The sequence below is a fragment of the Panthera pardus genome, unplaced genomic scaffold (assembly GCF_024362965.1).
Source record: "Panthera pardus isolate Hobbes unplaced genomic scaffold, ASM2436296v1 HiC_scaffold_15, whole genome shotgun sequence".
NCBI lineage: Eukaryota > Metazoa > Chordata > Mammalia > Carnivora > Felidae > Panthera > Panthera pardus.
Genome location: NW_026526710.1, coordinates 82,678,056 through 82,822,234, shown reverse-complemented (window position 1 = coordinate 82,822,234; position 144,179 = coordinate 82,678,056). Strand labels below are relative to the sequence as shown.

At 42.9% G+C, this 144,179-nt stretch overlaps 1 protein-coding gene and 1 long non-coding RNA gene across 7 annotated transcripts; one reads left to right on the top strand and one right to left on the bottom strand.

Moving 5' to 3' along the window:
* Positions 1–25,215: 25,215 nt before the first annotated feature.
* CBLN2 (cerebellin 2 precursor) lies at positions 25,216–117,767 on the top strand. 6 transcript variants are annotated; one of them, XM_019423681.2, is made up of 5 exons: positions 109,218–109,388; positions 109,953–109,997; positions 111,202–111,726; positions 114,645–114,764; positions 115,028–117,767. In XM_019423681.2, exons 2-5 carry the CDS (start codon positions 109,989–109,991, stop codon positions 115,223–115,225), a joined length of 852 nt encoding a protein of 283 aa, XP_019279226.1. In that variant the 5' UTR covers positions 109,218–109,388; positions 109,953–109,988; the 3' UTR covers positions 115,226–117,767. The 6 variants fall into 6 exon arrangements, with proteins under 6 accessions (XP_053758804.1, XP_019279226.1, XP_019279229.1 ...); XM_019423680.2 differs by lacking the exon at positions 109,218–109,388 and adding an exon at positions 109,415–109,627; XM_019423682.2 differs by lacking the exon at positions 109,218–109,388 and adding an exon at positions 109,661–109,805.
* LOC109251790 (uncharacterized) lies at positions 117,443–118,074 on the bottom strand. The gene is made up of 2 exons (XR_002073710.2): positions 117,865–118,074; positions 117,443–117,624 (listed from the first exon to the last, which is right to left on the bottom strand). It is a non-coding gene; the product is annotated as an uncharacterized LOC109251790 (long non-coding RNA).
* Between the last annotated feature and the right edge of the window lie 26,105 nt (positions 118,075–144,179).

Here is a 144,179-nt window from a genome sequence, read left to right as displayed (position 1 = left end):
GGGAGGGAGAGAGAGAAAGAAAGAAAGAAAGAAAGAAAGAAAGAAAGAAAGAAAGAAAGAGAAAAAGAAAGAAAGAAAGAAAGAAAGAAAGAAAGACAAAGAAAGAAAGAAAATACAAGAAAAGAGACAGAATTCAAAGCAGACAAGTTGGGGCCAGGGTCAGGCAAACTGCCTAAAGCAGTTTCCATAAATATAAACAAAAGCACACAGAACAGAACAAAAACAAGCCAATACAGAGAAATTCAACTTGAAAAGCAGTTGCAATATGCCAACGGTATCCGGAAAGCGATTTATTTTTTCTCCTTGTTCTGGTGGAAGAGTTCAGAATTTAGATGGATTGTGAAATGATCTTTATTTCTATTGTTTAAGAAGATGTCTCCATTTATATAAATAAATGTATACTGAAGGGGCCAGTGGCCCCATTGAGTGAGTGTCCCCGTGTCTGTTAATCTTTCTCAAGGAAATCGAGCTGCTTCCCCCGGCAGCCAGAAAGACTCCCCATCGTGACCTCCGACAGCCTCCGCCGGGGAGGTACAGTAGCTCAAGTTATTGTGCCCTGTAACCCCCAGCTCTCCCGAGAACATAACCGTACACACTTTCACATGGATAATTGTGCACTAATGAGTCAAAAAATAGTTCCTTTAGTATGTTTTACAAGTAATTTTAGGCATAACCTCAGATACAATTTTGAGGCCAATAGTTAAGCTACGGTGACATTTGCCCATGATGAGATATCTCTCTGTCCCTGCCAACTCCCTCCCTCCTCCCCTACGAAAAGCAAGCAGCTATTTCGAAGACTGAGAACTTTCAAGGTGGAAACGGCCTTATTGGAACCGAAGGGGAGTTTTTAATATATTTGCAGAACTGGGACATCGCTGTCCCCTTCAGTGAATGTCAGAGAAGGTAACAGGCTGAAATGTTTGACATCCCTCGTCTGATGGAAAGGGACATGGCCGGGTGATGGCTGAAGGTTCGCTGTCCCCTCCAGCTTCAGGATTCGGTAAAATCCTTAATCAAAAAGTGGGTTGTCTATGTCAACTTGGAGTGATAGAAGCATGTGTGTGTGTGTGTGTGTGTGTGTGTGTGTGTGTGTGTTGCTTTTGCACTTTTGAAAAATGCATTATGTGAGGCTTCCGTAATATCTAGGAAGAAGGATTTGCACATTTATCAGATAAGCACCAACCATCGTTTCTAGTTACGACAAAGTGATCAGGGCCTATTAGCAGCGTGTTCCCCCCTGGGGACGGCTTCCGCAGAGTCCTGCCTGGGATGCACGGGAGGGGGCAGGAGATACAGGGACCTGCCATCCCCTCCTCCCCCACGTCCCCAGCTCCCTGCCCTTTCTGCCGCCTTCTGTTCTGCTTTCCGAGGTCTTCTCGTACCTGTTGGCTGTCTCGTGCATGGGGATTCTTGGTGGTAAGAGGGGGAAACTGGGCCGAATGTGGTTACTTCACCTTTTCTTAGAACTGATCAATGTGCTTTTGAAACACAGTTATGCTCAAATTTTCTGTCCAACTATTGAGAATTAAGCGCACATTTTAATGAGCAAAATCCAGTGTCAAAAAGGGAGTAGGCAATTTGATACGATGATATATGGAATAACAGGAGTTATTTTAAATAGCTCATGGAAGCATCATGAAATATATTCACTTTGAAAGCAGCGATGAGATCGCTTCAAACGCTGACAAGCCCACATCTGTGCTTTCTGGTTTCTGTTCGCTTACTGGAAATCCTGTCTTTGAGCCAAATCTTTATATCTCCCTTTGAGGCTGAGTGGCTGTCAAACTGAAAAGATGCAAGGATGTCTGTAGGGGAAAAGGAAAACAAAAACAAAAACCCCAAACAACAAAGATTAAAACCTTTTGATGAGACATCTGGGTCACAGTGCACGGTCTCCCCCTGGGGAGAATTCCTAGGGACTTTTGAGGACATAAGTGTAATAGAAAAGTTAGCTCTATTTGGGAGCCTCTAAAGTTTGTTGGGGCAAATGCAGCTACTGGAAGAGAACCCAGTGTGTGGAGCAGCTGGGACTGTCAGGGACACCCGGGCACTGCCTCGGTTTACCGCGTGGATGATGGTGTTACCCTTGTGGCTGCTGCATTAATGTAAGAAATAGGAGAGCCGAGGGCCCCTGGGTGGCTCTGTCAGGTTATGTGTCCGACTTTTGATTTTGGCTTAGGTCATGATCCTGATGGGGTTTTGGAGTGATGGGGGTCCGGCGTCGACGGCCAAGAAATTCTTGAGTCATGTTTGGTTCTTTAATAAAACCACAAGGACAGGACTTGTGTGTAGAAAGAGCTGCCTCGTAAGTTTGAGGGGTGACTGTTTCTAATAAACTATCGAGTCGGGGGTGATGAAGTCCAGAGGAAGTTTCTGAAAGGGATTTTCATATGCTAAAGAAGACTCACAGATTACTGGAGGCCTAGTTGTTGTCAAACTAAGGTTGTTTTTCCCTCTGGCAAAGCATTATCATGAAGCCAGTAGAGGCTTTCTGGACATCAGGCTATTGGTAAGATTGCTTGTTCTTGTAAATTGCTAAGATATTTGTAAACTGATGGAGACTCCAGTCCTGTGATTCTGTCAGTTCAACCACTTATTTTCTGTCCTTGGGCAGCCAGGAGCGCCTGAGGGACGTCACACATGTCCCACCCTGGGGGTGGGGTGTTGTTCGCTTGTGCTTTGCCCTCCACTGGCCTTAGGTTCCCTCATCAATCTCACGGTTCATGAGTCTGAGCCTCAACCTGGTCTCTGTACTGACAGTGTGAAGGCTGCTTGAGATTCTCTCTCTCTCTCTGTGTTTCTCTCTGACCCTTCCCCCCATTCTCTCTCTCTCTCTCTCTTTCAAAATAAATAAATAAACTTAAAACAAAAAAGAAATCGACAGCCTAATGCTCAGATAACACTTAGGTTGAAAAGTCAGCTGAACTTAAGATAAGGAAATCATCCCCCAGGAGGGGCCCAGCGTGATCAGGTGAGCCCTGAAAATTGGAGGAGAGTGGGGGACAGGCCTCAGGAAAGTCGGTGGGGAGAGGGGCTGGCCGAGAGGAGAGGTGGCAGAGACCTGCTTCCTGTAGGATCCCTGTGGCCCCGAACTCCGGCGGGCAACTCTACGAGCTGAGAATGACCCCAGCCAGAGCTGACAAAGAAGCCACCTGGATGGTCCTAAAACCACAGGGAACGGAGTTCTGCGAACGACCTGAACGAGATTAAAAGGAGATTGCCCCCCAGGGGCTCCAGAAAGCCAATACTTTGATCTTTGCCATTCGAGACTCGGAGCAGACAGCAAGCTGAGCCGTCTGTACCCAGACTTGCGTTTTTTTGCAGAATGGGAAGCGGTTGGTTGCAGAAGGCGACCTGAGGGAGCAGTGCAGCGGCCGGACCGCACCGTGTCACTGCTCAGTTGCCAGCAGACGCAAGACCCCTTCCTGCTCCTGCTTCCCCTGGAGCTGGTGCCACGTGAGGCGAGGGGCGGCTCCATTCGAGACAGACACTTGACTTGACCTCTGCCTGTGTGGCCAGTGACGGGCACCTCACTCACTTTTCTCTGTTTACAGCATCAGTCCGCACAGCAGGTGTATCCTGATCGGCAGTAAGACAAGTCTCTCCCAGCCCAGTTTTAGCCCTTTTGGGGGTAAAACACCAGCCACATGAGATGTTCTGTCGAGGTCCCAGAAAGGGTGCTCGTTGGCCTGTCACCGTCCTTAGGAGCACCCGTGATCCCTCTGGTGGAAGGAAAAGAGCTGAAAATCCCGGCTCCCCTGTGCTGGTCTCTGGCCGCACAAGCCTCCCGACGGTCTGATCTGGCCATAGAGGCCCTGCCGACCTGTGAAGGGGGGACAGGTCCTCTCCCGGATGCGAGGATCCTGCAGGCAAACCTGGAGCTGCGGCGGGGACAGGCCTGCCCCCAACGACCCGCTCGCATCGGGGCAGTCGTGGGGGTGTGGGGCCCGGCGAGTAGCACCCATGGGGGATCCGTCTCTGCACGTCTTTGCGCGCGACCTCCTCGCCGCGCCCCTCCGAGGGAGACTTCCCAAATGACACCGCAGTCTGGGGGTGGGGGGCTCTCCCTGCCCGGACCTCCCTCCCTCCCCGCCTCACTGTCAGACCTGCCTCTGGCCCGAGGTCTTCGCTGCCTCCTCGGCTCCCTGTGCCCTTGGTCTTTCACAGGCATCCCCCCCCCCCCCCATCAACTTCCTCCCACTTCTAATTCTCCTTGGTGTGCGCTTCCTGGAGGCCCCCGCTGGCACCAGCGTTTCTGGGGCGATGCTGGTTCTGCCGTTCAATGCTCGTGGGGTTTGCAAGGTCTTCCTGCCTCTGCACGGGACACAGCTGTGTCCCCCACATGTGCCTCTGGGACCCTACGGCATGTAGCGACACCTAGTGCTTTCTTGTGATGGTGTGAGTGCTCTCCGATCCTTTTAATGACTTCCCTTTCTTTTTCTGTCCAAGGCAGCCTCCTTCTATGTCTGTTGCTGGCAACCAAGGATCCGCACGGGGAAACCATCCCCAACGCACTGTCCAAACTCCGACAGAAATCTGTTCAGAGGGCGTTCAATGATGTCATAAAAGGCAGAAGCCTATTTGTAGGTACCTTCTATGAGAAATCCAATGAGTTGACGGCTACCTTGTCGAGGAAGACCCGAAGAGATTCACATGTGAAGATAAGACTCCAGGGCGTAAAGACAGGTGAACTTGGGTCTGCGAACAGGAGGGTGCATGATCAGTAAGGGCAGCTCCTGGCTTAGGGAGGCCGCCAACTCTGCTTCGGGACCGCCGTGTTTTCAGACCTTGCCTGGTTCAGACGTTTTGTTCCAAAGGTACCTTACCTCCACAGATGAGCTTGGCTTTGTCTTAGAGATAGTCTTTCTTAAAAATACTTGTCAGATATGAAACTGTTTTCATCACCATTTGAAAGTTTGGTAATACATCAGGGCCACCATATTCCTTGGGTCTCGGGAACCATTATGTATTTGTAATCTTTTTTAAAGTTTGTTTATTTTGAGAGGGAGAGAGAGAGAGAGAGAGAGAGAGAGAGAACGAGTTGAGAAGGGCCAGAGAGAGAGGGAGAGAGAAAGAAAGAATACCAAGCAGGCTCTGCACTGTTAGCACAGAGCCCGAAGCAGGGGTCGAATTCACCATCCACAAGATCATGATCTGAGCTGAAACCAAGAATCAGACGCTTAACCGACTGAGCCCCCCAGGTGCCCCGCACTGTGATCTTGAACTCCTTTCGTGAGACTTGCCCCCAGTACCAGCATATTGATTGTAAGGCTGCAAGGTCCTCGCTTCTCAGTTCGCCAGACTTTGTCACAAACCCTGTCTCACTCACTCATCACAGTAAGTGTCAGATAAGCCAGTCCCCATGGCAGCAATGAGGACGCTAAAGGTGCTCTGAGGTTAATTGACTTGACCAAGATCACAAAGCTCATAAATGGAGCAACTGAGATCCAAAATTAGGTGTCTTTATTGTAAATATTGTTTGTCTTCTGGGAGAACATGCTGATTTTCTCACTGCGTGTTATTCTGGGTGGAACGCATTTCTGGATTTGGAATGAGTCAAGTCTAAGTACATGGTGAGTTTTTTGAGAGTACGCTTCGATGAAGAAACTACATTCTACTTTTCTTATTATTTCTTATTCCAAAAGTAATTTTTTTTTTTTTTGGCTGGCAAGATATGATGATACAGAAGTGATTCATGAAGAAGTGATGGGAGGTCACTCCTTCCCTTCTTTTCTGTATGCAAAATTGAAGGGGGGACTTGACTATATCTATATATATATAAAGCTTATCTCTATATATAAAGTCTCTGTCTATATTCTATATCTATAGAAATAGATACAAACATATATATTCCTGTTTTATAGATATAGATACAAATATATCTATTCCTGTATATATATATATATATATATGTATATATAACTTATATATATGTATATATATATAACATATATATAGCTTATATATGTGTATATATACATATATAACACCTATACACACACACACACACATATATAAAGTTGACATGATTTCTTCAAATGATGTTAAAAATTATATAAATTGCTTTATTAAAAAACCCTCCCGATGATCCCAGAGCTGTATTTTGATGGTATTGTTCTCAAGTGGCCCTATTATCATGCACAGAAACTTCCATCAAGAGTTTTGAAATTCGGAGACCTCAGAGTGCAGTCTCACGGCCTCCCCGTGGGCCGTGGACGCCCTGTGCCCGGTGCACCTGAACGACGCGGTGTGACCCCCGCGGGCCACCTCCCTCACCGGCTCTCCCTCGCGTGTGTGTTGCGTGCGTGCTCCCCTAAGGTAAGGCCCGTGACATTCTCCATATGGTCAATCGCCGTGCACCAGTGGCCCCCTGGGAGGGTGAGGCTGCGCGGGGCCTCGGGCCTGGGTGGAACTCGCCCCGGTGCCCTTCCTCCGGTGCCATGCGAGGTGCGGGCCGGACAGGCCCCGAGCTCTGCCAGCGTTTAGGGTACTTTCGTCATCCTCCGGCAGGATCCAGCGCGGCGGGCTTCGTGTCTCACCGTGTCAGCCTCTTGGGCCCCAAGTTTCCAGACGGTCGCTGACGTGCTTCTGCTTTTTTTTCCGCTTCCAGGTTTGCTCGAGGTGAACACCACTTGAAAAATCCCCGATGCGAACTATCACATGGCTCGAATTTATTAGAGATGCGGACCTGTGGGGGCGACTGTGGGGGGGGGGGGCGCGGCTCAGTTGGTTGAGCATCGGACTTTGTTTGGCTCAGGTCATGATCTCGATTTTGTGGGGACCCCGCGTCGGGCTCTGTGCTGACAGCTCAGAGCCTGGAACCTGCTGCGGATTCCATGTCTCCCTCTCTCTCTGGCCCTCCCCCCATTCACGCTCTTTCTCTCTCAAAACTAAACATTAAAAAAAAAGAAATGCAGACTTGTGAAGGAAGGATTACTGGTTTATTAAAATGATAGTAATGTAAATTCTTTAGGAGAGTTTCAAATGGGCTGCAATTGTGGAAACAAGAGCTTATTTTCAATTATTTCTTTCAAAAGTCTTCCCAGGGAGGGAGAGGCCAGAGGCTCTGCAAGGTGAGTGGTGGTAGTACCTCAAGGCCACCACTAGAGGAGGCTAGAGACCCACACCGACTCCCATAGAAAAGACTCTGGACACTTAATGCACAGAGGTCCTAAACTCTCGCTTTGATTGCTGGGTCTCATCCGGTGAACCAGCATTCTAGAACCGTTTGCTGATTTTTTTTTTTTTTTTAATGTGATGAAGAGCCACAAATACCATTATTGTATGTCAACGCCTGCCCCTTCCCTCTCTGCCTCCAGTGACGGAGGGGTAGAACCCGGATGACAAGTAAAGGCAAAAGTGCCCCCCACGCTTGCAGGCGCAAGCAAATGCCTCCCCTCCCCCGCTCCGTTCCCAGCCCCTCCGGAGATCGATCGCAAGTAAAATAAAATGCAACATTAATTGCGAAATACATGTCGGCATCCTGTTTCCAAATCACATTAAAAATTCATGGCGAGCTTCTGGTTTGTCGATGCATTAACTTTTCGTAATTACGAAAAAAAAATTATAATCGCCTTTTTTTTTTTTTTTTTTTTTTTTCGCGTGTAGGGATCGAGCGGCGAGGGTGCTGCAAGCAGATTGCACACCTTTCGGGTGCGGTGTCTGTGCGTGCGGGTGGGTGCACGACCGGACCCGGCAGGTGAGGGGCAGCTAGGAAGCAGTGTCCGCGCAGGCCTGGGAGGGTGCACCTGCTGCCCCACCCCTGCGGCCTCCAGGCCGATGCGCTTCTGCCCATTAAGCACTGCGGTGGGGTCTTGGAAACGTCAGCTTATTTTACGCTTCTCGGAAGAGTTTAAGGCAATAATTATTTCAGAAGTTAATTGGAGTCAATGGAGATGTACTCTTAATGGATTATCGTTTAACCCAGACTGCCTCTTTTCCTTATTCCTGTTATTTTCTTTATTGCTCTATTTGTCGGAAGGACTGACATGAGCCCATGAAGGTGCCGAGTGCTGCTTCTGGCGTAGCTGAGTGCTCTCTATTCTCTAGATTGTGGGATTTCCGCGTCCTGCAGGTCCTTATTTGCTTATGGAGAGATGGTTTTGTCTCTTCACAATGTCTGTGCGTCGTGGCTGAGTTTATTGCTTTCATTGTGGGTTGAAATCCACTGTCATCTAAAGGGACCAACTGTGGGGACACATGGAGAGATTTTGTTTTTCTGTAAAAATTATATTGAGTGGTTTTGAAAAGATTGATAGGAATGGATGGGGGGGGGAAGCTCTGTTTATGCGGGAGTAAGAGATTTAAAAGATTGAAGAAAACATAAAATTTCATTCTGATTCTGCAATCGGATTGTTTCACAATTCTGCAGATTCCTGCAGAAACTGAAAGTCATCCAACATGCCGCAGGGCTCTTATTTAGTCAAGATAGACCGACCAGACTCTACTAGGGGTCAAGCAAGCAAGGTCAAGTGCAAGCAAGCATAGGGGTCTGTTTTAAAATGGGCGCAGTATATTTAATTTTTTTTCCTGTCTTTGTTCTTCAAAAGATGAAATTAGCTTCTTTGTGAGTCACTCTCTGCTGGATTGTGGAAAACTTTTAAATTTACTTTTTTTTTTTTTTTTTTTTTTGAGATTTAGTCTGTTCCAATTTACACAGTCATTTCATGATTGAAACTTGATTAAATAAGTTTCAGCTTCCTGCCACGGTTTCTCTGCTCTCCCGGCTTCCTTTCTTTCCTTCAATTTTCCTGAGGGAGGTGGTGTCCTCCCAGGGGTCCTGACAAGAGGAGGACAGGATCCCCCCCCACTGCCTTAGGGCTCTGTGTACATGTACCTTCTTCCTTGTGTTACCCACACCACAGTCCATGGGGCCACACTCCTCACAAGGACACGATCCTCTCCATGGTCATGATCCCCTTGATCTCATATTCCTCTGGTTCCTCTCCTCAATTTCGAGGCTGTTGTGTCCTTCCTGTGATGGAAGCAGCTACGCATATATAGACTGAATCACCCTTTGCCGTGGCTCATGTTACCACTTGGAAAGTCAGAGGTCAGCATGGATTCTTTACAGAGGGGATATCCACCTTCTTTTTGAAACAAGGAATATGTCATCCCTGATAGCCAGAGGATCATAGCAACAATATTTAATGGAATATTGTTTAATGGAAAACAATTCAAAAAGAGATTTTCCGCTGTCTTGAACAGTCAAGGATTAGAGAGGGACTATATTAAGACTGAAACCAAATTACCGGAAACAAACAAGGACAAATCCCTTGTGTTTCCCATGTACTAGTCTTTTGAGTTTGAAGAGGGAAGCCAAAGCGATAACAGGTGGGAAGAAATGTAAGTAAGTAATGTTGTCCTGATTTTACAAACCTTTTTTTGCTCATTTGTTTGTTTCAGGGCTCTCCCTGTAGTGTTCTCAGGAATGAATAACTGAAGATTGTTTCTTTAAAAGCAGGAGGCTAAGAGAAATTATAAAATAAGCCCAGCAGTATGGGTGCTTCCGTGGAGATTGGAGTTCATCTATTTATCTGTCACTGTTGTGATTTCAGAGCTACTTAAATACAGTTCTTTAGAACAGAGCGCTATACGAGGTGTGGAAGGAAGGAAGTAACCTTCACCTGGCATAGAGGCCACTCAGGAAGAAATCTTTGGGCTGTTATCCCTTTAATTCTGCTCTTGATATGACAGGAAGGTTTAGTTCCTAAATGTGCTATTAATTAGTGTAGAAGGCCCTGATCGTCTTCCCAGCAGAAAGTTGCACGCTTTTGCTCCTTGGTATTGGCTCCCGTAGTGATTCTAGACTTGTCTGTTTCGACTGTGGGGGGCAAGAGCATTGTCAACGTTGGCTTCTTTGAGTTCTTCATCTTATTCTAATGAAAAGATCTGAAATCTTCTTCCTAAACTAATGTAGTCTCTTCTAGGGTCTTACCGAAAAAAAGAGAGAGGGAAAAAGAAATACAAAAGAGCAGAAAAAATTAGTCTCTCTTCGATACATTGTGACTGTTTGCACCGAACAGCTCGCCTGCTTTGACTAGGTATTCTCAGAACAGTAGTTTAGTGCCTCTTTTTTTTTTTTTTTCCAAAACATGTTGGGTAGTCATCATATCACCTGATTCTTGGTGCTATTGATTAAGTACAGTGACCGACGTAGAGAGGAACTCAGTGCATCCCATTAGTAGAATTTCGTGTTGAAAATATTAAAAGTAAAACTGTCCTTTATGTCCTATACTTTTATGTATATTATGTATTACTACATAATATAAATAACTGACGAACGAAAATGCATTCGAGTAGGGATCAACCCCCACCTCAGAAGACGGGACGAGGTAATTTGATGATAAGAAGTCCAATATCATGACCTCATACGATGAAGAAATAATTCTACGGACAGAGACTTCCTATCTACTTGTGTATCTGTAGTACCAATCTCATATTATGTAAAGATGGCTTGGAATTTAGATGATAAATACACTAATCCTTGTATCCCTATAAATGTTTTCTGGCTGCAGAGATACATTGTCCAAAAATTCTAGGAAGAAACAACAACGAACCATTTTCCTGGGCAGATATATCCAAAATGATTAAGTGGAGTACTGATAAACTATAATTTCTTATTCCTGTTGACCCCGTGCTCAACAATATCTGTGTCCAGCTGCCCCTGACGTATCCCACAGAATGGGCAATCACCCTTACTTTGGAATTTTCTTTGCATGCCTTCAGCGTATCAGTATTTCTCGATTTGCCAGGGTCTATCCCACGTGGCCTTCGGAAACACAGGACTCCGTATGCAGAAATGTGTGTGTAGCTACCAAAGCCAATGGGGCTTTGACATTCACATGATATCTCTTAATTTACCGCCCCCCCCACCCCGCCCCAGCACTGCAGGAGCCCAGCAGAGCATAAGGAGAGGTGCGGCACGGGTGAGATATTTGTGTGTCCATCTCAGCGTCTTCTCTTAAGGGCATCCTGAAGAATTCTGATGCCCAATTATTCCAGGAACTGAGGCCCAGAAGTGGAAAACTTTAATTGTTTCTCCAAACTGAGAAGCCACTTGAACAGCAGAATCAATTCCAAAGTAATTACTCTTCCTCCGGGTATCTCTTGAAAGTTTATCTAGTGTTTAAAAAAAAAAAATACAGTCTTTGAACTTGAGGTGGCACCTGTGAATTGAAGTTGAGAATCAAAAGAATGTCTTTTTCTCTAGGTAACCGCGGGTTATCTCCCTGGGAAAGCTGAACCACAACGAGAAGCAGAATTGCTTTCAAACAGATTCCACAGTTAATGTCATCAGTGTGTTAGTGTGCAACTTGCATACTGAGCTCAACTGCTCAGGACGCGGAAGGAAGTGACAGAGGCTTGATGAAAAGTTTATCTTTACATTTTTCAGGGAAACAAGCTTTCATTTACTTGACCGGGGTTTCCTAGGAATTTTTAAATAAATCAATATCATGCACAGTTGTAGGATTCACTGGCTATGTGTGCTCCCCAAAACCTAATCTCATCTCCCCAAAGCTCATACGTAGCCAGTATTAATCATGGCCAGAACGTCGTGGCAGATGCGAGAGGCAACACAATGGCGAGAAGCGCCCACATTGCAGTCAGAATAAAGCTCTCCCATAATGGCATGTGGTCCATGAGTGCTGTGAGCTTCAGAAGGAAATAAAGCTGTTTATGTTGGAGAATTATTGAGAAAGAGAGTTGGTTCTCTACCCACCGTTGACCAAGTTCCTCAGAGGAATGATCGGACTTGTAAGTAGGTTTGGGGAACCTGGGAGCAAAGAGGTGCTTTTGTTTTTCCAGCAGAATATCTGAGAAGAAGGTGGAACCCCAGTGTAGAAAGTGCCCATGATTTATCCAGGCAGCTGGATCATAAATTGCCCCACAGAGGTCCCCTTGTGTCACAAGTGAGCCATTGGATGCATCCCGTGTGACGTGGATGAGTGTGTAGAGAGGAGAGGCCTCGCATGCAGATTCTACTGATGGCCCAGCAGCACCTGAGAAGGCCATTGAATGAAGACCAGATGCCACTGAAGACCAGGAGGTCCCCAGGGAGGCCACGGAACAGAGATTGACCATGAGGAATAGAAGGTTGCCTCCCAGAAATTAACACCCACTGTGCTTGGGCAAAACGAAGCCCCTTAGAGCCCACAGAATGGATTCCCGGCATCTCCAAACAGTCGATGTCACTGGGGTGCCTGGGTGGCTCAGTCGGTTAAGCTTCTGACTTCAGCTCAGGTCATGATCTCACAGCTTTTGGGTTCGAGCCCCACGTCTGGCTCTGTGCTGACAGCTCAGAGCCTGGAGCCTGCTTCGGATTCTTTCTCCCTCTCTCACTGCCCTTCCCTTTCTGTCTCTCTCTCTCTCTCTCTCTCTCAAAATAAATAAATAAACATTAAAAAAAAAGAACCCACAGAATGGAGAACATTCCCAAAGCTTCAAGATTTAGTTTATGACAACTAGAGAACAAAGGTTCATTTAAGAAAAATAAACTTTTGATATATACATCAACAGCTATATCTTTGGACACATGAGTTGATGATTTGAGATCTGTATTCAGGATACGCATTGTTAGGAGAAAATAGAAAATGCTGTGTGAACATAATAAAAAGTCTGTTTTTGATGACATGACCATTGACTATCTCTCTGATTAGTCAGTCTCAAGAAAAACAAAAAGGTAGAGACAAGTTATTCAGATAAAGGGTAGAAGAGAAAAGTCTTCTCTGAAGAGGGAGGTGTGGCTTACGGGAAGATGTGGAGTAGGGGTGAAGGGTGAGGGGGCTCAGGATGGATGAGTGCAGGGTGGTAAACCCAGCAGAGGGCGCATGGCTGCTGGAGGCCAGGTCGGGCCACTTGTCCCCCAAAATGGAGCAGGCATCAGTTTTCTCCTAAGTGAAATGGTGGAAAGGATCCCAGCAGGGAAGTGACATGCTCAGATTTATGTGTTAAGAATCCTCAACGGCTCTGTGACGAAGAGATTGGAATTCGTACAAGAATGCAATCAGGAGAATCTGTTAGGAGGCTGATAAAACAGTGGCTTTGAAATGGCAGTGGTTTTGACCAGGGCTCTCTGCTCAAGACAAACTTGGACTTGGTCATACGCTGAATGGGATTCTGAGACGCTTTTCAGCTTGAGCACCTGGGTGGGTGCAGACGGGGTCTCCTAAGATGGCGGGCTGGTGGGGCCACGGGTGGGAAGGCAAGGATTCCTTCTGGATGGATTCAGTGTGAGATGCCCATGGACCAGGAGTCACTGAATTTAAGAGGCAAGGTTTAAATCTCTACCCACAACGTAACACCAGCAATGCCAACACCACCAACGGAACATTCAAAATTTGCGTTTACGTGTATTCCTCTCCCTGGGGCTGTGTTTGACTCGGAAATGTTCAGAATTTATCTATGCAACTATGAAATCACCACTTTCCTGATATATTTTCCTTTATATTAAAAATCAACGTGGCCCTAGAAATGTGAGCCAATGTACTTATTTCATTATTTTTAAAGGTGACTACATAATTCCATTTTGACCCATTATGGATAACTTGATAGCTAGCGCCATGAAAACAAATATATCTTGGATTTTTGTTTTGTTTGTTTGTTTGTTTCCTCAGATTCTCCAGTAGTACAACTGTTGCTCTCATGGACTTCACTGGTAAACGTTGGATCCATATTTGCAAAGAAGAAGGTAAAGTTTAAAAAGTGCCACAGACATCTTGGGGCACCTGGTGGCTCAGTCGGTTAAACGTCTGATTCTTCTTATCAGTTCAGGTCATGATTTTGCGATTGTGAGATCGAGCACAGTGTGGGGCTCCACGCTGAGTGTGGAGCCTGCTTGGGGTTCTCTCCCTCTCTCTCTCTCTCTCTCTCTCGCCGGCTTGGGATTCTCCTCTCTCTGTCCTGATAGCACTCTCTCTCTTTCTCTCTTAAAATAAATAAATGAACATAAAGTGGTGCAGACATTCAATGCCCAGACCTTGGTTTCTAACTGTCATTTTCTAACATTCACCACTTGTTTTTAAGGCTCCCTGGAGAAAGGATAGATTCTAAGGCTGGAGCAGAAAATGCAGAAGACGAGCCATATATATGGATGCGGAACATGACAGAAGCGTATAGGAGCCAACGTGAAAAGTGTTCCCAAGTGGCCAAAGCTGGACCAATTTGAGCAAAAACATAAACGGACAGAAACGATCTGAAATGTATTGGATCATAACACAAAGAATTAAAAAAAAAATAGATCCATACTTACATACGTCAATGATTGAGTGAATGAATGCAAAAAAATATGAAGGAATGAACAGATAAATACGTAAGTGAAGAAGCGACTAATCTCCCTTACGGAACAGTCCAAGTTCATGAATACAGGATACAAGTTAGAAAGAGAAAGTGCTGTCATAACTGCTCTAGGCAGTGTCAGTGATGAATGCTGACCTTTGTGGACAGAACTTGAAAGGGAAACTAGACACCTACACGCACTCCAGCTACCTTCCCCAAATATTTATCAATCACTGTGGCGGTTTTAACACGCCTGACCATAAATTCTCCAAAACGGAGAGATTTCCTCCGCTCCCCTTGAATGTGGGCTGTATTTAGAGACTCTCTGCTCAGGAACAGATGACGCAAAGAGAAAAGTAGTAACTGTAGAGGAGACAACATTAAGCAGGTGCGCAACATGACCATCACGGTTATCTGTCCTGTCGATATCATTCTCACCTCCTGATACGATTCGAGGAGAGGAGCACGTCACCCCCGCGTCATTCTTATCCCAAATCGTAACCTCCGCCCAACGTCTAGGAGAAAGCATGAAGCAGACCCACATTGGGGGATATTCTCCAAAACACCTGGTAAACACTCTTCAAAAGACTCCGGGTCACAAAAACCCCGGAAAGACAGAGAAATGTCCTGGGTTAGGGCATTCTAAAGAGGCCACACGAGTAATGCAAAACGGGGTTCTGGTTGGGATCCTGGAAAAGAAGAAAGATGTTAGTGGGAAAAACTGGGAAATCTGGACAAAAGCCCACACCTCTGTGAGGTTGTTGTATCCGTTAGTTTCCAATTTCTGATAAATGCACTCTGGTCATGTAAGATGTTAATGTCAGAAGACACTGGGTCAAGGGGAGCCAGGAACTGGACTATTTTTTTTTTGCAACCGTTTGGGAAATCTAAGCTTATTTCAAAATAAAACTACTGAGATGAAAATCAGTGTTTGGAACCGGGATTTTTCTAGATTCCCACAGCCCAGGAGCTGACGAGAAAGAAAGATGTTGGAGGCTGTTCTTATGAAAAAAAAAAAAAAAAGTATAGATTCCTTTTTTTATTCTTTTGTTAGCGTGGCTATGGTCCCTCACAATGGCTTTTGGGGGCTGTTTGACGTAGTGTGGCCTTGTGTGTGAACAGGCTGCAGACATTCGAAGTAGTCGGAACAGAAGAATTGTGTGCACGGAGCTCGGCTTCTACTGCTTCTGCGATGTGTGACTCCACCGGCTCGTGAGCAGATGGTGTGGAATAGAAGCTATTCGCAAACAGGGACCTGCCAGCCTCGGCGAGCTCGTCTTCCGAGTCACTAACAGCTTTTGTCCGAATCCACCGAACGGGGGTGAGAAATGCCTCTGAAATCATCATGAGAACGGAAATCCTAGGTCTCTCATCCGCAGCAAATTATCTCCCTTTCACTTGTCTCTGCTTCTCGGTAGCACTTAGCAGCCTCGCTGATGTCTCCTTCCTGGAACAGGCTTCTCGTTACTTCTTTCTGAGACCCTGTTGGGTACACTTGCCGGCTCGCCCAGCTCCCTGGCTGCATTTGCTCCGCTCCTCCCCCCGCCCCCACCTCCCCCTCCCGGCGCCTCCCTGCCGCAGCCCAGGGGACTCTGCTCCCCTCCATGGGCACCCACCCCGCAGGGGGTTCCCTTGTCCCTGGAGTTAAAGACCCCTCCACATGAGGTCCGGAAGCCGAGGGGTTCCAGGCCAGCAGACTTGCGCATCTGACCCAAACTTAGTTGGTCCCACAGGATACCTTCCTTGGTTTTGTGACCAAATGTGGCAGATCCCGGGTCCCCGTAATGTGTAGGCAAGTGCTCAAATTCCTCTTCAGAGAATCCTCCTCTCTACTCCCCTCCTGATCACTGTCTCCTTATTCTTTACATTTATTCCGAGAACATCTCACCACCTGCCATACCGTATGTGTATTCATCCTTCTTTTGCTGTTTTCCCCGTCGAAATAGAAGTCTCCCGAGGGCAGGCATTTTGTCTTGCTCACCTCTTAAATCCCAGCATCTAGGACAACGTCTGCAACGTAAGAGACGTCCAAGATCTATTTGTCCAGTGAATAAATGTAAATGAACACGTGAAGGCATGCGGGCAATAAAAGTATGAGTGGATCGATGAATCAAAGTCCTCAACTTTGTTTGTTTGAATCTATAATGAGCATGACCTTTCTAACTCCTATGTATCTTGGGTATCTTGCACTTGCTATGCAAATGTATCTTGCACTTGGGTATACAGTGTTATGTTAGGGAGCTCAGAGAATCCCATCATGATTTGGGATATTTCTATGCTTAATGATCACGATCTTTAGAATGCCCCAACCAGTGACATTTCTCTGGAGTCAGTCGCCTCAGTGAGACAACTTCGTTCTTCATTGTATCCTATAACATGATATCCTTCGCGAAGCTTTTTGATTCTGTCATGTGTCGTCATCACTCTTTTAAAACCCGGCACAACGTGATTGTTGTGTTTATCGCTGAATTATAATTATTATAATCGTTTGTCAATATTTCTGTCTCCACAAGCGGACTTGAACTATTTTAAGATCAGAAACCATGTCATTGATTTTTTATTGAGGATCCTAGCAGAATGTCTACTGTGTGTTGAATTGATCCAACCCTCAAGGTAACTTTGCCTGTGGTCTCTTAGGTGGGAAGGCTCACGGCAACCGTCGTGTGAGATAATTCACTGGTGTTGGGGCAGGAAGCATTAGAGCTTCTCTTAATATTTGTTTTCAGTGCCATTATTTAAAATTTTCTATTTTGCAAGCAATTTGTAATATCAAGTATATCTATCATAGGACACATGTTTCATGAGTCATTTCTAACGCGTAGGTTTCTAGTGGTTGCTCTATTGCTTTTTCTGACAGAGGCACGAACATAATCGAAGGGTTTGGAACCGCTCGAATAGACTGCTTCAATGGCCTTGTCCAGACCCCGCCAGCGTGTGATATGGGGTGGGGTCCCATGACAAGTCACACCCACATTCCAAGAGCTGGACCCTGGCTGGCTCTGGTGGTGGGTCTCATTCCCTTTTTCGTCTTTCAGAACGTCTCTTGATTTCTCGGCGCGCTGGCAGACAAACCCATGAGATGTTTTGTCTGCGTTGTTCACCACGTGCCCACACACTTTCAGTCATGATCTATCCTGCCGTCGTTCCCGGGCCAACGCCCACTGTCCCAGAGCTGGGGACTGGGCCTTACTCTTGCCATCACTCACGCTCGTAGGCTCCAGACACCGTGTCAATGTTGCTATCAATGGACAGAGATTCAAAAACCACAGTCTCTGGGGAGTCAGACGGGTCCTGGGTTCTGTCTGTCCGGACATGAGGAGATGGGCACAGCCGAGACTGCCCCCTACACATGCTCCACTGGCTCGTTCACAACACCACCCAGTTTTAAAAAGGGGCAAGTGTGAAGTCAGCTAAGGGACTATCTTCTCCATTCCCTTCCAAGTAGGTATGTATCTATGTGAGAAACTTTTAGGTAATTCAATGTAGGTGAAAGCATTGTTTACGACATCAAGAAAGACGAGTTTAAAAGGGGCTGAACCGTATGGAGTGTGCCTCCTTTTGTCCTTTATCTTTCTCATCCTAAAGCTGGGATAATAGCTGTAATGGCTAGAAACCCAGTAGCCATCTTGTGTCATGAGTTGATCTGAAGGATAGAAACAAGTTCTGGGATGGTTGTGCGGAACAACCACAGCGTGGTCCCGAATGAGTTGTGGGAATCTCCATGCTAATCATAGATTGCCGATATCTGGATCTCTCTTACACGTGGGGTAGAAATTTATCTTATGTTTGGCCACTTTATTGCATTTTATATTTCTGATAAGTGCAACGTAAGCCTGTTACTGGGTTGGAAAGGCACGCCATATATGTACTCTCAAATACCTCTTCATAAATCCAGCCCGTTCAGCTTTTTAGTGTGTCCCTTGTTTCCTGCAGCCCACTCGAGTTGCTTTCCTGTGTTCATCTCACTTACCAGAAGGATGCCCCGCTCCCCCAAAACAAGCAATAATTAAAACATAGTGAGGTCTCAATTCATACGATGCCCAGGGACAGAGAAAGAGAGGAAAAGGAAGGAAGGAAGGAAGGAAGGAAGGAAGGAAGGAAGGAAGGAAGGAGAATCTAAAATGTAGTTTATTAATTGAACTGAACACTTAGAGTTTGTGTGTCTGTGTGTGCATATGCATTAAAAATCCCATGTCTAGACGAAGAAAATGTGAGCAGTTAAGAAATTCAAAAAGCATAGCTAGCAAACAAAATGCATAGCGATGAGGGTTTTGTCAGTTTTGGTTTTTCTTTTGGTTGTTTGGTGCCTGTTTACGTTGTAGGAACAGCTGCTTCTTCGTGAAGTTTCTCCCTCCTTAGGGCAGAGTATGAGCCAGGTCACTCCGCTAGAAATCAACCCTAGGTCTGGAGAAAATGAAGACAATGCTTGTTTTCCCCAGCAGGCAGGAACGGAATTGAAGAGAATCCGATTTTTTTAGCTGCCGTACAGGGCTCTTGTGTTAAATCTGGGGAAGTATTTATTTTTATTCCATCACACTGTGACGACTATTGGTGAAATGGATCCAGCCAGTGAATGAGAGAAAGAATAAAAAAAAAAAGGAAGTTATGTTGATCATGTCACTGAATGTACGGGAAGGAAAGGAAGCCCATCTTTATAGTAACCGTGCAGGGTCTGGTGCGATTGCCCTGCCAAGGAGCCGGGCAGACTGCTGTGTTGGATCGCGAAGAAGATGCTGACTTTCACACGCCCCAAAGTGTTAAAGCAAAAGTAGGCTTCAGAAATGTTCGGAAACGCATCTCTTTAGAATACGCAAGATTTAGACAGAAAGCTCAAAGCATCGGCATGACCCTGAATTGATGAGCGGTTGACAAAGTGGTATATCCATACAGTGATGTCATATTTGCAATCAAAAGAATAAAGGTCTTTTTGTTTATTTTTTTAATGTTTGTGTATTCTTGAGAGAGGGAGAGATAGCCAGAGTGTGAGCAGGGGAGGGGCAGAGAGAGAGAGGAAGACACAGGATCTGAAGCAGGATGCAGGCTCCGAGCTGTCGACACAGAGCCCGATGCGGGGCTCGAACCCTGGAGCGTGATCCTGACCTGCGCCGAGGTCGGGCGCTGAACCAGCTGGCCACCCAGGTGCCCCAGAAGGGTGAAGTTCTGATTCATACAACATGAGCGAACCCCAAAAACATTACGCTGAGTGATGGAGGCAAAGACACAAGAGATCGTAACCTGCAGGACACCCTCTATCTGTGGTGCCCACTGGGGCTCGAGACAGGAAGTAGGTTAGGGGTTGTGTGGGGCTGATGGGTAGGAGAAATGGGAGGGACACAAGGGAGGTATGGGGTTTCCTTTCGGGGGGGTGATGAAAACGAAAACAACTTATAAACCTTAAAAAAGTAATTTTTAAAGGGGTCCCTGGGTGGCTCGGTTGGTTAAGCATCCGACTGGCTCAGGTCATGATTTCATGGTTTGTGAGTTTAATCCCCGCCTTGGGCTCTGTGCTGAGGGCTCGGAGCCTGGAGCCTGCTTCGGATTCTGTGTCTCCCTCTCTCTCTCTCTGCCCCTCCTCTGCTCGCTCTCTCTCTCAAAAACAAATAAACATTAAAGAAATGTTTTTTAAAGAAAAAAAAGGAAAACAACTTGGATTTTGTGATGGTCACACTACTCCGTGGGTGCACGAAGAAACACAGGCTTGTATATTTTTAAGGAGGTAAATGTTTGGGCATGTAAATTGTTTCTGAATAATGTTGTTAAAAATAGGGAAAAGGAGACAGGAAATATCTTTAAACAATGTAAGACCAACCTCTTGAAATAAAAGTCATTTTTTCCCCGTATCAGAAATGAACTGTGCCTCATTTGTTGTGGGGGACTTGTGTCATCAGACTATAAAGCAATGATATGGTGGCTGCATATAGCCGTTTAAATTATGCAGTCTGGCTAAGTCCATGGTTACAAAATGACACAGCAAATCTTTTCCTATGGAACAGTAAGTCCATTTTAAAATAACACATTTATGCTTAATTTAATAAGAGTGTCTTTTTAGGGGGTAAGTACCAAAAACCCAAGTTAACCTAAATATGCACAATTCAGCACAAATGGAAATATATTTATGTAAGTTACATATGAATTATTCAGTGTTCAGACACCAATCTTATTTTGCATGAAATTACATTGATAGAGGCTACCCGATCCTGACACAAATTAAACATTTGCAGAGTCTGACCCTCTCTTTCCTCCCCGCCCTGAATGGGGATTAGGGGATGACCTTCATTATACATCGTCAGTTCTTTCCATTTTCCCGAAAATGGCAGGTAATAAACCCTGCCTGAGGCTATTACTTTAAAGGACATCAACTGAATATCATTATGTCTATCTGCAGGGTGCTCTTGTGGGTAATCTGGGGCATAAAGAAACGCCCAAAACATTTGCCCTCAAAGATCTTAACTTCTGGTTGGAGAGAGGTTATTGACCAATAAGACGTAAAGAACCATTGACAGAGGATGACCCCCCCTTCCATGATGCCCAAGTGTGTGTCTTTGGAGTGGCCTGATGTTTATTTTCAGTCCGAAAAGACCCTGAAATCATACAAGAGGAATTAAGCTCGAGGAACCTGTACGATATAAATACAATCACGTTGTCAGCTACAGGTTTTGATATGCATAATTAACCGTTTCCGCTGTTTTCCTAGTCTACCTGGATTTTTAAGATCTCTGTGGCTCTTTCCGAGGCCCCAAGTCAATGGGAAATCATTTTAGAAAGCGATCCACTCTCCTTCCACTCTTCAAGTTTGGATTGACTTTCCGTCACTAAGCTCTTCGCCACGGAGTTGATCTTAGAAAGAATAATTGACAGGGGACAGCGGTGGGGGGAGACAGTCTGCCCATGTTGGATTCTAGCCCAAACTTCTATTAGTGTCCTAATTTCTCACACTGGTTTTTTTTCTCTCTCTCTCTCTCTCTTTATCTTTATTTCTTTCTGGCCACTGGCGCAGATGTTCTAGTTGTTTGTCTTTGGGCCCTCTGTGTTCGGTGACATTGCCTCTGTCCTTCTGTCCTGTGATGGTCTGGCGTTTTGGGGGAGGAGAGCTAGCGTTCTTCAGGTGATTATAATTCTTCCCATCAGACCCGGAAGATGCTTGTGTATCTCCATGTCTCCTCCCTGCCTCGTCCCATCATCTCAATCCATAGTCTGCTATATCCATTTTGGTTTCCGAGATCACAGACAATTACCTCGCATGTGAATATTCTCCCTAACGTTTACCGAAACCTTTAAAATACATGCTGAGTCTGGGCGCTTGGGTGGCTCAGTCAGTTGAGCGTCAGACTCTTGATCTCGGCTCGGGTCATGACCTCACAGTTCAGGAGTTCGAGCCCTGCGTCAGGTGCACCGCTGTCAGCGCGAGCCCACTTTGGATCCTCTGTCCCCCTCTGTCTCTGCCCCTCACCTGCTCTCACTCTCTCTCTCTCAAGAATAAATAAGACATAAAAAAAAAAAAATACATGCGGAGTCAGTCGGGTGAATTCTGAGCGCACCAGTCACCTAGTCAACGTCACGCTAAAACTCTAGTGGGCACCAACGCTGTAAGAAATACATTGCAAAAGACGCTGGGATTTATGAACCACTCCGGCACGGCCAAAAGAGTGGACCAGGGTCTCGGGCGCAGCCTGGACGGTGTGGGCGATCGAGGCCTCCACGGCCTAAGAAAAGGACCTGGAAACCCCTCTGAACGAGATGTTCGATTCTTCACTTCGCTTCGGAGGTTTGTGGATAGGCTCTGAGGAGCCGGGGCTCCCCTCGCACCACATCCACCTGCAGCCGCCGTCTGACCGTTGCCGTCCGGGGTCACCAGCGGCGAGCAGGAGCGGGGAAAACGTCCTGCGTCTGACTTCTCGTCTTCCCAGCTTTTCAAAGCCACGCCGGCCTCTGTGGCCTCCCTCCTCTCCCGGGCCACTATGGATCCATTTTGGTGACAATTAACAGCAATGCCATCTGAAATTCTCTACAAAGGGGGTGAGGGAGGGGAGATTTGGAAGTGGCAAGTACTTACCCGGAGGAAATCAAAGCTGCTCGGGAGTGTGTTTTACAGGCAGCACACACGCAAAGAGTTGGGGTCTCCGTGTCAGGTTTAAAGGAGCCAGGGACGTTTTCCTACTTTGAGACGCAAGGCCGGTGTCAGGACCTCAGAGGGGCTGGTCATTCTTCCCCGGTCCCCGAGAATGTGAAGCCAGCTCCTTTATGAGGAAGTTCAAGCCTCCTTTCATGAGAGTGAAAAATTAACATTCGCGATTTGGAAGCCGGGTAGCTAGGGTTTAGCAGCCTGGTGTTCGTGGCTGGAGGTCCGCGTTGCTAAGCGGCCGCGTGAGCGGGTGGACAGAAGCCAGACCAGCTGCAGCCCCGGTGCAGGGCTGGTTTGCAGAAGCCAGGAAGCAAAACTGTCAGCCGAAGCAACACTGTGCATCTCCCAAGCCCAACAAGTGGGCAGAAACGTACCTCTGACCCCCTGCCCCCTCCCCCGTCGCCATGCATGTCATCGTGTAAATGATCTAACCCGTGAGCCATCTAGTCTCGTGCCACGTCCTCTGTTAGATGAGCGAGAGCTCTGAAGCCCGAAGACTTGTCTGCCGACCTTGCTATAAACACGTCCCGGGTTTGAGGCTTGTGATGTCTGTTCGCTGTTGGAGCACTTTTCGGAATCCTCTGCGTTTGCAGAATCCTTTAAGGACCGACTTAATACATATTTATTGAATCCATTCTATATGCACGACATTCAGAGCATGTTGTACTGGGGATATTTCCATGCCTCTGTCAAAAATCTACTTACATTAACTTATATGCCCCAAGGAGATATGGTATAGCTTTTCATATTCTCCACTTGATTAGTCTCTCTCGTAAGCCCCCTGATGTAAGCGCCTCCGATGGGTGCTGGAGGGATTAAGACAGCCTCGTGGTCGCTTTCCGTGTTCACAGGTCCCTTCGCACAAGTGATTTGACGTTTGACGTCAGGGATGATGTCAGTCAGATAACGTGGCCCCTTAGTTAACGCTCAGTCTTTCCCAGTTCTGTCTCTTCCACCTTCTCTCCAAAATGGGGTCCGGTGAGAAAGTGGTACCGTGGGCTCAGGGCACTCGAGGGGGGACGTCTTGTTGGTTTGGGGGTGGGTGCTGTTGGGATCCACCAAGCAGCTCTTCTGATCTGCTTACCTTTCCTGATCTCTGCTGACGTCCTCTGACCGTGACTTGCTCAGGACACAGCCTTCCTCTCGCACGGGTCCCTGCACATCTTACGTCTTGTAGGTGACAACATGTGATTGCAGCTCTCATTTATCTCTGGCTCGAAGTCAACCCTGAAGACGTTTCCTTCTTGTCTATTCTACCCCCCCTCCCCCGCCCCCCACACACAGCTCCTGGGAGCATCAACTGAGAGGCTTTGGAGAACTTCAGGATCCTTTCCGCCCCACAGGGGACTGATGTGTTTTCTCTGTCCGGTCAGGCTGTGCTGTCACAAGGGAAGCAACGTCCCATCCATATTGGTCCAAGGTCGCCATGGTGTGGTGTCACCTGCGAGATCCATGAATGCACAGTGGTCAGTGGTCTTCCTTGGTTTTCAGGTCTCTGTCTACACCGCATACCTGCTGTTGTGGTTTCAAAGCAGATGTACAGATTCTTTGAGATTCCTTCCGAAAACCACGGTATTTAACCTTCTTCCACTGCAGATGCGTCATCCTTAATAACTCTTGTCTGGTAAGTTGACACCTTACTTTTCAGGCTGGCCAGCCCAAGAGGAAACTGTTTCCACCTCTGCTCTCTTTCTTATCCTTTCTCCATCTCCCTCTCTCTTTCTGTCTCTCTCTCCATCTCCCGCTCTCCCTCCCTCCCTCCTTCACACATGAGCCACTGTGTAAGAGGTCCAGCTACCATGAATTCATCGGGCTGGAGTTAGAGAAATGGGTGATGGGCCTCCGCTGCCCCCTTCCACCTGTTGGGGTCTTCCTGCCCTGTGAAGAGGCCAGTGAACCAGCCTTCCGATGACTTTAGCCCCCCGTAGGGTTGACTCTGCTGACACGTTGAGGGGAGCCCGACCAGGCTGCACATTCGAGCTCTGTTAAGGGGACTGCATTTCTGGGTGGCACATAACAAACCCACCACAACTGGCTCGCACCTTCGCCCGCCCCCGCCCCCATCCCCGGGACTTGCGCTAGAGAGGGAAGAGCAGCATCTCCATACCTCAGCCCTACTTTCTCCTGGGGAGTCTCCAGCCAGTCCTTTCTCAGCCACCCCCACACCTGAAGGTGTACGCTTTCTACCTCCTCCTCAGGTCTGGCTGAAGTTTTTCCTTCCTCGAGTCTACGATGAAGTTGGCAAAGCCTGCCATTTGGTCCATTAAATAGGAGGTAATTAGCAGGACCATGGATGAACGTGTAGCTCCCTTTCAACAAAACTCAGCTTTCAAGATTGTTGTCTAGTGTGGGATTCAAAAACAGTCTTCTTTATGTCTCAGAGCAGATCTGTAGCTCCTTTGGTCAATACCAGTTCTCTTTCCCTGGGATCGTCCAGCTCTTTGCTTAGCCAAGAGGAGAAAAGGGAACACAAGCAAAGGCAGCGTAAAGAGGAAATGAGGACCCACCATGTCATCAGACCTAAAATAGCATCCGGATCAGACACAGAAGCATAAGACATATTCCTTGTCCTTGAAAATCTCTTGAGTTATTTCCAGAAGTAAGAAACAAATACCAAAAAAAGAAAACACACACACACTGAAAGCTCCTTGTATTGTTAGTTTCCAAATGAGTGATGCAGACAGTGCTTGCATATTCAGTGAGTGAGATCACTGGGGATTGTAGCTACTGAAGACGGTTCGGGGGCAGGACTTGAAGTGGTTTCCAAAGACAGGCAGGAAGACAGGGTGGTGGAGTGGGGAGAGTGCCTGGGTAGGGGAGGCGGCATGGCGGGGACTCTGCATCGGGCAAGCAAGACGAACACGTAGCACACGGCTGAAATTGAGAGACGTGCCTGTGTGTATGTTCAAGGTGGCCAGAGGACCTTCGGAGCAGTGAGTAGTAGTTTTGAATCCGCAGCCGAGGAATTCGAGCGTTACTTTGGGGGTATAACTGGGATCCAGCAAAAGATTTTAAGAAGGAAGATGTCATGATCTGCATGGTGATTTAGAAATCTCATTCTACGCCTGGTACCTAAGAGGAGTTGGAGTGCTCAAAGCTAGGTAGGAGAATCCAAGAGAGGGAAGTTATGTTGCAATATATGTAAAGCCCTTAAGGCATAGTATGGCAGGTTGAAATTGTTCGATTAATCTTAGGTATATTGTAGATATTATCAATTTTGTTCTTACCAGAAGAGGGAAAGTGGACCTTAAAGGTGATGGCCACGAATCTGGATTTGAAAGAATTAGTTGAATTTGATGAGTGGACGCTCGAAGTGCGTATTAGGAAAACAGAGTAGCAAGAAAATAATGGAAATGGTAAAGTGCAATGCCTGTTGAGAAACTATCTAGGAATCTGTTTGGTTCAAAGATCGATTGAGGGTGCACAAATTAAAAACTCTGTCTGGGGTCAAATCACCAGATGTCTTCAATATTCTGAGAAATAAGATATAATAATAATAATAATAATAACAATAATAATAATAATAATGTCTTAATATATGCCATATTGTGTACCAAACACTGAGTAAGGGATATTGTTACACTATTAACAATGAAGGAATTCAGGCCAGTCACAAATCTAAAAGGTGATATATGTAGTATTCAAACATGGCTCTGTCTGATTGAGTCTGGATTTTAATTATTCCCTTCCTACTACTTGAGGTTTTAGTAAGTCCAAAAGAAGCCAATAAAGGCTGTAGAGCAGGAATGCAATACAAACAGAACAGTGATTTAGGAAGATTCTGCTGGCTCTAGTGAGTTGGATGATTAATTTGATAGAAATTAGAAGCTGGAGCCCAGCGAACAGGGTTCCTGCACTATTGGGTGCAGGTATTGAGGACTTGAACCATGATGGGCATCACGGGAGAAGTATGTCCGGGGTAGATACAAATGGGAGATCGGAAATCGAAGGCAATGGTGATGTTTCAAAGCACGGTAAGGTGCTGATAACAATATTCAGTAAAGGAGATATAATATAGGAGAAAAATGTAGATTATTAGTTTCTGGGAGGAAGGGATGGAAGGGGAAGGGTCGGCGGTGACCTTGATTTTGAATGTGCCTTCATTTAAGTGGTTATTTTTGGCAACATGATGGAAATGTGTCAACTTAAACAGTCGGGAACGCAAAAGATAGGTAGGAAGCAGAGAGTGATCCACAGAGAGCCTTTGAAAATGGCTAGCGGCATAACAGGTAAAGTGAACATATGTAACATTGGACGAATAAAATCAACGCAAGATGGGTGACACGAGCTACTTTTCATAAATATTTCTCCAAGTAACCCAACTTAGAAGCCATCATTCAGCGTTCTGATAATAGAACTAGGGAGTTTTCTAGATGTCAGTAAGAGGTCAGATGTCTTTTCTTACAAAAGCATCTCAATTCCAAGTGTGACTAAATGAAGACAAAGCTGTGCTTTTGGCAATGGGAACAGATCTAGCGCGAGGAAGTCTTATAATGAGGAACACTTACCGGGTGACTGGTAGGCAACCCTGAGTTAGGAGGTTGGATCCTGAAGATTTGTCAGTATCACACCAGAGACGTCTGGCAGAAAGAAAATTCCCTGATGCTAATGACTAGTCCTGATATCTAGATAAAAATTACTGTAGAATAGAAAAATGTGACTCGTCTACTACCATAGCTTGATGTTTCTCTTAAAAAATCACTGAACGTCTTTTCCCTTGACTCTAATAGCAAACGCTCAGTCATTATTTTGCTCTCCTTGGGGGACGGGATGGTGTTACTGGTCACTCAGCCATCAAAAAAAAAAAAAACTATCATGAATCCACAAACGAGGAAGCTTTCTTCCTTGGGTTGTGATGGTCTCTAGGAAATGGATAAAAACGAGGATAAGAAATATGCATGCAGCAAGCCAGGTGCTAAACTTAGGAGTACGCAGAGAAGCAAATGCCCCTGGAAACAAATCCTTAAAACATATTTGGCCATCTTTTCTTATAGCTTTTTCTTGAGACATAACATACACATGATAGCACAACCGCGATTTAAATCTTTGTAGTACATAAGATTGCCAATTGGGTGAAGGTGGAATGTATGGAGAGAGAGGGAAAGGAGTTAAAATTCATAACCTTGGAAAAGACTGGCACTATCAGGGGATGAAAATGGGTCTGGATCCACTAAAAGATAGAAGGTGCAATTAGAGAGGAGCGTAAGAAAATTCTCACATCGCAGCAGCCAAGGCAAGAAATCATTTGTAGGTCAAGTGCTGCACAGGATAATGTTACAGACGGAAAAATTAGAATCATTGAGTTTTGTCGGGGAAAAAATGGTGAAGAAAACCGTAAAAAGCAGTTGGGTAGAGGGTCAGAGACATAAACCAGATTTTAAAGGCGTCTAAGGCATTGAGGACATAAAGAGTCGCGACGGTGGTCGATTTCTTGCAGAAGGTGGACGTGGAGAATTAGGTAAAGTATGAAACGGTGCCTTGAATCCACGGGAGGGTCGTGCAGGAGTGGGTGGCGCAGAGGGGAAAGCATAGGGACATGCACAACTCGGCAAGGAAGGCACAGGCTGATTCTTTCCCCAGGGCGGATATCCACATAGTTTCCCCAAATAGAAATTGTACTTTACAATTGATGCTGTTGTACGAGATGTCCTTATTCTGGGAGAATGCTTCTTGGAATTGCATTTTTAAAAGTAGAGATCTATAAAATGTTATGACAACTTCTTGAACAAATGTCACATTTTGAATGTTCATAGCCAGAGTTCCTATTTCCACAATCTTCCCCATGTCAGGATATTTTATTTGAGCAAATTCTGCGTTGCAGGGAATGGAGTGATAAATGTCAGTTTCTTAACTGTATTAAATGGGATTCTCCACATCCCCCTGTTGCTTTGCAGATGATAGTTTGAGTCATTAGCTAGGGCTTATCATGAAAAAACTGGATCATTGGAGTGGCAGGTGAGGGTTTTGCAAATAGCAGATCAATTCGAGTGCCTTTTCCTCAATCTTTGTTTTTCTCAGCAGCCCTGTATTATATGACACTCTAAATGACTGACTCTCCTTCTTGAATACACTCTTCCCAAGAATTTCGCTTGCTGAAATTCACTTGCTGACTTCACCTCTTCCCTGGAATCAGAATGTTCTTTTTTGTTCTTCTAAAATGTCTCCTCCCTTTTGCTTCTTCCCTGGTTGGGATTTATTGCACCCCATTTTCTCGTTTTTTCCCAAGATATTTTCCATCGATAGCCCATCCAATCTGGTATCTATCACATTTATACGAGTTGTTCTTATGTTTTATAAACACATTCTTTTCTTTTTTGTAGAGCTTTCCAAATTTTATTGTAAAGTTCATCATTGCTTCAACATGCACATGTATAAAGCTCAAGTATGTTACCAAAAATATAAGGAAAAAGCATAATGTATTTGATCACACGAAAACGTTAAAACAACCATGGTTCTATAATATCATAAGCAAATGACAATTTAGGAAAATATTTATACTAAAATGATCAAAAAAGGATTTATTCTTCAGAGTCTCTTATAAACGTATTTTGACCAACACCCTAGTAAAAAGAATGGACACGAACTTACAATCCATCAAAGAAAAATGGAAATAGCATTAAAGAAATAAAAATGATAGATATTCTTGCCCATTAGTCTTAAAACTGCACCATTTAAACTGAGTGAGAAATATATACTCTCATCAAATAAGCCAAGATGAATTAACATTAATACTCAGCGTAATAAATATTACCAAGGAGCACTAATCTTTAATATAAAATGCAAAATTAGTGGCAGGCTTTCCAAAGAAAAAGATTTCTCAAGAGACTTAAAAATATTTCTAATCGCTTACTTAGTATTTCATATTTCTAGGTTACGAGTCTAAAGAGTAAAATCATCTGTTCACCCCAAGACTTAGACGTCGGGAATTTTCCGTCGCTAACGCTGCTCTCATTATGCCACACCTCCAAAAGCAACATTCGCTGTGATCCCACTACAAATGCTAAGTGGCCACGGCTTGCGTGCCTGCCCTGATGCGGGCCACCTCATTGGCCATGTCATGCTCACATACCCCAACACCACAATAACTTTGCCTGCATCGTATCAGCTACACAAGAGACATAAACCTGCTCTGTCTGCGCAACGCGAGGTAACTCTATCAAGAATCCTTAATGACGCACGTGTGTATGCTGACGTGGGCAGGTCCTCCACCTCTCCCCAGGCCCACGATGGGGCTGCCCCCCGCACAAAGATGTTGCCGGAGCTTACCACACATAAATAAGAGTGTCTACACTCTCTAGAAACAAAGAGAATGGCAGTCAAAGTATATGCAATTGTCCAAGTATCCCAGATTATTCTGTTTTGGTGCCATAGTTTTAAAATACCAGGTCTCACGTACAGTCAGTAAGAGTTCATGCAATCATGTTTGTCCACTGGATTCCTCTCACTCTGGGCGATCAATATGAAGCCTACATAGCACCTGTCACAAGTTTATTGTCTGAAGCGTCTGTCATCCAGAAGGTACCAGGCTCCGCCCTTCTCCTGGTCCTTGGAAGCCGTCCTTTGTTGCACACGCATACACACACACAGACACACACGCACACGCAATATAAGCTAATGATCAGAAAAGTACCAGTTGGGCTCAGGGCCACATTTTTCAAATTAAAATCACTCACCTTCAGAAAAAAATGGCAAGTTGACTCTTATGTGACAAGGTCATGACATGGTACGTTCCTTAAAACTTCCATTTTTTAAAAAAAAACTTCCTTGTTGAATGGCAATGGGGCTGCGTATTGCGTTGTTACGATTTCGGAGTCACCTGTTTTACAGCTTAAGTGAAGTCGTTTTACCCAGGGGTGAATTCGTTCACACTGAGAAGGCTGCATCGCGATGATGTGGTCCACACTGTTGTGCTACCGAGTGCTTTACCCATAAGAATGTGAAGTGTGACAATGAGGTAACTTTGTCACCGGACAAAGGACACCGGAATTTTAAATACCAAGAACTCGTGAGGGTGATCAGTCTGGGCAAGGCTACCGTTGGCTGATATAAAAAGCACTTCGAAGACCTTGGGACTTCGGCTCCTGCCTTGGCAAGGCTATTCCCGCTGACAACAGTGAAAACCATGCAGAGGCCCCATGGAGGAGACCATCTTGCCTGCCAAGCCCGGCACGGTGGGTACCCTAGCATCCTCCTCTCGCCACGTGGGTCTTGGCTTCGCGACGGGCAGCTGGTCGTCTGCTCTTGGTTGGCAAAGTGACCCTTCAGAGAAGAGGTACCCCAGAAAGGCACACCTCAGCTAATTTGGGATTTTCTTTCTTCCGTTTCCCCTCTGCCTGGCACGGCGGCGCGGTTAACCTATCGCTCCTTTGGAGTGCTATTTCTTTGTTGGCTTATTAAGAGACGTTATTCCGTATGCCAGTGGCTTGTGAAATATTCTTGTAAACTCTAATGCCCACGGTGAACCTGTGTTAAATGGCTGGCAAAAATAATCTCAGTCTGTGAGCGTAATTGGCCACGAACAAAACAAATGTCTACAAATAATGAGCTGAGCTCGCAACTGAGCCTTCAAAACGAAACATGGGCTCTGGAAACGCTAGAAGCCTGGCCTCAAAGCCGGGTATGTTTCAAGCGCTCTAACAACGGGCCGCCGAAGCAGAGGACAGAGAGGTCTCGATCTTGCCGTGAAGCATCAATCGGGCATCGCACGCTGGAGAAAGTTCCGTCTCTCTCAACATTCTCAAAATACCGCTGAATGTTAGTTGCTGGCACCCAATATTGCTTGCTTCTGGTTAGTGTAATACCCTGTTGCTAAATACTGCTCTGGTAACTCTATTGATAGCAGTGGATGCTGCTGTGATTAAAAAAAAAAAAAATGTCCAGGATTTCCTGTTGTGGCATGGGAGATTATGTGGCATATGCCATTTGGAAAAAGCACTGCTAGAACAACATATTTCAGCACTGCTTCTCCCTTGGCAAGTCTAAAATAGATATGTGGGAAATAGCAGATGATTCACGGACCGTCTGAAATTTCGTCACCAGCATAAATGTAGTAAGACTGTACAACAGGTCATCGCGTCCGCCGGTGGGGAGAGCGGCCCGTAACTAGGCTGGCTACTCCTAAGCGAAGTTAGACATAAAAATGGAATAAATGGTATTTATTTGGCAACTCTCCTCCAGATCTGCTGGGGTATATTTTCATTTCCTGAGAGTACTGGAAGGAAAGGGAGGTGCGGGCTAGAGGAAACTGAAGCATTTTGTCCTAGAAGAAGTCAGCTCCTGAAGAGTGTGGGCTAAACAAAAAGGAGATGTAATAAATAACTAAGAACTAAACGTAACCCAAATACTTATACCTGTTTTCTTAATAAGATACCTTCCTTTAGGGGCGCCTGGGTGGCCCAGGAGGTTAAGTGTCCGACTTCAGCTCAGGTCATGGTCTCATAGTTTGCGAGTTTGAGCCCTGTGTTGGGCTCTGTGCTGACAGCTCAGGGATTGGAGCCTGCTTTGGACTCTGTGTTTCCCTCTCTCTCTGCCCCTCCCCTGCTCACACTCTGTCTCTCTCTCTCTCTCTCTCTCTCTCAAAACTAAATAAACATTAAAAAAAATAATACTATGCATTCGAACCTACTGGAAGACACAGGTTGTTTGGCAGATCAATGTGTTTCAGGGACATTCCTTTGGCTTATGTATATTATGTGTACATAATCACATATCGTATCATATCTAATGTGTATGTGTACTTGCATATAATGGCATGTATGTCTCGTCTATGCAGTCACATACTATGTTATGTATATTGTGCAGGAACACCTCCGCCAGCCTGTCTCACCAACTCTCCAAGATTTGCTATCATAGCGACCTTGCCCTGCTCTTTTCCCTCCTAGAACGTTCCTTTCTTTGATCTTCCCACCGCAGCTCCACGGATCCTTCTCATCTCATCTCGGCCGCCTTCTCCTGACCGTGGTGTCCAACGCATTCCAGCCTTTCTGTCTCCTCGCCCTTTCGTTTCTGCTTCGTTCATAGCTCATGCCGTGATTCCAGATGATCTTAGTTGTGGATCTGATTTCTCTCTGATGCCCTTCTCCCCCACTTCTCCCCGGGAATGAAAGCTCCCTGAGAGTAAGCGCCTGATCTCAAGGGGTAACCAAGGCGCGCCTGGCAACAGCAGCCCCTTAATACATAAGCGTTGACCTCATTGAATGAAGTCTATTTATCAGCCTCCGACTTCCCCCCAGGGAAAAATAACACATAACGTGGGCTCTCACAGAGCCACAGTTATCGTGTTGACAAGAAAAGTCTTCCTGTCACGGGAGCTGTTCATTCAAATGTGACATGTAGCACACTGCTGTCCCTTTCTATTCCCACCAGGCTGGGTGCCCGAAAGAACCACCAGCTGCCGGCATGTCAGGGCTGTGGCTTGGCTCAGAAAATGTAATCAGAGTCTCAAGAGTTTTTCATTCGCTGTCATCACGTTGACTGCTTAACAATCTGATTCTTTGCAAACTTACTCTTTCAGCGAAGAAGTCCCTGGTGACCAGGTCCTACGCTATACCACGTGAGGACTAATTTTTATTTCTTTCACAGCACAGACGCCAGACTTTGAGATGCGCACAGGTATTTCAATCGATCACAGCACGATGTTTGTCTTCCAGAAGACACAAACATCTGGGGAACATACACCATGGTTTGTCAGAGCTGCTAGAGTTCACAGTCCAGGGAAAGGAGAGAAAAGTCCCCGCCCCCACTCGCTAGCTGGTCACCCCAAGATTGTTCTCTCATTGCAGCTGATCCTGGTCAGGATTTATGCGCCTTCAATGGGATAAACATTTCAGATATTTGTTTTTTCGTATGAATAGAAGCCTATGTGACTGAATCTTCACCAAACTTTAGATGGGAAAATTCAAGGCTGACGTTGGGGTCATAGTGAGAATGATCAGAGTTACAAAACTTCAGGAGAACCTTTGATGCCGGAAGTTTACGAATGTAACGTTGCTCCTTGTCAGGACAGGAAGTAGAAATACCTTCCGTTTTAGATAGGAGGCATGAGGTTCATTTTCCTATTTGCAATGGCATTTCGTCTAAACTTTCATCACGGACAGTTTCTCAAACTCAATGTGAAACCAGGGTGGTGGGGTTTCCATTGCTTTTGGGGGGAATGAGAAGGCAAAGGTACCCAGAGAATATGTGTTTACCTCCAGGGGACAGAGGCTCCTGGGGTGGAGGGAGCTGTCATGTGAATATCTGTATGTTGTGAACGCTGAGAGCAGATTTGTGCCTGGTTAACGAAATGACCCACAGTAGGTGAGGCCACAGGCAAACCCCCCATTTACAGACCACTTTGCCCTCTGGAGCAGAATCGCCTATCAGACGCTTAGTAATTAATTTTGTTTGTCATTTTATTGGCCACATAATATTACGTTACTGTGCTGTGACTCGTTAAATAATCAATTCTGCCGTGCTGTATAACCTGTACTGGGTCAGGGAAAACACATGCCTGTTTATACAAAAATAACAGAATGTGGGATATTTTTTTCAGGACCTACATACCTGGTATTTGAATACCTTGAGAAATATGTCCTTTAGATACTATTCTATCTTGCAACAGAAACAAATAAATAAGTTTGAGTTTGGAAAATATAAATTATACATATTAATAGAAAAATACCCCCTGGATATTTCTGATGTGAACTTTTTATTTAAAAACTTCTAAGATGGGAAAAAATGTGATTTTTCTTTGTAAACAGTGGACTTCAAACTTTAAAAATAAATTACCCATTTGACTCAAAACAAAACTACATATCTTTCTCTTTTTTTCTGCTTTGAAATAATTTGCCAGCATGAGGATATTGTCATCGCTTATAGAGACATTTATTGTTTCTCTTCTGCTTTCTTTCCTTTCCCATGGAAATACACAAAGATAAATGGCAATGATTACTGACTTTGGTTTCTGATTTGACAGGATCGAGGGTAGTTTGAGATGTTGTTTCTTTGAAATGATACCCTAGGAGATTCATTTTGAATAGGGCCTTTCTATCAAACCCAGTTGGATTTTTGAAAGATAAATATCTGAGTCTCTCGAGTATTGTTTTCTTGCCCTCTCTTAGCTTCGTACTCGTTTGCTGGTTTTAAAATAATTAGGGTTGAAAAATAAAATAAAATAATAAAATAAAATAAAATATTAAGGTTGATCATTTTTCTGAATATGTCTGCCATATATATATTTTTATAAAGTGTTGTTATAAAATCAGTTGGCTTAAGGAAATGAAACGAAAAACCAGAATGGAAGGAAAATCATAATGTACTGAAATAAGGATGTGCACCCAGAAAGAATTGGCTTGTCTTGAAAAGAACAACCATGGTCAGTTTTTCTTCCTCTCCTCAGCTGGATATCCGAAATCTTTGAAAGCAAACATTCTAGGCCATCAGAAGTGCTAAGGAAGAAAGATATTCTGGCCTACTTCCTCAGCCACTCCTCACGTCCCAGACAGACCAAAACTACCAAAGTCACCGGTAATCCCAGTAACTACCAAAATGTATGTGAATAAGCTGTAAGATTTTTTTGAGAGTAACTAAAGGCTATCACTTTGTAAAAATACCTCATGACCACAGGAGGCCACTGTAACTGCAATTATGACTCCCTGTTAACAGCCTGCCTTGCAAAATAACATAGACTTCTTGTGAATCCACAGTTCGACCGTTCCTCTTCAAGGTTCCTAAAGCATCTGTTTATGCCTCTTGTACAACATTTCTCATATAACATCGTCAAATACTTCCCTACACAGACATCACACCCCTTTATTGTAAGCCCTCGAGTCTTGTTTCTTTCCATAGGCCCAGGAAAGATATATTGTATATGGTACTCAGTCTACGTGAAAGGGACAAATGAATGACAAAGTGACTCATGATTAGCAGATGGTACGTTTTAAAAATTAGCTTTGGGGCACCTGGGTGGCTCAGTCTATTAAGTGTCCAACGTTGGCTCAGGTCATGATCTCACGGTTCGTGGGTTCAAGCCCCATGTTAGTTTCTGTGCTGACAGCTCAGAGCTTGGAGCCTGCTTCAGATTCTGTGTCTCCCTGTCTCTCTGCCCCTCTCTCCCTCTCTCTCTCTCCCTCTCTCTGCCTCAAACATAAACATTAAAAAATTCTTTAAATAAAATAAAATAAAATAAAATAAAATAAAATAAAATAAAAATTAGCTTCAGTTACATTCTGATTTAATCATTAGTGAGGTCGTATCTAATATGTCTGAGTAAACCCCGGACCACACATACGACAGATTCGCTCACATAGTAGGTAAAGATTCCATGGTATTCAATTGAATGAAATTTGCTCTTCCTGTTTTCCGGTGAATTGTCTTCCTCTTCTCTGAAGACCCAGACCCTTACCCCCTTCGCCCTCGCTCAGGAAGTCATGTGAGCCCCGACTGTCCAGGAGGCTCGTATGTTGGGGTTGTTGTATGCACAAAATTAAATTCGCATTTTTCCCTGTTGTTAGTCTGTCTTATATCAATCGAATTTTTAGGCCAACCAGAGAACCTAGAAGGGAGAAGACAAAAGTTGTTTTTTTCCTCAACAGGATGATAATGAAGAAACATTACTGGCAATAAGCCTAATTTTAATTCAGAAAGAAGTATTTTAGTCCTATCAAAATCATCAATCATGTCATAATATTATTCCCCTACAATACATATGTAATGGTTGTAAGCTTCTGTTTCAAACTGCATCCCTAGCACATTGTGTAATGTCTAAATTTGTGCAAGTTTGAACTGCATATCCTGAATGAATTTCAGATGGAAATTTGTAGCTCTATTGTTGGTGAGCTATTTTGAGGAGATCTGGCATACGGAAAGGGTGCCAGGCTTGATGAGAGATGGATTTTGACAAACGGTGGTCCTGACATTCTAGTTCTATGACTTCTGCTCCAAGATTTGCATAAATAAGCCAATTGTGATTTCCCATGCTCACATTTCTTTAGTAACAGGGATGGAGAAATGAGGAGAGTCATACATTCTGTGGCCTGCACATGTTTTCCAAGTACACAATTTCAGAAAATGCTTTCTAAAGCTGGAGTGGGTTTTGAAACAAATAGCTATACTAGTTCAGATTAAATACACACACACACACACACACACACACACACACACACACACACACGTCTTTCTTATGTAATAACTATGGAATACTTTTATCATCTGTTCTGGTTTAGGGGTTGATGGCCCCCAAATGTGTCAGTTTGCCATATTGGTTATTTTATTTTATTTTTTTAAAAATTTTTTTTAACGTTTATTTATTTTTTGAGACAGAGAGAGACAGAGCATGAATGGGGGAGGGGCAGAGAGAGAGGGAGACACCGAATCGAAGCAGGCTCCAGGCTCTGAGCCATCAGCCCAGAGCCCGACGCGGGGCTCAAACTCATGGACCGTGAGATCGTGACCTGAGCTGAAGTCGGACGCTTAACCGACTGAGCCACCCAGGCGCCCTGCCATATTGGTTATTTGAAATTAAAATTCCTGAAGAAACAGAGCTAAAAGGACACTCTGACCCTGTTTTGTCTCCCTCAAAGTAAGAAATAAATCTCTCATGTGAAAGGCACCCTCATTGTTCCAGGAGGTAAAGAGATATATTTATTACCAAAGACATGGAATTCAGGGCTGAGAAGGCTGCATAAACAGACCTTGTTACTTCTTCACTAATATGCTACCCCAAGTACAAACTTCTTTGTCTTACCAATTCTTCACAAACATATTATTTGTCTAAAAGTTATAACAGCTGCTTGTTCTGGTCACTTCTTTGAGTCTCATGTTTTCGTGAGCTCCTATATGTACAAAATTAAATTTCTATTACTCCTGTGAATCTTGTCTTATGTCAATTGAATTATTAGATGAGCCAAAGAACCTAAAAGGGAAGAGGGAAAAAGTTTTCTTCCCTACCGTTGTTTCAATGTTGTGATTAACAAACTTTAGAAAGTTGAATCGGGACCATATAATTTAAACCAACACTCGGGATCAAAGCAAAACGATACATTCTTTTTAGGTTGTCTTTCTCCTTTTTATCCAAAGCACAAGTGCCATAAATAGCACCAGAGTTGATCTATTCCCATAAGAAGGCAGATATAGATTAGTGTAGAAGTTTCCAGTTGCTAGGAAACAGAAATGCCCATTAAAAAAAAAAAAAAAAAAAGAGCAGTCTCTTCACTAAAGAAGTTTGCAAAGCATCTAATCTCCTTGTTAGTATGTTTGTGTCACAGAGGCCCTCCACAGGAAAGCATATTTTAACGATTTCCTTGCAGAGAGGAACAAGTATCCTATTATTAGATAGGTAACAATTTCTTGGAGTTCCTACAAAATCTTTAGTTTTAAAGCAGAAACAGTTTCATAACAACTCTTACTTTTCTGTGCTGGAGAATTCAATGAGAACTATTTTCACACAGCAATGGCTCGTATTAATTTCAGAATAGGAATGGATCTGTTGTTACGCGTTTGAGTGGAGTAGAGTAATTTTAGTGTAAGGTTGTCTTCTTCAGGTCCATGTGAAAGAAGACAGCGAAAGAATTCGACAGATATCAAAATGATTGTAGAGGACAGAAGAGCTCGTGGTTTTGAAAGAACACTGGTCTCCAAAGGAGAAGACTTTGCATTATAATCAGAACTGCCAACAAGCTGAGTGTCCTTGCATCAGTCCCTTGAACGCTGAACCTCAAGTCTCTCATCTAAATACCTAAAAGTCTGTGTGTGCACGTGTGTGCACATGTGTGTGTGTGTGCACATGCCTGTGTGTCGGCTGGAGCGGAAGGTGTTCATCAATTCTGTCACTTCTTCCTTCTAAAATGGTTCATTGAGAATTTCCTGTAACCGAGCACTATGCTAGGAAAATTCAGGTTTAAAAAAAGTCCTTGACTTCAGAAAGGTCACAGAGTAATGGAAGAGATAAGCAAGAAGCCAGCAGTTGAAATACTGGGGTGCAACTGCAAAGCTAGGAGAAAGAACCAGGCTAGTCACAATGTTTCCCTCAGTGTCTGGTGCACCGAAGTCATTCTCTGAGCCAGGTAAGCTCCCTGTCCTACCTTATATCCCTAGTGCCTCTGTCTAGACGCCATGCGATAATTTATCCTGTGGTATCAAAAGTGATGACCAGGGTGGGGGTGTAGTCCTCTAGGGGATTAACAATCTTGTCAGGGACAAAAGCTTAGCGTGTGAACCTCTTGTAATGGAATTCACACATTTTCAGCTTGTGGGATTAGATCCTTCCAGTGTATCTGAAATTATGTCATGTAAGATTTCATTTCCCTTTTTCAAGCAATAGTCTTTTGGATGCTAACTTTATAACTTCCAGGGTGATATCTTTTGCTTCAGAGACAGGTGACTTGGTTCAAATGGATTTCCAGTATCTCCGGAATCTGATATTAAAAAACGCGGTATCAGAATACTTGGATATATGTGGAGGTGTTTATTCTAATTGCTAACGATGATGAAAGCATCTAGGCAACGATATGTTTTTTAGTATATCTTCCATTCTGCTCTTTAAATACTGTGACCTAGCTGGTATTTTACACGATCCTAGAGAAAAAAGGAGTAAAGTTGCCGGAGAAGTATCGATACCTTCTAGGCTTTGAGAGTCTCGACATAGAATTTGCAAGCAATAATTTTTCTTGCTTCAATTTCAAAGAATTAGAATTGATCCAAATCAGCAGTAATCAACAGGTGCACAATTAAAGTTAAATGTGTTCTTTCCGCCTCATTTAGCATCTCTGGAATGTTTTTATTTATTTTATTTTATATTTTATATTTTATTTTATTTTTTTTAGGTATGTTTTTAGAGAACAATGTAATCTGTCCTCTTTCTTTTGCCTGGTGCAGTCACCAGGACATCTTTTGTTTATTTTCATTATTTTTTAAAATTAATGAACTTCCTTTTTCTCCTCTTCTTTGCTTTCTTTACCCTCTGTTTTCTCTAAAGGAAGACGCCAGCAAGAGCCTAATATGGTGTCTAATTTTTGGTATTTTAGTTTCTGGTACATGACGGTAAATTTTTGGTCCCACACACGTGTGTGCGGGTGTATGTGTTTTAATGCGGTCTCTGATTTTATACAGCAAGCCAGAGCGGAAGAATTAGCTGGCATTTCATATTCTGCTAATTTGTTTGCGTAGTTAACACACTTAAGCATGTATTGATTTGTTTTGTTATTAATTGATAATGAGGCATTGATTTTGTTATGCTCAAATGGAGAGCCGATGGATTGTTGCCTAAATTTGCAGGACTTTATAAGCTACATGTATAAATATAGTAGATGGTTGAATGGTCCTCACTCCTCTGCTGGCAAGTGGAAAGCCTAATTTCATAAAGCAAATGCGGTCATTTTCTTGGTCTAAGAGGTACATTCATGAGGTCAGGTCCTGGATTCAATTCCACTTCAATTAGCCCTGCCCCATTCCATTGCCATGGGCTGAATTTTTAAGTATAGGTTTCCATCCAACAACTAAATCTGTGCACAGGCCAAAGGGGAAATAATGAGCATGTGTGGATGGATCCATAAAAACTCATCACAAGTTAGGAAGAAAAAAGTAGTTTATGAAATAGGGACCAGAAAATGGCTGAACAGTGAGCAAATTGGCTGATTGCCAGAGCCAGCAGGATATTTGAGAGTGCTACCCAGGTGTTTCAGAAGAGCCAGGGCCTGCTCCCAAATGCAGAAGACCACAGAGGACAGGGTGATGTGCTATGGACGTCCTTGTCAATGAAGGACCCTTTGTTCTAGGCGTCGTCAAGGCTGTTGGCATGGATCTTTGGCACTGATGTCTTCCAACGTTGCCTGCGCCGCAGAGAGTTGTCTCTCTCCCTCCACCCCCGAGGATCTCACCCTTCCGTGGGGGCAGCCTGAATTCAGTGAACTGATTATTGAGAGGGAGAGAGAGACAAAGGCATGGCCAACTCCGTTCAAATCCGGACACTTCTGAAGGGGCATTCTAGCTGCAGAGCACCCTGTGGGGGTCAGCTCCAGCTGTGGGTGGTCCTGGACGACAGCCCAATTTCTCTCTCTGCCCAAATTTCTTCCTTCCACTCCCTCCTGCAGACAGTGATCCCAAGGGTACCCTTTAATACACATTCTATGGCCTACACTCCAGTACAGAGACTACCTTCTGGGAAACCTGACTGGGGCAAAGATATTTTTGTTTTCTATCTAATGTCAGGAATGACTTCATAATATTCAGGTCCTAGTATAAAATGAAAATGCAGGACACTTTCCTTAAAAAGTATGAATAATTTCAAGATGGCAAGGCAGGGCATTAAAGCAAGTGTGGGATCTTCTGAGTGCATGACCTGTGGGAGGACACAGGTCCCACCCACACCCATGCAACCAGCCCTATTTAAGTAGAAATGACTCTTTTCATCAAGAATTTAGAGACTATAGGGGCATCAGTCTAGCTCAGTTGTAGAGCGTGCAACTCTTATCTCAAAGTTGTGGGTTGGAACCCCATATTGGGTGTAGTGATTACTTAAAAAATAAAATCTTTTTTTTTAAAAAGAAGGTAGAGAATATAAAACCATACTTCTGAAGATTTACTGGGACAGATGATACAAAGATAACAAAATAATCGTTTTAGAACCATGGAAATAGATTCTTTGTAATAAATAGTAGACATTAAGCATTTTATAAAATAATTTGACAAGAAACATAATTTCATTAATTTATGGGAAAAAAATAGACCAGCAATGGCTGAAGCTATAAATATGTTGGATTGGAATGACTTCCATTTAAAATTTTGACCACTGGGCCCCCTGGGTGGTTCAGTTGGTTAAGCGTCTAACTTTGGCTCAGGTCATGATTTCATGGTTCATGAGTTTGAGCCCCTTGTGGGGCTCTGTGCTGACCATGCTGAGCCTGCTTGGGATTCTCTCTCTTTCTGTCTCTCTCTCTCTCTCTCTGCCACTCCCCCATTTCTGTTCTCTCTCAAAATAAATAGATAAACTTAAAAAATTAAAATAAAATGTTGACTTTTGAGCACCTATAGCACAAAAGAATGAAATCACTTATATTTCTAGAAAGGCTCTGATCTTATGCAAGCTAATATGACAACTGTTGCGAATATGTGCAAGGTTTTGTCCCATGTGTTTTGCCTGCATTTATACATTAGGTGTTATCCCAGCCCCCAACCAGCCCCACATTGAGCGTTGTCTTTCCAATTCTACAGGTGAGGCCACTGAGGCAGAGAAAGGAATGCAAAATCATGCAAGTCAGAAAGGTAAGAATTTGATCAGTGGAAATCTTCCTCCATCATCTTTTTCAAATCCTACACCATACGAGGATGAAAATCATTCACAGCATAGAACTCGGACAATAACAAAAGAAGGTAATCCACACTGGAATTGTCTAGAGTTCATTCTCTCAGGTTTGCCTTGCTGAAGAGTGATCCAACTTCTGATGGAAAGAGTTTGGAGATCAATAAACACCCTGGAGTGTGTAATGTAATAATAGGTTTCCTGTTGATGAATACGCACGTACATTCACTCAACATCCCTTGTACATTGAAGATTGGACAGAAGATTAACAAACTCTGTAAGGTTGCATTCCGCAGGGCAGATTTACTCCTTCTCGATTCACTCTCTTGTTAGCAACGTGGAGTCTGAAGTCTAAACATCCTCCCCTTGGCCTCACAGTCCCGTGGATCATTAGAGATAATTCCTGAGACGTAGTGGACAACAGTGGACACTCGCAATCAGGGTGCCAGTGTCTGAGGGATGAGTGAAAGCAGGAAGCACAGATCCCTTTGGGAATAGAATTTGACCAGGCCTATTCTTATCAGGACCTACCAAGCAAAAACACCTTACAAAAATAGTAAAAAAATTACCTTACCACAAATGATGACATTACGGGTCTCTTGTATAAATATAAAGCATTTTTTGATCATTTTCTTTAAAAAAAACATCTCCTAGAAAATAACTATTCTACTGTTTGTGCTATACTACATTTGCTTTAAAAATTCAAAATAGTATCCAGAATGTATTTATTTATCCATTCCGCTGTTGATTGGCATTGGGGTAGATGTCAGCTGCCGTGGGTGTTCTTATCCGTAGTCTTTTGATGACTAATGATACATGCCTTTGAATATTCCCCATTTCTACACAATGGAATACTCTACAACACTGAGAATTAGTCAACTGCAACCGTGTGCAACAAAGTGGATGAATCTCACAAGAACAATGTCAAGTGGAAAATGCCAGACACAAAAGAATACTCCCTGTATGAGTCAATTCGTATAAAGTTTATACACAGGCGGGATGATTGAGTGGTGTTAGAAGCCAAGATCTGGAGGACGATGAAGAACCCTCATGTTCAGATGAAACCACACAAAGCAGGAGATCTGAGGAGGAGATCGGATAAAAGTCATAAGTCAGTCTCTGGCCTTTCTGAGAACTAAAGGTCATCAAAACAGACTCCCTGTTTGCTAATTTGCCTTCTGTCTGGCTTCCCCTGCATCACAAGCCTGACTTCTTTTTCACCCGTTGAGGATTGGTGATAAGTGTTCACACGTGTTTATAGCTAAGGAAAATTTTTACTTGATATCACTAAAATAGCTCCCGACGTGACTCATCTCTGAAATTCTACCAGTCCTGATATTACAAATTATCTTTTCTTTGGTTTATGACCTTATGCCCTACTAATGAAAAACCCTCCAGGAGTAGTAACAAATTACAACCTCTTGAGGGCACGGATCCTTCTTATTCTTCTTTGTGAGTACAATGTTATGCATGTGCCTTATATCAGTTTTGACCAAAAAAAAAAAAAATAAAAGAGTAAGAAAAGTAAACATTTGCTGAACGTGAGAGAGATCCTCAGTCGTTACATGCTGACACGAATGAAGTCTTCAATATTCTTACCTCAGAGGTATTTTCTATCAGAGGCACAAGAGAGAGGAGTCTTTGTGGTCACTGGACCACGAAGATGGGACATCATGTAAGCTGGAGAGCGGAGATAAGTGATGGAAATGAAGGCTGGAAATGTGAACATAAGTTGTGTTTTCCATTCAACTTTGCCAAGGAACAGCCTTGACCTTAATGCATCCCAAATCACAGTAAAACAAAATATTTAGTGGTTCGTCCAGGAGCCAAGGCAATCTATAATTTTTGTACCACCTCAGACTCATTTATTTATGAATCTATTCATTTATTTAAGAAATAACTGGTCCACCGGCACTGTTACCAAGAATTTTGTTGCCCATAACTGATAGCAGAATGAACAAAAGGCAGGTATGGTTTATGCACCCCCAGAGCTTAACTATCTAGGGTAAGGGAATTGGAGGAATTGTACAGATAAAAATAACACTTCAGCAGTGGCAAATGCTAAGAAGGAAAGGAACCAGAGCTTCTGAGAATATGTAACGGGGGCATTTGATCCAGTCTAGGGAATTTCAGACACTGAGCTACAACAATTTTCAAGATTTTGCCAAATTTGTTTCATCCCTTTATTTTTTAAATCTTATTTGCTGAAACACGTCCAGTGTTATGTACATTATTTACTACATGTCTCTTAAAAATACGCCGCTAAGGGGCGCCTGGGTGGCTTAGCCTGTTAAGCATCTGACTCTTGGTTTCTGCTCAGGTCATGGTCTCGCGGTTCGTGAGTTTGAACCCCACATCGGGCTCTGTGCTGACAGTGCTGAACCTCCTTGGGACTCTGTCTCTCTCCCTCTCTCTGTTCCTCCCCCCAATTGTGCACACATTCTCTCTCCTCTCTCCCCAGCTAAATAAATAAACTTAAACAATTTTAAAAATATGCTCTCGTGTCTAATGTAAATGATACACCTAATGCAATAAGGCCTAATAAAAGTATCATTCATAATATAATAATTTTTATGCATATCTAATACCGAATTCACAATAAATTTGCATTCACAATAAAACTATCTTTTTAGAATGTGTTTATTTGAAGGAGGATTCAAAGTCCTCACCTTGCTGCTGCTGCTGATTTCTTTTTCGGTCATGGCACTGATGTGCTGCGTAAACCGAATTGTTTTCTAAAATAGCTCATATTCTGGATTTATCAGCTTTGTTTCTTGGGGTCGCCTAACTTGTTCTCTTACCCACATTTTGCTCACAAGTTCAAGTTAGCTTTCAAGAACTCATAAGGTTGGCCATTTTGGCAAGGATATTTTCACGGCGATGTGAAAGTGCTTCATTTCCAATCACATCGGGGTCCACGTTTAGTGACGCTCGGGTAGTTTTGTGAGTTCAAGTGGTTGACAGGTTGATTCCTTCCCTGGGAAGCCCAGTAGCAAATGTCCTTTAATTTTGGGGATGGACTTCACATGCCTGAATTTTTATTAAGTGTTGAAAAATGGCCACTTCCTAATTTTGTCACTCCTGTCCCACGTAATAGGCAGAATTCTTCCGTAAAGTACGTTTGCAAATAAACTGTATCTGTTTGGATATCATAAAACTTAGTGTATACAGAAAAGGCTTACTTACACACCACATTTTCTTTATCCATTCATCAGTCGATGGACATTTGGGCTCTTTCCATACTTTGACTATTGTTGATAGTAAGCCTTTTCTGATAGTGTAGCACTGCTATAAACGTTGGAGTGCACGCGGCCGTTCAAATCAGCATATTTGTATCCTTTGAATAAATACCTAGTAGTCCAATTGCTGGGTCATAGGGTAGTTTTAACTTTAACTTTTTGAGGCATCTCTATACTGTTTTCCAGAGTAGCTGCACCCGTCTGCATTCCCACCAGCAGTGCAAAGGGTTCCCCTTTTCCCACATCCTCACCAACATCTGTCATTTCCTGATTTCTGATTTTCTGCCATTCTGACAGGCGTGAGGTGGTAGCTCATTGTGGGTTTGATTCGTATCTCACAAGCTTCAACATTCATCTGTGGGTTGATTTTTTATTCTGAGAGATTGCTTTCCTTTCATTTAACTTCATTTTTAAATATGTGAACCATTTAAACTTTTTGAAGTTACAACAATATAAGATCCATCGAGGAATATTTTTTGCTTCTCTAGCGTCTCCATTTTCTTTCCTACTATGACTTATAGGTAATAGTTTTTATAGTTTTGGATTTGTTCTTGGAGTGTTTCTTTCTTTTCTTAATGTTTATTTATTTTTATTTTGAGCGAGAGAGAGACAGAGAGAGAGAGAACCAGCAGGGGAGGGGTAGAGAGAGAGAGGGAGAGAGAGAACCGGCAGGGGAGGGGTAGAGAGAGAGGGAGAGAGGGAATCCCAAACAAGCTCCTCACTGTCGGTGCAGAACCAGATTCAGGGCTTGTTCTCATAAACCATGAGATCAGCACCTGAGCCAGAACTAGCTGAGCCCCCCAGGTACCCCAGTGTTTCATTTTATAAGTATAACCAATTTCAGATATCTAGTTTTCCACCTCGCTTACAAACGTAACATATTTTATATATACATATAATTTGGCAAACTAAAGTGTGGAAAGGAGTAAGACAGATATAATGTAACTAAAAAAAAACCTGTTTCCTAAGACAATGAAGATAAATAGCAATCATTGAAAAGATATGAGGCATGCTACATCATACTGGGACAAGATTCACAGGGATTACCTTGGAAGTTATTTTATAAAAAAATATTTTAAAAAATCCAATTATAGGATTACATGTTTGTTGCTGCTGCATAATACCGTGACTTTAAGAAGAGGAACACAGCTGGTACTTGGTTCAGGACAACCCAATTTATGTCTACTTGTCTGGGATGAAAACACATGCAGTCACTTATAAACAACCTCAGCTTGCCTTTGACTCATGGGTAGAACTTGCTTGAACTAGTTCCATGAATAGACCAAGCAATTTGGAACAGAGACTACATAGGGAAGAGTTGTGAGATTTTACATAATATATATATATATATATATATATATATATATATATATATATATATAATACGTGTGTGTGTGTGTGTGTGTGTAAAGCTAATTTAAAGCAATATTGTAAATTTACTTATATGTCACATACAACAATTAGGATAACCCAGTAATTACAAATTTTTCTCCATCAGCAGTTGGAAAATGGCACAAACAAAGACATGTTTTAGGAGCAATAATCTAGTGGTTCTACTTAGTGTGGGTGTGAAGAGGTAAATTGAGTATTTTTTTATTTAAAAAAATTTTTTTAACATTTATTTATTTTTGAGACAGAGAGAGACAGAGCATGAACGGGGGAGGGTCAGAGAGAGAGGGGACACAGAATCTGAAACAGGCTCCAGGCTCTGAGCGGTCAGCACAGAGCCCGACGCGGGGCTCGAACTCATGGACCGCGAGATCATGACCTGAGCCGAAGTCGGGCGCTTAACTGACTGAGCCACCCCGGAGCCCCAGTATTTTTTTTATCATAATACAAGGATCAGCTGATGGAGACATAGGTGCATGTCTGCAATAGCTGCAAAGAAACTTTTTGCTTCAGAAACAAGGAAGGTCTCAATTTAGAGAGAAGGAGAGAGGAGTTTGACTGTTGAACCCTACCGAGCTTCTCCCCCAGCCTGAGTTACTCTTAGACTTAATTGGACAGAGGCTGGCGACTAAGTACTCAATACATAAAGTCGATGTGACACAGCTGGCTGTTCCTTTCCAGATTCTAGATCAGCTTGTCATCCTTTTGACATTCAGACTCCTGGCTGCTATTTTCCAGCAAATTTTGAGATAATTTCTTTATATGAGCTAGAAAATATGCTTCCCAAATCATCCCCATATCGTTAACAAAGGGTGGTAAAAACCCGCCTGGTAGTCGACACGATTTTACCAACCAACTTCACGTTCTTGGGATCATTCTTAGGCTGGAAAAGCAATTTTTGCTTTCTTTGCCTGTCTCAAACTTATTTTTCTAAGCCTGCTTCCAATTACCATCTGCCCCAACACTAGTTTAATACCAGCCTCTTGGTAATTGACCACTTTTTATTCAAGTTTCCTTGTCCCCACGTTGCAAGGTGAGCTGCACAGTGCCAGCTCAATGATGAACTATCTCACCAATATTAAGCATTCGTGATAATATTGTGGCATATCAAGCATGATTATGCACGAGATAATTAAGGAGATCATTTCAATCCGGGTATGGCGATAGGGAGTGGAACATCTCAAAAAAAGGGGAGGAGATGGGGTTCTATGAAATAAGGGAATTATGAGGGAGAGTGGAAGTGATTCTTTTGTCAGAATTTCATCTGAGGATGCTGTGGTCTTTCGTGATTAGCCATTTTACTGAATGAGAAAGGATGGGGGATTTTTTCTATGTTTATTTATTTTGAGAGAGAGAGAGAGAGAGAGAGAGAGAGAGAGCAGGGGAGGGGCAGAGAGAGAGTGAGAGAGAGAATTTCAAGCAGTCTCCATGCTGTGAGAGCAGAACCCAACTCGGGACTTGATCCCATGAGTTGATCGCCCTGGGATCGTAACCTGAGCCAAAATAAAGAGTCAGAGGCTTCACTGACTGACCCGCCCAGGTGCCCCCGGATGGGGGATTTCTTAACCATCACTGTCTTCTGGGAGCACAGGGCTCAATAAAGTTCAACATCATCTGTCCCTGCTCTTGTTCAAGATGAAGCCCCGAATAACACACAGCACGTCAGAGGCTTCCTGAGTGGGGCAAAGAGTTTAAGAAATAGTCTTTCTCAGGGGCTCTTGTTGGGGGACAGAGGTGAACAGTCTGTCAAGAAGTGGTGATGACAGGCAGGTGTTTCCCAGTCCTGGAGATCAGGTATTTAGATAAAAGAGAGATTCCTAAAATGAGAAGCAGAAATAGTCATTAAAAGGTTCTATTAAAGGAAAGAACTAGGAGTTGAACCGTGAAAGAAACCAGTCCAGTACATCCCAAGAGGTTGGGGTAGAGAAGTATTTGGTTATCGGCAGCATTTGGGTTTCTCACGGCTCTCAGACTCCCAGTGAAGGTGCCCACCATCTTGCTCACCATGTAAGTAAGTCACAAGTTACCTGCTGGAAAGTCATCACAGCTGGAAACCTGTAAACCAGGTGCCAGTTTTTTAAGAAGGCTCTGTAAGTGTTCGTTCCAAAAGGTGACCCCAGTTCCTTAAAGTTGTGTGGTTGCATCTAATTAAATGATCATCATCCTCAAATATTACATTCCAGGAAACACTTTGGTTGCCTCACCAATATTTCCAATTATGTTCTTATAACAAGGACATGCAAATAACTATAGTAGGTAACATTAAACCTTACAAATAGTAATATTGTTATGAGAATAAAAATACTCAAAAATGTTTCAGAATTCTGAAAGAGTGGGGCAGGGAGAAATATATAAAAATGTTTCATAAATTCTTTACAAAAACCAGAGTGCACTAAATTGTTTTGAGTTATAGACAACTTCAAAAAATAGGGTCGCTTATATAGCCATAAAAATAGAAAATCAAAGCATCAATAATATGACAAACGAACCCCACAATCATCCCTAAGTAACTAATTCAATCCTTAGTCATTCAATCCTAAGTAACTAATTCCTGTTCTGCTCAGGGTCCGTTACCATGAATCTACGCTTCTCCACTAGAGCTTTGGAATTTCTGACTCTGCCTACCGGTAGGGTCTCGAAGTTTTATAAATGAAAAGTCAGGTAAAGTTTAATACTATCAGGCATAATAATGTTAGAAACAGGAGAACTAACAAGTTATTCTAGAAAAATTCTGGAAGGTTTTTCACTGCTGAGGGTCACCAGGAATTCTTTGGATTGAAAAATAATCCATGGGTAGGCGAGCAAGAGTCAGACACATGAAAGGTTTATTCTCTTAGAACATTTAAAAACTAATAAGACTGGACCTTTACATTTTGTTAGTTTAATTTTTTAAATTATATATGTAATGTTTATTTATTTTTGAGAGAGAGGGAGAGACGGAGCGTGAGTGGGACAGGGGCAAAGAGAGAGGGAGACACAGAACCCGAAGCAGTCTCCAGGCTCGGAGCTGCCATGTCAGGACAGAGCCCAAAGTGTGGCTCGAACTCGTGAATTGTGAGATCATGACAAGAGCCAAAGTCAGATGCTTAACCGACTGAGCCACCCAGCATGAACTGGAACTTACATTTTAGAAGACGATTCGCTAGAATACTCAGCCTTTGAGAAGGGGCCTAAATCTCTTCTCTTTCTGGAAGTGTTAATTAGATTGCATCACTTGTTACATTGTAAAAATTTGTGAGACATCATGAAATAAGGACATTTGCTTTACTGGTCACTCTTTGTAGATAATCACCAAAAGCAAAATAAGACCAAACAGAAAGTACTTAACACATGCATCATGCAATATAAATGTGTATTTCAATAGCTAATATAAAAATGACAATTCATTCTATATCTTCTAATCTGCATTTTATAAGATTTTTGTTCATCTCCCTGAGTTGTTAACTGACAGACTGTTTCACATTTATAGTCAAAATAGTCAGACTCAGCCAATATACGTGCATTATACTTACAGTAAGAGATACCCTTATAATTCCTCGCCATGGTAAACTGAAGTCGCTATTAACATAAACTTGCTTCAGATCCAGAGTAGCTATATTTTTCGGAAACAAATTACATTAGCTTGATAAATGCATATTTTAGCTATCAAGAAAAATCCACCAACTCTATAAAAAAGAAAGAATGTAATAGCATATATTTAGCTATGAGGCAGTTAGTCAAAGTCTAAAAAAGGACTTTATATTTAACTTCATATTTAATTAGTGATTTGTTCTTTTTTTTTCTTTCAGTTGACAGTCTAGAATTGCACACAGGCTACATTTATCTTAATTTTTATTTATTTTTATTATTATTTTTTTATCTTAATTTTTAATAGTAAAGTTTATTTTTTTTCTTTAATAACAAATAAAACAGTTTATCTATTTCATCCCCTCTGACAACCACCAAGAGTCTGTTCTCTGTATTTACGAGCCTTTTTGTTGTTGTTTTTCAGAGTCCACATATAAGAGATGGGGGGGGGAGGTGTATGTATTTGTCTTTGTCTGATTTATTACTTAACATAATGCCCTGGAGGTCTATGCCTGCTGTCACCAATGGCAAGATTTCATTCTTTTTGATGGCTGACTAATAGTCCACTGCATGTATAGACCACATATTTTCTATCCATTTATTCCCCAACGGACACTTAGGTTGTTTCCACGTCTTGGCTATTGTGAAAAACACTACAATGACTATGGGAATGCAGGTATATTTACTAGTTAGTGTTTCCATTTATTTGTATCTGTTTCCAGTTCTTTCATCAGTGTCCCATGGTTTGCAGAGTATAGGTCTTTCACCACATTTAAGTTTATTCCTAGTATTTTGTCCTTTGGATGCAATTGTAAATAGAACTGTTTTCTTTTTTTTTTTTTTTTCTTTTCCTGTTTGCTTATTGTTAGTGTAGAGAAATACAACAGACTTTTGTGTATTGATTTGTGTCCTGCAACTTGACTGAATTTGTGAATTCTCAGTTTTTCAGGGAGTTTTTATGGTTCTTTATACATAAAAGTATGTCATCTGAAAATAGTGACATCTTTCTTTCCAGTTTGGATGGCTTTTATTTCTAATATGTCTCCTGGGTATGGCTAGGACTTCCAATAAATATGCTGAGTAAAAGTGTTGGAAATGGGCATCTTCGCCTTGTTTCTAACCTTAGAGGAAAGACTTTCGGCTTTCCACCAGTGGTTATGATGTTAGCAGTTAGCTTGTCATGTATAGACTTCATTATGCTGAAGTGTGGTTTCTCTATACCCACTTTGTTGAGAATTTTTTATCACAAATGGATGTTGAATTTCTCAAATGCTTTCTCTGCATCTATTGAAATGATCATATGGTTTTTATTTTGCATTTTGTTAATGTGGTGTATCCCCTTGACTGATTTGTAGATGTAGAATCTTGGATCTCTGGAATAAATCCCAGTTGATCATGGTGTATGTTCCTTTAATGTTGTTGAATTCAGTTTGCTAACATTTTGTTGAGGATTTTACATATATGTTAATCTGTAATATTGGCCTAAAATCTTCTTTTTCGTGTGACATCCTTGTCTAGCTTTGGCACAAGAGTAATGCTAGTCTCATAAAATAAGCTTGGTAGAATTCCTTTTCTTATCTATTTTTTGGAAGAGTTTGACAAATATTAATATTAATTCTTTGAATATTTGGTAGAATTCACCCATGAAGCAATCTGATCCTGGACTTTCATTGGGAGGGGGTTGGTTACTGACTCAGTAACCTTATTAGTAGTCAGTCTATTCAGATTTTCTATGTCTTCATGATTCATGTTTTTAGGAATTCATCTCTGTCTTCTAGGTCATCCAATTTGTTGGTGTATGATTGTTAACAGTAGTCTCATGGTCCTTTTATTTCTGTAGTATCAGTTGTAACACCTCGTTCATTTCTGATTTTATTCGTGCCCTCTCTATTTTGCTTGATGAGTCTAATTAAAGATTTGTCAGTTTCATTTATCTTTTCAAAAAAAAATATATCTTAGTTTAACTGAACTTCTCTATTGTCTTTTTAGTCTCTATTCCATTTATTTCAGCACTAATCTTTATTTCTTTCCTTCTGCTAACTTTAGGCTTCATTTGTTCTTTTTTTTCCTCTAGTTCCTTGACCTGTAAACTCAGGTGCTTTATTTGATTCTTTTAGTATTTTTGAGTGAGCATTTATCATTATAAACTTCCTCCTTAGAATTGCTTTTTCAGATGGCAATTTAGAATTTTACATAGACTACATCTTAATGCCAATACTTTGATTATTGTGGATATGGTATATAAATAGTGTACACTTTCAAAATAAATCTTTGGCTCTTTAAGATCAGACATGTAATTCTCAAACCACCAAACCAATGGACTAAGTCTTTCTACTTTCCACATAATTTGTTCTCTAATGAAATCTTAATGCACACCAAAAAAAGAAAGTTTATTTGGCTATCCTAATGCATTCAATGAAAGGAGAAATAAAACCTCAAACCTCAAAATTAATAGCATTATCTGGGAAGTTCCAACAATTGTTCTCCTGTTTAGATTCTGTGTTAAATTAATTCTTAGATGATATTTAAGAGATATATGTGAATAGAGATCATGAAAATTATTTAAATGTATTGTTTGTTTTCACTTTAAGATTTATTTTATTTTAATTGACTTGTTATTTATGCTAAAATTAATTAATACCTTTTAAAATGTTTATTTATTTATTTTGAGAGAGAGAGAAAGGGCATGCATGAGCATGAGAGGTGAAGGGGGAGAGGGAGAGAGAGAATCCCACGCAGACTCTATGTTGTCAGCATGGATTCTGACATGAAGCTCGATCCTACAAACCGTGAGATCGTGACCTGAGTCAAGGTCAAGAGCCGGATACTTAGCTGACTGAGCCACCCAGGAGCCCCAAATTCATAAGTAACTTTTAAACTAAATGCACCTTGTCATTTGTTTATAAAGTTGCCACTCATGTCTGAAGGTAATGGGCATCGTTTTCCAGTAAAACTCAATCATCGTTGACTCAGGTTAACGTTCCTGAGTGACAGCCCCGTGTGCGGCCAACTGTGAGTTGTAACCAGGGCTGTAAAAAATTATGTGATAGGAAAAACATGATCCTGGAGGCCCGTTGGAAATCTCTTTGACAGAAAGTAACAGAAGAAATAGTATCTCACAAAGAGATTTCAAAGTACTTCGTTGGGTGAGAGGGTTATGTTGTCTGAACAGACATTTGGAATATAAATTGCATATACCACGAGACATTGAAAAGGAAGACAATAATATAAATTTGAAAGGCAACATTGTATAACAAATCTGACACTTCCCTTCTGGAGTCAACAAGCTTGGGATCTAGAAGGCTTTCAAAGGATTGGATGGATGGGCAGTGGCTTGAGGAAAACACGTAAATGATTGTGTCCCTGGGGCCCACTGCGGTGATACTGTTCAAATCGGTGATTTTCTGCATTCTGAGCAAGCTGAATATCTGCCAAGAGACATATTTTCTCCCCTTTGCCATCTCATCTCCTTTCGTGCTCACCCAATTAAAACCACCCTCCTCCTGACCGCACCGAGATTGGGTGTTAGGTTATTGTGAGTGCGCACAGCTTCTACGAAGGCTTGCATCAGTAGGGCATGCCGCAGAAAACTGGAAATGAGATAGCAGGATAAACGTTCAACCAGAATATATAAGAACAAAGTCACTGTGGCCAATAAAAACTGAAAATATGTTGCTGAAGAGCAACTATGGGCCAGCTGTTGGGAAAGGCACTTGCGGTCCAGTGTAAATGGCATCTTTCAATTCAGCGACATAATTACGGAGTCGCTATAGTTTGAGAAACCAGGTGGGGCGCTGTGGTGTACAAAGAAAGGAAAGGAAGAGCCTTTGCAAAGGAGGTCGTTGAATTACAGGTTGAACTGGGTCCCCCACCCACATTCATATGTCGTGGTCCTCATCTTCAGCACCTCAGAAGGTGACCGTATTTGGAACTAGGTAGGGCCTTGGTAGATGTAATTAGTCGGAATAGGTCATGCTGAAGTAGGCTGGGTCCTAATCCAATGGGAGTGTCCTTAGGAAAGAGAGAAAGCTGAACACAGGAACATCCACAAGGGGAGCACCATTTGAAAATGGAGGCAGAGACTGGGACGAGGGAGCAGGAACTATGCAAGGCTAAAGGTTGCCAGCGAAGCACCAAGAGCCGGCAGGGAGGACTGCAGACTCACCTTCTGAAGCAACGCAAGCCGACACCTTGATTTGCAACTTGAGTTCCACGACTGCAGAGAAATCTATTTCTCTTATTTAAGCCACCCTGTCTAGGGTACTTTGTTGAGTCAGCTCTAGCAAACTCGTACAGAGTTTGACATTTATTCTGGGGAAGAACAAGATGCAAAAACCCATACATGAAATACAAAGCAAGAACACAAGTCCTGAGGAAAGAGGAAGCAGAGTCAAATAAGGTTTTAAAGTTCTGGGTGGGGGGGTAGGTGGGCGTTGCAGGCCAGAAAAATCTCCACTGAAAAGGGTAACATTTAAAGGAAACCTGGAGGCAATTGACAGAACTGGGGCAGGTGCGGCAGGGATGTGTGTAGCACGGAGAGGAGGTTTTTGATTACAGGAAGACATCAAGCACAGAAAAATTAAAAAAAAAAAAATGTACATCTCAGTCTAGGAAGACAAGGCCCCAAAGGGATACTGGGGCCCTTCTGCAAAGGTCTTTGAATGTCAGGCTGAGGAGTTTACCTTTAATCTGGCGACAGTGGACCTTTGATGTTCTTCGAATGCACACGTAGGCACAAAGCCATAAACGAGTGTATGCGAGCACACGTTCACACGCACAGACACACACGTGGATGAATAGCCATCTGATTCTTTAAATCCGACTTACTGCCAGTGGACGTGTTTCAGGAGGCAGGACTGCACCTTGCAATGGAGAGAAATACACAAAAATAGATTCACGGATATTTGATACAGTTTCAGGACGATACGGGGGAAGGCTGTTCATGGTGCAGAGAGCTAAGGTGGCAAGTGGGCCTTGGATGAAACTCAGGGGAGGGAGGTCATCACACAGCAGAGACTTTTAGTGAACTTACATGTCCCCGAGGAATGATGGTAAGAATGTCAGTACCGTGGGAATCGGAGGTGGAAAGCCAGCCACAAGGGAGACCCTCCCTTCCCGGAAAACAGTTGTGAACGAGGTAAAACCACTCCAAAGACCGACTGACATACTGAAGGGAGTAGCATTTTTGTATACCAGCTAGTGACAAGGACTGCCAGATGTCAGAAAGATATTCCAGAAGTCAGTGTACCCCAAGTTCGCTTGGGAAAGGGATTAAGTCTCCATCCAGCTTATAGGGAATGATAAGGACTGGTGGGGTAAGAACCCGGTGTGGCAAATTGGAGCCTCTTCTAGTAAATTGATCCATTAAATGTTAAAGAAACCCTGCTTTTTAAAGCTTCTCTTAGTTTTATTTATTTTTTATTTTTTAAATGTGTATTTATTTATTTGGGGAGAGAGAGAGCAGGGGAGGGGGAGAGAGAGGGGGAGAGAGAGAGAATCCCAAGCAGGCTCTGTGCTATGAGTGCAGAGCCCCAGGCAGGGCTCGATCTCGTGAACCATGAGATCATGACCTGAAACCGAGATCAAGAGTCGGATGCTTAGCCAACTGAGCCACCCAGACGCCCCAGCTTCTCTTAGTTTGAAGTAGAGACTAAGGAAGATGGTTTTCTAGAACCGCTTGCTCTGGCAAATCATCTGCCTGGGTGTCCTAAAGAACAGAAACGTACTGCCGCTCAGTTCCAGAGGCTGGAGATCTGAGACTGAGGCGTCCGTGGGGCTGGTTCCTCCTGAGGCCTCTCTCCTTGGCTCACAGACGGCTGTCGTCTCCCTGCGTCCTCACGTGGCCTTGCCTCTGCGCCTGTGACCTGATTAACAATTCTTGCAAGGACACCAGTCGTATGAGGGTAGAGCCCACGCATGTGACCTCGCTTCACCTGCATCGCCTCTTTAAAGACCCCCTCTCTCCAAACAGACGTGCAGTTTGTGCTCTAGGTCCCTGGGAGTTAGGACATCAGCACGTGAACTCGTGGGGGACACAATCCAGCCCGGAACATTTCCCGTGAAAATGTATCGATGTTCTAATAGTGAAAACAAGTCGGTCACCTTTTCTTTTAGGCTTGTGCTTGGGCGCAGAACCTTCTCTCCCTCCTTTCTGCTGCTTCCGGTCAGCCCCACACCTGTGCCCCAGGCACACGTGAGCAAAACCTCTTTGCAGTGCTTGTCATGGTGCACGGGGCCCCTCGTACAGGCCTCGTACAGGGGGTGAGAGGCGTGTCCTTTCTTCAGGCGTGCAGGCTTGCCTGACGCCCTTTCTGCTGGCTGACAGAGCGTTAGCCAGGGATTTAGAGACGCGTGAGACCCACAGGAAGGAGGCCTGCACGGGTGGGTCCGTAAGACTCCACCTGCACCCTCGCACCTGGTGCATCAACTCCCCAGGGAAAAGACGGGTGGCTAGGTGAGGGCTCAGAAGGGCGCGGTGATGCGTGGGGTCCCCAAAGTGAGGGCAGACAGAAGTATAATAAGAGGACAGGACCTGCTGCTTCTTTCTTCTCCCTGCATTCAATTCTTCAGAAATCGGAAGTTAAAATGGAGATTTATATCACGTTTCAAAAGCTATAAGGGAGAAGAAAGGATTCTTATGAAGGATTTCTCTTTCCAAGATTTGCTCACAAGGAACAAAGCAGCTGCCTGATGAAAAGTATTGCGGGGACTGTTATTATAAATTCACCTCGAATAATTCTAAGAGATTTTTACAGTCGTATAAGCCTCAGAGAGAGAGAGAGAGAGAGAAAATTACAGATATATAGATGGCTCATTTTGGCAAAAATAGTCAGATACGAGGTTGCAAGCCTGTTGAAAGATTTAAGGGAATATGCCTTCACGTATGTCTCAAATATGTTGGAAAGAAAGCAACTGCCAAGCAGGTCTTGACCAGACCACGGCGGTCGCGGCTAGAGAAAAAGCTTGTAATATGTTGGATGCTCCCAATAAATGTGACAGCCTGGTGGGGAATGAGGGAATTCAAAAACTCAACCAAAAATGAGCTCAAACTCAATCGCCGGCTCAGATTTTTAAATTTACACATCGACAGAGCCCCTCTCGGCACTGGTTTGGGTCACATCTCGTTTTGGTGACGCACGCACGTGGAATGCTACAGGATGAAGGGGTTAGCACCGGTGTCAGAAAGGAAGCCCGGACCTTGTGTTTGCTGGGATGGTCTAGAAGCAAGGAGAAAGCCCGGGGACTCTTCTTCTTTTGTTCTGGCTTGAGTAACAAGGTAGCTGCTGCGGATCCTACAGGAGAAAGCAAACACCTGCTAATCTCTCTCCTAAGAAAAGATGCTCATTATCTCTTGAATGAGAAATGCAAACACGTGCATTGCCAAGTGAGGGAGGGAGATCCGTCTCCGTCTCCGTGGCTTCTGATCCCGGAAACCCCATGGGATCTGCATGAGCTTGCCAGGGCTGACATCACTGGGAGGGGGGCGGGAGGGGCTCCGACAGCAGACATGTGTCCCTCAGGCTGGCGGCTGGGAGTCTGAAATCAAGGGGTGAGCTCAGGGTGGTGAAGGAGAAATCTGCTCTAGGCCCTGCTCCTTGGTTTATGGATGATCACCTTCCTGTCCACACGGCATTCTCCCTGTTTCAGTGCCCATGTCCGAATTTCCCATTTTTATAAAGACGCCGGTCATATTGGCTTAAGGCCCAATATCAGATTAACGACCTCATTTTAACTTGGTCGCCTCTGGAAAGACTGTATTTCCAAATAAGGTCACATTCCAGGGGTTAGGATTTCCATATGTGAATTTGGGGTGGGGGAAACAAAATCAACCCGTATCGGGGACACATAATGGGTGTTTCAAAGAGCAAAGCCCATTTCCTCCCTTTTGGAGCCTGCCGATTTCTGTCTCATCGCTTTTGACTTCCTGTGTAATGGCTGTTGTAAAACCTCCCAGCAGCCAAGGCTCTGTTGAGGCCACCGGAGCCCTGCCCCATCCTCCCTGAAACCCCGGGCAGCACGCCCGCCCGCCCGCCCGAGCTGATGTCTTCTCCAGGCCGGGCTGGTCCGCTGTGGCCTGTTTCTCAAGCAGTGACGTCCCTTCTATGCTTAAATAGGAAGTCACTTGTGCCCACCACAAAACAGACCAAGAACAGCATTGCTCTTTGATTTGGATATCTAAGAGATTTTAGATGAGTCTCAAAGGACTTGAGCTAAGGGAAGGAAGGACTCGGTGCACTCAGAATCCTCACTTCCAGCATACTCCACGGGAGCCTCAGCCACGCCCAGATATGCCCGTAATTTGGGGCACACAGAGGTATGTTTACAGGGGAGTGCCACCTCCCAAAGAAAAAGGAACAGATTAATAAATGAGAAATTATATGTTGGTATATAATACATTAACGTCTACAGGGTATATAAAATATATAAGAAATTAAATCTTCTATAAGTGGCTATTTTAGTATGTAATTAACCTGCTGTGGATTAATAGAAAAGAAAACGCATAGACTTGGCAACAATGGCTTCTGACGACTATTGTGTTGAAATGGTGTAACGATGATTAAAATAGCGGCCAACTAAAGTATTAAGATTCTACTGGATTGGGGCTCCTGTGTGGCTCAGTCATTTGAGCGTCTGACTCTTGATTTTGGCTCAGGTCATGATCCCAGGGTCCTGGGACCAAGCCCCTGCATCAGGCTCCTTACTGAGTGTGGAGCCCGCTTAAAATTCTCTCTCTCTCTCCTCTCCCTCTGCCCTTGTCCTCCCACTCTCACACACACACACTCTCTCTATATATATAAAATAATTTAAAAAAATATTATACTAGATCAAAGAGAATATAAGAGAAAAAGATAGAAGACAACGTCCCTATTCTGGTTAAGGATGTCTTACGAATATTCAAAGCTTTCACTTCAGGGAAGACTCTCAAGGACCTAGTGGAAAAAGTGACAAGGGCCAGGCGGGAAAAGTGACACGGGGGGCATCATTCTAGAAGGGCTGGAACCACACCTTTTCTGTGCCACTGCAGCATTTAGTGGCATCCATGAGCCTGGATGTGTAGACACAAAAGTAACTAACCCCGAAAAGCGCAGAAGGAAAGATAGGCTGTGAGCTGTCTCTTTGAGGAGATTTTGTCTTTCGGGGGTGACTCACATTAGGGGGAAGCACCGTAAGTCGGGAAACTCTTAGCTAGTGCATAAGAGTTCTTGGCCCACCCACGCATAACAGGGATTTGACGTAGCCCCAGATAGATGTCTAATCAATGTCTTCCAGAGACCCCTTGGAAAACAGTCCCTAAATTGCTGTTATATTTCACTCTTTATTGTCAGTATGAAACGGCACCATTGGCATATAGTAAAAAACATTACACGAGTTAGAAAAATCTATTAATAAGAACACATTATTTCATGTTTCAAGCTATTTATTGTTTTATCTCTACGCATTTGTTATGCGAAATGGAAAGAAATTAGTAGGCGCCAGTTGGGTTCAATTCCCAGACTTGCTTGGTATTGTTAGCAGAAGGTCAGTAATTAACTTCTGCGTCGCGTTAAGCAGAAATCATGGAGGTGCCTACCAAGAGGGGAAGGTGAGAGAGGAGACTGTGCAGATTCGTTAAACAGGAGGATGCCTGCAGTTCTGCACCATGTTCAAAAGTCACCTTGCAGCACAAGATGCACAAGTGGGGACGTGGGTAAAGCCATCACGTTTTGCTTGACTATGAATTGATTTCAATGAAACTTCTTTTGAGAGAGGAAGAAGGAAATGTAAATTTGTCGTGAAAGATAGGGTGAACTATTTACATTTGACAATGACATACGATACGTACAATACGGGGTGACTATGCTCCTAGAAAATTTCTCTAATTACGTACAATACAGGGTGACTATTCTAGAAATTGTCTCTAATCTGCCCAATTCCTTTCTTCCACGGCAGGCTTAGGTCTAAAGCAATACCATTTTGGCCTTTTATTCTAATGAAGTGCATGTCTTTCCTCCTGGTCTGGCTAGACCAGAAAAGGTCTCTAAGGACAGCATATGACTGATTAGCCATGTGTCTCCTAAAACGCATTTACTTCACCTTAAAAAGCTGGCTCCTCAGGTCGATAGGCAGATAGATAAAGAGTTTGCGTTTGCAAGATCAATATACTTTGAAAAGTGATCTATTAGGGTATCGTTTACATTCTTGAAGAATGTAACCTTATTGGTCCTAATTTTGTTGGAAATAATGAAGAAATTATGGAAGGCATTTGGCCAAATGAGTGGGAACAAAGCTGTGGTTTAGCGAAAGCAAGAGAATCATCTGTGGGTCTTTTTAAAAAGCAGACTGTGATTCAACACGTCTGGGATAAACTCAGTGTCTGCAAGTCTGATAAGGTCCCCGTGAGGTGACACCACCCCAGTGGGCCTTGAATCACACTTTGAGGAAGAGTAGTAGATCCAAGCAGACCACTGATTCTCAGATTTGGTTGTACCTTTTGATAAAAACTGTCTCCTGGTCCCCATCTTCAAGATATTGTTGTACTTGGTATGGGATGCGAGCCTGCGAATCAGGGTATTGGAAGGACACTCTGATTCTATGTGCAGAGAAGTTGGAAAGCTACCGGTGTGAGTAATATTCTGGTTTTTAGAAAATAACAGGGAGTATTTCTCAGAGAAAGTGAGTTCCAGAGGCTATATTTTTCCAATTGACAGTTGAGTCATTACAATACTCCTTTTTTTTTTTTTTCTCAGCACTTTCAAATCATTGTTTAATGTCTTTTCTGTTTTGGGTTTCCTATCGAAATATATTCAGTAAACTATAAATAAATTTTTATGTTATCAGTTTATTTCCTTTGATGATGCACTGGGAAATCATTTGGGATTAGAAGTCTTAGCTCGTTGGGGCACCTGGGTGGTTCAGTCGGTGAAGCATTCGACTCTTGACTTCGGCTCAGGTCATGATCTCACGGTTTGTGGGTTCGAGCCCCATGTCGGGCTTGGCACTGAGAGTGCAGGACCTGTGTCAAGTCTCTGTCTCCCCTGTCTCTCTGCCCCTTTCCTCCTCACATGCACTCTCTCTCTCAACAATAAACATTAAAAATTAAAAAAAAAAAAAAAAGAACTCCTAGCTTGTAAATATTTCAAAGAGCATGTGTGGAAGTCAAGCTCTCACACAGGTGACCGGAGAAAGGATTTGAGAGAGGACTGGTGGCCTCAAGGAAAAGAAGAGAAATGGTATAATTTCCATTATCCAAAGTCTATTTTTCTGAACCAGGCAAGAGCAGAAAAATAATAAAATACAAATGCTTGGATTAGCATTTTAAGGGAATCTTTGAAAGCTTTGAATGATTCAAGACTGTACAGTGACCGCTTTTCACATATTGATCTGCAGTATGCTGGCTATTTAGTAATTTAGATCGTGAATCCTTGGCTAGAAAAAAAAAATCACTTATTGAATTAAAACCTGAAAAATGCAGAGGTCTGACTAAAAGTCCTGATGACCTTAGGCTTTTTGGTCCCCCCCACCCCGCGCCAGTGCGAATGGCCCCATGCCATTGAAGAGATATTTTATTATTTATAGATATTGGAGATTTAAATAAAGAAAGGTTTTTACACCATCTAAATACAAATTGTAAAGTATGTCACAAGGAGAGGAAAATGTAAATAATTAAAGGAAAAACAGGGCAGGGGTAAGAAATGAAACAAGTTGATTGAGATCGTCTTTATGGTATGACGTATGTAGAAGTACTCTCATTTAATCCTTCCAGTAAGTCTGGAAGACAGACTTTATTATGTTTTATAGGTGATCAAACCACTTATGTGACCTTACTGGTGGCAGTAAGTGGCAATGCTCTGTTGGCCCCACCACAATATACAGGGGCAAAATATATAAAGGTGTGTGTGCTAGTCAGTGTTCAACCAGAGAAGAATCAGAAGAATGTGTGTATCTCTATCTCTATCTCTATCTCTATCTCTATCTCTATCTCTATCTCTATCTCTATCCATCCATCCATCCATCCATCCATCCATCCATCCATCCATCTATCCATCTATCTATCCATCCATCTATCTATCCATCTATCTATCTATCTATCTATCTATCTATCTATCTAAAGAGATTCCCTGCAAGAAATCAGTTTTCATGACTGGGAGGCTGGACAGGTGAGTTCAAAATCCTCAAGGCTGACTGTTGGGAAGTACAGGCTGAAAAGTCTCTGGCAGGAGCTGAAGTTGCAGCCTACAGTCAGAAATTCTTCTGGGCAACCTCGGTTCCCCCTTTAAGATCTTCCAACTGACTGAATGACCCCACCCAGATTGTTTAGAATAATCTTCCATATATAAAACTAGCTAAGTGATTATGTGTTTTAATCAGATCTATGAAATGCCTTCGCAGCAACACCTAGATTACTATCGGATCGACTGGAGCCTGGAGCCTGGAGCCTGGATAAATTGACACATGAAACTGACCATCACAGTGTCTTTGAATGTGGGAATGGGGATACAGGGGTCAGGGAGGGGCTGACAGGGGTGAAAAAAGGCTTTAGTAAAAACTAGAAATAGAAGTGAGTAGAAAAAGAGAAAAGAGGGGCGCCTGGTGGCTCAGTCGGTTAAGCGTCCGACTGACTTCAGCTCAGGTCACGATCTCGCAGTCCGTGAGTTCGAGCCCCGCGTCGGGCTCTGTGCTGACAGCTCGGAGCCTGGAGCCTGCTTCCGATTCTGTGTCTCCCTCTCTCTCTGCCCCTCCCCCGTTCATGCTCTGTCTCTCTCTGTCTCAAAAATGAATAAATGTTAAAAAAAATTTAAAAGAAAAAGAGAAAAGAGTATTAAAAAATCAGAAATAGTTGGAAAACAGTGAGAATGTTATTTGAATAGGATAAACAGAAGCACAGTGGAAGTGTGGGGGACACTGAGAACAGAATCCTTCTTCTCTCCAGACCCAGGGCAGCCACGGGCAATGAGCTTTATAACCTGCCCTCCACCCCCTTATCTTCTCAAGGACCTGTTGGATCCCAGAATGTGTTTGAAAGGAGAAGTCCTTTATGTGTCCACATGAATAATGCATGGAAGTTGAACTAAAATCTAAAAGGCTGACCACCTTCATTTTGGGGAAAGGGTATGTGATGGCGAGTTGTACGTGTCCGCTTAATGGTCTAAAGGAGGCCCAAACAGCTGGTAAAACATTGTTTCCAGTGCGTCTTTGAGGGTGTTTCTGGAAGAGATTAGCACATGATCCAGTACACGGAGGAAAAGAAGATCTGCCCTCACCACTGTGGCTGGGCAACATCCCATCTGTTGGGGGTACAAGTGGAATGAAAGGGCCAAGGAAGAGAAAATTCTCTCTCTTCTTGAACTGGGTCATCCATTTTGTCCTCTCCTGTGGCTGAAACTTCTTCAGACTCTGTAACCTACACCAGCGGCCCTCAGGTTCCCAGAACTTTGAACTTGGACTACATTATACCACCAGCTTTTCTGATTCTCCAGCCTTCTGGGGGAAGATCATGTCACATCTCAGCTTCCCATGTGGGTCGATTTCTAGAAATCCCCCATTACATATATCTGTATAAACACTATTGGTCCTGTTTCCCTGGAGAACCCTCACTAAAGGGGGGGGGGGTGTCAGAAAGGGGTAAATTGTTAATTATTAATTGGTAATGAATTGTTCTGTCTCTACTGTGCCAACCGAAGGAATCGGTTGCAGTCAGCAAGCAGCCTGCGTTCCAAAGAATCACTAGAACACAAAGTGATAGGGTTAGCATGTTGTAACCCAGAACTATCCTGCTCTCCCTCACATACAGTGAGGGCATCTAAGGAGCAACGCTTGGGGAAAGCTGCAGGCTGGTTGCTTACGGCAGCGAGTAAACGGGGAAGAGGGGAGAGCAGGGTTGGCAGACCACTGGGCTTCCTGCACTTACTTCCTTCACTCCAGTGGGAGACCCTCCCCTCTGCTCGGAGGCCCATGCTTTTCAGTTAGGAAGTAATCTGTATTCTTCTCGAACGCTGACGCCCTTACATTTTCCTCCGCTCAAACTTCCCACCCACCTGGGAGAATCCTACCTTCTGGCAGAGTCCCCAGGGCTAACCATTACACTAGGGAACCAGGCAGGAGTCCTTGTACCCAAACTCTCACCTCCTAGAGTTTCACACTGCTGAACCGACGTCCCGCTCTCCACTACCTCCCACACCGTGAGCTGGCTTTTGTCTGCACGTGGAAAGCTTTCATTTTTGAAACCTTGACCTCTAATAAATTACACTTTGTCACATGGCCTTACTATTAGCTTATATCCAAATCCCTGTGGTATTTTCTATTATGCATTATGGCGGTCCTCTACCTTGGTTTCCCCCTCTTCCTTCACCCCCCATGTGTAGCCCATATCAGCCCAGCTCCTACTTACCCCCTTCTAACTCCCTTTTGCTCTCGGCTTTCACAGCCACCTGCCTCACACACCCCAGAGCTCAGGATGGAGTTTATCATCTTTCTCCCTTCTCTTTCAATCATTTTAGTGCCTACGTTTACATTCCCCAATGATCAACGTATTGTAACATTAAAGAAAATAAACTCAAATACCAACATTTCATTAAATTTACCTAATTTATTCCAGTGGGAAGTCTGGGTTTCTGTGCAATGCTGGAAAAAAAATGCCAGGCCACGAGTGGTGGCATCGGGCATGGCCTCGTGCTACCCAGGATCCTCCCTGCAGCAGCCAAGGCCAGGTCCTCTCTGGGCAGCTCCCCCCAGTCTCTCCGCTCCCCCCAACACCCCGCCCCCGCCCCCGCAGGCCACGCCCCTCAGGCAGCTCCGCCCCCTGCAGGCCACGCCCCCTCCCACCCTGGAGAGAGCAGAGCTCTGAAACCTCCGTCTCTCAGCGCCTTTCCTGCCATCTCCAGCTAGGATTGCAATCCAAACCCTCATTGGTGCCCTTGACCCTCATCCCTCAGATTGCTTCAGAGGAACTTGATTTATCAGATCTTTCTTTCCCCAGGGTCGTCAGCTGCTTTTTGTTTGCTCGTTTCTTTTCCTACTGGCTCTTTGTCACAGCTTTGTAAAAATGAGCCCTGATGCCGATGCCCCGGGTAAACCTCAAGAAGTTTATTTGTCATTTAGGATTATCTAATGTGATTCAGGAGCAAATAATATGCCTCTAGGAGAAATACAAAACTATGTCCGCAGAAGTGAAAAGTTCAAATCTAAATTAAAATAAGATACACCCAAAAAGATCATATTCTTTATATACCCGTGTACTAAAAATGTTTAAGTTCGCGTTCTTGTCAGGATTTGCATTAGCAGAATCAGAGATCAATATGATGACATCCTTCTGTTCAGCTCCATGAACTTTCTGGTCGGGTGGTCCAACTGCCATTCTTGTCTAGTAATACCGTTTAAATTGTTTTTTTTTTTTTCTAATGTTTTTATTTTTAATAAATTAAATTTAATAAATTAAATTTAGAGAAAGAATATCTTGCTTTCATTTAATGATAGACATTTCAAGGAGTAAATTCACAAAAAAAAAATACTTCATTAAAAAATTAAAATCGATAATGACCAAGAACTCCGCAATACCACCACAGTAGACTCCCTGACACCTTAGAGTTTTTTTTTTTTTTTTTAAGTTATGCAAAGCAGTAATGGCATTGATAATGATTCTCATAGGTGTATTGGGCTTTTTTTTTTTTTTAATCCTTTGTCCTTTTCACATTGTAGTACTTATCATTTCAAGTTAATCAGGTTAGAGTAAGCTTCATAAAGAAGACAGTAACTGTACTTAGTGGTTCAAAATTTATATCTAGCTGGGTCATCAGTATACCAATTACATGATAAAAATTGATTTTAATCCCCCTTTCCTACAAACTTTGCTGAAGATAAAAAAAACTATCTCGCTGCCTTCTATCATATTGATGGTTTGCTTCAGAAAACACATCCTTTCGGCTAAAAATTGCCCAAATATATCAAGGAGCCATCAAAGACGCCAAAAGCTTTTTGTCTTAGGCAATGCCACGAAGATAGAGTCATAAATGTTCAAGAAGTATTCTCTAGAGAAATAATATGAATTAAGCAGGACAAATATGACAAAGTGATCTATTGGAATATTATGTACGTGATTGTTCTTTTTTTAAATTTTTTTAATGTTTATTTATTTTGGAGACAGAGAGACAGAACATGAATGGAAGAGGGTCAGAGAGAGAGGGAGACACAGAACCCAAAGCAGGCTCCAGGCTCCGAGCTGTCAGCCCAGAGCCCGACGCGGGGCTCGAGCTCACGGACCGTGAGATCATGACCTGAGCCGAAGTCGGAAGCTCAGCCGACTGAGCCACCCAGGCGCCCCAGTACACAATTGTTCTTTATTTTCTCTTATATTTTATATCTTATGTTTTCTTATCTTTTTATCTTATCTTTTATCTGTTTTCCTATTCACTTGCCATGATCAATACTATTGCAACTTTGAAGTAACAAGGGCCCCAGATAGCCGCCCCCCACACTCGCCTTTGTAGATCTCACGCGGTATCTTATTTTCACTACTCCTTCCTGTCTCATCCATGGTTGCCGCGATCTTTGGATCGTATCTTGTCTCAGCCTCTTTACCTGAAATTCACGTCTCAAGTCCTTGTGTCTTCAATGCAGAACGATTCTAGTGGTCTCACCAATAACAGCATGCCAATTGCTACATGTTCACTTTTAGTCCTTATTTTATGATACTTTATGCCTTGGTTTTGCTTTTACCCGGTTGCTTATTCTGCATTAACTCCTGAAGCTGCTTCACCCCTGTCTGCAGCTGAGTTTCACCACAACCCGCATCTGCTAACTCAGTAACCCTGCCCCACCTCTACCCCAAACTCCGGGATTGCTCCATTAGGACGTCGCACAGGCAACGCAAATGCAGTCGGTCTGAAGGAAAACTCACTATAAGCCCAATTAACTCATTTACCCTCTTTTACCTTTGAGTAAATGAGCTCAAAAAAGCTGTTACAAGCTTTTTCTTGTCAACCAGACCAGAAACCTGGTACTCTTCTTAACTTCTCTCGCACGCAGTAACCGTATGGAATTAATTTTTCTTGTTCTGCGGAATTTGCTCCCTAAATGTTTCTTAACTGTTCTCTTTCTTGCCCCTACCAGTGACCTTGGGCACTAGGGAGATCAATAATTGTTGCAAGTACTAGCCTTGTCCCAATGCTGCCTCACCCTTGCCCTCCTCCAGTCCCTGAGCCACACCGCCGCGGATGATGTACTTAACGTGAGTCTCTGACCAGCGCAGCTCGCATAGACCCGTGGCTGCCTACTGCAGGCCAGACGGAGCTCGCCAGCGCCCAACAAGTGTGCTTGTCCACCAGCCAGGGCACTATGATCTGCCTCTGCCCCCGGTTCAGTCCCATCTCCTTCCACGGTTTCTTCCTGTGTGTCATTTACAGATTGTGCTCTGCGTAAGATACCTCCCAGCTTCCCCCTCCTTGGACGACTAAGTCTTCCTTTCGTCTTCAAAGACCCACTCAGAGGTGACCAGCTGCACTTTGACCTACACTGGTACCTGCCCCCCAGCATAGATTCCTACCCCCCTAACCCCACGGGACCCTGTGCTCAGTCACCCCTGATGGCACCACCACAGAGCACTGAAAACTTCCTTTGGAAGTTCCCCACGAGTATGGGAGATTCTTGAGCTCAGAAAGGGGGTCCCTTTAGCCTTTTGCCAGAGCTTAGCACAAAACATAGTAGAAACTCAAAGTAGAAAATATTTTGGAACTAGATGGAGGTGGCTTTGGCACAATATAGTGAGTGTCCAAAATGCCACTGAATTATTCACTTTAAAATGGTTAATACAGGGGCGCCTGGAGGGCTCAGTCGGTTAAGCGTCAGACTTCGGCTCAAGTCATGATCTCTCGGTCCGTGGGTTCGAGGCCCGCGTCGGGCTCTGTGCTGATGGCTCAGAGCCTGGACCCTGATTTGGATTCTGTGTCTCCCTCTCTCTCTCCCCCTCCCCCCCTCAAAAATAAAATCAACATTAAAAAATTTAAAAAAATAATAAAATGGTAATACAGAGAACAACCTGAGGGCTCCTGGAGGGGAGGCGGTGGGGGGAGGATGGGTTACATGGGTAATAGGCATTAAAGAGAGCACTTTTTGGGATGAGCCCTGGGAGTCATATGTTAAGAGCTGAATCACTGGGTTCTCCTCCTGAAGCCAAGACTACACTGTATATAAACTAACTTGAATTAAAAAAAAAAGTTAATTTTATGGTATGTGAATTTCACCTCAATAAAAGAGAAAAACTAATACATGCATTTGTCTAACTGTGCATTCAAAACATTTAGATTCAGTGGGTGACTAAAAATTGAATTCAGGGAGACAGTGAAGCATTTCAGAGGCAGGAACCCACTGATGGTGGGACCGGTGCACAACACCCATTGCCTCCTCACTGGTGTGAGCTTCCAAAGTCCGTGGTAACAGACTCCCTCGCAAATCTTAGCTCCGAGCAAGAGAGAAGATGGGAAATTTGCTATGTGAATTTGTTTAGGGTGAGGTAATGTGGCGAATTACTAAGCCACGTTATTTGTCTTATAGCTAAATGAGCCAACTTACGTAACAGCAATTTATAAACTCTAACGTCCTGTTCAAATACAAAGTAATCTTTATCAAGATTATTATAAGGATATCAGATAAGGCCAAGCCCTCTGAGCCAACACTCAGGGATTCTGTTCACAGTAGCTGACATACAGGCTTGCAGGAGAGACATAATCCGTTAATTTAAACAGTTACCAGCTGCATTATTTCCGAGGCAGCTTAGGATAGTGGTGAGAATACAGAAGTTGAGACCAGAAGACATAGCTTGGAGCCCCAGCGACAGCTTTTTGTGACTCTGGACTATAACCGTATAGCACATGCTCCATGAGCTTTTCCTTCTTCGTGGAGTTACTACGTTTCATAGTATGTTGCATTGTTTCCTAGAATGCGAAGCCATGTTCAGATGCAAATCATCATTGCCCTTGAAGTCAGAGAGAGGAGTCTGTGTCGTCCACGAATATGCAGAAGTTATGGGATGTTAAAAATATAAACAACAGAAACTAGGAGAGAGAATAAAGGGGCATCTGGGTGGTTTTGTGCAGCTTCCGACTCTAGCTCAGGCCATGATCTTGCGGGTTTTTTAATTTATTTTTTATTCTTTAAAGTTTTTTTTTAACATTTATTCACTTTTAAGAGTGAGAGAGACAGAGCATGAGTGGGGAAGGGGCAGAGAGGGAGGGAGACAGAATCCGAAACAGGCTCCAGGCTCTGAGCTGTCAGCGCAGAGCCCGACGTGAGGCTCAAACCCATGGACTGCGAGATCATGCCCTGAGCTGAAGCCGGATGTCCAACCAACTGAGCCATCCAGGCCCCCCATGACCTTGAGGTTCTTGAGTTCAAGCCCCACATGGGGCTCACTGCCGTAAGCGAGGAGCCCGCTTCAGATCCTCTGTCTCCCTCTCTCTCTGCCCCTCCCCTCTTCATGCTCTCTCTCAAAAAATAAATATAAACATGAAAAAAAAAGAAGAGAAAAAAAACTTTTCTAACTTCATAGTCTTTTTATATCAGCTGCGCTTACAGTTAAATATTTTTAATTCACTTTTTTTTTTGTTATTGTTTTTGGCTACAGAAAAATTGGTCCATCTACATAAAGAGAATCAAATGTAACTGATAATTGTCCTTATCCTTCTTGTCCTTTATATGTTGTTTTATTGGGGTAAGAACCTTAATTCACATTTTAGATGAACAGTGACGGAGTGACTTCGGTCTCAAGTTACACATTAAGTGAACAGCGACGTCAATCCGCGTATTTTCACTTCCATAAGGAATTACATTTAAAAGACTTTATTTTCTCTCATATTTTCTATTTATCTGGAAAATATTGTCCCTTCATGCCAGAGAGGTTTTGGGGAGTGCTTCTACAGATCTTAAAAATAGAGTAATGGGGGCGCCTGGGTGGATCAGTCGTTAAGCGGCCGACTTCGGCTCAGGTCACGATCTCGCAGTCCGTGAGTTCGAGCCCCGCGTCGGGCTCTGTGCTGACAGCTCAGAGCCTGGAGCCTGCTTCCGATTCTGTGTCTCCCTCTCTCTGACCCTCCCCCGTTCATGCTCTGTCTCTCTCTGTCTCAAAAATAAATAAACGTTGGGGCGCCTGGGTGGCGCAGTCGGTTAAGCGTCCGACTTCAGCCAGGTCACCATCTTGCGGTCCCTGAGTTCGAGCCCCGCGTCAGGCTCTGGGCTGATGGCTCGGAGCCTGGAGCCTGTTTCCGATTCTGTGTCTCCCTCTCTTTCTGCCCCTCCCCCATTCATGCTCTGTCTCTCTCTGTCCCAAAAATAAATAAAAAAACGTTGAAAAAAAAAATTAAAAAAAAAAATAAATAAACGTTAAGAAAAAAAATAGAGTAATAAATTAAAGCTATGTTTTTGAATCCATGCAACTTTATTAAACCTCTATAATACATGTGTTTGTATTATCTGAATATTGACGGTATTATACTGTCATTTCCATATTTAAAAAATGCTGAGCTTTTTCTCTAACCTTTTACCTTTACACACATTGTAACGTGATAGTGCGTTCATATAGACATTTTGCAGCTATAATTTGAACATCTGAAAATTTCAACCTCTCATTTGGAGTTTTATTCTTCTGTTAGTGCAGAAAAAAAAGAAAAAGAAAAAGAAAAAAAGAAAAAGAAAGAAAGAAAAAGAAAAAAAAAAAAACACACCAAAAAACTAGTGTTGGAATTGAAATACCACTCCAGTTTGAGATCTCAGAAATCACGCCCCCAAAGGCCTGCTTCACTTATTCCACCTTGGAGAACTCTCTTAGATAGTTAATGTCTATTTATATGGTAATTTCGCCCCAATATACGTCTACTTTTTCTCCTTTCAGCTAGATCCCATTTTCACCTAATAACATCACTCACGGGCAGACTGTGTGAGTACAAATGATCTTCACGAATAGCGTTGAGCGGATCAATAAAGCGTTCGAGTTCGCCTTACGCTGAATGCCGAACAGTTCATGAATTAAAATGAGATGAGACAATACTTGGGAGAGGGGGGCCATTCGTTCTCTTGCGGGGGTGACTCTTCGGGAAGACTGGCGACTGGTTTGGTGGTGATGTTGCCTTTGCTCTGCCCTCCGCTGTCCCCCGCTGGTCTCCTGGAGCCATCTGGGAGCTTACGGCCACCGTGGTGAAGATGACCGCAGCAGTTTCCCCACCTTTAGTATACTCTACTCAAATGGTCCGCTGGAGGGGGTATTAAATTGTGGAAGAGTAAGAAGGACTAGGAAGACCAGGAAGAACGAGGGACAGGCGGTGAAGAAGCCCCAACTGAGGACGAGCTGTGTGAACCGAGGCTCCAACGAGGAGGTAGCAATGACCGTGGATTCCTGGGGAAACGTTTCTAGGCCCCAGGAACGTGTGACCCAAGGCCTTAGATCAGGAACTGGATGTTCCTGCCTGGATGAACACTCAGAGGCCGGACTGCCTGGAGAATGGGGGGGGGGGGGGGGGTGGCGGGGAACGTCAGTTCAGTGAGCTTGGTAGGTAAGAGGCCACGAACGGCGGGCCCTGCAGGTCATGGTGACAAGACGAGGAGAGGTTTCGTTAAGCAAGCAGGGAAATATGTCCAAAGTGCTTGGCAGACTATCCTGCAAGGAGCAAGCGCTTAATAAACGTGCGACCAGTGGGGTCAGCCCTGTCCGTACAGCGGAGTTGCTCTGGGAACTCGTGAACGGTGTCAGGGCCACCCCCAGAGATGAAGGCGGTCGGGGGGGGTATGGCTGGGACAGGACTCTGACGTGCAGCCTCCGCAGAGGTGCTCCCACCGCGGAGAAGGCCGGTCCGGGTCCTCCTGGGGGGGTGCAGGCCTCGCCGTGTGAGCTCCACTGGAACCTTTTCACGTTTAGACGTAGGGTACACATGTCAGTTGTAGGTCTATGTTGAGCCTTCCGACCCCAAGTGAGATCGCGGTGTTTTCCCTAACAACTAAGTACCGTCCAGCCCTAGACCTCATGTTTTTGTGTCGACGCCCAGAACACCCTTCGCCCGTCTTCTCCAGTGTTTTGTTTTGCCAACGGGCTTCCCACCGTCTGCTCCTTCTTGGGTCCTGCACCTGACGCACATCACGCGCATCGGCTGAACATCCCCGGGCAGCTCTTCAACTCAGCATTCAGTGCTCAGGGCTGGCAAAGCACAAGCCCCGGGGAACCTCCCTCCGGGACCCGGTTGCCGGGCCCCTGGAAAAGGTGCTCCGCGTCTCTTGCCTCGTGCACGGAAACAAGATGCGTCTGCTTGCACACACCATGAGGCCGCTAACACTTTTCTTTTCTTTCCTTTTTTAATTGCTTAAAATGTTTGTTTGTTTTGGAGAGAGAGACGGAGTGCAAGTGGGGGGAGAGGCGGAGAGAGAGGGAGACACAGAATGCAGAGCAGGCTCCGGGCTCCAGGTGGGGCTGGAACTCAGGGGCTGGGAGATCAGGACCTGAGCCCAAGTCTGAGCCTTAACCCCCTGAGCCACCCCGGCGCCCAACGGCTCATGCTTTTCCGACACGTGAATGAACCAGTCTCGGATCGAGGAAGCCTTTAGTGGTGGGAGCAAGTCATGGTGGGTGATGTTATCTTTCTTCCTCGCAAACCTCACGCTGTTTCTCCAACTGCCACTGCCCGAGGCGACACCAAATGGCCTTTGTCTGCAGATGGAATCATTCGTTAACCCCTGTCTATCGAGATCTTGACTCTCTCTCTGGCATGCATTTTGTGCCTTCTCTTAAAGCATGTCATGTGAATTTTTTACATTATTCTGTGTCTTTCAGAAAACTCGACGTCCCTGTACTTGCCTTAAGTTTTATTAAGTTGATCCGCTCAGTTAAACAGGTTTTCTTAATCTTCTAAATTTCTCCTGTTTTCCTTTACGTATAAGTTCGTACCTTGACATTCTTTCAAGTTTATTTTATCCATTTATTTTGACGGAGGTGGTCAGAGAGAGAGAAGGAGAGAGAGAGACTCCCAAACAGGCTCCGAGCTGTCAGCACACAGTCCAATGCTGGGCTCGATCCCACAAACCAGGCGGAGACCATGACCTGAGCCAGAATCAAGAGTCGGATGCTTAACCGACTGAGCCATCCAGGCACGCTGTATCTTGACATAAAAAAAAAAAAAAAAAAAAAAAAAAAAAAATCTCTAAACTCTCTTAAGTTTTTTTGCAAGTAGGAGACAAATATATCCTAAATAAGTACGAATGAAATAATCTCAAAGCAAACCTTACATGAGGCTGGACCAATAGCCATGATCTCTCTTCTTTCCAAAATAGAAAACCAAATATATTTATAATTCTTTACTACTGGTTAAGTTTCATGGACGAGTTAGCTACTCGTTAGTAAATAAGATGTGTTTAAACAGAAACACGCATAAAACCAGGGTGTGTCTGGATCAGTTGACAAAAATGGGAGCCAGAGGCTCATAGGAACCTGGGACAGTGGTGGTTCAGTGGTTGCAGCTTCGGTCTCTGGCGACCTTATGGAACGTAAGGACCAAAGTAATGAGAATCACGTGGACCTACAAATACGTCTAACAAAAGGTGCACAGAATATCAGAAGGTTTTTGACCACTATTAAGGAATTTAAAATAAGCGTAAAAATTGGAGCTATAGACCATGCTCGTATGTGATGACTCAACAGAGCAAAAATGTCAGATCATCACAAATTATCGACATAGTTAATACAATCTCCATAAAATAAAAGTGTAGATGGAGCTTGACAAGATGTTTCTAAAATTTACATGGATATGCAAAGTTCCAAACATAGACAAAGCACTCTTGAAGGACAAGACTGTGGGAGGACTTAGCTGCCATATATAAAAACATATTCTAAAACATATGTTCTGAGGCAAGGGTAGACAAAGAGAACAGGGGAAAATAGCTTCTAAAGTGTCCCCTGTGTGTGTGGACCCTGGATTTATGACATAAATGGCACATCAGAGCAGTGGAGGAAACGTGGTCCTTCCACAAATGGTGTGTGGACAAAAGAACGTCCTCAAAGGCAAAAGAGAAAAACAAACTTGAACCCTCCTGCATTTCATTCACAAAGAAATAATTCCACGGTGATTGTGAGTATAAAGGCAATACCCACCCGTACACACAAACATGAACTAACTAAACAAATACGTACATTTAATGCAATTAATAGACTATCTTCATAACATCAGAACGGAAGAATATTAAACATAATACAAACATATTCACCGTGGAGAAAAATATTATACACTGAATGGCATTACACGTCAGATCTCTTATTCGCCAATTTCAGCATTACAAGAGTGAAAAAGATATTATTTGCAACACACATAATCACAAAGTGCCCTTTCCAGAATATATAGGAAAGTTCTACATTTCAATGAGACAGAAGACCCATGAGAAGATGAAGTAAAAATACAAACAAGCATAAGCAAACATAACAAGACATAAAGAAGGCTATTCAAATGATTCAGTGGTCAGTATACATATGGAAAGGTACTTAACTTCATCAGTGACCAGAGAAATATCAACTAAGCAATAAAATTCACGGTCCATCCCAACAATGGCTAAAATTCCCACCACCGGGAGATGGCAGAAATGGGGTGTGGCAGAAATGGGGGACCACAGAAATGCTCATATATTGATGGTGGAGGTAGAAATTGTTATACTCATTGCAGAAAATAGAAAAGATTGATTAATTTGAAGGTGTGGTACCCTATGACTGAGAAATTCATTCTTCAGCATATACTGTTACAAAATTATTCCAACACATGTTAAAACAGGGAAACTTTGTTTAAGAAGACTACTTGTGATAGGGTCATTGCAGTAAGGGAGAGATACGACTCAACTCCTAATTACAGTAAAGAAAGCCGGGGATTGATAGCCAACTGGGCTATCAACTAGGGGTCAATGGTGGAAAATAACTGAGTGGGGGACGTCAAGGGTAGGGGGTTCTGGCTAAAGGCAGGTCAAGAACTCAGACATCAAACGTGGAGGATGAAGAACTTAATTAGAGATCAGGAGTGATTGGATTGCAGACGTTGGGGAATTCTAGCTAAACTGATTAACAGTATTCTCACTTAGACTCAGGCAGACGGAATCTGAGGGGTGAAGTCAAGGCTGAAGTCTAGTCAAGAAGATGGCAGAGGAGCCTGTTGAAAGTTCGGTCAAGAAGAGCCTTTGTTAATACCCCACCCAAACCTAGGAGAGACACGGACATGAATGCTGACAGTATTCTTATTCATAATTTCGCAAAAGGCAAAATAATATCAATCAACAGAGGCAGAACCGATGAGTTATGGCATGACTTACCATGCAGTGCATTACAATGTTGAAATGACTGAGAGTTATACAAAAAACATAAATGAATCTCAAAAGCATGTTTACTATAAGCAAATAATGGCAGGTAAAAAAAATATGTGTGCACGATGCCGTTTATATAAAATCTAAAAGCAGGCAAAGCTATACTATATTTGGAGATATATACTTAGGTAGTAAAGAAGAAACAATGAATTGATGACATCATACTCAGGTAAGTGGTTACTTTTAGGAAGTAGGAAGGAGGTTATGATAGAAACAAACCTGTGACGGCATGCTAGTTTCCTGGTGAGGGTCCAGCCCTTGCTGTAGGTGGTGGTTTACTCTGCAATAATTCAATATGCTGAATAGTTGTCTTTAAGGCGCTCTTCTGCATGAGCTTATACCTCCCATTAAAATGGTTTAAAACCTATCCAAATGAATTTTAGGCATTTTAATAAGTATAATATTTAAAATTAAGTTTTCTAATGGCCACAGTGTGGAAAGCACCCCGATGTCCATCAACATAAGATAAAGAAGATATATACACCACATTTTCTTTATCTTATGTTGATGGACATCGGGGTGCCTTCCATACTTTGGTGATGGATGATAGATAGATAGATAGATAGATAGATAGAGTGGAATATTACTCAGCCATCAAAAAGAACAAAATCCTGCCGTTTACAGCAATATGAATGGAGCTAGAGTATATTATACTGAAATAAGTCAGTCACCGAAAGACAAATACTGTCTGATGTAACTTGTATGTGGAATTTAAAAACAAACATATAAATGTAGGAGAAGGGAAAAAAAAAAAAGAGAGGGAGGCAAACCATAAGAGATTCTTAACTATAGAGAACACACTGAGGGTTGCTGGAGGAAAGGTGGTCAGGGGGATGGGCTAAATTGTAATGCATACTACAGAGGGCACTTTTTGGGATGACCCTAGGCAAAAACTTTCCTAGTTTTTCCTATGTATATATTACACTGTAGTTTTTAGAGTTTTGTTTTATTTTATTTTGTTTTGTTTTTAAGTAAGCTTTACGTCCAATGTGGGGCTTGAACTCACAACCCTGAGGTCAAGAATCATATGCTCTACCAACTAAGCCAGCCAGGCGCCCCTCCTTATGCTATATTTTTTAAATGGGTAGACTGTGCCTCTACAATTGTACTACCTTTAGGAAAGGGGGACTAAACTCCAGGCTTCATATTTCTACCCAGGAGTATTAATCATTGACCATTGCAATTCCAAAATATTTTCTTTCTGTCCTAAATTCTACATTCCCTGAATTCAAAACTGACTTTGCTAAATCTTTTGAAACACACATAAGTATGATGAGAAATCTTTATGTCGATCAACTCAGTGGTTTCTGGAGAGGCCTTGAAAAGCCATGGGGAAACTTTTTTCCAATTGCTAGTTTCTAGAATGTGCCTAAGTTCTTCAAGATCGATGATACCTTGTATTTTTGAAACTGGAAATTACTAGCCATATTTTTTGACCTAGTGATACCAAAAGCTCGCCTAAAAGCCTTACGTCAAATAAATAGATCCATTTTAGTTAAGGGGGGATTATATGTTTATTGTTTTCCTAATTGGTACTTTTATTACGCTTTTGGGAACATGAAAACATTGGTGGGAACTCTTGCCCAAATCAGAATGGCTTCTACTTCAAATTCCAGAGAAGACTTTACCATCTTCTTTAGAAATAGTTCCTAAGAGTAAAAAGGCAGGTGTGTTATTCTCTGACCCTAACGGTCCAACTAACAGTCTGATCCTTTGTCCTAATTCTCTCGCTCAAAAACAACACATGAATATCTATCAAGGACAAGCATGGCAGTAGATCTGGGGCGTAAAAATGGAGAAGATGTAACTCATAAGGATCCATCTGAAATGGAAGCTTGGTGACACACAGCCTCAATTGAAGAGAGAGAGCGTCCCAGTTAATGGTTAGGTTTAACCTTTAAACCACTTTGAGAAAATGAGAGGAGAAGGTACACTTAGGAAGAAAAAAAAAGTTGAGCCCCATCATGATTTTTATTTGTGCTTTTATATATTGCAATGAAATAGGATTCAGGGGAAGCACATTTTCCTTAAACCTCCACCGCTATTGCATTTGCCAGGCAGATAAGCACACTAAATAATTTTTATAGGACCGAGGTATGAAAAATGTATACATTGAGTTTTTTCTGTACAACGGTGTAGTAAAGACCATGAACTCTCATAGCTCGATAATAAGGCTTCTGAAAAACAAAAGTCAAAATGGTTTAAATGGCAAACGTGACGAAAAGAAACTAGCAGGGAAGGTTTCTCCAAAGCAAACTTTATAAGCATGTTTCATAGACGAAGGAGGGAACAGATGGGAAGGGTGGTCTTCAACAGTGTAGGATGTTGTTCTCACACGTCTGTGCCTCACGGAAAGGCTTCGAGCCATGTTCCTTCTCGCTGCTCGGTGTCTCAATGCTCAGTGTCTCTATTATCTGAAGGCAGGTGGAGATATTTTGTATATATGAGTCATATCATCCTTGAATAACATGTAAGTGTCTTTAAAGACCTGGTAGTAATTCCTTTGCTCTGTCCCACGGTAAAGCCTGAATGCTAACTACTAAAGGACGCATACCGCCACGTTTGAAGCGTAACACCTCACTTTCAATCAGTGATCAGAACCGGATGTGAGATGGCCTGAATCTGCTTTGTTCACTTTACAGCGCTATAATATTGATTGTGACAGAGTTACTCTTCGTACAGACCATCACATTAGAAGCGTTCCTCATATGCGGAGACCGACATACGTCTTAATAGTTCTTACATCTGCACTTTTGAGATGGATGTGAACTCAGTTATGATGAATCCATCTGTATCATTACAGCAAAGGGTACATCAGAAATAAAATGAGACCAGCAGGCACTATGCCAAAGCCTACCTGGGGACTTTTACGCCCGGCTGCAGCCGTCGCACAGGTTAACGTCTTTGAGAAACACCAGAGCGCTAATTTCGTAACATAAGATAGAATCATTTAGATATTGGATAGCAATGCAATTGCTTTTCTTTATTGCTGAGGCTCAAAGTTAAATGGGAGTTTTTACTGTGGTAAAGAGAAGTTACCATAAACGTATGAATTGGTTTAGACTTGACTTTTCCTCAGGTATCATCGTTTGTTTACGTTAAGTCATGATACACTAATACAATAAAAATGTAGATGATAAAGTACAAAGATGAGCAAGTTTCTCTCCTCAACTTTACACTTTTAAAATACATGGTTTGGGGCGCCTGGGTGGCTCAGTGGGTTAAGCGCCAGACTTCGGCTTAGGTCGTGACCCCACGGATCATGGGTTCGAGCCCCGTGTCGGGCTCTGTGCTGACAGCTCAGAGCCTGGAGACTTCTCAAGATTCTGTGTCTCCCTCTCTCTTTCTGCCCCTTCTTGGCTCACACTCTGTCTCTATCTTTCTCTCTCTCTCTCTCTCTCAAAAATAAATAAACATTAAAAAAATTAAAAAAATAAATAAAATACATGGTTTTTATGACATAAAGCTAATTTATGGCAGTTGTACAATATCTTTTTTAAAAGATAAAGTATATATGTAAGAAAATCAAAATATTCTATAGATTACAATTGCTAACATATTACATTTTTTATTCTTTCATATATAGTTAAATATGTTTATATAATTTTGAAATTGCATGTTTTCCAGCTAATATTTAATTGCAAACATTTGCTATGACCATTAACATTGTTAATGTAATCTTTAATGATTTTATTTTTTATGAATTTAGCAAATATGCTCAAGCAATTTCCATGATCTCCATTAAAATTTTTTTATAATAATTCTAAGTTGAAAATAATTGTACATACATTACACTCATGTTTTAAAAATAATGCTCTGACAGTTTTCTAGACGTAGAGTTACGGAGTTTTCAAGGATACATATCTTTAAAATTTTTGAAATACTTTTCTGAGTAATTTTCCAAAATCTCAAAAGTTCCTTTAGGGAGAAAGTATTCAGCATTTTTCTTTCTTTCCTCAGATCCCAGTACAGTATCTGGCGCAGCATTGGTACTTAATAAAAACAATTTTAGAGCTGAGTTGACTGATATTGTTTTGAGAAATGGAACCATTTTGTAGTCCTGCCAGAAACACTGAAAATGCTATTGTCACAGCATTGATGAGACTCATCTTAAAACATTTCTAGCTTTCAGAATTAGCATTTTCTCATTTCATTGTGTGTAACTTTTGCTTAACGGTGAGAGGCAACATTTTTATATGTTTCTAACCTATTTGTGTCTTCACTGTGATATATTTCACTGCACACTTTAAAACCGTTGGCAAAAGTTCAAGTGTATAAGCTGTGACCTCCCTCGGGTGTGGCATTTGGGCTGGTACCAAGCCAGGAAGCTGCTTTACATGTTCTGAGCGAAACTCACGTTCTCCCATACCCGTTGCTTCTCTCACTGGTCTGTTCCACAGCTCAATGCTCGCGTTCTGGAAGAAAACGGGGTGCAAATTTCCCATTAATAAGCCATGCATGTTAAGGCCACGGAGAGAAACAGAGACTCCAGAAGCTCGTGTATCAAAACTCCAGGATTTTGTCAACTCCTTAGTTTTTCATTTTAGCTTTAGTGTAAATTCTAGCTGTAAGTTCAACATTTTTATGTGCTTTGTTTTCTAGCATATATACAGCTCCGGGCTTAGAGAGTTGACCCTTGGATAGCACAGGCTCAAACTGTGTGGGTCAACTTATATGTGGATTTTTTGCAGTGCCGTTCTATAAATAGATTTTCTTTTCTTTGTGGTTTTCTTAACATTTTTCCCCTCTGGCTTAATTTATTGTAGAAATACAGTATTTGATACATATACCATACCAAATACGTGTTAATCAACTGTTGACATGATCTCCCATGACCTTGCCACGCACCCTGCCGAGATTGCTAAGCCCACACTCACCTCCTGGTTGGCTCACCCCCGCCCCCCCCCCAGAAGTGCAGATCCTCTGTGATGTCAGCCTCACACAGCACATTCCCTTCCACGGCTTCCTGGTCCCTTTGGCAGCTGACTCCTAGCGTCGTTCAACCTCACCAGGTCCTAAATCTCTTGGCCGTGTGTCCTCAATGAGCCCCTCTCCTGGACTACCTAGCTTAAGTGTTAGGATTACTCCATATAATCACTTCCATGTCAAGACTCTCAATTTCCCCCCTCTCCCTCCTCCTCGCTTCATTGTTCTCTTGAGAACACGCCAGTCCAAACCAACCCGTCATCTCCCTCTTGCATTTCTACAGGGAACATGGCTCAAGCACCGTACACAACCGTGAGGACTGAACGTGCCCTTTCAATTCATCCCTGGGAGCTCCAACCGGCCCTTGATTCTGGCAGCCATGTCTGCTTTTCTATTTCGCTTACCTTCCCATTCTCTTCTTCTCTCTCCCCAAGCCCCAGGCACCACTTTCTCATTTTTATTCTTGGCTTTCTGTTCACCGAGGAAATCAAGCTTCAGAATAGAATCTTGCAAACTCCCACTACCACATCTATTCACTTTCCGGCATCTGCACCCACATACTCTGCGTCCCTGCTGTTCACATAGATGAACAAACCATGATCCCATCTAAGGCTGTCCCCTCCATCTGTGCACTAGCTTCCATCGCCTCCCACGTGCACAGAGATATACTTCAGTAATCCCCTGCTCCTGACATAATCACTTCATTAATGTTGCTATTGGCCTCACCCCCTGACCGCCCCGCCCCCAGCTACCACCACATTTCTTTGCTCCCTTGGTAACAAAGCCCCCCAAAAGAAGTAACTCATGTACGAAGCTCCTGGAGAATCGCATGGGAGAAAGGCCGAATGACTTTGGGTTTGGTGCTGGCTTTCTCAGTACTACCCCAAAGGTGTAATCGATAAAACTTTATTAGGATTAAAAACTTTGAAAGACCCTCAAGAGAATGAGAAGACGGGCCACAGACGGAGAGAAAACATTTGCAACAGACACACGTGATAAAGGACTGCTGTCCAAAATATGCAAAGAACTCTTAAAACTCGACAGTAAGAAAACAAACAACCTGATTTAAAAACAGGCGAAAGACCTGAACGGACACATCACCGATTGGATGCACAGATGGCCGGTAGAATATGGAAAGATGCTCCCCATCCAATGTCGATAGGAAGTGCAGGTTAACACAATGAGATACCACCATACCCCCATGAGGATGGTGAAAATCCACAACACTGACAACACCGAATGCTGACAAAGATGTGAAACAGCAGCAATTCTCATCCATTGCTGGTGGGAAAGGAAGGTGGCACAGCCAGTTTGGAAGACAGCTTGGCAGCTCCCCACAAAACTAAATATGCTGTTACCAGATGACCCAGCAATCGTGCGTTTTGGTATTTCTCCAAGGGATTGAAAACATATGTCCACGCAAAAACCTGTACATGGATGTTTATAGCAGCTTTATTCGTACTTGCCAAAAGTTGGAAGCAACCAAGATGTCTTTCGGTAGGTGAACGGATAACTATTCGTGGTGGATTCGCAAAATGGAATATTATTCGGTACTAAAAAGAAATGGGCTATTTAGCCATGAAAAAACATGGAGGAACCTTAAATGCATGTTACTAAGTGAAAGGAGTCAATATGAAAAGGCTGTATATGGTAGGATTCCAATCTATGACATTCTGGAGAAAGGACGGTACAAGGATCAGTGGTCGAGAAGGCTTGAGGGGAGGGACGGACGAGTAGGCAGGGCACAGAGAACTTTTAGGGCAGTGTAACTGTTCAGATACTTACACCCTTTTGCTGACTATTCCCCTTTTACTAAGATATCAGGTTTAATTTATTAACGTTCATATTTCATTTGTCCTCTAGCGCCGCCCCCCCCCCAAATTGTTTTCCTAAATAATACAGGTTTCTTGCTAGATACCAGCAACCAAACTTGGACTACAGTTTCCAGCTGCTCTCGCAACTACGCTGCCCCATCTGAGCAGCTTTTAACAACCGAGTCTGAGCAGAAGTGATGTGCTCGTGCCCCAGGCGGTTAAGATGTGCATGTCTCTTTGGCGTCGTCTTCCAATGACTTACTGAAGACAAGCATGGCGATGCTGTTGAAGATCACAAAGCCACAAAAGAGAAAAAGTCCGAGTCTTTGAATTACGTCTTGCAGGAAAACCTCCTTGTTGACCAAGAAAACATCATTTTTTTTTACTTCATATGAAAGATAAAAATGAACTTTTTCATTCTGAATTAAATATTTGGGAATTGCTTTCTTAGAGCAGCTAGTATGCCCCCACTAATATATCATTCTCTAGGGGACCCTGGGTGGCTCAGTCGGTTAAGCATCCGACTTCAGCTCAGGTCGCGATCTCGCGATCCGTGAGTTCGAGCCCCGTGTTGGGCTCTGGGCTGACGGCACAGAGCCTGGAGCCTGCTTCCGATTCTGTGTCTCCCTCTCTCTTCGCCCCTCCCCTGCTCGCACTCTGTCTCTCTCTCAAATATAAACATTAAAATTTTTTTTTAAAAATATATCATTCTCTAATAAAATCAAATGTCTTCTGTAGACTATGAATGATGAATTTAGCTTTCTATGGAAGTCCTTACATAAAAACTTTTAAATGGGCGTATAATATTGTAAGTAAAAAAAAAATGACACTGGAATAAATTCAAAAATGTCACATTGTTTCATGCAAGGAAGTTGTACACCGTCAGATCAGTCTTCCCTATTCTTTGATATGCCTGCAGTCTGACAATTTGTTTTTCCTATAAAATGAAAAAAGTAATATAATGTAAGTTTGTGTTTTATAAGAAATGTGTAAGATTGGCTAAATTTAAAAACTTCAGATAATAACATTTTAATAACCAAGCGCTTTTTAAAAAATGAGATTTATTAGGTTTATCTCACTAAAACCAGTAACGCTGTTCTAACTCAAGTTATCACCATTGCATTGATTACTGCCGTGGACACATCTGGCAGTCATTCAGGAAGCAGGATAGATGAACTCACAATTAAAAATTCTACAGACTTCACACAATAGTCAGGAACACGTCTCCTAACACAGTGCTAAATTATTTTTCAACTTTGTGATTGTCTAATTATAGTTGAAAATATGCCACTAGTCATCTCTTGCCGCATCATGACTTTGAAATGCCAAAGCCACTGCCCTAAAAATATATTCATATTGGAGCATGAAACGCTCTAATTGTTTGTCAATGATCCCGTGAGAAACTCGATCCTCGGTTGTTATCACCGAGCAAATCTCCGTTGAGCCAAGTGCATGAGTTAGCAATGCCCCACGTTTTCAGATAGTCCAGAATATAAAGAGGCGGGGGGGGGGGGGGGGTGCTGCCGGAGGTCGTGCCTGGAGACAGCATACCACGGATGGTCGACTCGACAACATTAGTCAGCGCAAAAGCATCCAGGACACGATTTAGGGAACAACTGTCCTTTAGTGTTAAAATTAGCAATGTGTATTCAAGCGGGGCCTGTCACCTCTTCGTGCCATCAAATAAAATGAGGGATTTCTTTTCAGCTATTTGGAAGGCACTTGTTGGCTTTGACTGTTTGGGGTCCTGTTACGTTTACCTTAAATTAAGAACATCATTAAAAATGCTTTCAGCCCTGTCAGTGAAGAAGTCAAAGTTGTCTTTTGCGTCTGTCGGTTTTGCTATGTCTTTTGCTTTTTGTTTTTTTTTTTCTCTTTGCCTCTTACAGGAAGAATCCGCGTGCTTGACATTCTGCTAGAATACACTGAGCTCTGTCCTGGAATTTCTTTGTGCGTACGTGAAAACACTGTTAGAATTCATGATTTAATTTGCTGTCGTCCCGAGTGGAATCTTCACGAAAAGGGGTGGAATCAAGCAGTTGATGTGCCTTCTTTTGTCTGAACAAAACCTTACGGTGTGAGAATACATGCACCAGTCGCCAACGTGGCCATCCCTCCGCTCATTTTTCCGACCTGGTAGTTTCTTCCACTGCATTTAAGGGGGTGTCTGTAATTTACTCCCTCCATCAATTTCTCCATTTTGTCCACCACGTTTGTCTCTTCCGTGGCCACCACCTTCGAGGTAATTTTCTCCACTGTCGCCCCCCTCCTGTTTTCTAACTTTTCCCACATCTCTAAATTTGCTACCAATCAGCTTTCCTTTGTACCCGTTCCCCGGCAATGAGCGTTTGCCTTAATTTTCATTGAAGAAGCGATCTATGGCATTGCACTTTCTTTAAGCTTAATATAACTGATTTGTGTTCCCGTGTTAACTGCTCTGTCACGTTCATGTGTTAAGACTTCCTTGTTAAAATCTGTGCCGGAAAAATGGTTCTGAAGTGTTGGTATTGCAGACTTTAAAAATCTTGGGCATTCTGTACTAGTTCGATGAACAAGGCCCTTGAAAACACGCTTCACTTTTTTTTTTAAGTTTATTTATTTATTTATTTTGAGAGAAAAAACGAGCACGTGTAAGTGGTGGAGGAGTAGAGAGAGAGAGAGAGGGAGAGACAATCCCAAGCAGGCTCCGCACCGTCCGTGCAGAGCCTGATGCAAGGTTCGAACTCCCAAACCGTGAGATCGCGACCTGAGCCCAAGTCAGATGCTTAACGGAGTGAGCCCTGGTGAACCAGACATGCTTTGCTTTTTGTGTATTTTAAGAAATTAGGAAAATACTTGGCATCCTATATATGATAGATGTGTATTTTCTAATTTCTTAAAATATCTACGCTATATATGCACACATATACATGCGATCGTCATTACTGATGCATTCTGTAGTTGCAAATTCACCCGCTCGCCATAATTTATTTGTCACCCCAAATCAAGACTGGGGCTCAGTCATTCGGATGTCCCATAGCGGAGACACGCCCAGCTGGGGCTGCTCTAGGTTCGGCCTGCAGGTCTCAGCTCTCATGCTGCGTTCCAGTCTCCTTTTTGCACCTTACTTTCTGCCAGGTTCTTTTAGGGCTTTGTGGGGTTTTGTCCGTGATGTCGCTATTTAAAATGGCCCCCAAGAATTAGTGCCAAAGTGCTGGCTCGTGTTCCATTAAAAGATAAACTGAGGCAGACTAACCATTTTGGTTTATTTGAACAAAACTGGGTTCCAATTGGGCAGCACCCTCTGGAGGTGGTCGGGAGCCCTCCACCAGCCGGAGCTCAGGGAAACAAAGACGGAAGCACCGTCGGGAAATTATTGACCGGCTCTACTTTAAAGCCTTGCTGGCTGTTTGTGGTTGGTTCTCCTTAGTGTTTCAATTGCGTAAACTCGAGGCATTTAGGCTTAGATTTCGATTTGTTCAGGAAGGCCACTTGGCATCAGAGCCACAGCCGTGGAACGACCTCCCTGATTAGTTAACAGCTCTGGAGCACAAGAAGGCTAAGGTGTGCCTTATAAAGAAAATATGGCTATTCCATAAGCTTCCTTCAGGCATGAGCTATAGTGCGGTTGGCCTCGAGTTCAATGTTGATGAATCACCAGTCTCTATTAAATAACAGAGCCCTGGAGAAGCCATCAGAGCACCACTGAGTTTCTCTATTTTTAAACTACATATCTGAGTAACACTGATGTTTCTTCATATAGTTAAAGCAAAATAATTTATTGCAAACATTGATTGCAAAAGCAGGTATAAGAATCTAGCTGTTTTCTCTTAAGCCATTAAGAAGACATTAAAAATGTCTTTTGTAAAAATGTAAGCCAATACCATTCTAAGTTATTTTTTTTTGTTTTGGTAAATACGATTAATTTTGTTAAAATTATAGGTATGTTAGCAGTTCCTTGGTGATATTATTCATGTCAACTTTTACTGGGCTATTATTTTTATTTATTTTTTATATATTTTTAATGTTTATTTATTTTTGAGAGAGAGAGAGAGTGTGCATGAGAGCGAAGGAAGGGCAGAGAGAGAGGGAGACACAGAATCTGAGGCAGGCTCTAGACTCCAAGCTGTTAGCACAGAGCCCGACGTGGGACTGGAACTCACAAGCCGTGAGATTATGACCCGAGCAGAAGTTGCACACTTACCCGACTGAGCCACCCAGGCGCCCCAATTATTTTTAAATTTAATAAGAATTGTTCTCATCCGGTGAACGTGGTTAATTACAAATAGTGAACGTGGTTAATTACAAACAGCCGCGAGCTGGTAATCTGGCTCGTGGGAGAAAAAATTCTGATGTGGATTGAGGTGTGCCAATTTCCTTGCGGTAACTATTCCAGTGCTTTGATGGCAAACATGTAATAACTCGTTCTCTGAGAGAATCCCAACATAAATGTCTACATGGACACGTGAGACAACCATGAAACAACAAATCTCCGAATTGGAGCTCTTCTTCTACATGGGAATGGCTTTTAGGTTGAATAGCATAGAAGGTGATTTCCTCAATTTTTTGTCATGCTTCGTAATATAACGGCTACAGACTCGAAACACCGTAAACGTAGTCTTCGTTCTTAATATCTTCTTACGTCAACAAAGCAACAAATCAAGCCGCGCCTGGGAGCATTTGCCAATTGCTGTGGTGTAAATATTCTCACCTCCGCCAATTCCAAGCGACCTCGCATCACCAAGTAAGGAGTCGTGAAGAGGTGCATGATAGCACAACACCATATAATGTTTCCACTTAACCGACAGACCGCACATAACCTCAAGAGAACATCATAGAAAAATGTAGTAGCATGTGTTAATTTTGTTTTTAATATAAAGTATTTGTAAGTTTGTGGATTTTAATTTTTGACCAGAAATCTTTGCCAAGACTGCCTTGCAATATTTTTTTGGAAAATTTGACAGTCGTTCTCTTGGGAGATAGAATGCACCGCGTTACCGGCAGACTCCCTGGATGGGCGTTTGCAGGCCGCTAAGGGGGCTCGCCCAATGCAGAGTTGGGAGTCAATGCACAAAATCAATTCTGAGAGTCTGCTGGCCTGTCCCAGCGCATCCCTGGATATGACCCTCACAAACAACAACTCTTTGAGGGCCTTCCGTGTTTTTAAGAGGGTTAGAGGTTCCGAGACCAAACTTGGAGAACTGCTGAGTTAGTGCTTAGTGAGTTAATTGGTTTTGAAGCCTGGAGCCGGTGCGCAGATTAATAATGATCCTAGAGAGAGTCTCAGTGGTTCAGAGCATGATTTTATTAAACACAGATTCCATACCTAGAGGATAACAGGCACAGCAGTATTTGACAAAGGAGGTGAGGACTCAAAAAAAAAAAAAAAGTGATAAGAAGTGAAGGTTTTGAGCAAGAAAAGGAGTTGAACGAAGTTTGTTGTTGTTTTTTAATAAAGAAGTGAGATGGGTCCTGTTAACCCCACTGAAGTTACTGTAATCCTTCATTTCTATAGAAAGTGTTTGCTCCTTACGTGGGTTTAACTCGTGCGGAAGATGAACAGGAAGGCAGACGGTACTTGCAAGGGGTAATTACAACTGCGTTCTAACGTCTCGTTACAAGAGAAGCGTTTGGACCAGCTAAACACTGTGAGAGGTTTCAAAGGCAAAAAGGGTCTCACCTAAGCCTGAAGGCTTGAAAGACCCAAACTCTTCCGCATCATAGGCCTGGGAGTTCTCAAGAGGATCCGGGGGGAGGAGTCTCGAAGATGAAAGGGAGGACGATGGAGGAGAAATGGTCCAAGAGGCTGGGGTCTCAGCGAAATGAAGCATAAGGTTAGGAAATGTTCAATACGACGTTGCCTTGTCCGTGTCCCTTCCACGCCTCCATATTCCACTTCCCATCCCTTGCACGCCGGGGCCCGCGTGTGCACACGGGCGCGCGTCTGCTCACGCGCTTGGGCAGGTGTATGGATTGAGCAGGAAGCTGGGTTGCCTGACGCTGGTAGCTCAGATAACAGCAGTGAGATGACTCATAATTGAAATAACAAGTCCACATAGGCAAGATTTTGGAATAAGGGAGAAAAAAAAAAAAAGAAAGATTTTGGAATAAGAGGTGACTGCTAGAATATAAGCTTCTCAAGAACTCACAGAAAATTTAGGAAGAGCTTCGAGCTTCCATTCAGTATGGCATGGATTTTTGGAGGGAATTCATTTTTTTTTAATTTCCAGAAGCAGAGATACCCTAGTTTAAGTGAAACCACACGTTTGACATCTCTTATGTCTTAGGCTGATCAGGCAGCTAAAATACCGTAGATGGGTTTATGAGTATCACACATTAATTTCCCACAGTTCTGGAAACTGGAAGTCTAGGGCCAGGTTCTAGAACATTAGGTGTTCAGGGAGGGCTTCAGGTTTACAGAGGGTGCCTTCTCACCGTGTCTTCAGATGGTGCAGGGACTAGAGAGCTCTGTGAGGTCTCTTTCCTAAGGCGTTAATCCACTTGGGAGGCTCTGCCTTCATTACTAATCACCTCCAAAGCCCCCACCTCTGTATCCCATCACATCGGGCGACAGCGTTTCAACATGTGAGTTGAGTGGGGACAAAATATTCAGGTCACAGCCCCCTCCACTGAGGAGGATTGTCTACTCATCTATCCGGGCTTATAAAAATAATGCAAATATCAACGACTCATGAAATTGGTCTGGTTTGATGAAACTAACCATTCCACAGGTTCCCTTTAATTTAATTGTGTCTATTGCACATCTTAGATTTCCCTTTTCGTAATGTAAACCTGGATTTACTCAACTGTAATTTAATTTCTGGATCCACAGTACATGCTTATTATTTTCTAAAGCTACACGTAGGGGGTGTGTGTGCGGGTGTGTGTGGAGATACAGGTCTATGTATGTCTGTGTCAATATCTATGTAACTCTTCCAATGGAATAGAATAGAAACCCCAGAACTAGACCCCCAAACGTATGGCCAACTAATCTTTGACAAAGCGGGAAAGAACATCCAATGGAAAAAAGACAGTCTCTTTAACAAATGGTGCTGGGAGAACTGGACAGCAACATGCAGAAGGTTGAAACTAGACCACTTTCTCACACCATTCACAAAAATAAACTCAAAATGGATAAAGGACCTGAATGTGAGACAGGAAACCATCAAAACCCTAGAGGAGAAAGCAGGAAAAGACCTCTCTGACCTCAGCCGTAGCAGTCTCTTACTCGACACATCCCCAAAGGCAAGGGAATTAAAAGCAAAAATCAATTACTGGGACCTTATGAAGGATAAAAAGCTTCTGCACAGCAAAGGAAACAACCAACAAAACTAAAAGGCAACCAACGGAATGGGAAAAGATATTTGCAAATCACATATCGGACAAAGGGCTAGTATCCAAAATCTATAAAGAGCTCACCAAACTCCACACCCGAGAAACAAATAACCCAGTGAAGAAATGGGCAGAAAACATGAATAGACACTTCTCTAAAGAAGACATCTGGATGGCCAACAGGCACATGAAAAGATGCTCAACGTCGCTCCTCATCAGGGAAATACAAATCAAAACCACACTCAGATATCACCTCACGCCAGAGTGGCCAAAATGAACAAATCAGGAGACTATAGATGCTGGAGAGGATGTGGAGAAACGGGAACCCTCTTGCACTGTTGGTGGGAATGCAAATTGGTGCAGCCGCTCTGGAAAGCAGTGTGGAGGTTCCTCAGAAAATTAAAAATAGACCTACCCTATGACCCAGCAATAGCACTGCTAGGAATTGACCCAAGGGATACAGGAGTACTGATGCATAGGGGCACTTGTACCCCAATGTTTATAGCAGCACTCTCAACAATAGCCAAATTATGGAAAGAGCCTAAATGTCCATCGACTGATGAATGGATAAAGAAATTGTGGTTTATATACACAATGGAGTACTACAGGGCAATGAGAAAGAACGAAATATGGCCCTTTGTAGCAACGAGGATGGAACTGGAGAGTGTGATGCTAAGTGAAATAAGCCATACAGAGAAAGACAGATACCATATGGTTTCACTCTTATGTGGATCCTGAGAAACTTAACAGAAACCCATGGGGGAGGGGAAGGAAAAAAAAAAAGAGGTTAGAGTGGGAGAGAGCCAAAGCATAAGAGACTCTTAAAAACTGAGAACAAACTGAGGGTTGATGGGGGGTGGGAGGGAGGGGAGGGTGGGGGATGGGCATTGAGGAGGGCACCTGTCGGGATGAGCACCGGGTGTTGTATGGAAACCAATCTGACAATAAATTTCATATATTGAAAAAAATATATCTATGTAAGTCTTGTAAGATTGCTGATTTCCAGGCGAGCTTTCCCTAAATATTAAGACAAAAGTCTTGCAAAGGGGTGACTGATGCTATTTGTGCTCCATTTGCCGAAATGGAAAAGGAATTCTGAGTCCAATGTCCGAGAAGCAACTTGATTTCAATTTCCTGTAGTTTAAAACTAGCAGCTGCCAGCAGGTATCACCAAGCACATTTCAAGTGTCAGAGAGATAAATAAAATCACTAAGGTAACCAGCTTCTCAAAACCCTGTGACTCACGAAGGCATTTTCTCATAATGTCAAACCTAAATTATGCTTAGAAGACTGAAATTTTAAACTGCCTCCTTAAAAGTAGGATTCGTTTTCCACTATTGTCTGCTTCCAAAGGCTCTAAATATGCATTCGGCACTTGTGCTATCCTGGTTTCTTTTAAAACTCAAAATAAAAGCAAAACAAAATAGTGAGACTTTTTTTTTTTTTACTATTTTTTTTTTTTTTTTTGTATCAAAGCTAGTCAACGAGAGGTGCCTTAACCCACCAGTCACATCAGGTCGCATGGGTTCCTGCCACATTAATAAAATGAATGATACACTGAGAAATGGTGATGGGATGCGAAATTTGGACCTGGGCAGAGCAAATATGGTCTTAACTCTCGGATGTTTCCCTTCTCTTCCTTGGGCGGTGCATTCCTCAGCCTGTGTAGTCCGTCCTCCTTTGCAACCATTTCTCAGTTCTATTTTGCCCCCGCATCTTCTGCATTGCCAGCTTCGATCACAGCCACGCCACTGACACACGATATCGAGCCTCACCTATCACACACATGCACTCAATTTGTCTGATACGTAGCTGGTTTCAGATAGCTGTCATCTGTTGTAAATGAAGTCCCAAACGTGCGCGTTGCTGACTGCTCCCTAAAGGTAGTAGCAGGCACACAGAACAAGCAATGCGCTTGTAGACCCAGTTCTGTGAGCTATTTCTGCTTGGAATCAGTTATCACAGGAGACTGGGTCACCTGGCAGTGGTCCTGTGGCTGAGCGACTCGCCGCCTGCCAAAGTTTGCAAAAAATACAGGTAGGACACCTTTTATTTCCCCCTACCTGATGCATAATAAAAATAGTTCGTATGGGCCCCCCAGAGCATTTTAAGATGAATGTTTATGTACTTTTAAGCCTTTGTGCTAATGCACGAGTTACTGCTGTATAGACAGAGGGGCGATTATGAATGAAACAGCCGATTGGTTATACTTTCCCTATCCACCGGACAGAAGAGAAAGGTTCCTTTCAAATGCTTTTATCTGTCATGGACTGCTGAGAGGTAATACACACGATGGTGGTGGTATGATAATTTTCTGGAGCTTTCTGAAGCTTGCCAATTGCAAAATTACTCCTGATTCAAGTTAATAAATAATGTATGCACTGTTAATAGATCCGAAATCTTAAGTTCCTGTTAGGGAGAGAAATTGTGCCAAATCATCGGAGAAGTGTTATATTAAATTGGAGTGGGTAGGAGGGGGGGGGGGCGGGGAGGAAGAAGACTAAAGATGTGTTTACGTCATGGATGCTACTTTTGCTTTAAGAACTAAAAGAAATAAATTTTAAGTAATCAAAAAATTTTGTTCCAAGCCTTGAATATTTTTATATAATATTGTCTTTTATTTCCCTTCTGGTTTGAAAATTAATTTTTTTCATATTCTCCATAACTTTATGAAAGTGAATTTCAAATACCTGGGGTTTAGCTGTGTTTGTTTGTGTCCCGGGAATGACTTCTAGTTTACTGTTTTTTCAAAGGAATGAAAATATGCACCACTGTATATGTATTATAAATGATATATATCATACATATACATATATCTATAAGGGTCTTTCATCCCAATACTACTTACACATCTCACAATGGAATACGCAATAACTGTGTTTTATTTTCTAAACTCTCACAATATCAACCTTCACGTATGTGTACATTTCTACATACAGGGATCGGCAAACTTTTTCAATAAAGGACTAGAGAGTAAATATTTTAGGCTTTGTGGCCATATTGTCTCTGTCACGACTGCTCAACTCTGCCGCTGTGATGAAATCAGAGGACAATTCATGAATGAATCAGGGGGACTGTGCTTTGGTCCCTGGGTCATAGCCTGTCATCTCCTATCTTAAGGAAAAGTTAATCCAAACTAAAGCTCATTCCGAATTTTTCCTATACCCCCCCCAGGTCATTGTAACATTTTTAAAAAGTCTTCGGGAATTCTCCTTTGGCTGAAAAAGTGTGTAACGTCTTATACTTTAGAGGCTTGAAGACAGCACAGTTTTCTGCATGGATACATGTGGGTTGCTCGTGTAACCAGAGACCAGAAGGAGTCCCTTGTCCATCTGCATAGGTGGTCAATCTCCATGGCGGGTTCGTTTTTGAGAGCAAGAGGGGACCCAGCCACCCAGCACCCATTCTCTTTCAAAAAGGGAGGGTAGGCAAGGGGGCTGCTGGATGTGTGTGCCCAGCGCCCTTCAGCCCCTGGAGAACAATAGCTTTGTTAGGTCCTGGGAGCAGCATATAGACAGTGAACAATCGGGAGCTGAGTAGAATAAGCACCTTTCTCTGCCCAATCCCTGTTCAATGAGCTCCTTCCTGGGTTCATTGTGAAGAGTTGACAATATTATCCCCATGGAGAAAAGGATCACAATGATAGATATTTAATCAATGAGTGTATAAAAAATTAACAAATGTCACCGAAGAGCGTGCCTGAGACTGGCCACACAATCAAGGTGCTTTGTATCTTTCTTTTAACCACTTTTCAATGCACTTTGATTTCACCAACCTCAAGAGACTGCATTTCATCAAATGGCTTTTCATCTCCTATACCATAGGAAGTGCCCTTTAAAAGTCTAAACAAAATAATGTCATCTGTGTCTGTGTGTTACCTAGTTTTGCATTATCCTCAGAAAAGTCAAATGGATCTGCTCTCGTTGGATGCCATTTTGAATCCAGGCCGGTGGCCAGTGACACAAGGTGCTTCCCCCAAATTAGTTTTCAAACACACACCCAACCCCACATTAACTGTGTTTCATCTACCCTTCTTTCAGGCTATCCTCCGCTGTGATTATCACTGAAGGATTTGCTTATTTGAATATTCACTAAAGTTACGTTTTGTATTAAAATGAAAGCACACTGTACCCACATGAGCGCAATCAAATCCAAAATGGCACCCCTTGGGGGGTGTCGTCCGAGCAAGTCTCTCTCTGCTTCTCAAACTTGTTGAATCCTCACTTCATCTGGGGCCATCAGGCTGCAGGGAAACCATCCTTTCATCCTCTGAAAAGCGGACTTGCAAACTGCCAAGAACACTGGTAGTTGGCCCCCCGCAGATTGTGTTGCACGTTAGACAAAATGTCTAACGCCTAGCTGTGTGCACCTCCAGAGCAACCCCATCAGAGACGCTTTGCTAGCCCAGGGAGTACCGGTGGGTTGTGCCATACCACACTGCTTGAGACTGCACTTTATATTCATTTGTGGCAATGTTTTAAAACTTCATACGTATATACAAAAACACGAGATATTATTTAGAAGATTACCTATCAATTGACTGCTGACACCAGAGTAGCCTTTGGCTTTCACGTCCATCCTTTGCTCCAACGCGTGCCTCCCCTCTTGTGCTCCTCCAGACAGCTGTATGATGGGCTGCTGGAGTGACAAAGGCAGACCCTTCCCACATTCGCCCTTAAGAACATCTGTGAGTTTGGAAAGTCCACAAGGTAACCCTCAGGTTTAATGAGAAGACTCACGGAATTGGGTAACGCTGTTACCTTTACAACTGCATCTTATTACAGTTCAGGGATACCGATTACAGCCAGCAGGTGGAAAAGGTGCCTAGAGCAGGGTCAGGAGAGAGCGGGCATGGAGATTCCAGTTGGACGCCCTGAGCGGAGTAGAACAGCAAGGGTGTGTGACAATACTCATGGAGTACCGCCAACTGGGGACACCCACCCACCCCATGGTGTCCAGAGATTTTACTGGGGGTTGGTCACATAGACCTGACTGACATGGCCCCCACCGTAAAGCACACCATTGGCGTAGACCTCCACACGGGATCTGAAAGTTGTAGACATCCTACGCTCATTAGGGAAGTCCTCGATGTTAACTTCTTGGTCACCCTGCTCGTCAAGGTCCCTTTCACTGACATATTTCATACAACCTATTCCCTTTTGTCGTCTCTCTGCTCTTGAGTGATCAGTCTGCCTAATCTTCTTCCCACGTTCTGACCCTTGTTGTCGCTTTGTTCTGTCCTTTTCATTCGATCTGAATTGAGTTGATGAGAAAATCAAAGATGTTACATTTAAATATCAAATTAAAATTAGGGCAAGGAGTGTCTGGGTGGCTCAGTTGGTTAACTGTCAGACTGTCGATTTGGGCTTAGATTATGATCTCAAGGTCCTGAGATCCAGCCCCAGGACAGGCTCCCTCCACCTCGAGCATGGAGCCTGCTTGGTATTGTCTCTCCCTCTGCCCCTCGTCCACTCTTGCTCTAAAATAAACAATAAGTAAATAAAATTAGAGCAAAGTAAATTGGCATGCACTGTGTCACGTTTTTGTATGTTTATACTTCAAACAGGAACAAGTGTTGCATCGGAAATACTGCAGGAGAAAAACCCTGTAGTAGATTTCAAAGTACTGATATGTGGGGGGATAGAAAATAATACATTTTCCTTCTTCAATAACTCTGTAGATGTCAATGTAAGAAAAACAAAACCATTTTCCGTTGTTACGTGTGGTTTGAAAACATACATCGGGGGGCACCTGCGAGGCTCAGTGGGTTAAGCGTCCGGCTCTTGATTTTGGCTCAGGTCATGATCTCACGGTTCAGGAGATCATGCCCCGCATGGGGCTCTGTGCTGACAGCGCGGAACCTGCTTGAGATTCCCCCTCTCCCGCTCACTGCCCCTCCCTCGCTTGTGCACATGCACTTTCTTTCTCTGTCTCTAAATAAATAAACATTAAAAAAAATGAAAACATACCTCTGTGTATGATTTGTCTCTTTTATCTCCCATCCTTAACTATTACTCTGCTGGAAGGACTCCTTCTGCCCCGGGCTTTTGTCCCACGTCCTTCATTATAGGTCTGCATTTTTAGCTCCTGGGTGTCACAAACACTCAGAATGGGTCTATCCGTCATTTGCTTTCAGTTGGTTTACTGTTCACTTGCCTCATTTTTTTTTTCAAGGTAGTCTAAAGGAAAACCTACATTTCCCTTCACTCGCAGAGCCAATTGTCTCAACAGTAACATCTTTCTGTTACCGTGCAGCGGTCCCAACAGAAATAGAGGCAGGAAAGGGCTGTCTCTAGTGCTTAGTATTGAATACTTCTTCCTCACACCCCCCAAACTCATGGCAAATGGGCCTTTAAATCACGCGTGTGGCATTTTCTTTTCTTTCCTTTCTTTGTTTTTTAAGATAATAAGGAATAGTAGCAATTCCTAATTGAAACTCACACACGTGCAATGAAACATTCAAGGACATACACATAGAAAATTGATAATAGAAAGGGTCGGTGTGGAATCACAGATCTGGCATCTGCTAGTGAGACAAATTAGTCTCCTTAAATATTTTATTTTTTTTCTTTTTGCCTGCGGCCTGGGGCATAAAAATTCCACATTTATTAGCTTGTTGGATGGAGCAAATCGGACATCCCCGCCAGTAGAGCCCCGGGCACACTGCAGTAACCCACGGTCCCCGAACCCTAGTAACTTACAACACAAACGCTAATTTCTGTAAAAGACTTCTTAAAAGTGCCCGTGATAAATTAAATAGGAATGTAAAATGTGGTTCTGGATTTTGTGTAAAATATATATATGTATTTATATATACGTACTGTGTATTATATTTATACCTCCTCCATCATGACCCACATACGTGCGCACACACACGTTCATGATGTTTTCGCCTGATGTTCTTTACTAGAGTCTATTTTTTTTCCTCCAGAAGTAGCTAGTTTCCTTTAACTGAGTGCATGAAGTGACAACACAACAGAAGGTCTGGAACACACTGGGAAATGGTTGTGTGGCATCCGTGGAAGCCACTAACGGGCATATTCAGAGCAAAGTGTCTCCCCGTCTTAAACACAACCCTTGTCATACGGAGGGCTCGGGGATGTAAATGCCTTTTTTTGCCCTTTATTTTTTCTCATTTTAATCAACATTGAGGAGAAATAGGGGTTGCAGTGGTGAGAGATGAGCCCTCTTACTTTTTCCCGTGTATAATTCAACTTTTATGCAGTGCGTGGCCTGGCATTTCAGGTTGGGAGAATTCAGAGATTATATTTCACATTTTGTCACTGAATTTCCTATTATTTTTCGTCTGAAGGCATTTGATTTTGCTTAGTTGGTGAGTTATCTAAGCTCAAAAGTCCTTTATGGCAATCTTTTCTTTTAACACACCCAGTTAATGGGAACAACTATTTATTTTTTTTAATATTTTTTAATGCTTATTTATTTTTGAGAGAGACAGAGACAGAATGTGAGTGGGTTAGGGGCAGAGAGAAAGGGAGACACAGAATCCGAAGCAGGCTCCAGGCTCCGAGCTGTCGGCACAGAGCCCGACGCGAGGCTCGAACTCCTGAGGCGTGAGATCGTGACCTGAGCCAAAGTCGGACGCTCAACCGACTGAGCCACGCAGGCGCCCCGGGAACAACTATTTAATATTAACCACTTCTAAGAAGTAATTCTAAACTCCATCACTCAATTCCATTACTTGAAACTTGGAAGGAAAGGGAAAAAATGTCCCCAGTTAAAGGAACTTCAGAAATCATTATCCTCAAACTCTTCTTTCTTCTTTTTTTTTTTTTTCTTTTCCTTCATATTCTTTATTGCTTTGGTTTTGGCAGAAGTCCAAAAGGCTCACAAAAGAGTTTATTTTGCTCTTCAAAATTATTCTTGTCACTTTCTTTTGAACATCCGCTAGGTAAATCAGGCATAATAGATTTCAAATTTTATAATACATTTCAAATTGACTGCTTTCATCACAGTCAAACCAAAATAAGAAGAGTCTAATGAAAACAACAAATATTAATAGTCTCATGATTTTCACCTCCTTTACACTATTAGTCCTGTTATACTCCAAGGATTATGAAGAATAAATTATAGAAGAGATTATGTGATTAGTTATTAATTCTTTCCCTGCAGGATTGAGAACCAGAGGATGCTATAATATTTCTTCATTACAGAGATATGTGCTTCCCCAGTGACAATCAGTCCGCACTGAGGCATGGTAATAAGGGATAGGCAGAAAGCCGAAAACTGAATCTGACAGGTGTCTTCAAATCTAGTTTTAGCCAAATGTTTCAAATTTCCCCTAGTCCAAGCCTTTTGCGAGAGTTTATAACATCAATCAGAATTAATAGTGTGATTTTGGGGGTGAATTTACGTATTTTTGGTTGGCTTTCCAGGCTTGAATTACGGGCTGTAACCTTGCTCTGCCTGCATGTTTCTGTGGCATCTCGAATCCCGTGGCCTGGATCAGGTGGTTTTCCCGAAGCTGGGTCATATATACACCAGGTGGTAAATTAGTTGTTGGTACTGAAATTATCCAAACATAGAGATTTATCGGAGCTTTGCATCTCTCAAATATGTTGTATATTTGTTTTTCTATTAAAATTACATGTTTGTTGCATGAGCCTTCCCTAAAACACACACAGTGTTGGAAATTGTTTGTCCATTGACAATACTTGGTCTGTTCTGATCCCTCATTATTTTTCCTGGGCTATCTTTCTTTTTTTTTTTTTTTTAATTTTTTTTTAAACGTTTATTTATTTTTGAGACAGAGAGAGACATAGCATGAACGGGGGAGGGTCAGAGAGAGAGGGAGACACAGAATCCGAAACAGGCTCCAGGCTCTGAGCTGTCAGCACAGAGCCCGACACAGGGCTCAAGCTCACGAACCGCGAGATCATGACCTGAGTGGAAGTCGGCCGCTCAATCGATTGAGCCACCCAGGCGCCCCTCCTGGGCTATCTTTCTTATCTGCCCTTGATACCTATAAAAAGGAATTGGTAGCTTCTTTCATTTACTTGTTTCCATTTTGAACCCCTGGAGGGAAGTGGGGCTCTGCACATGGGCTCCAGTTTTATTTTCCAAAGCCCCTTTGGCACTGCTGGCCCTGAGATCTATACTGACTTTTTTTTTTAGGAGAGAGAGAGAATGAGTGGTGGGGGGGGCAAGGTGGGGGGGATGGGCAGAGGATCATGCTGACAGCAGAGAACCCGACGTAGGGCTTGAACTCGCCAGCTGTGAGATCATGATCTGAGCCGAAGTCGGATGCTTACCCAACTGACACCCCCATACTGTTCTTTTCTGAGAGAAAATCTTGGTCCTGGGGATGAAGCCCCGGGAAAGAACTAGAACCAGGGCGCACTTTCCCCTCCCTCTCTGCCCCCTGAGCGAGTCTCCCTCTTTCTGCTTGTATAGGGGGGATCTCAAGAATCCAATCTGTTCTCCTCACCTTCTCTTTGCACTTATACCACAAAATAATACATTAAGAAAATGTATTTCATGCCTTTTAATACAAAAGAAGTCCAAAGTAATGCAGTCACATGGCTGTAAATTACAAAATGCAGAAACACACAGTATTATATGAAGCTAATAGCAGCTTCCTCTCACGTCAGCTTAATGCCCATAGCAACCTTCTTCTTCTTCTTCTTCTTCTTCTTCTTCTTCTTCTTCTTCTTCTTCTTCTTTTAATTTATTTACTTATTTTGAGAGAGAGAGAGGGTAGGGAAGGGGCAGAGAGAGAGTGAGAATCCCCCATAGGCTCCACACTCAGCGGAGAACCTGACTCAAGGCCCAATCTCACAACCATAAGATCACGACTTGAGCCGAAATCAAGAGTCAGTCCCTTAACCAGCTGAGGCACCCGGCCGCCCCCATAGCGATCTCTTTTTAAAACAGATTTTCCCCTTTCCCCCATTTCCCAAAGTCTACATCGTGCAGTCTAGTCCTAACTTTATCAACTTTATTCAATGTCTGTTTATTTCCTGATAAAAGATGGGTATTTAGCTCAATGGCACCAGACTCTTTTATTTGAGAAATATATTATTTTTCATTATATTATTGATTTTCTTTGTACTTGAATATAATGTACTCTTTTACCATAATTTCAGTGAGCATCACAGCATCTTTTATGGAAACAGAGCATAAGTGTCACTGGCCGTTCCCCATATCTGAGTGTTCATTCTCATTTTTCCTTTACCAAATGGTTAGCATCGTATCATAGAAAAATTTGTTTCAAACCATTTATTTAAGGGGAGCCCAGGTGGCTCAGTTTCTTAAGCGTCCGACTCTTGATTCCGGCTCAGGTCATGATCTCGTGGTTCGTGGGATCGAGTCCTGCATCAGGCTCTGTGCTGACAGAGAGGAGCCTGCTTGGGACTCTCTCTCTCTCTTCTCTCTCTGCCCCTTCTCTGACCATGCTCCTTCTCTCTCTCTCTCAAAATAAATAAATAAACATTTTAAAAAATAAAAACACCAAGCATGTAAGCAAGGAGTGTGTTGGTTTTTACACATTTTGAAAAGAAACCTAAAATATTAGATACTTGTTTGATGACCTTATGTAAATCTTCTTCTTCTATTAGAAAAAAATCTGCCTCTCTGAGGGAAATGCTAATAAGCAGTGAAATTCAGAAAACACTGAAAGAGGGGCGCCTGGGTGGCTCAGTCGGTTAAGCGTCCGACTTCGGCTCAGGTCATGATCTCGCGGTCTGTGGGTTCGAGCCCCACATCAGGCTCTGTGCTGACAGCTCAGAGCCTGGAGCCTGTTTCAGATTCTGTGTCTCCCTCTTTCTCTGACCCTCCCCTGTTCATGCTCTCTCTCTGTCTCAAAAATAAATAAATGTTAAAAAAAAAATTAAACAAAACAAAAACACTGAAAGAACATGATAGAAAAAAGAGAAACAAAAGGTTAAGAGAACACAGCGACTGGATAACAAGCTCAAAACAACAACAACAAAATAGTTGACTTTTACACGAAAGATGGGCACGATTGTACAACCACAAAATCATAAAAGATAAAGTTGTTGCACTTCTTTTTTTAAAAAAAGCTGATTTATTTATTTTGAGAGAGGGAATGTGTGCAAGCAGTGGAGGGGCAGAGAGGGAGAGGGAGAGAGAGAGAATGTCAAGCAGGTTCCTCACTGTCAGCCCAGAGCCCGACACGGGGCCGCAACTCACAACCCTGGGATTATGACCGGAGCTGAAATCGAGTGGGTCGCTTAACCGACTGAGCCCCCCGGGTTCCCCAAGCTGTTGCACTTCTGAGTTCAAAGTTCTAGCTGAGCTTTCCAATTGTTGCCAGTGAGCCAGCTTAGGATGATTTATGTATTTAAGGATATAAATAGCCAAGACCATGAATATAAGCTTCCACGACTAATACGTGTTTTATATACATGGTGTTACACAATGTCATGATATGTACATATCTGAAAAACCTCAGTGTTGTTGTACTACAGTTGATCGATAGTTTTTTTTTCCTGTTTCTATGGAAGCCATACCACATGGAGATATGGGGATAGAGACCCAAACCCCAGTCCTGCTCTATGAAGAGGTATAGAGGTTAGTGATGATGTGTGCTTGAAGGGCACAGAGGGGACAGATCTTCCATTTCTGAAGGCTTTGTGAAACCTGCAGTCTGCCCATTCTGTGGTCTTACACTCAAGTTCAGGCTAGAACTGGATCTCTCAGAAATACAAATGCTAGCAAACAGAAACAAGATTGAAGTATGCTCCAGGGGCTCCTGGGTGGCTCAGTCAGTGAAGCATCCGCCTCTCGGTTTCAGTTCAGCTCATGATCTCACGGTTCCTGAGTTCCAGCCCAGCATCGGACTCTGTGCTGACAGCAGGGAGCCTGCTTGGAATTCTCTCTTGCGCTCTCTCTTTTGGCCCCTTCCCCTGCTCATGCTTTCTCTGTCGAAATAAATAAACTTACAAAAATAAAAAAATCAAGTATGCTCCAATCTTCTGGTTGCAGATAGGTGTCCCCTGGACCAGGCTACAGAATTTGAAACCTCTATAAACCTAAAACAAACCAAAACCAAACCAAAACAAAACAAAACAAACAAACAAACAAACAAACAAAAAACAGTCCACTAACAAAATCAAGATCTCTTCAATCTAATTTTCCTGAATGAGTTAATATATTTTATCAGAATTTGGTATTTTTTTGACTTACTCAAATCATTTTGCCCATTAGGCATTTCTCAAACTACACAGGAAGACATATGATAGAATTACCAAAAATTGCTATTTAATGAGCGGCTGAATCCATTTATCAATATGCAAATATACGTAGAACTCCCAACAACCAAAGGTATATGTTAGATGTGCTGAAAAAACAGCAAGACACAAAAGTCACGGTACCTGTTTGCAAAAGATTTATAGTCTGTGAGTGGACAAGATATATAAAGAAGTTATCCGAATGTAGGACTCACATAAGCACCATAACGATAATGTGAACTAGATGATATACATATAACCATATATCATTTGAGGAAATTAGTTAACACATAGAACTAAATCAAGGAATATATTAGTATTAGTCCGACATTCAGAAACTATTCCGCTCAGAACATCGTGAAATAACATTATGAATGAAGCCAAAACTTAATCTAATTCTTACTATCCACTGAAAGTTTCCTGAAGGCATATAGAAGATTTGAAAAAAACTAAAAAAAAAAAAAAAAGCAACAAATCTCACTGTCAAGTGAGGCAATTCATATTATACTATTTTTCATGATACAAACTTTTTGTTACAGGATGTTTGAAAGCTAGGTAAAAATATATCTCGTGGCTTAGGGCTCACAGTCTAGGATATTTAATATGAATATCCCTTTACTGATGCAAGTACCTGTCTTTTTCAAAGCCCACCTTCCCCATGACCCCATGCAACAGTGCCAGCTCTCAAACATTTTTCCATCCTCTGACTTCTTAGCACGGAGGGTAAGTCAGCACTTCCCTGAATTTTTGCATTTTGACTCATTCAAATGTCTTCCTTACCTCCCGATGCGGTTAGAGTTTCCTCTGGAGAGATGATAATACAATATAATCTGTGCCTCAGATATATTAGAAATTTAACAAATGGTTATGTTTATTGGAAACGAGGAGTTTCCTGAAGGGAGACCCATATACTTCTTTGTAGATTATCAAGAGAAATCAGAATGATGATTTATCAAACAGAAATCTAGTCAGCCCGGTAAGGGATCAATTTCGGTTTTGATTTTGCTTATTTTAAAGTTAACTTTTAAGTTGTAATCATTCCGGCAGCGAGCAAATGAAGCCCGAGATCCACACAAAGAAGAAGAATAGTTTGCCGTTGCAACCAGGAGAATGTTTGCGCCTGTTTCAGCCTGCAGGATTTCTGTCTACTAGTTCTTAGCAGATGCAAATACTAATCTCACCACCCTCTGCCTTTGCTGCTACGAACCATGACACCTTTGAAACAGGAGACAGAGGAAGATTACACATTTCCCAAAACACATCATAAAACTTTCAACCCTGGATAAGTATTTACCTGGTGACATGCATGCGAACTGAAACCCTGTCATGACATTTATGGGGTAATAACTCCTCGTAGAACCATCTTACGTAGGATGATAAACTGTCCCTCGGTGTCAATTAAAAATGCATTTAGAAAGCTGTTTCTCCTGTTGTCTCAATTGTCCTTAATTTATCTTGCCAAAATTGAGCTTCCAGAAAAAAAAAATTGTATAGGATTGCAATCCACTGTGATTTCTTTTCTTTTTCGAATACTGTGTATACATCTCCATCATCTGGGCGACCTACGGTGAAGGTAGCAAGTGAACGTGGTGGGCAGGGGGCAGTCATGAAACACCGAGGCTGCGGGTACCGGATCAGAAAAAGAATTCAATAGTTGCCGGCTCACTGCTCGCTCAAACAACCAGGTAGCGCATCATTCGCTTTCAGGGGGAGAAACGTTTCTTAAAATATATGAGTTCCTGCACTCTGATATCCGTGCAGCGGATAACCATATTTCTCTTAAAAACTCCTGATCAGTGTAAAATAGTTTTTATAGTGGGTTACATCAGAAAAAAAAAAAAAAAATGGCTCCTAAGAGATAACCAGCTCTTCTTAGCTTAGGCGAGATGTGATCCTTTGAAACACGAGCCTTCAGGTTGCTCAGTATTAAAAGATAACAATCCCATGGATGTCTGCTTAATATTCCATTGGGAGGGCCTATTTCCAAAGAATGGTCCCACGATCAACAGTTAATATCAAGCATGAAAAAGTTACTGCTATCCAATAGCTTCCGAAGCCACAATTGAAGAGACTCTATTCAGATCTAGGCAATGTTTGAGTTGCACGTTTATTTTATGTTGGACTAAAATAATCCCATCCGTAGTCCAGTGCACTGCAGTGACCCAACAGGAATTCCTTCTGGTTCCCAGGTCACTAGGGTGATGGAAGGGAGCTTAGCGGGACTCAGCTAGGAAACGGTGACAAGGAGTTCATTAAGGAGCTGCTGACTGCCGATCACCAGCTGCGAAAACTGGTCCCACATTCAGATCTCGCACCTTCAAACCCAGAACCTACCAGATATCTCTCCCCTAAACTACCGACCCTTCACTCCTTTGCTTCCATCATATCTTCTGATAGGTTGGTTTTTGAGGACGTGGGCATGTCCTTGGAGAACAAAGCCTCTCTGTTAAATGACAATTGGAAAATAAAATAGATTTCAGAAGGCTAAAATGGTTGCATGCCCCATATTCTTGAGTGTTCACAAAAATTTTGGACTTAAAGCATTATTGAACACCTACAAACACAACCTGCCTTTATAATTTATTCTTATAGGGGAAGGAACGCATGAGAGAAAAATACACATTGACCCATAATGAATATTTCTGAAAGTACACCAGCAAACAGTTTTTTTTCTTAAATCACGTTCCTACTTTGAAATCAGTTTCTAGTAAAAATATATGATTCATGTATATTACATGCATGCAAAATTTTCTGAGTATAAAGAGCCTTGAAAACATACAGGTAGCTCATTCCCAAAAGAAAGTTACACAATGACACTACAAGAAATAGTGCTTAGGCTAAAATTTAGGAAATGCTTTAGGTGCATATTAATGATTCTCTATACCTTCTCGGCCACTAGATATTTTGTTTGTTTTAGCAAGATCTTGCAGAAGGAAGTTTCATCTAGTAACACTATCTTGGATTGAGAAAGAAGAGTTGACAAACAGTGTCCTTGTTGATAAAAAATTGCGTTTTGATAGAATTAAAATGACTAACGTGAGGCACTTGACCCAATTTGGTAAAGCAATACAGACATTTCCTATCAGAAAATAGAAGAAATTAAATCCTAGGATTGCATAAGACAATGAGACGTAGCTGAAAAAGTGTTTTCTTCGCTAACCAGTAGTTTCTATGTCTGCTGATATGTCCTTTTTCAAAAGGTTAGGAGTCCATAAAGTTGCTAATTTGCCTTGTATACTGATTTTCAGATATGCCGTTTTAAGAATCGAGTAGCATATGACATCGGAGTGGCACGAAACTAGATCGCTTTGTATGTTTTGAATACCCTTGCCTTATAAAATCTCATAAACTCTAATATTTACCCTCACACAGATGTCTAGACTCATATTTTGAAGTTTAAAAGGCATTGGAAAATAAAAAGTGGATTATTGTATAACGTAATCTGTTCACTTCATAATACCATAGAAATAGTATGTTGTGGTCAAAGGTTGCTCTATATTTTATCAGTCTGCTCACAAAAGCAAAATTAAAAATCATATTTTAAAGAATATTTATGGGATATTGAAACATATAAGAAAAATTAGTGGCTTAGGTTTTCGAAAACAGTTCATTTCAGCATGATCTTTGAATGACAGAAGAAATTTTTTCATTTAACATGACTACATAATGCCCGAGTCATAATTGACTTGATTTCAGCTAATCTGGACTTTTAACTGTCAAGGAATTCTCAGCTAATTTGCCTGGAATCTTATGATTATTTAGTAATTTCGGTAAACAATTATCAACCAGTTGCTTCTTTGATAACTTTTGTTCTTTTTGTAACTGAATGAAAACTGGTTTCAATTTGTAAAGATTTTTTTCGTATGTTGGTAATTCATTCAAATGCCCACATAACATGGGGTATGTATACTTTTTTCATGTTTATTTTTTTATTTATTTATTTTGAGAGAGAGAGAGAGAGAGAGAGAGAGAGGGACAGGAAGGGACAGAGAGAAGGGAGAGAGAATCCTAAGCAGCCTCTGCATTGTCAGCATGGAGCCCGATGTGGGGCTTGAACTCCCAACAGTGAGATCGTGACCTGAGCCAAAATCTAGAGTCGGATGCTTAACCAACTGAGCCACCCAAATGCCCCTATACTTTTACATTGTTGTTATACATGTTGGAGTTAATACACGTGTCAATGTGTTTATCATTGCACTGATAAATGTGAACGTGGATATTTACACAATTTGGTATGTATAACTTAAAGGTACGCAATATTTTGAATTATTAATTATGTTCTACAACTTAATAACCGGCGAGAATAACATTATACCGTATTGGAAGTGTCTGTACTAATAATTTCAGAAATGTATACTTTCCTTAAAGCAAATGTGAAATACCTATGAGCCAGCAATCACACTCCTGGGCATATATCTGACGGGAGTGAAATCAGAATCTCGAAGAGACATTTGCACTCTCGTGTTCATTGCAACGTTATTCGCTATAGCCAAGGTGGGGGAACAACCGATGTGTCTGTCAATGGATAAGTAGATAAGGAAGCTGTGGCATATTTACCCAATGGAATAGTACCCAGCCAAAAAGAAAAAAAAAAGGAGGAAATCCTACCATTTGCAACAAAAATGGATGGATCTTGAAGGCATTATGGCAAGTAAAATAATTCACGCGGAGAAAGACAGTGCATGACATCACTTACATGTGATTCTAGAAATAGAAAATAGGACGGTTGTCGGCAGGGGCTGGGGTGGGGGGGAAACGGTTGATGTAGGTGAAAAAGGGTACCCGGTTTCAGTTGTAAGAAGAGTAAGTTCTGACGATCTCCTATGCGGCAGGATGACTATAGTTGACGATACCGTTCGTAGGCTTGAGAGTTGCCGCAGGTAGTTGTTAAGCACTGTCATCACATAAATAAATTAAAAAAAGGAGTGAACTCTGTTACCTATGTGAGGTGACGTGTTAATTATCTTGATCTTGGTAATCATTCTACAGTGTGCATGTATATCCAATCATCAAAATGTCCACCTTAAATATATACGGTTATATGTGCTAATTACTCTTAAAAAAAAAAGTAACCCTAAAAATAAAATTAATTTTTGTTTATCAATGCTTACATGTTTATGCTGTAAAAGTGTGTACACGGCGTTCACATCCAAGAGTATGAAACACGTAGCAGGTTGCAGTTTTCACATGCCTAGAATACAATCATACATATTATGTATTAATTTAAAGAAGCAAGAAAAGGCTGCAATGCATATGCTACAGATGTATTTCAGTGATGGGTTCCATGCAAAGAAACCAATTTTAAGCTCCACTACAGGTAAATATTTAGGACAAATGAAAGAAAGGGCGATATGGCCCTAGCCTTCCCCTCCCACATTCTTTTAAACATTAGAATACTTTTCTCTTAAGCTCTATGTGGCCATCTGTCTACCCCAGGGTGATGCGGGTGTTACCCTGTATTCTAGATGGCAGATAAAAGGCATGGTACAATTTCTGAGACATAATAGATCCTCAGTAAATGACACGGTTGGCATGGTTATTGTGTATGGGGATGTCCCTAGACTTCAAGACAAAAGGCTCTACCACTGTTTTAGTAGTAATGGCAGAAAGTTCTAGTAACATGAAAAGAGAACAGAAGTAATTCCTGCGATACCCAGAAGACATTTACATTTTACATCTAAGTTATATTCTGAAAATCTTTCTAAGCATGTTTATGGGTGGCAATTCCATTACAACCTCTAAGGAGACAACCTCAATGTCTCCTGATGGATAGAAGAATCAATCAGTGAATAAATAATGCTCCGTTTCTCTGTCAGGCTGATGCTTTTCACAATGACTTTCTCTTAAAAAAGAGCCTCAAGCCTAAATGTAAGCCTAACCTGTTTTTTTCCCCCATTGCATAAGAATGCTTCCTGCTCTGTGTCCATGATTTAGCTCCCTATGTCGATGAAAGGTTTCCTGATTTATAGAATGTAAATACTTTTGTTGCCACATGGAAAAGAGCTTTCGTTTTATTCCCCCCCCCCACCCAAAGGTGATGATAATAATCTGGTTCATGTGTGTTCGCATTTGCGTTAGTCAAAAGAAAGGCTTATGGCACAACATTTAAGACAGTTGCTTAATAGAGCTGTTATTTAAAGATTTATAGATGTGTGAGAGGTATTGCTACTTAATTAGCATCCCCAAACGGGTCTAGTTGTCAGTCTGTGCCTCACATCTCTTCATAGACCTAGTGTCTTTTGCTGTTTAGTTTTGCGCGCAAACCAGTTCTCACGATGATGGAATGACAGAGCTGTGCCTATTTTGACAATAAGAAATTGTCGAATCGATGCGACACTGAAATCATGTAACTACCTGAAAGTAAGAATTAACAATTTCCACTGTGTTAAAAAAAAAAAAAAAAAAAAAAATTGGCAGTGAAACATGATGGTTTTGAAACAGTCTCCTGGCAAAGTCCAGTCCGTCTGATGTGCATGTGATACAAACGCTGAAATTAAGCACTTAATTTTCAGCGCATATCCTAGGGAGGATAACAGATTTGGAGGACGTTTTATATTTTTAGTATGTTGCATGTTAAGTGGAAAACATTTGGCTCAGAAGTTCTTTTCATCCCATTCTTACAACCATCCTAAATATTTTGTCTCATGTAACAATACGCAATTCTGTTTTTACTTGGCCCCTGTCTTCCCACGCATCCATTTCGGTTAAACGAATTCGAAATGAATCTAATCTCAGTGCTTAGATATGAGGCCTTGTCAGTTCTAAATGGGGAGCGGAGCCACGTGAGAGCCTCTGGGAAATAAAGCCTTGCAAACCCCCTACCTGAAAAGACTCAGCCCGTGGGGTGGAACCGGCACACTGGCTGAAACCTTCACACCAAAGAGGGCTGGTGTGAGGTCTGGGGGAAGAGGAAATACTTCCGCTCCCTTCTTGTGAACGGCATTGGCCGACTTACAGTCTATTTTTGATCAGCCTGTCGTCAAGGGCACACTATGCAAGTCAAAAGACTTCAGTATCTTTTTAACAATGTTTTTAAAAGTCCGGGCATAAAGCGAGTGTACGTTTAAACGCTGCTTAAGGGAGGCACAGACTGCAGCTCAGTGGCCTGTGCAAACGTTTTGCGGACCGTGCTAACCAATGATAAACGGACTGCAGCGTAGACTGGTTGGGTCGAGCACGAAAGATCTGCAAAACCAGGAGCGCCGCCACGCTTTGTCACAGCGAGGGCACCGAAGGATACCGGCAAGATCGCTGATTGTTGTATTTTGGCAGAGGGCAGGACTGCTCTTTGGGCTCAAAGAAGACCATCAGCAAACCTCATCCTTCGCCCCTAGGGTTCCGCCACCCGGGCCCGGCCGGCTGGCCCGCAAGCCTGCGGCAGGGAGGCCCCAGCGCCCGTAGGTGGCGCCCCTCGTCCGTGCTGGCGCTTCTCGCCGCCGCTCTGGGCGCAGCTGGGAAAGCGGCGCGTCTCCCCAGGTCGTTAGAGCTCAGAGTAGGCATTTTAATAAATAAGCGCGAGTGCCAACGCGCTCCGGGAGCGCCGAGGTTCAGAGGAGCAGAAACACAAACCCAGACGCAGGCGCCTCTTTAATCCCTGCCAAAAGCTGACATTTCCCAAACTGGAGATTCCGGAACCACCGCCTTTAAGCCATTAAAATCCCAGGCGCTTTTTTTTTTTTTTTTTTTTTTTTTCCCTCTCCATCCCAGTCCTTTTTTATTTTTTTTTCTCCCCCCCCCCCAAGAAAACTGCTTTACCCCCTAATTATGAAAGTGGTCACGCTATTAAGGATAAAGACTTGGAGGGAATTTGGAAAAGAAAAGAAGGAATTGGAAAGAAGAGGCGCGACCGGTGCCTTGAGGGTGCCTAATTATTAAAAGCGAGGCGTCTGGGCAGATTTCGCTCGGGGCGTCTGGGTGAGAGTCGGACCTGGGTGGTGCAGGGTGCGGCGGGGGTGCGGACGCAGAGCGGGTGCGGAGCCCAGGAGGGGGCGGTGCGCGGCGTCTTCCGGGCGATCGCGATGGCTGTGCCGTCCGGAGACCGGAGGAGAGGCCGGGATTGAGGGGGCCCGGCGGAGAGCAACACCCTGGGGGCGCGCTGGGCGCGAAGGGCCCTCCTGGGCAGCGGGTCCGGGGGCGGTGCCCGGAACACACCGGTGCGACGAGCGGGGCGCGGGGCGCGAGGGTCTGAGCAGCTGCGCGGTGCGGGACGCCGGGCGCGCGGGTCCCGGGCGCGGCGCGCTGCGGTGCGGGGCGCGGGGCCGGCGGATCGGAGGCGCGGCGCTGCGAGGGGCGCGGGGCGTGCGGATCCCGGGCGCGGCGCGATGCACGAGGGTGCGAGGCGCGGGGCGTACCCGGAGCGGGCGCGGGCCGGCGCGGGAAAAGGGCAGGGCGGGGCGGCGCGGTTATTGGCCAGGCGCGGGGAGAAGGGCTGCGCTCCGAGTCTCCTCCCGCCAGCTCCCGCTCGTCTTCTTTAAGCAGAACAACTTCGAGGACAGCGCTGCTCGCTCATCATGGATGTCCCAGGTAACCCAAACCCGAGCCTGCCCGCCACGGTCCGCACGTTAATTGCATCCATGCATCTATTTTAATAAGGACCTTCGAGAGTCTGCGTTCTGGAGAGGGCGAGAGAGAGAGAGAGCGCGCATATCGAAATCAGTTCGTAGTGGGGCTGGGGAGAGGCCACTCCTGGGGAAGCAACTTCTCTCCGGTTAGAGGGACTGTCGGAGGAGTTGTGCGGAGCTGTGGGCGGTGAGGGGAGAGGCGTCTTTGCTTTTCCTTTCCCGACTGGGCATGGAAATGACCTGTCTAGTGTCGTGGGAGAAGAGAGGCCGGGGGGAAAAGTGCAAACGCGCGCGCAAGTTAGCAGAGAGCTCCGGCGCTGCCTCCCAGGCCGGAAGGAAAGGGCCCGGAGTCTAGGAACAAAAGCCGCACCATAAAGCCAAGCTTGGGACGCTCCTCGGTGCAGTCCTCTGGTCCTGCGCGGGAGAGGGCGATCGGAGGGGCTTCGAGAACGAAGGACCTCGCTGCTGGCTCTGGGGACATGGGAAGTGGGTGTTCGCGTTTAGAGTCTCTCTTCTTTTTCAAATGTTTTCCTCTTAATCTTACCCTAAGGAGCTTCCTTGGGATTTGTTGGGCGGAAAATGGATACGATCTTATTAACTAAGTGAACTGCTTAAGGAAAAAAAAAAAAAAAGAAAGAAAGAAAATCTCCAGGATGGAAAAATAGAGGATGAAAGGGAAAGCAGAGAGAGGAAGAGGTTTCTTGGTGTGGCTTTCAAGAAAATGCCCCTAAAATGAAGGCGATAAACCTTTAGTAGTTTTTTTTTTTTTCTTTTTCTTTTTCTTTTTTCCTTTGCCTGCATCCTAGCCCCTTTCCACCTTTGCAGAATGGGCCCGGGGGTGGCGTTGACGGCGTCTCTGAGGTCACCGACCGAGTCTAAGGGCCGAGGCCCTGCAGAAGCTCGGGCCGCGCACCTGACCGCACCCCCGGCGCGCGCAGCCCGGGAGCCCTCAGGGATGCCCTGCCCAGTGCGCCGGGGCGTTCCTCCGACCTGTTGTGCCAATCGGGGAGGGGGTAGCTTTGCGCGGGACTAAGAGGGTGGCCTCCAGGGAGGAGGGGGGTTCCTTGGCGCTGCAGGCCCCTGCTCCCCGCGTCCCCTCCCCTCCCCCCCCCCCCCCCCCCAGCTTCACCTCCCAGTCTAAGGGTTTGGGTTCTTTGCCCTCACAGGTCCGCTGGCGCCCTTCGTCTGAGGACGACCCTGGCCTTGACCAGCAGAGCAGGGGACCCAGGCCAAAGGAGGCTTCCCCGGGCCCCGCGCAGTCCTGCGCGCCCTCCCGCGCTCCTCCGGCCGCTGCCCGCCGTCGCCCTCGCGCGCCCCCGCCCCCCCCTGCCCGGATGGCGGCGCCCGGCCGGGGCCCCCGAGGGCCGCCGCTGACCATGCCCGGGCGCCGGGGGGCGCTGCGCGAGCCGGCTGGCTGCGGCTCCTGCCTGGGGGCGGCGCTGGCCCTGCTGCTGCTGCTGCTGCCGGCCGGCTGCCCGGTGCGGGCGCAGAACGACACGGAGCCCATCGTGCTGGAGGGCAAGTGCCTGGTGGTGTGCGACTCGAGCCCGTCGGCGGACGGCGCGGTCACCTCCTCCCTGGGCATCTCCGTGCGCTCGGGCAGCGCCAAGGTGGCCTTCTCCGCCACGCGGAGCACCAACCACGAGCCGTCCGAGATGAGCAACCGCACCATGACCATCTACTTCGACCAGGTCAGCCGGCCGGCCTGCCGCCTCTCCTCCCGCCGGGGGTGGAGAGGGCGGGGGCCCGGGCGCGTGGGCTGGGGACTTGCAGGCTCTCCCTGCCTCTCCGCCCTGCCCTTGTCCTTCCTGCCTTTTCGAGTGAGCCCTCCTTGCCATTTCCCCTGTTCACATTGTAGCTTTTGTATCACCATCAGCTCCGTTCGCACTGGGACGACTGACAGTCCCTTAAAGCCGAGAGACCTGGAATGCATTCCCCAAAAGGAAACTGCCCATTTTACTCTCCTCTGGGGTGAGGGCTGTCGTTTGGGGTGGATGGGTTTCAGCCCCCCAGGTGGCCAACTTGAGGATTGAGCGCGTTGATAACACACCCAAAGAGAGGGTTCTCGATCAGAAACTATGTGCTTATTGCTTATTGGGGGATGGTTTGGGGACAGGATGCTTATCTTCAAAAAAAAAAAAAAGTTGGGAAGAATGTGGGGGCAACAGCAGGGATGGCTATATAAATACAAAACAAAATAGAGTGTGGTTAGAGAAATGGAATAGATAGGAAGTACGATACATGCATTGTAATGCGCAAATATACCCTGCCCGTAAATATTATATATAGTGTGGTTCTATAGATTAAGAAAAAAACAAGTAGGGATCAGTGACTTATGTTGCCCTAGGCCATTCCACTTCTCTTTCTAGGTTCAAATCACAAGGGTCACTGAATGCTCAGACCTTGGCAATCCCTTCTCTGGGTCATTGGGCTCAGGATGGGGGGTTGTGACCTTCGTCCTGTGCCCTCCCGTCTTGGTTACTGTTGTTTTTCAGAAACAAATGGAAAACCTTATAGCGGTTCCCACTTTACCTGCTCAGTCCCTTCCTTTTGCCACTAAAACAAAGGGCTGGGCTCACCAGCCACACTTAATTAACTTCCTTTCTGTTAACCGATTCTCACACCCAGTAAACCTACACATACCGCTGCCTCTTTTTAGGCCAGAGTATTATTTTGTGTTCATTCTTGCTAACGATTATCTACTTGAGGTTTGGAGGTTTGGGGGGGGGGTGGTTCTTTAATCTGTTTTTTTAATAAAATTATTTATTTTAATGATGTCCAGGTACAGTAGACAATAATGAAATGGGTATTTGCAACCTCTGTACACTATTAATGCATCCTTCTTCGTGCCTTATTATTAGCCATCTCCCGAGGTCCTACAAATAGTTTTCACAGCGTTGCTAATCCATCGTGTCATTTGGTGTGATGTAGGGCAAGACACGTTGTAGGAAGATTCTAATTTTATAGACACGCGAACTATGGCAGGACAGGCTAAACGATGTTTCCCTGGCTCCCCAGGTAGGGTGTACGGAAAACCTGCTTCTCTGGGCTCCTTGGGTGTCCTCTCATCGACAACAGGGCCCCAAAGTTACCAGTTCCCTGAATGTAAACGGATGGAAAAGAGTTGAGGTCGTTGAGGTGGAGGAAACAGCCCCGAGGGTTTGGAAGGAGAATGCTTTATTCTCTCATAAAGTGTTGTAAGGCAGACAGAGAGAGCGCACAGGCTTGAAGAGACAGACAGGCGTTGTGAAGTACAAGGTCTCGGACAATAGAGCCCGGAGTGTCTGCGTGAGCCCGGCAGGCAGGGGGACTGAGTGGCGCCCTGAGCTGTGTCGAAGAAGCTGGCTCCAGGCTTATTTCCCGAGTCCTTACGGTGCTTCTCAGGGGCAACGTCCCACACGGCTGGGGGATTGCACATCATTCATCTGTGATGAGTGTGTGAGAAATAACAGCAGAAGGTGTTCAGCTGAGACTCCTTTTCTGAACAGATGACAGGATCCCTAATCTCGGGTTTTGTTGTTGCTGGCTGTCTGTTTTAAAAGCCCGAGAGCACCGAGGGGGGCCGTTTGATGATTTTAACTGAGTTGTGCATTTGTGTGTGAGTAGGAATGGGGACAGGATCCAGACAGCGTGGCCAGATTCTGCCTTAACCATCTGAAAGGGCACTGGGTCATTATGAGGGGTCCTTCACTCTTCAAAGTCTGCTTATGGCATTGTAACACCCTCATCCCCCCTTTTGTTTGAGAGAAGGCGGCTGCAGGGTCACGTGACCTCGTATCCTTCGGTTAATTTTGTCATTAGTCTTGCAGACTCCCTCCTGCAGTTTGAGCTCGGAGTATCCAAGTGCTGCCTGCACACCGTTTGCTTCCTCAAGCCTTTCTGCATGACATCATAGCTCAGCCAAGGGAGCAAGCGCACGGCTCAGAGGAAAGTGCAGGGAATCAGCTGCAGCCAGGGTTTGCCTACCCCCGTGGGGTCTTCCACTGAGTCCCCGAGATCCAGAACCTCTTGGGCGCTGCCACGGAGGGTGCCAGGGGCTGGGGACATGTGGGGACAAGAACCTCACACCGTCCATTCTCTCCCGGGCTCAATGGAGTGGAGTTCCAAGCTTGAGAGGCTGGAGGTTATCTCATTGAATTGGCTTTGGTATTGATGACCCCGTGGCCCGGTTGTCCCCATTCAGTCTGGCGCGGCCCTCTATTTCTGCGAAACTGAACTTCACCTCGAAGTCCCCAGAATCCCACACACGTCTGAACACACTCCGTTTTGCTCGTGTCCTGACCTTATCGTCTTCCGTTCCTCTCCCTCGCCCTGGCCCTCACCGCGCGAAATGTGCACGCACCTTGTCAATCCACAGGCGAGATACGTTTTTAAACATCCTTGTTCATTGCGATCCATGAGGATTCTTTTCCAGCCCCTTCCCCATGCAGGGCATTTTACCACCGGCTCCTCCCCCCGGGGGCAGCCTTGGCTCGCTGCCTGGGCGCTGGCTTGCGGCTCGGCGGCTCCTGGAGCACCTGGCGTCGGTGGGTGGTGTTGCCAGTCTGGGTAAAACAGATGCTGAGGAGGGGCTTGCCACGTTTGTGCTGTATTCCCTCTTCTCTTTCAGGTATTAGTAAATATTGGCAACCATTTCGATCTTGCCTCCAGCATATTTGTAGCACCGAGAAAAGGCATTTATAGCTTCAGCTTCCACGTGGTCAAAGTGTACAACAGACAGACCATCCAGGTGGGTAGCTTCCAAGCTGCCTGGACCCTTCCAGCGTCGGACTACTAACGCCCCGTGGCCACAGGTCCTGGCGCCCCCTCTGTGACCCCGCGCCAGCCAGGGAGCTGGCTGACCCAGGGCTCCGGGCTCAGGGCCTGCCTCGCGTTCTGGGCCAGGCCCTGGCCGGGGCTCCCCTGGAAGGGGTGGGGCGCGGGGGAGGTGAGGACAAGTGCGGGCAGGTGGGGTCCTGCACGGTCTGCTGACCTTTACCGTCTGCCCTGCAGGTCAGTTTGATGCAGAACGGCTACCCAGTGATCTCAGCCTTTGCGGGGGACCAGGACGTCACCAGAGAAGCCGCCAGCAATGGTGTCCTGCTGCTGATGGAGAAAGAGGACACCGTGCATCTCAAACTGGAGAGGGGCAACCTCATGGGAGGCTGGAAGTACTCCACATTCTCGGGCTTCTTGGTTTTCCCTCTATGAACACAGAGCCCCCAGACGGTGGGGAAGTTGCGATCTGGACCCAGGCGTCTGCCCTTCTGAACACCCTGAACTTGCCAGAACAGGACCACTTGGTTCCAGCCTCCTTCAGACTGTTGAGGTAGAAGAATGATTTCCTTCTAAATCTCCAGTATTTTCTTTGCATATCGGCCACTCCTCGGGAACCTGGCTTCTAATTAGTTTTAGACGACGAGGTCTTAAGGAGAAACGAATTTATCGATTTGAGCAATTTGTACCTGTGATCGTAAAGTCAATACTGGATTTTATTGTCGGGGCCGTTGACTTCTCTTCCTTTTGTTTGTACGTTGTATTGTTGCCCCACGCGAGGAGTGCCGTCGATCTCCAGGATGGATTGCAGGTCGCAGGCGGGGCTCAGAGCAAGAGCCCCACGAATCACCACCTGCCGGATAGTCCTTGAAATGTGTTCTTTGTGTGTCTGTTCCGCCTTGAGGAAAAGAACGGCTTCGCTTTCATTCTGTATCTGCCCCCGGGTGGACGGGAGGCCTCGGGAGGGGGAAGGGGACATTGTGAATCTGTCAAGAAGCGCTTTATCTGGAGAAGCAAATTTTGCACGATGGGACTGCGACTTTTGCTTTGTATTGTTTACGTGTGTGTGGGTTTTTTTGGTTGTCGCTGTTCTTTTTTTTTCTGGAAAAGCTTTGCTTTCTTTCCACACTCAGCTCTCCCTCCTTACCCTTACTTCTATTTTTCGTCCTGGGATGGGGGAGAGAAACATACGTCGATTTCTTGAATGAGACCAAACAAACAAAACAGAAACATACCTGTGTATTTTGTTGTGGATGAGACCGCACCAAACAGAAGGTACCCGTATCTCAGAGTCCAAGTAGCAGACGGACAATTCTGCTTCTTTCAAAGACATTCTCTCAGATGCACCTTTAGAACTAACCAGCTGGATTGTTGTTGTTTTTTTTTTTTTCTTTCTCTCTCTCTCTTTTTTTTTTTTTTTTTTTTTTTTTTTTTTTAACGCTCTGGAATACTTTAACAACTTGATGTTCCTGGGTGGCCTGAATCACGTAAGAGAAGCATGGGAGCCGTAATGACCGAGTGTTGTAAACACACGCTTCCTTGGCCCAGCGTGCTTCGGTCTTCCCAGCTGCCTGTCTTCATCTGTCTGTGTCCACCCCTCCGTGAGTGCATCCGGATCAGGTGTTTCAAAGCCAGCAGGACGGGCTACTGTCCTCCAGGATCCTCCTCTGATCCTCCAAGGAAAGAGGCGTGTTGACACTCTCTGGGAGCACCTGGCGAGAAGCCACCTGGAAGTCACAGCGGTTACAGGTATTGGCGGAGGCACCCTGGGAGCAGTTTTGCAAAGCCTTCCTGTTTGGGCACCTTGTACAACAATTGCGTTAAGACGCGGCTGGGAGATGATGGGTGCAGGGTTCATAGGCCAAGGAGATGTTGCTAATCCCAAAGCAATCCAAGAAGAGACCTCACAGCGGACGTTAATTTGTCTTTTGTGTAACACTGTAACCAAAATATTGATGATAAAGAGTCATAATTTAAGATTCAGAATAAATGGGTTTGATGTCTGGCTTGCTCTAACGCCTTCCAATTGTCTCTCGACTCCTAAAATGTGTGCAAGCGAAGGCCAAGGATGAAGGACTTGGGGAAGGGAAAATGCACACCGTACCTCTTGAAAACACACACTCCAATGCACACTCCCATGTGGAGATCTAGCCGTGGGTCTAGATGGAGACTGCACACTGAAATACATTTCTATTTATACATATGTATTTGTCACCCAGGAAGGTTTTTGGGAGAGATATTATGGGAACCAGACAGCTAATGCTTTATGGACAGGCAGTCTGCTTTTATCACATAGAATTCTTGATGTGGTACAAGGTCCAATCCAGTATTTCAGTCAGAGGGCATGGGTCTAAAAGACACTGACATTTCAATATGGCATCAGTTGTTTCTAAGATAGGTATGAACATGGGGAAACATTGGCTTCCATTTTCAAACAATAAATGCAGTGAGGATTAGAGAGATGAAAAAAGTATACTTTGATGAAGGCTCTAAGTTTTCCTGGTCTTAGATGGACAGCATAATAGGATACTCAATAATCTAATTAATTTGAATTGAAATGCTATCACATTTTGTTAGGAAAAAAAAAAAAAATCAAGAAACATCAACCAAACATCATTTTGGGTATTTTGGCTCTGTGATTAGGAGACACGCTTCTAAGTACGGGCATTGTTTATTAATGCTGATAACACCAACAGCTCGATGCTAGCGAATATTTTTCATCTGTGTCTTACTGCCTTTGGTGAGTTAGTCCTCTGGTCCCTCATTTTTTTCAACCTTCTGTTCAGTGTTCGGTTTCAAACAAGCAGCAAACTTCATTAGCGGATCATACCGCCCTTCGGAGATTGAAAAATATATGAGTACTTGTTATTTTTATTGCTTACTAAAATGTAACGCATATATTTGTTTGTATTTACAGTTTTACTACATACAGGTTGTTATTTGGTTATGCTGTCTAATAAATAAGTTATTGAATCGATCAAGCTAAAAAGACGTATATTTCAGGAGTCTGTTTTATATTAGGAAAACAGCTTCATCCTGTTGATTCCACTCCTGTCATTTATTTATTTACTTACTTATTTATTTCTGTTTTGAGCTGGATGCCAAACTCTGCATTAGGGAGAAGCCATGACAGTCGTGCTGCCAAAGTCATTTGTCACGCGCCGTGACAGCTGTGCGGGTTGTTTGGCTAAGGATCTTTGACGGAGGTGAAGTTCCTGTGTGTGGTCCATAAAAATATACATCATCCGAGCAAAATTTGAAATGTGTTTTCCTTTAATTGGGGAGGAAAGACTGACATCTGGAATATACACCATCTGATCCGTGCTTCCCTGGCTCCGGGCCTCAGTTTCCCCATCTGTGGAGCCAGTTCAGGAACCCCCACACCTCCTGCCCAACTCACGAGGCTATCGTGAGGTCACAGGGACACTCTGTGAGGTCTACAGGACACCGTGGTGACCAGAGGCATTATGTGGCAGGGAGGGTGTTTCCAGAAAGTGAGATTTTTTTCAATATGCAATTTATTAAAAGTATTTAAAATGAACATCCGACAGGAGGACACTTTTATGTGAAAGTAAGTTTCCATATTCCCCACGAGCTTATTAAAATGGTAGCACTCCAGAAGTTTAATTTGATTTTTAAGAATGATGATAATAGGACTATGTCAAAATCTATGCATTTTCACACTAACTCAATTCTGAATTATGTTCTTGCACTGTCCTATGTGGCTCAAGCCCACCTTTCTACTCCAGCATGCGATATCCACATTTTACAAAAATATAAAACTAATATTTTTAACACGAGGAAAAATTGAGTTATCAACATTTTGGCATTATAATAGCGAGTGGGTCTAGCTGACAAATGTTAATCGTACTAAAGTGTAAATGCCTTTAAACGATACTATTTTTTAACTTAAAATCTATTCTAATTTGAAATATGACCCTGATTCAACTCTACGTCCTGAGAAACTGTATTTACTATCTATAATTCCTGAACCCTTTTTGCATCTTAATATTTTCTTATTTATGTACTCATGCATCATGAAATTATTTACATTTTCAAAGTTTGTGATTACTATGACTTCTTCAAGCAAAGGTCATAAAAGGCCATCAAATATTGGCATGAAAACTCATGGAATCCTATAGAGATTACATATTTACTTGTTTGGGAAAAAAATGTTGTAATTTTTTTTTTTTTTGGAAAATCTAGTTATATCAAGCATCAGAAGAGTTAAAAAAGATACATAAAAGCAAACCAAAACCTTTCCTGAATCCCTAATTTTATTTGTATTAATTGGTATCGTCACATACGCAGTAACATGTATATCATTTGCCCATAAATACATGAACAAATACATCTGATTTTTATCAGCGAATGAAATAAAATGCGTAGATTGGTCACGTTCCCCTGGAATCTGGAACTAGGTGAGGGGAGACCTTGATGAATTCCTTTATACAAGCAAAACAAAAGCACGGGCTGCTTCAGCATGTCTCATACGTAGCAAAAGGAGCAGAGAATAAGCTGTCAATTTGGGTCGTGGTTTTGTAATCTTTTATAAGGAAATGAATATTGCAATAAGATAATGTCATCGTGAATAAGTAGTGCTTACATTCCTATAGCATAGGAAGTATATAATAATCTAATGCACATGAATGAGAAGCTGTTACATTACATTGAAGGTGGTGTATATAAAAGTTAGAACTCATAGAAGCAGGTGACATAGAATTATTCTAAAGGTTCGTCCGCGCACTCTGTAGAAACACTTGTAAAAAATGTAAAACTAGATTAACCATAACACTACAGTGAGTTTTTCTGTTTTCCGTTGTTTCCATAGGAATTTACTTGTCAAGGGGACTCACACTTTGCTACTAAAATAGGATATTGCAAATATATTTAACATGTAAGATCAAAGCCTATAAGTTCTCATAAGACTCTTAAAATTAATTTTCTTGGCATTTAAAGAGCATGCACACCAAAGAGAGTGGAGGAAGGTAAGCTACAATTTCCATTTTGGTTTTATCATTTTACATTTTTTGTGCTCAGAATTTTTTTTTTTAAAGAAAACACTGTGAAGAGGTTAACTGCTAATGGCCACGTACACTAATCAAGTACGTTTATGTATTTGCCTAGCCTTTTAAGACATAATTTTTTTGCGGGGAGGTTTACTGCCTTTGAAGATGGAGAGCTACGATTCATTCACCTTTAGATATTTTAACTGTCTATTTGTTACCTAGCTCTCTGTGATGTGATTGGTCAGTCCAGTCCTCACCCTCCCTTCAAAAATAGAAGAAACATCTTTTCAAAATTCCTTTAAATTAGATCCAATGAATATCAAGTTTAAAAAAACATACGTTTTTGTGTAATAATATTACACCAATACATGAATTCTAAGTAAATGAGCTTTCTTTCCATTCCCAAACCCAGTAGGGTAACTTGAAATTTGTGAGGGCAAAAGCCGTGTGGTTTTACCTCCCACAGATAATAGGAGCTCTGTTTTGTCCTCCTAAGTGGATTTTGCTGTGGATTTCCATCACCAGAATCACTTAAGTGTCTATAGCCTCATAAATCATCATCTTCAGCAACTCGCCCACATACACTCACTGTGTAGTGTAAATGAGCTCCTTGACAACTTAATTTGGAAAAGAAATCTTCATTCCCTCTTCTTAATGCCTCCAGCAGGAACCCCCCGGGGTTAGGACGCTGCTTTGCACTGGAGCCATCCTAACACAATGGAACCTACTTAGTAATGAGCCACCACCAGTTTTGCGACCCGACGGCTACGCCTTAACTTTTATTATTGCCCCCTCGTATTTTTCAGGAGTGCTCATTTCTCTTGTTGAATTTGTTCCAGGTGGCAAAAACAAAAACAAAAACAAACCCCGCCCGAGATGGAAAGTGTGGAGAATGTTGGCAATGCACTGGGGATGTGGGACTCCTGAGTATTTTGCTTAAGTCTGTTTGCTCTTAATTTTTCATCTTAAAATGCTTCCCTAAATTTCTTATGCTCTTTAAAGACCAGTAGGATATGGAGCATCCTCCCATCTCCTTGACTTTGTACTATCTATGAGCTTTTATTGTGACTCTGGGTACTTTGCTATGGAACTGACTTAAGAATAATATTTTAAATATAACCAAATTAACCAGAAAAATTGGCAAAGATTCCTTACTACTGAAATTCCTCATTTGCAATGTTTTTTGACGTGGTTTGTTTTTACAATGTTTTGCATGGATCATAAAGATTCCTAACGGCTTTCAAATTAACATTAAAATAAATATAAATATTGAATTAAAATCAATATTTATCTTTGAATTGCTAACATATCTTTTTTTTTTGCAATCATGTAATTATTAGGTCATAAGTGGTATACTTTTAGAGAGACGTCTATCACTGAAAAACAAATACAGGACATGAAAATGTGATACTATCATTTTTTTTCATATTCCCAAGCACCATGTAGGGATACTGTAACATAGTTTCGTTCTGGAACTATAAACTTTCAGTGGAAAAGGCAGTTACATCATTGATTAAAAAAATCCATTCTTTTGTGGTCAAGGTGTAGATGTTTCCTTTTCATTCCATAACATTTACATATTGCTCCTTAGGGGCTGGATAGCGTGCTTAGGGATGATGATAGAAAAATAAAGACACACATTGTGTGTGCCAAGAGTTTGCAGTCCTCGCTAAATATATAGCCTGGAGGATATCCAGGGTAAACTCATGGTGAGGGGTAGGCTGGGGTGAGCTTAGGAGGAACCTTAGAAATTGGAATGCGTGTTTACTAAAGTGAAAAACATTTTTCACACATGAAGAGGAGAATGCTCTTTGGGTGTTGACATTGAATACACTGAACATCCATTAATCTTCCGACCAAAAGGCTCCCTGCGACCTTTCCTCCCACGCTGAATGTGGTTGGGTATTTGGCAGACATATGGCAGACTAGGGCTCATGAGCCAACCTTGAACGTACTGAAGTGGAATGGGACAGATATGGGGAATTTCCATTGTTTTAACACATGAAGGTTAAGATATAATAGCCCTTTTTTTACAGTTTTATTTCTGTTTGCCTTGTGTGGTGAGTTGCTGGAGAAGACAGAAGGCATGCTAGAATTAGTCAAACCCTTAGAAGATGGATCTAAATCAAGACACAAGGCATGATGTGAAGTCCATCACAAACAGAGCTGGATGGAGGACCTTATCTAGCCTTTTGGCGTATTTTACAAGCTATTAACCCAATGAATACATTGGGACATTACTCAATGTCTAACTTAAGACACAAAAAATAAACGTGCAATCAAATTGCACTGGTAGAAAACGTGAATTGTGTGTGTTTTATTAGCTAATCACAAATATGTGTGTGTTTGTGAGTGTGCGAACATTGAATATAAACGAATGGGTGTAGCCACAACTTACCTCTGTCAAAATGCTTCCCATGTGCCTCCAGCTGTGCCAGCACTGAACCCTTGCTATCAGGGAAGAGGGAGGTGATACGGACTTTGCTTTGTACGTGGACTTACTTCTACTAACTCACCTCAATTCTTGGGCCTGTTTCATATTTTATTTCTTGTATTCAATCGTAGGCATCTATTTCTCCAGAAGGTAGAAATTACATCTGGTCTCCCTGACAGACAGAGATTGAGAACTGTTGAGAATAATTAAGCCATCTGGTGCTATAAACCCAACAGAAAGCTATGATCAGTGGATCATGGTCTAATCTAGTCTTCATCCATTGCATCTGAATTACCTTGGCACAAAGGAGTGACAAGGGGCTGGATTTTCAGCGAAGATTGTCACATCTCCCCAGTCATTTAGCAGGCAAAAGGCATGCGTGCATCAGACTGTGATAATTAGGGAAGAAGTATTCTCCCCTAAGGCCTATTACTTTTGATACTTAATTTTTCCTTTTTTTTGTTGTAATGTCTCAACAGTGACTGTCATGAGACATTGACTTGCGATTCTTACCAATTCCTGACTATGTTCATTGGAAGAAATTCTTTTACTGAAATAAATTTTCTTTTTATCTCAATGAAAAATTGAAATGAACATAAATTTATTTTGTGATATTTTTTGTTTCCAGAATTGTAGAAACATTTGTTTCAGGAAAAACTCCCCAATAGATGGTGCTGCTGCTGTGATTTAAACCGTTGAATAATTAGTATGCAAAAGAGCTCCAGAGAGAGGCCTCTGGGAATTCCCTTACATCAAGTTATAGAAAGACAAAAACGCGGCTTCGGTTTTGCTGAACGCAAATTGACGTAATTGTATAATTTGAAAACTAGAAGGATTTTTTGATCTTTTGAGGTCAAGAAATTACTTTTTATCTCCATTGTTCATATCACAAGTCTCTTTGAAACATAACCACCAACGAAATTGCGTGTTGCCAAAAAGTGTACTGAATGGCCTTCCAAGTTTCTATACCCCCCGTAATGCTTCAAGGATCTATCAGTTAAAGCCCTAATGTGAATATGACAGTAGAAATGAAAAATAGAGTGCTTCCTTCATATTTATGGGGAAAAATTGCAGATGCAGGAGTCATCCTGGCAGAATGATGCCATCACTGCTGTTAATGAGAAACCATAATACATCAACCCTTTGCACAGGTCACGCACTGTGTCTAGCATTTTATAGTTACCTTTCCATTGAATCATTATGAGAATTGTACAAAGTAGGCACTATCATTATCACCATTTTCTAGATGGTGGAGAATGCAGTTTGAAGCGATTCGATGATGTGGTCAAGATCTCACAGCAAATGAGTCACAGAGGTAGGAATCTGACTACGGGCTTTCTGACTTCAGAACCTGTTCTCTCATCTATTGTATTTTCCCGTATCTCAGCTGGAGAGCTAAAGTAAGAAAAAGATTTTCTTGAAGAAGATCTCTGTATGTGCGATGATTAATCAAAACTGTTTGCATCCTGGTTATTTCAGTAAAACTCATTGTTTAAAAAACGGGACAGCTTATGTTTCTATTCTGCAAACATAAAAACTGTTTTTACTCACAGGTGGAATTTAAGAAATAAAAGAAATGAACACATGGGAAGGGGGGGAAATAGAAGAGAGGGAAACAAACCACAAGAGACTCTTAAGGATAGAGAACAAATTGGGGGTTGCTGGAGGGTGGTGGTGGGGGGTTAGATGGGTGTTGGATACTAAGGAGAGCACTTGTGATGAGGACTGGGTGTTTTATGTAAGTGATGAGTCACCGAACTCTACTCCTAAAACCAATATTGCAGTGTGTATTAACTAACCAATATTTAAATTAAACCACCAGGACAACAAACTGCTTGATTGTAATCATAAGAGAAAAATTACAACAGCTGCTGTGAATTTACTGACCCTCTTGTACCAGAAACACCACAGTCTGAGCTCTCACTATTTTCATGCAGAAATTGATACTGGAAACATTTCTTTCCCTTTGGTTCTGCCCCAAAACTTTTTGCAAAGATGGAACTGAAAATACACAAATATATAAATATAAATAGCTCTTTTTCTCAACAATATCGTATATTTTCTAAAGGACACAGGTCACTCTCTAGATTTCTAGAGTAAAATCTGAGAAATCTGGGACATAAGGTAAATAAGCTAGGCTTGAATTGAGCATCTTGTCTTAAAGCTGTTCGTAAAGCTTGAAGCTTAACCTCTGGCTAGAGAAATCTCTTAGAACATGGAGTCAGGGAGTGTTTAAGAGATTAGATCTCTTGCCCTGAAAGCATAATTAGCTTTAAAATTAGTTTTTAAAAATAAAGTTAAAACTAACTGAACAAAATTAAAGTCGATTTTGGAAATAGCAAATGTCACTTGGTTGGATTGAGTGGTTTTGCTATATTCTAATCAGAGGAAAATACATTTTAGGAGTCACGTCGGAAGAAGGCAATACAAAATATGTCACCAAATGTGTTTCTGAGAAGGTTACTTTATTTTTTGCCTCTCATTTTATCTTTTATATTGTTAGATATTAGATATAAATATAAAATATTTATATAAAATGCTTTTTCACAGGTATCTTTTTATACCCTATAAAATATTAGAAGTGCCACATTTCCATTCAAAAAGCTCAGGCAAAATGGACCTTTCACAACTTGCTATTTGTTTACAATAAGGGGCTTAGTCTTGGAGAGTAATGAAGCGGTTTGTTTGAAGAGGTGAGTACCTACTGGGTGCCGGTATCCGTTGGGCTCCTTGCTGGGCTCTCCCACCGGAGAGAGAACCTCAGACAGACCCTCCATTTCTTAATACAACTGAAAATAAGGTAGATTAGCGAAAAGTGTAACAATTACATACAGGGATCTTTTACTTTCCAGCGTAATAAGGTATTAAAAAAATAAAATCGCAGATGAACATAAAATAAACATAGATTTCGATAATGTAAGGTTTTCGAATCGAAGATATTGAGAACTCTCTATGGATGACTTGGGATGGGTCAGTGCCCCTTAAATATCATGAAGTTCAGCTTGTTGGCCTGCAAGACAGTTAATGCTACTTCATAATCGCACCGCTGAAGAACGGGCAGCTGGGGTTTACTGATGGCATTTTGGCATCACGGAATTGATCCCGCCAACCCTGGTGCTTTTTCCTGTAGTTAGAAAACAAGGTAAGGATTCCTCTAATGTGACACGTCTCGCCAGGCTTCTTCGCCACAGAAGGTGATGAGCCAGTACTCCTGCCTTCCTGCCCGTCTGGTAGGTTGTGTCATTTTCCGTCCTGCATGTTTTGAGAAAGTACATCACCTTCAGCACACCAGCGTTTACACTGAGAACATACATTTGGGAATTAAAAGCACTCTCGTGTATTAGACAGAAACGTCAGGGCACTGATGCTGCTGATTATGATATGGAGATTTAAATGCATATGTGAAGAAGATAGGTGGATAGATAGATGATAGATAGATAGATAGATAGATAGATAGATAGATAATAGATGAATAGACAGACAATAGGTAGATGGTGGTTGACAACAGATGATAGATAGAAAAATAGCTAATAGATAATAGGTATATAGATAGATGATAGATACACAGATGATGGATAGATAGATGATAGATGATAGAAAGATAGATAATAGATGGATAATAGATAGATGATAAGTGATAGATGATAGATAGATAGATAGATAGATAGATGATGGAGATCAAGCATGGAGGTAAAACGAATAAAAACCCCATGTATTTAACTTTCTTTAGGTTTTTGCTTTTGTGATCCTTGCCTGACATGGATGTGCCGTAACAAAGAGTTATCAGAATAATAACTCCAGATGATGTCTAGCTTTGTTTAGTGTTGTCACATGTCTGCCTGAAAATCTGTTTGGAAACTTATAACCTTAGAGTTAAGTAGTAGGTAACAGTTAATAATTTCTAAGTAAGAGAGTCTACTGAAACAATTATTAAGACTACACTTAAGTTTTTATAGGTTGGGCTTCATATTTTCATACAGTATAGAGAAGCTAAATATATTTGAATCTGTTAATAAACATGTTCTTTTTGTCACATTGAAAAAATATACTCTAAGGAAGAATATACTTATAAAAATTGTGACATGTGTGTTCATAAAATTTAGCAGTCTGCTGCAATTCACTACTGTTTATTTCCTAGTTTTCTCTGTAAGAAAGTAAAGGTTACTAATGGCTAAAAACTACAATCAATATGTGAAAATAAAACTACTAGTAACGATCAGGGTGAAGGGAAACATTGTATGCAAAGTATGCACAGTAAATAGGGTGTGTTTTTGTTTTGGGAAAAGAGTAATTTTGTTCTAAAGTAAAAGGTGAAAATAAAGGACAAAAACGAATGTATAAGAAAGTTACAGGCAGGAGCGCCTGGGTGGCTCAGTCAGTTGAGCATCTGACTCTTGATTTCAGCTCTGATCATGATCCCAGGGTTGTGGGATTGAGCCCCGAATCAGGCTCTGTGCTGATAGTGTGGAGCCTGCTTGGGATATGCTCCCTCTCCCTTTGCCCTTCTCCCCCAAGCTCTCTCTTTCTCTCTCTCTCTCTCTCTCAAAAAATAAATAAATAAAAATAAGAAAGAAAGAAAGAAAGAAAGAAAGAAAGAAAGAAAGAAAGAAAGAAAAACCTAAAAAACTAAAAAATTAGAATATTTAAAAAAATAGGAAAAAAAAGAGAAAGTTACAGGCACTTTGGGAAAAAGGAATCTTGAAAACGGAATCTTGTCCTGTGAGATCAAACCTGGATAAGATTAGGTGGTTTTATTTGTAAGTTGTTTTCTTATTTTTTTTTAAGAGTTTCAGTATTAATAGTACACAAATGCAAAACCAGAATTTGTTTTTTTTTTTCTCTGTTATAGCAACAAAGTATTCTTTGATTATTGGTCTTCTCTCAAGAATAGATTGTAAAAGTTTATAGTTTTTGCTGTTTGTTTATTTGTTTATTTATTACCTTTGTAAGTAACCCACCTAGAAAACAAAGATTCTTGTCTTAGCAGAACAACTTCCTGTGCTTTGTATTGACTTTATTACGTTCTTCAATATTTAAGAAAACTGAATATTCTCACGTTTATACCGAATTAAGCTTTTGTCTTCTTTTGCTTTTTTTGCAATCGTATTAACTTCTATGTTTACTTTTGAATTATTGTATTGTTACTTTGGTTAAATAGGTAGGTAACTATATTTTTAGGCCCAGGGTCTTACTTATTCAAGAGTTCAAACCTTTTGACATTTTTGATATTTTGCCTTCCAAAGTCAAATTCTAAATTGTGAGATCTTTTGTAATCTCAAACCGACTTTGAGATTTATTGGAGGGCCCTGGAAAATCTCAAAGGACTTGTCTTTTCATCCTGCAAAAAGAGTAATTAAATTTACTTCGTATGTTCAATTGTATGAAAATTATTTTGAAAAAGGAAGAGATGCTTAACCTTCCCCATAGGTTCTATATAGATGGGTGAATGTAAATAATATAAATATTTCAGAAATTATATGAAGTTCTTAGACATTTGCCAAGGCCCCTGCTGTTCATGACATGTCCCGGTATAATGTTATCAGTCCTACTTCTGGCTATTATTTAAAAACATTATATGCCACAGAAATAACCAAATTTCTAACAACTCAGGAAATATCAGATGCTGATGAGGATGTGGTGGGAATGCAAACTTGTGCAGCTGCTCTGGAAAACAGTGTGGAGGTTCCTCAAAAAATTAAAAACATGGGGCACCTGGGTGGCTCAGTCGGTTGAGCGTCCGACTTCGGCTCAGGTCACGATCTCGCGGTCGGTGAGTTCGAGCCCCGCGTCGGGCTCTGTGCTGACTGCTCAGAGCCTGGAGCCTGTTTCAGATTCTGTGTCTCCCTCTCTCTCTGACCCTCCCCCGTTCATGCTCTGTCTCTCTCCGTCTCAAAAATAAATAAACGTTAAAAAAAATAAAAAATAAAAAAAAATAAAAAAATAAAAACAGAATTATCCTACGACCCAGCAATAACACTGCTAGGAATTTATTCCAAAGATACAGGAGTGCTGGTTCATAGGGGCACATGTACCCAAATGTTTATAGCAACGTTACCAACAATGACCAAATTATGGAAAGAGCCTAAATGTCCATCCACTGATGAATGGATAAAGAAGATGTGGTTTATATATACAATAGAATACTACTTGGCAATGAGAAAGAATGAAATGTTGCCATTTGCAACAATGTGGATGGAACTGGAGGGTATTATGCTGAGTGAAATAAGTCAATCAGAGAAAGACAGACATCATGTGTTTTCACTCCTGTGGAATTTGAGAAACTTAACAGAAGACCACCGGGGATGGAAAGGAAAAAAAAAATAGTTACAGACAGAGAGAGAGGCAAACCACAAGAGACTGTTAAATACACAGAATAAACTGAGGGTTGATGGCGGGGGTGCAAGGGGACAGGGGAAATCGGTGATGGGCATTGAAAAGGTCACTTGTTGGGATGAGCACTGGGTGTCGTATATAAGTGATGAATCACAGGAATCTACTCCTAAAGCCAAGAGCACACTGTATACACTGTATGTTACCTAACTTGACAATAAATTATACATATAAAAAAAATAAAAAAATAAACATTAAAAATAAAATTAAAAAATAAAGCAAAAAAAAAAAAAAAAAAAAGAAACAAAGAACCAAATTTCTTTGTCAAATGAATTCTCACCAGATCTTTAACCACGGTCATTTAAAGTCTTTTGACATCCGCAGATAGGTTTTATTTCACTCTTATTCTTTTTCAAAAGTTTTTGCAATCAGTTGCAGACCAGAATGCTTTGTCTTCAATAAAAAGGGGTTGTCTCAGAGACCCATAGAGAAAATGATGACAGATACCCCGGAATACAGACTTCCTGTGACTTTGTTTAAATATATTTCAGACCATCCCACTGGACTGAGTGAGGATTTCTAGTGCTCTCGTGGAGAAGCTGACAAGTTCATAAAACTGCTAATCCAAGATCAAGCCGAACAAAACCTAATTACATGGGACTGAATTAACTGATGAAGAATGATAATATTTTTTTACAGCCTTTGTGCCGAACAGTGCTGATTCTTTTATGCTCTGTTTTCTGGATATGAGGAACCCCTTTTGCTTTTCTCTTAAGCTATCTATAACTAGTAACAATGTAGCAGATGATACTTTTGTAAAGAGAAACGAGTCATTTCTCTTTCTCTCCCTGCTTGATCCCTCTAGGATTTACAAACTCTTATTGAATGTTCTAATTTTCATGCCAATATAATTATTTGCAGAAATTCAATAGGAATCTGTTCTCTTTATAACAGGACATAATTAGAAAACGAAAGGTTATATAACCAAGACTTTGGCCTATCATGTTTGAGAACGATGTGCATGGAATCAGATATGACCACAAAGTTTAATGGAACTAAGGTTGACTTTATGGAGCCAATGATTACAAAGCCCTTCTGGAAAAAACAGCCTGGTACCTGACTGACGGGGTTCCTAACCTTACAGTGAGGAAGGAAATTTACTTCCTGGCAGGCCCGGGAACCTGAGGATATCTGGGGGACCTCAAAAAGAGAGAAATTCTCCCAAATCACCTGATGGTGAGTTCTTGGCTTGTCTTTGTAGCCAAGAGAGGCTTCCAAAGAGAGGCGATCTTTCATGAGAAGTTCCAGCAAAGCAAACCTAAAAAGCCCTGTGTGGTCAATTACCATGCTTGTTGCACTTGTGCAAACATCAGGCCCGCTCTAATGACAGCAGACGCCTGTGTGTAAACTTTGGTAATCTTTGATTAAAAATGGGGGAGGCCGCAGAGGGCGGAAACTGGGCTTGGTGACAGATCCAGGTAGGCTTAGGACGTGGGTAACTAGCAACATAATGGGACGTAGGATAGGATTAGGGAAATCAGGGATGTGGCATGATGTATATCTTGGTACAATCTATTCTTAGTGAGAATCTTTTACCCTTGAGATATTGTGAAGCTCTGATTTGGAAACAGAGGCATCTCTGTTTCAGTGTAACTTTCGGGGAGTTAGGGATGAAACACTTTAGCCCGCTTTCCTCCATGAGGCATCCTAAATGAACAAATTCTACCTGTCAAGACTGGTTCATTTTAAATCAATATGCATGGTTGGTGGGTTTTGTTATTTTGCATCTAACTACACGGGAGTTTAGGTCCAAAACGTGGAACGGAATCTGCCACGATGACAATTTAATATTCCTTGTCAAGTCAAATTTGATGCTTGAGCCACTGACTCCTGGGGCTGGTTGCGAATCCCAATCCTGGCACTAGGGAACTATAAAATATCATGAGCTAGAATTCCAGAAAACCAGTCACCTATCCGGGAGATATGAGGAACGCAGTTGACTTGCGGTATTAAAATGCTTTTTCAGTCTTAATTGTAGTAACGATGCCTGCAGTTTTGCTTCATATTAGTTCAGTTCTGAACCGGCTTCAGACTCTACCTAAAACACGTTAACGTCAAAACAAAACGTTAACTATTAGCGGGTTTTTTTCATTGGCCTCTATGTTATAACTCTGTCCCTCAGAGGCTAATCAATATCACTAGTGTAAATGACTAGCATTTATTAAAACCTTGCCAGGTCCCAGGCACCCTTGCAAGCATTCAACTGGGATTATGTCTTGTCATGAGCCCCGTTCTATCACTTTCTCCCGTCCATTTCAGAGAAAGCCGAAGTAGAGGGGTTAGTCAACTTGATCATCATGGTTATGTATGCTGGCCATCCTAGCCAAGGTCTGAGCCCAGACTGACTGACTCAGGATCCATATGATTGTGGATTATGGCATCATCCCGTGTTGGGAGCTGGCCTCGGAAAAATTCAGTAAGGGCTGAAAACTCCTTTCTCTAATTGATTATTGTGGCCAGATGACTATCTTGCAAAAGTTTTCCTTTTCACTCCATAAATCAATTATTCACCACATTTGTAAGTTAAATGGATCTGAGGTTAAAATTTATTTATGAATTTAATATTTTTTTGGCCAAGTATACAATGCCAAATTAAATCCCAGCACTGAAGTGCTTAACTTGATGGCTTAATGTATTTGCCAGCCAGACTCAAATAGATCACTTATTTTTTTTTTTATCTTTATTTATTTTTGAGAGAGAGAGAGAGAGCAAGCAGGGGAAGAACAGAGAGAGAGGGAGACACAGAATCTGAAGCAGGCTCCAGGCTCCTAGCTGTCAGCGCAGAGCCCGATGCGGGGCTCGAACCCATGAACCATGGGATCATGACTTGAGCAGAAGTCGGACACTTCACCAACTGAGCCACCCAGGTTCCCAATGCGTCACTTATTTATGTATTAGGGTTAGGTGCTGGGGTTAGATGATGACATAAACAGTCCCGATGCATGGGGCGTGTGGTTTGGGGGGATTTTGCTAAGAAGATATCTAACTACCACTCTGTACAACAGGTGTTGGGACACTGAGAGGCATAGGGCTCCCAGAGCAGAGACACACGAGAGAAACAATCATCCTATCCATAGGGGAACCTTCCTAGGGAAGTGATGTTTACCTCCTAGGAAGGTTGAGAGGGATAGTTAAGGTATAATCAGCACAGTCTCCCTGAGGAGGAGATCAGGAGCAGACATAGGAAGGTAGAGAAAAAGCCCATGAGACATGAAAAGGAATCTGGAATTTAGCTTAAAGGCAAATTCTTTACAGTTTTAAGAATTATTTTTTTTTAATGTTGATTTATTTTAAGAAAGAGGCAGAGAATCTCAAACAGGCTCCATGCTGTCAGCACAGAGACCAATGTGGGGCTCGATCTCATGGTTTGGTTTATGAAATCCTGACCTTGGCCGAGGTGAAGAGTTGGACGCTCAACCGACTGAGCCACACAGGTGCCCCAAGAATTAAAGTGCTAAGATCAAATCTAAATCACTCTGATGAGGCTGTTACAACACGAATATAAGAACGCATAGTTTGGAGAAGCTGAATTATGTAATGCTGACATTTAACATTCTGCTTTCACACCTTCCTCCATCGTCCCTTGTAAAAATGCACGTACTGGTGTCCCAGCTGAACACGGATTAGTCGTGAAGTCACAGAAGACATGCCCAGTAACCACTCGTTTGCTCCCAGTCTGTCACAATTTATCCCTTGCAGCGTATGTAATTTTCAAAGAAAAACTAGTAGTAGTATGAAAAAAGGCAACTTTAGTCTGATTTCCAGGATAACTTGGAGGCCAATGCATAAGCCATGTTGTACCTAAACAAATACATGTGCTATATTTGGGTGGCTACAGTTTGCTTTATATGTTTGATTATTCATTCATTTCTTTAAAACTTGTAGAATATTTAGATATTTTCCATTTTTTTATTAAACCGTAATGTACATAGAGGAAAACCCAGCTTTTTAAGTTACGGTTCTGAGAGTTCTGATACAGCTGTGGAGTCTAGCTGTCACCATCGTCAAGGCACAGAGCAGTGTCATCACTCTCGATAATTCCAACCTACCTGTCGCAGTCATTAACCAAAATAAAAAAAATAAAATAAAGTACATTTTTGTGTCTATACGTGTCCATTTCTTCTAACTGCTGACCAGTACTCTCTCTTTCAACCATTACCGATATTGCCACCATCAACATCCAAGTGCAGGTTCTATTTAAAGCCGGGTTTTCTTTACATTTGGGTAAGAACCTGTGACTGTTACGGCTCATGCTTTTGCAGCTGTATTTAAGAAATCTTTGCCTTATCCAAGGGCACAACATTTTCTCCTTTCAGCTCTTCTTGGTCATTTCTAGTTTATGTCTTTCATTTAGGAGTAAGTGTTGTGCTCTGGACACTTAGACCCTCTTGGCTCTCAAGAACCAGTTGTTAAAGGCACAGACTTTTGTGCATTTTCTGATGATATTATTAACTGAAGGTAAGCCACGTCAGTGTTATTCGTACTCTGAAAATCAACAAATGCAAAAATGTGAAGCTGTCTTTCTTCCCCCAACAAAGTCGGTTGTTACACATTTAGAAACACAGCACTTTCTATGATTCATGTTAAATTAATTTTTGAACAAGGTGTACATATAGATGGATGTTTATTTTCCTGCATAAGAATATCCATAAGTTCCCACAGCATTTGTTGAAAAGACTATGCTTTCTCCATTGAATGTCTTCGGGACTGTGTTGAAAATCAATTGACTGTGTATGTGTGAGTCTCCTTCTAGAATGTCTTCTGTGTCATTCATATGCCTGTCTAAAGTGTCTAGACTACAGCTTTCTGCCAGGTCCAGAAATAAAGAAGTGTGAATCATCCCAATTCTTTCTGTCTTCCTTTTCAAAATTGTTTGGCTATTTCAATTCCTATTTTTCCTTTCAAAGTTAGTTTGAGCCTCATGGACTTTCAAACTCTGTGCCTACATGTTAAAGATTCTTATGTCTTCTTGGACGATTAGTATTTTGTCATTATGTGATGTCTGTCTTTATCCTAGGCAGTGGTCCTTGTTCAGAAGACAAGTTTGACATTAAGATAGCCACTCCAGCTTTATTTTGATTAGTGTTGAAACATATTCCCTAACCTTTAACCCATTTATGCCTTTACATAAAGTGTGTTATTTTGTAGACAATCTACAGCTGGGACATATTCCTTCCTCTCCCCACCAGTCTCACAATTTGTCCCTTAATTGGTGATTTTTGACCATTTACATTAATGGTATTATTCATATAGTTGAGTTAAGATCTATCATCTTGCTAACTGTTTTATATTTATTTTATTTATTTGTTGTTGTTTTTTCATCTATTTCTACCTTTGTTTTGGATTATTTTTTATGATTTCATTTTATCTCTACTCTTGGGTCATTATTTATAACTCTCTTTTAAAATTGCTTTTAGTGATTTCCCTGCGATTTAAAATATACACCTTTATTAATCAAATTACCTTCAAATAATTTCCATGTAGTTTAAGGACCTTGAAACACTATACCTTTAATTCCTCCCTGCCACTTTTTTTTTTTTTTGAGATTTGTGTCATATATTTTACTTTTACATACATCACAAACACAAAATATGTTGTTATTTTTGCTTTAGACAGTGAAGTCATCCTTTAGAGTAATCAATAATATGAAAAAATAAATTTCAAAATTACTGTAACTTATTCCATTTCTGGCACACCTCATTTGTTTGTCTAGATCCCTGTTTCCATCTGGTTTTCCATTTCCTCTGCATTCAAACCTTTCTTTAAAATCCCTCAGAGTGCGAGTCTTTGGCAATAAATTCTCCTAGTGTATCTTGGTCACAGAGCCTTTGTTTCTTCTTGATTTCGGGAGGATCCTTTCACTGGCTATAGAGTCTGGGTTGTTGGGTTTTTATATTTTCTCAACACTTCAAACACTTGTCTTCCTCCTTACCTGGGCTTATGATGAGAAGTCTGTACTTATTACCTGTGACAGGTAATATTTATTTGTCCTCATTTGCCAGTAAGATTTTCTCTTGGCTTTGCTTTTTAGCAGTTTGACTTGGATAAATCCAAGGGCACATGTTATTAAAGTTTATTTATTTATTTTGAAAGAGAGAGCACAGGGGAGGGACAGAGAGAAGGGCAGAGAAATGATCTCAGAGCAGGTTCCACGCTGTCAGTGTGGAACCCTATGCAAGGCTAGAACCCACCAACCTCGAGATCATGACCTGAGCCAAAACCAAGAGCTGGGCGCTTAACCGACTGAGCTAACGAGGCGCCCCTAGGTGTGCATTTTATTTTTCTCACTTGATATTTTCTGAGCTAGATGGATCTGTGCTTTTGTATCTATCAATAATTTTAGGAAATATTTGGGAATTGTTTCTTCAAATATTTCTTTGTCCCCATCTCTCTCTCTCTCTCTCTCTCTCTCTCTCTCTCTCTCCAATTTCACGTATTTTAATCATATTTGGTGTTTTCCCACATAGGTGTGCATGTGTACGTGTGTGTTCACTTTTTTCCCTCATGGTTTAATTTTGGATAATGTTTTTCATCTATGTTTAAATTCCTGATTCTTTTCTTGACAAAGTTGAGCCTGATGAGCCTATAAAAAACATCTTTTATGGGGCGCCTGGGTGGCTCGCTCAGTTGAGTGTCTGACTGCGGCTCAGGTCGTGGTCTCATGGTTCGTGAGTTCGAGCCCCACGTCCAGCTCTCTGCTGACAGCTCAGAGCCTGGAGCCTGCTTCGGATTCTGTGTCTTCCTCTCTCTCTGCCCCTCCCCTGCTTGCTCTCTCTCTCTCTTTCTCAAAAATAAATAAAAACATTAAAAAAAATTACAAGAAAAAATATTTTTTACTATTTTTTTATTCCTAGCAATTTCATTTTTTTCTTTTTTTAAATTCTTAATGTTTATTTATTTTTGAGAGAGAGACAGAACGTGAGTGGGGTTGGGACAGAGAGAGGGAGACACAGAATCCAAAGCAGGCTCCGGGCTCCGAGCTGTCAGCACAGAGCCCGACGTGGGGCTCGAAGTCACAGACCATGAGATAATGACCTGAGCCAAACTCAGACGCTTAACCGACTGAGCCATCCACCTGCCCCCTCATTTTTTTTTTCTTATACTTTCCGTCTCTCTGATGAAATTGCCCTCATGCTCTTTCATGTTTCCATTGTTTCCATTAAAGCTTTTTACATATTAACTATGAATTTTTTAATTCCTTTCTTGATAATTCTAATATCTGTGTCATACCTGACCCTGATTATGTTGATTATTTTGTTCGTGGACATGGGTTTTGTTTTCCTTTCTTTTCCTTGTTTTGTTTTGTTTGGTTTGGTTTCATTTCATTTTTGCACCTTATAAATTTTCGTTGATAGAGAGATATCTCTTTTTTAAGAGATATTTATTAAGCCTGGAAGTTGGCAGGCTTTTCTTCTGTTAGGCCTTTATTGCAGAGTATTGAATCAGCCTTATCAGGGGTGGAGCTGAATTCGTAATTTATTGTGGCTCTGGTTACTCTGAATATACCACATGCTTCAAATTCTTCCACCATTAACTGGTATTTAGGGTGAGTTATTTTAACAGAAGATTATTTTTTTTTTTTTCAATATCGGCTTCACTTTTAGCTTTAAATCTCCCCTTTCCGCTGTGCCGTGGAGAGGGTCTCCCTGGATAGTCTTGCCTTCCGCAATAAAACGCTCTAACTTGTTACTTGGGGCTCATCAACTCGGTGGTGGAGAATTGGGGAGAGTATGTTCTGATGTTCTAATTCAGCTTCAGTGTTCAGCAGCCATTGTGTCCCTGGGTCCCACGGGTCGCATGTGGAGCCTCTATTTCTTCCGCCCCTCCCGTAGCTCAGGAACGTTAAGCAATGTCATGACGTTGGACGAAACGCCAGAGTGTATAGGGATGAAAAGAAGAGCCTAATATTTCCTGCTGAGCCGCTTTTGAAGGATTCTTACCAGGAAAAGGGCAACTATTATGGAGATCTCCTGCAAAGAAAAAGTAAAGAGGAGATGCGTCACGCAGCTTTTGGAGGAAAGGAAGAGAAAATTTGTTCTGGAGATACTGCCTAGGGAAAGAATAAGGAGAAAATACACTGGAAGGCAGATAAACTATTCAATGGGAAGTGGCAGATGGGACTCGATGCACAATGGTAATAACGTGAAAGTAACCGGATATGGGAGGCTTTTCTTTTAAGTGCTTGATCAAGGACAAGGTCATTAATTTGTAAAATGTTCAGTGTTAGGGATTCTCTGCTTGGACTTGTATGAATACCGTGCTTTCTGGATCTTCATTTTTATCACTAATCTATCATTTTGGAAAAAGTCCTCAGACTCAAGAGGTGGCACTGAGGACTGTCATTCTCATTGTTTTCGAGACGGTGGCTTGTTACATAAATGAGCCAAAGAGGCGCTCTGTATATTGGCTTCCAGGCATTTTTGGCCACTTCGCAACAGGCTGACACCCACTAGCTCAAAACCCCACAGGCTCCAGATTCAAAATTTTACACGTTCAGTGGTTTTCCACTAGTCCGGAAGAGGAGAAAAGTAGATCTTTAGCCATGTTAGTGCCTGGCTGCTTTGCACAACCTACACTCAGCATCTAGTGACCATTGATGGAATACTCTTGTGATGACAAGACCCAAGCAGCTGTTGTCCTTCAGAGTCTGTGACCGGAGACCCCCCCACCATGCTGCTGGGCAGCACCTTTTGGACTCCAGCTTCGTCTTTTATTTTCTCTCCAGGAAGTTCCCTTGCCCCTCCCACTCTGCCCGGCTACCCCCTGGCCAGACACTCCTGACCAGTCCCATGCCGGGAGGCACCTCCTCTCTCATGCCACTCTGTTTAAGTATGACCTAACAAAATGTGTGCCACTGCCTGTCGTGATCTTATCTTTTCCCTTGATAGGCACCGAGAACCCTCAACGATTGCTACGGTGGCCCCATTCCATTCCTAGCTGAAAGGATCAACTCTCTCTGCTTACTGGGTTTTTCTGGGTTGCTAGTAAGAATCCCAGTTAGGACCAATTGTCTGTCTGTCTGTCTGTCTGTTTGTTTGTTTTCTCTTAATGAGAAAACTTTCTTGGAGTACCTGATAGGCTAGGACCAACAAATAGCTCATCTCTACACCTCTGCGAGACCACCTGATGAAAATAATTCCCCTCCCCCCCTTTTTTTTTAACTGATGTGGTTAAGAAGGAAGTTAGCAATGTCAGTGAGTGGCTGTCTGCAGAAAATATTTGGCTCTCCTGGCAGATAGATGTACGATGCAAGGCCCAGGCTGCAGTGGTTCTTGACCTTGCGTTTGGTCCTCCATCAGAACAACTTATGACTTTTCCTAGAAGTGTCCAAGCCATCTCTCTAATAGTCACCCCGGTGGCTAAAAAGGGAGTGTACAAAGCGGTTCAGTGAACTCCAAAGGCGTTTATTCATATTCCCGTATCGAATTCCATATTTGGGAGGCGCGCTCCATTTTTGGATGGCTGGTCAGCCATTTGGTTAAAAAGCAACTTCCTTGCAAATACCCTGTTGGAAATGTCAACAGGGAATGTCGATTAACCGATTAACCGGGAACACAAGGATCCTTTGCATTTTTAAATGTCCGTTTCTAGGTCAGCTAAATGACATCAGGAGTCAGGACAGTGTCCCGTATGATAAAGGAAAAGCGTGTGGGGAGCAGCAAGTGTGCAGGTTTGTAGGCAGTAATGAGGCTAGAAGAGCATCTGTATTCATTAGGTGCCTTTTCACGGAGCTTGTTTTCAGGACCTGAGTGCCCAGGTTATCTTCTACACCCTACTCGGCAACTGAGCATATTTTTAGCGTGTGATACTTCTAAAATACTTTCTTCCTTACCTTCCTTACCTTACTATAGAAGAAAACTGCCCTGATTTTCTGAAATACACTTAACACTTAGGTAGGTAAGCCTTAGTATCATGAGGTGTTAATGACTCACCTAATTAGATGATATATCATCAGGGCCCTGAGCTATGGTTGTTTTTGTTTTTGTTTTTTTTCCGTAAAGAAACCTTCCTTTTTCTGCACCTGACTTTACTTTTTTCCCATGTTTGCAAAAGGCATGAGCAAACAATACTCTAACAACAAATGCTGTTAACTCTAGTGATGGAGTTTCATAGAATAAAGTATGCTTTTATATATCAGGAATTTGAAATTAATAAAAGAGGCATTGTATGAAACATATGACACCAAACTATGCATCTTGCAAATTATCTATCCCAGTGACCTATCGTTAGCAATTTGCATTGCTATGAGGTAAGTAAAGAAACATGAGAACCGTTCTCAGTTATATATATAAGACTATAGATTTAAATTATCATTGCATGACCCCTAATGTGTTCCCGTTAATTGGAGAACGCACAGGGTAACATGTTCTATTCAATATGCACACCATGCATAGTTGTTGTTGTTGTTCTTAAAAAGTATAGATTTGCCATGAATTAATAAACAAAAAGGGAGTAGTTATTTCACTTAGTAGTAATTTTCTTGATGTGTGATTTGACACGAGTATGATTTTAAAATATATTTTCTAAATGCTTAAAAAATATCTGAACTGGCCCCTTTTCTCTGTTTCAAAGTTGAATGTCTCTTTTGTTTAACTGTTTGATTGTGCTTTTATATATATAAAGTACTTTCAATTTTTTTTAATGTTTATTTATTTTTAAAAGGGAAAGAGACACAGCATGAGTGGAGGAGGGACAGAGAAAGAGGGAGACACAGAGTCTGAAACAGGCTCCAGACTCCAGGCTGTCAGCACAGAGCCCGACACGGGGTTCGAACTCATGAACCATGAGATCATGACCTGATCCAAAGTCAGACGCTTAACCGACTGAGCCATCCAGGCGCCCCATACAAGTTTTACAATAAAGAGCGATCATTCTTCAATTTCTTCTAATATAATTAGATTCATTAAGTAGAATTACTTAATATTGAGGGATACTATGGGAAAATGAAACTTCCCTGGTTTTCACAGGGCTAAAGGCTCTTTAAATATCATAAGAATTACATCTGTAGCCACTTATATAGCTGATTTCTCTGACCCCAAAAGGAAAAGATAGATAATAAGGCTTCTCTTTTGTCCCGGATAGGGCCAAATGGTTACAGCCTGGTCTAAGTCCCAGAATACCTGAGACCGTAGCACTTTCTTCCTCAATATTTATGGTAAGAGATGCAGCCCTAGAACTTGGAGACCTATGTTGGTCTCCAAGAAATGAAGGCCAACAACACCACAGGGTCCAAAAGAGAACATTTCCTGATTGAAGGGCTTGGGTGGAGAACCCGGCTCCCCTCTTACAGGGTGCTGATGTTGAGCTGGGTCAGAAAGAGAGGACAATGGAGGCTCTGAGGCTGTTCTCCAGGGAAAAAGCTAGAGGTACAGGCAGAAAGATCTCCTGGAACGCATTCTGGATGCCTCTCTGCCTGGAGGAACAATTAACTGCAAGGATGTGCAATGGAACCCTGTATTCAAGACGCTAGTGCCTTGGACCTTGGCAGACGTGGGGTGGGGGACCCAAGATTCCATGCCTTGCTGTCCCTGTCATTGCCTGGGAGTTTGATGGGGTGTGTGTGTGTGGGGGGGGGTGGTCTTTGGCTTCCTGGAAGGTGATAGACTTGCTGCCTGTTCCTGCTGCAGCTCACCACTGGGTCCTGGCCTTGGGTGCCCCCGCCTCTGCATAGACTCTGGGCTCCAGCCCTTGGCTGGACCTCTGGGATGACACACCATCACACTGTGACTCTGAGTGGGGCCTGCATGGGGACTGTGATTTGCCTGATAGCTGCCTGAGCCAGACTCCTGAAAGATGAGTCAGTGCCCCAGCACTGGTCAGCCAGGAGTTTCTCATCCAGGGCTCCCTTGCTGGTCTATAGAAGAGATGAAAATTGCAATGAAGCCCCGGAACTTGGAGACCAACCTATCTTGATCTTTTTTTTTTTTTTTAATGTTTATTTATTTTTGAGAGAGAGAGAGAAAGAACAAGTTGGGGAGGGGCAGAGAGAGAGAGGAGACACAGAATCCCAAGCAGGCTCCAGGCTCCGAGCTGTCAGCACAGAGCCTGACGTGGGGCTGGAACCCATGAGCTATGAGATCCTGACCTGAACCGAAGTCGGTTGTTCAACCAGCTGAGACACCCAGATGCCCCCGACCTATCTTGATCTTAAAAGCTGAGACTCTTGGGGTGCCTGAGTGACTCAGTTGGTTAAGTGTCTGACTTCTGCTTTTGGCTCAGGTCATGATCTCCTGGTTCATGGGTTGGAGCCCCGTGTTGGGCTCTCTGCTGACAGTGAGGAGCCTGCTTGGGATTCTCTCTTTCTCTGCCCCTCCTCTGCTTGATCTCCCTCTCTTTTTCTCCAAATAAATAAATAAACCCAAAAACAACAAAGCAAAACAAAACAAAACAAACAAAAACAAAACAAAACAAAACAGACTCTTTTTTTAAAAAAAAATTTTTTTTTAACGTTTATTTATTTTTGAGACAGAGAGAGACAGAGCATGAACGGGGGAGGGGCAGAGAGAGAGGGAGACACAGAATCGGAAGCAGGCTCCAGGCTCTGGGCCATCAGCCCAGAGCCCGACGCGGGGCTCGAACTCACAGACCGCGAGATCTTGACCTGAGCCGAAGTCGGACGCTTAACCGACTGAGCCACCCAGGCGCCCCCAAAACAGACTCTTGATGGATCCTGGAGAGATTTTATTGACATACCGAAGGGCTAGGATTAGATTTCAGAACCATTACATTTCCAAGGACATATGCTTTCAGAGAGGAGAGGAATAGCAGCCTCCAGCCCCTTTGAAAGCAAGGACAAGTCAGTTTTCCTTGTCCCTCCGCCTTGGGGCACCTGGCTACTGCATGGGACAGGTGGCCTGGCTCTCACGGCGTCTTCTTCTAAAGAAGGGGGGTGATGCGCTTGTTAATAAAACTGCTTCTGACCCAGAACACCTCATGCATGAAGTCAAGTTAAAATTAGTAAAGATAAATATCAAAAGCCCAACATGTACCTACTTTACACATGAGTGTCGGACAACATGCAGTAAAGTAAGAATTTCAAAACTTTTCCGCGTGAGATAGTGTTTTTTTATCCCTTCCGGATGATATATATCCTGATCAAGCAGGTTTTTGATATTAGCCCCTCTTGAAAACAACATGGTTCATGTCTCTAAATAGCGTATTCTGATAAAAAATTAAATTTAATAACTGTATTCCTTTAATTCTTTTATTTCATATCTGAGGATGCCTGTCATCAATTTTAATAAGACATTTTCCTCAATTCTAAGTCAAGGCATCAATTTTCTACTTACAAGAATACATTGTAAATCGAGTCATGATGTTTCACTACCAAAAAAATATGAAGGGCCTTTGCCAAAAATATTATCTAATTTAGTGTTGTTCTTATCATACGTGGAGTTTAATGGGTCACCACTCAACGTTTTCTACCACATATCTTATAAATGTAGAGTTTGTTGCTTAGAATAATTTGCTAATTAAAAGACTTTGACCATGCTCTTTTATTGTGTGTAAATATTTGAGTGTAAGTTACTAATTTACCATGCCTTCCACTTTAAGCCCCTCATTTCATTATTAGTTTAACAGTCCTTTTGCCTCCAGAGACAGAATTAAACTGAAGGCAGCTTTAATTTTCTTTTTTTTTTTTTTATGTAGCAAGATTCAGTGAAGTTGCACTTGAGAACACTGTTACACTTGGGAGAATGCACACTAAAATGTACTTATTTTTAGCAATCAGTTAGCTTATTATACATAGATAGCATTGCATGTGTATTATGTCATAAAAGGTGATGAATAAAATGAGGATCGTAAGAAAACAGGAAATAGTTGATTGCTCACCTCTTAGGATGTGTTAGAAATACGTGCACAGGCTTTTTTTACTGGATTTGAGAGAAGAGTGGGAAGTAATAGGAAGGAAATGGATGACAGAATGACCCCAAACGGCAGGTTCCCGGCTGAAGATTATACACTATTAGGCTAAAACTTCCTCTGTTCGTCTCAGCATTTTTGTTAATGCATGGTTTAGAATTTCCATGGGTAAAGGGTGGCCCCGGGGAGCAGCTCAGGTCCTGATCCTCCCTCCTCCCTGTCACGGAGCGTTCAGCAAGCCCAGGAAGCGCGGGAGTCACGCGGAAATGTTCCCTGTCCGGGTCTGCGTGCAACTGAATGCAGTGTGCTTCATCAGAAACTGGACAGCTCTGCTGTTGCTCAAGGGGCTAGACCGGTAGTGAAGGCATCCGCTGTATCCTCAGTACCCTTTGAAAATGAAATGGACGCTCAGGAGGGCGTCAGGTGAACCTCCAGCCAGCATATAATGAACCTGAGAAGGGAGGTCAGTAACTGCAGCTGGGTCCTAGAAAGAGGTCAGTAGGATCTGGAGAACTTTTTATCAAAACTATAAAAACAGGATTCTGCTTTTTTTCCACCAAGTAAAAACATCACTGTTCCAGGCAAGGGTGGAAAAAAAAAAAAAAAAAAAAAAGGAAAAAATAGCAATGTTAAGTCTGGAAACAGTAACATCGAAATATTACAATGGTCTTGTTTTGCGATGCTGTGTGACTTTCCTCCCCTCAGGTAGGGCAGCGAGCTTTTCCAGTGAAGTCTGAGCTCAGTGCTGAGAAGACCTTCAAAGAAAGAAGACAAAGCAGAAAATGAAACAAAACTATCCGGGACTCTGGGTCTGAAGTTCTCTCTTGTCCAGCAAGAGAGCAGGGCGCAGGATTGAAAATGTGACAGGCTACTGTCTGGGAGGAGACAAGAACCCCGAGTAAGCGTCCTTGCTCCATTTTTATTAGGATCAGAAGACTTACAAGCGTGATGGACGTGCGCAAAGAGGCAATGAAACTCTGAGCATTAACTCATGGGCGTGGGGAAAAGGGGGTTTTTGAAGAAAAGTGGTGTTAGGGGTTTAGGTCAATACAAAACAAAATCCTGGAGCTGGGCAGATGATTGTTTACAGCAGACAGGAGGCCCCACCTCTGTTTACCTAAACTGGCCTAGGGGACAAGAAAAACAGCTTGCTACCTCAGGGTCAACAAGGCACCTTTCTTTTGCTAATTAGCTCCCCTCTGGGCAACTTCGCCCTGCTGTGGTCTAAAGTCCTGTTTTCCTGTTTACCTATTTTGGTCCTTCCTTCCTGTGAAATCACCTTTCTGCCATTGGACTAAGTTGGGGGGCATTTCTGCCCTGAATACCTAATCTTGTTTACCTCATCTTGGATGTTTTCATCCTCAGATTTCCTATTCCTATACCTTTGTCCTATACTGGGGACCTTTGCCCCATTTACCTAATCTTGTTTACCCAAACTTGGGTGTGTTCACCCCGTGACTTTCCAATTCTTTATGCCTTGTTAACCATTGGTGCAAGCTCAGGGAATTCCTAGGCTTATTCCCCACACAAAACTACAAGTCAAACTAGTGCCAAGCAGATGAGGAATGTTCTGGAGTCAAAACCATCTCTCTTCATTTGCTACGTATCAACCTTCCCGGACCATGGTCTTCATAACTTTCCCAACTGCTCACTGGGTGGGGTTCGGGGAGGGAAGGAAAGGGGCTACAGGAGT

Excerpts from the sequence above, each read along its gene's own strand:
- CBLN2 (XM_019423681.2), top strand. Across the intron at positions 111,727-114,644 it reads TGACCATCTACTTCGACCAG|GTATTAGTAAATATTGGCAA; the intron begins GTCAGCCGGCCG and ends CTTCTCTTTCAG. Across the intron at positions 114,765-115,027 it reads ACAACAGACAGACCATCCAG|GTCAGTTTGATGCAGAACGG; the intron begins GTGGGTAGCTTC and ends TCTGCCCTGCAG.